Source organism: Cornus florida, unplaced genomic scaffold (genome assembly GCF_030987335.1).
Source record: "Cornus florida cultivar Cherokee Brave unplaced genomic scaffold, ASM3098733v1 CherokeeBrave_3.0.0_Hap2_Chr02, whole genome shotgun sequence".
Taxonomy (NCBI): domain Eukaryota; kingdom Viridiplantae; phylum Streptophyta; class Magnoliopsida; order Cornales; family Cornaceae; genus Cornus; species Cornus florida.
Window position 1 is genome coordinate 24918551 of NW_026775572.1, and position 144179 is coordinate 25062729.

The window sequence follows — 144179 nt, forward strand, 5'->3', positions numbered from 1 at the left end:
GAATGGCATTACACGAAACTCATAAGATCCATATCTAGTGAGAAATGCTGTCCTTAGAACATCCTACTCCCTAACCCAAAGTTGATGATATCCAGAACGCAGATCAATCTTGGAGAAGTACGTAGCTCCCTTCAACTAATCAAAAAGATCATCAATCCTGGGTAAAGGATATTTGTTACGAATAGGAACCTTGTTCAACTCCCTGTAATCTATACACAGGCAAAATGAACCATCCTTCTTCTTCACAAATAGTACTGGTGTTCCCCAGGGTGACGTACTCCGACAAATAAAACCCTGACTGAGTAATTGCTGAATCTGATCCCTCAGCTCTCTCATCTCTACTGGTGTCATCCTGTATGGTGCTCTAATAATAGGCGTAGTGCTAGGAGCTAAGTCAATAACAAAATTGATCTCTCGACTAGGTGGCAACCCTAGAAATCTCCTGAAAAACATCCAGAAATTCATGTACAATTGGTATGCAATCCAATGACACAGTAACCTCCTCTTCCATTTCCTCCTCCACATGAAACAAATAAGTGCTATTAACCCCATTAGAATGTGGCATAGTGACTACGTACAGATCCTGACCAGGTACGGTAAACACAACAGACCTATCATAACAATTAACTTAGGCATGGTAGTGAGATAACCAATCCATCCCAAGTATTACATCATAAGTGTGCATGTCCAGGACCAGTAGATTGGCTAGAAATCTAAGTCTACCAATATCTAGTGTCACAAGCCCATCACTCTCATGCAAAATGGCTATATTGCCTAAAGGTGTAGAAATACTCTAAGGTCTATCGCATACCCGCGTCATCGTCCCAGATAAAACAACAAAAAATCAAGATACAAACGAGTGTGTAGCACCCGTATCAAATAAAACATGTCCCAATGAACCATGAATAGGAAACTTACTCTCAACAGCCTGGGGTGCCTGAACATCCTGTGGCATGGGGTTGTACACCCTGCCATAATGTAACTATTGCAGTGCCTGTCCTTAAGGTTGTGGTGGTGCTGGTAAAGCTGGATACGCCTGTCCCTGAATCCGTGGAACCTGTGGAGCGGGTAAAAGCACTGGCGCCCTCTGCCCCTGCTGCACATGTTGTCCCTATCCTTATCCTGCTTTAGGACACTGCCTAGATGTATAACCATACTCTCCACAAGTGTAGCAACTACCCTGGAAAGTGCCAAATGGTCACCTATGTCAGTTAGCCTGTGGCTAACCCTGTCCTGCCTATGGTCCCTTATTCTGCTGCCTCTGAATAGGTGCCCCATTCCTGTGAGCATCTGAACCACCCTTATGCTTCTTCCAAGGCTGTTGTCCCTGGAATTTGCCTTTGTCATTCTGCCGGTGTCCATTACCATTCCCTTTCTCAGCTGATTGATTTACAGAGTCTCTGTCACCCCACTTCTCACCCTTAGCCTGTTGGAAGTCCACGGTCAATTGATACTGCTGTAAAGCGGCGTCCACCACCTGAGCATAGGTAGTGTAAGCTGGACTACTAGTAATAGCTCGCTTAATAGACCACATCAATCCCGTCACAAAACTATTCTGCTTATTTTCCTCTGTATCCACCTCCTCTGGAGCAAAAAGAGATAAGCGCGTGAACTGCTGCTCATACTCTGCCACTGTCATGTTCTGCATAAGGAAAGTACTTCTCATCAAAACGTGCACTGAACTAATCATAAGTCAATGGCATCCTCTCCTCTGTGGTGGTAACTGACTCCCACCACTGTAGTGCATCTCCAACTAGCTTGAAAGTAGCAAGCATCTGCTTCTGAACCTTCGTGCACTAAACCAAACGAAGATGTCGCTCAATATCCTTCTTTTACTGATGAGCTGCTTTCGCATCGGTGGAGCTTGTGAATTCAGGTGGATTCCCCTTTGTGAAAGAACTCCTAGCCTTCTCCCAAGTATCAGTCTGAACAACCGGTGTTGGTATCGATGCTGGTTGTACTTGAGGCTAATTCTAAAGTGCAGCCATTACCCCTACTTCAATAGCCCGAGCAATGAGGTCATTGATATAAGGAGGATACTCTGGATCTCTGACCTAATCCTGAGTCTGCTGTACTCCCTCCTACTCTACATGAAACTGACCCTCATTATTCTGAAACTCTGGCATTTACTGCTCTTCCTCCATTTGCTAACGTCGCAGGCGATCTTGCTGCCTACGTGCCGCTCTCCTTTGCCTGCTGTTCTGTCCTCCTCTCCTAGCGTTAACCATCTGTTAACACGGAAAGACAGACATCAGTACGATTTTAAACGAACCGTAAAGGAATACAACGAATCCTAATCTTAAGCTCTAATCAAATGAAAACGCTACGCGGAAGTCTTAATACGAAACATCCTAGAGACACTTGAACTTGAAGTGCTCTACTACTAACTGTGATACCCCTCGGATCTAAGACACGGGTTGGTCAGGCCCAAGCCCAAACCCGAGGGAATATCAAATAATTAAAGTATTTTAAAACGAACACAGATGACAAAAAGATTTAAGAAATAATTAATAAAGCTGAAAGAATTCTAAAATATATAATTCTCAAATAATAAAGATTAAATAATTCAATCCTTCCAAAACCTCCAAGAGTACAACTCGGGAATCCATCTAGTGAACCCCTAAATAAAGTCCCAACTGAAACTGAATAACCGGAAATAAAAACCAAGTCTAAAACATGGAATGAAATCCTACATCGTCAGTAGAGTGAATGACCGCCTTTGCTCAACTGAACAAGCCCTAAGACTGGAACCGTCCGTTACCTGAAAAATATAAGAGTGGGTCAGGCCCACGAACAAGTTCTAATCTAACTACAATCCATGCAGTGACCCGATACGCAGATACACCCTAAATATCTCAACAATATCTATCTAGTCCATACATATATATATATCCACACTAAGGGACATCCACTGGACTATATAGGGGGTTTCAACCTGAATAGAAAGCAACATACAAAACGCACCTAAGTGGGCATGAGTACCAAAGCCTAACAGGGTATACCTCAACCTATCATAGCCAACTACACATCCACTGCATATACGCGACCTAACCATCGACTCTGAAACTTAAGCTCATATCGTGGTACCATAAACATATATATAAAGTCCGTCCAAAACCAGAGTATGTCATTCAATTCTTTGTTGATCTGACATAAGACTCCTAATCCGGTTAGCCACTCAACTTACTCAGTCGATCTGACTTAACCGCGAATAACAATAAATCCAGGTAGTCAATCAATTTACTCAGTCGATCTGACTTAACCATAAACAACAATTAATCCAGATAGTCACTCAACTTACTCAGTCGATCTGACTTAAATAAAATTAAGATTTAATATTTTACAATCCTTTCCTTTAATCCAATAGGGTAGGTCTTAGCATTTTGAGTTAAACCATCCCTAGTATGCCACCGTCCTATACCGGTGCATACAATCCTCAATATCCATGTAAATTACAACACATAAATAATAGTTTAGCAATTTACAGTCCAAAACCATTATCCAAATAATTACAGAAGAGTATCTAATATTTCAGCAATTAAAACCCAAGCGTTAATCCATGCAATTGCAGAAAAGGTTTAATATTTCAACAATTAGCATCCATAGCATGCATAGATCAAAACTAATAAATAAAGGACCCTATCATGTATTTAAAATAAGTTTTATAATCATACTATATCCCATTAAATTGCTAAAATTAATCCAAGCAATTTATTTCCTTCCATCCGTTAACAGCATAAAAAGTGTATTAATATTATACTGTTTGTCCCATTAACTTAGAGGTAAACTTTAAACAATTAGAGGTCTTAATAACACCCAAAATTAACTTCTTAATCCCTCTGTGAAGACTCGAAACCATTCAAAATAGTTCAACCCTCAAACAGTTTCAACATAGTGCGTCGAAAACTATCAGAAAAGGCAAAAATTGAGAGAGCCTGCTCCATAACTTTGGGAGCAAGCTCTTTTGTGCATGGAGCCGGCTCCATGACTCTTGGAGCTGGCTCTATGAGTATGGGAGCCGGCTCCCACTTCCACGGAGCCGACTCTCTCCTCCTCTAAGAGCCTTCAGTCCAGTTTTCTCCGTTTTCGACCGTTCTGCTTCGTCTCCGGCCGTTCCAACCCCTCTGTTCCTCTTTAATGCTGAACCTAAGAGTCTTATATAATCCTACTAGCATCCCAATGGTTTGTTTACAATAATTGAAAGCCATTGCAGTAATTACAACTGTACTGATTTAGCATGCCTAAAGAACACAATTGAAACTCAGACATGCAAGAACTGAAACAGAATTTATTCAACGCATACAAATCATCACTATAACATATAATAAGCATGTAAGTTTCAATTAATGATCAATCAAACCCTAGAGACTATCTAGGTGCACAGAACACAAGCCAACGAAAGAGAGGAAGAAAAGAACTTGCCTTTGCAGTTTTGGAATCAAAACCTTGTCGCTGTCTTCCTAAGTTTTCTGACGACGTCTGATCCACTGTTAATCTCCTACTTCTCAACCTTCCCTTCTCCTACGTCCGTCCCTTAATCCTCAGTCGGAACCCCAATTGTAACCTCTCTGTTTTTCCTCACAACCTTACTCTGTTTTCTCTCAATATGCTACGTACGTGAATAGGGTTTTCTCTAACCCTAGCAGACGTGTTGCTCTATATATATATAGGCTTGAATAAAACCCTAGCCCTGTATGATTAGAGACAGAACCCTAATGTAATTTAAACCCTAGTCGACCCATACGTGTATTCTAAAAGAAAATAAACCCTAACTTTTAACTGTTACTAATTTAATCTAATTACACACGTGAGAATTTCAAATAAAAATAATACAATTAAACCAATTTCAAATTAAAAAATTAAAACATTTAATTCATTTAGCGAAAATAAAATAAAGAATACAATTAATTCCATTTAATTCAAATAAGTCAATTAGCAAATAATAAATGCAAACAAACAATTAAACAAACAAAATTAACAATAAAACAAATAAAAATGCCATAAAATAAATAATAAATTACCGAGACTATCCTTTTAAAATTAGGGGTATTACAGTCTTCCTCCGTTAAGGCTACTGTTTTAAGTCCCAATCAATCTTAAACATTATTTTCATCCCTTATGCATAATTTAAGCATGCTGAAATCAATAATCATACAATACAATTTCAAAATTAATCAACAAATACACATACAATTAAAACACTGTAATTAATCTTTTAGTATGCATACAGGTTGATTTTGATGATTTAAAGTTTCTAGAATTGTCCTAGGCCTGTATAGAACACATATTAAAGGGAAGGAGATAGAAATAGAACTTGCCTTTGAGATTTCGGATTGAAATCTCAACTTCGTCTTCCTAGATTTTCCGGCAACTCTTGGCTACTTTCAACTCCTCTGTTGCCCTTGGTCAACCCACGAACAACACCCCTTCTTCCTCTCCTTGGTTCAGTCTTAGTTCTTGGCCAATCCTTTCCTTCCTCCTCTCCGTTCTCTCACAACCTCTATGTTCTTTCTCTCTGCCTCCACTGTTACATGAATAGGGTTATAAAACCCTTGGCAGACAATATAGTTATATATATACTACATAAATTAACCATAATCCTAACCTATAGCTAAGTCAGCTAACTTAAGAGAAAAGAAAGAAAAATAAAAATATAAAATATACATAATAAATATATACATAGACTGTTACATGATATATGTATGTATATATGTACAATTACCTTTAACTATATATATAAATTGATAAAAATTATAATAAAATATAATATTCTTATATACATATATACCCATATATATATGCATAACTTTTCATGGGTAATATCCGTACCCATTAAACCTCCTATTCAAGTAGTTCATATGACTCAATTGGATGGTCCATTCCTATTATCCAAAACCATTAAAATAAAAAAGAACAAAATAAAAACACTCATTTAATTTCTAACAAATAAGTACAAGTAAACACCTAACATTCAAACAATTTAATACACCTCAGTTAGCACTCAATTTAATTTAAACAAATATTGCAGATAAACATGTAAACAATTTAAATTAACTAAACAAATAAATAATTAGCCATATAAACAAATAAATCAAATCAAATGCACTTAAAACAATTAAATAAATACCGAGACTATCCTTTTAAAATTAGGGGTATCACAACATAGGCTTCAAAATAATCTGTTTGTTGTTAAACAAGAAAGTGTATGTATTCTCTCCTTCCCACAATGATACACATCTCGATCAAAAATCCAAGGCTACCCAAGGAGAATATACGTTACTTTCATAGGAATTATATCACACCAAACAGAATCATTATAAGCTCCACAAGAGAAAGAAAAGAGACAATGTTGAGTTACCGAAATAGAAGTACTATTTATCCACGCCACTTTGAATGGTTATGGATGTGGTTGGACTGAAAGCTTGAGGCGCTCATCAGACACAACATTCATGTAACTTCCGCCAATGATAATGACCTTTAGAGTTTGACTTCCACAACGAACTAGCATTTGAAAAATAAATGTGCTTCTTCAATCTTCACCATCAACTTTAGGAGCTGTAGGGATGTGACTCACAACGGAGATTGATGGAACATCTTCATCCTCTTTTAGATCATCAAAGTTGTAGATCCCATAATCAAATATGTTCCCATTATCCTCTCCCTCTTCTTCATGCATTATCCCAATGTGTAAATTTTTCTTTGGACATTGGTATGCCATGTGACCTATTTCTCCGCATTTGAAGCACTTGTTATCCCTTTCACTACCTTTGTTAACCACAATACTTTTCCCTTTAGGATCAGCCATGTTAGAAAATGGCAGTTTTGATCCAGCATGTCCATCATTCGACTGCGTTGTTGTTGATCGTGTGCTGCATCTTCCCTTACTGGACTTCTTGGGTGCTACCTCCCAGGTTTGATATCCAGATCTTCGAGCCGTTTGATAAACTCAAGTACTCCTCCATGTCCACTACAACCTGAAAAGCATGTTCAACACCATATAATGACTGGCGAAGTAATTTCCTTCTGATATCAGACCTTAGACCAACCTTGAATCTTGCAAGTGTCTGCCGCGGCTCTTCCACAACTTGACTTCTAGTCTTTAACTCATCAAATCTTTGCATATATTCCGCGACTAACATGCTACCCTGCTTAGATTGATAAGTTGATCACACAGTTTGTCATATAATTGTCCGGCATGTATTTCTCTCAAAGTTTTGCCTTCATTTATTGCCATGTGTTGATTGGTGGTTGTCCCAGCCTCCTAATATCCCCTTCAACACCAGTCCATCATATTTTTGCTAGGCCTATAAGCTTCATTCTAGCAAACCTTACTTTACGATCATCACTCATATCATACCAATCAAAATTTTGTTCAATCGAAACAAGCCAATCCGAAAATACAGTAGGATCAACCTTAACTTCAAAATGTGGCACCTCCATTTTAATTTTCTTCATGATAACCCTAGCGTTATCATGTGGCTCATGAAAATTCACACCCAGCAGATTTCTTAGAAACTCAAACATTGGGTGTGGTGGTTCTCTCACATTCTGCCTTTGCTACACATTCAAGGGATGTTGTTGCTCTCGACCACTGCTATCATTTGTACTGGATGCAGTTACTTGTTCAATAAAAGCAAAACTATTAATAGGTTGACACATTCGAGCTTCTAACTCATTGAATCAAACATTCAACCCATTAAGCTGCTCCATAAGCTTAATTATCAGCTCATCTCACTGATTACTACCCGATCTTTCATTTCCTTATTGTGTTGACATGATGTCAACTTAGGCTCTGATACCAAAAACTGATGTAAGACAAAGAACATGCTCAAATAGAAGAAAGCAAATCAGAGTTGTAGGCTGGAAATTCAGAAAACAAAGCTATGATTCAAGGGTTGTTATTAGAGAAGAATGATTGAAATTAACAAAGAAAAGCCTATTGGAATCACTCTAATAGGGCCTAGGTATCACACCTAGACCTCACACCCTCAATATTTGTGAATCACTCACAAGAAATCTCAAAAGATATTTTGTTATTCATTCATTGACTTAGTAATCAGAATTACATAATATCCTTTTTATAATAAAGGATGGATTACCCTACAATAGAGGTAATCAAAAGTTGACTTTAGCTTAATAAAGTAACATATAGCTTCATTGATGCAATTTACCAAAGTAAAGCAATTTCACCATAATTAATGCAATTACCAAAATAATGCAATTTGACCAAACTCCCTAATTATGCAAGACTCCAAGTGGACCCTCCAACGTCTAGCATGAGCCAAAATAAGGTTTGAGCCTTAGAACCTTCCTTCTCCTTGCCACACCTTTTATATATTTTAAAAGGCCGTTGCCACTGTTCTCTGCCACCCAGTGGTTAGTGGTAGATCTTGGAGAGCTGTCAGTTCAATATTCTTTCTGAAAGCTGTATCTGATAAAGAAAGTGTGCAGTGACAGGCCAAAATGCAAGCGTCATTTTGTATTTGCCTTTTGAACTCTCAAACAAAATACTGCCCTGTGGGTAACTGATAAAGCATGCAGTAAAACTGTAAACTGTAAAACCAATGGAATTCTTAATTCTGTATTGATTTTGCATTCCTGGGCTACTGTGATAGGTGTTGTACATATTCTATAACATTTTATGCATTCTCCAAATATCACATTAATTTAAAAAAAAAAAAAAAAAAAAAAAAAAGAAATTGTTTGATGTCCAGATGAATATTATTACAAGTCTTGTCGTATCACCCATATTTTGCAAATCGATACCCATGCTGAAGTAGAGGGAATTTTAGTTTTGTATTAAGGATGCATGTTGTGCAATGACAGATGGCAGCGATGTTTAGGATTGGCAGAGGTGAACTTCCTCTTATTCCTGATTCCTTATCAAGAGATGCCCAAGATTTTATCCTCAAATGCATACAAGTTAACCCAGATGATCGGCCTACTGCTGCTCAGCTATTAGACCATCCATTTGTGAAGAGGCAGTTGACAACTTCTGTAGGCCCTGCATACTATGATGGCATACTGTCATAAAAGATTTGATCCTCTTTTGGTGACCAAAGATAATGAGGTAAAAATATTTCGCTTTTAAGTACTTTCAATTGTGTTTATCACCATTTTTTAGGGTATTCTTCCAGTTCACCCATCGTGGCAGATATTATAATGTCATGACTTTGGAAGTTAAATCTATCCTCTTTCTCTCACTTATACACATACACATACATTATATGTATATGCACATTTATTCATCTAGATTATCCATTTAGGCTCGCTTTTTCACTGTCCATGTCAAGCCACGTGGCTGTCTGGGTGCTGGAGTTATGGAGTGGTGGGAAGAGACTTTCACAACTACTCCATTTCTCTCAATCTTGCACCTTTTTTTCTTGTGTCAAAATGGAAATGCCCCTCGATGCACGACATGATTGGTACATGGCTGTGCTGGTGAAGCCAATAAGGGGGCGAAGCTGACTGCTGACCCTGCTAATCTTCCTCTTGAATTGGCATGCTTATTGTGCACAAGTCTACATGTTACAGCCACATTATTTAGGGAATGGATTAATTCTTATTTACTAGTGCTATTAATTAATTCTTAAAGACAGTTCTTTCTTCGTCACATGATTATTGATCTAATTTCTAGGATACTTATCTTGTGTGTCTGTTAAGCATCTCGACTTATATCTAATTCACATGCATCATTTACATCCACTCAGAAGCTGTTGTTAATACTTGCAGTGAATTCAAATGACACAGGAATTGATTTTAAATGAGACGCCAAGACCCTTTGGCCAATTCTTAGCATTGGAGAGGAAGTTGGTCTGCACAGGTCTCCAATATAGACGGTTGGGCGATTTTTTCAAAATTTGCATATCTCTTCACCTCCTTTTTTTTTTTTTTTTTTTCATCTCTCTTTCGCTATTGTTTTGGCAGAGATGGGGTACAGGGCATCATAATTGTATGAGTAATTGTACTTATAGTGATTTAATAGTTATACGCAAACTTCTAAGCTTGGATATTTTGTTCTTAATGGTAACAGTAAATGATTAATCTCTGTCAATAAACTACCTTTTGGACTTCCATTTAGTATTTTTCAGAAAGACATATTTTGGACTTCCATTTAGTATTTTGTTCTTAAATTGTGTGTCTGGTATGGGTGGACACATGTTTCATTGTTTCTCTTACACACACAATTTCACTATTTATTAAAAGTTTTCCAATTTCCTATAAGTGACTGGTATTATCATGCCTTCTTATTTCATTTTTGCCCTTTTTTTATATATATATATATGTATCTTGTACCTAAAACCATCAAGACACTGGGACCACCAATGTGGTGGGGCCCACCATTTCAACTGTCAGAGTTTAGCATGCACAAAGTGTTTTTTATGATTTTTTGACGTGACATAACTAATTTTTCTTTTGGGAGCCGGAGAGGACAGAAAAATCCTCACTCAAATTTCTGCAAATTCTTTTTTTCTTGGATTGTTCTTATATTTCTTTTTGGAAGTTGTCGGTGGCAACAGTTCTAAATTTTTGTTTAAACACAGAGTGTGTGGTGTGTGTGTGTGTATATATATATATTTTTTTTGTTTTTGAAAAAATTTATAATTAGAGAATCAAAATATATGTAAAGAATTCTTATGTGTTGGACCGAGACTATAACTCCCACCAAAATTTAGGATTACATTTGTATCTCTTCTAGTTAAGGCTTATGACTACGGATGATTACTCAAAAAAAATTTTAAGGCACCTATAAACAAAATTAGCCATGGACAACTGTATGATGCACATGTAGAGGAGACTGTTTTGATGGACTTCAATATTGACGTATGTGATGACTACATGTAGAGGAGACTGTTTTGATGGACTTCAATATTGACGTATGTGATGACTATGGTAGATGAATGTTATAGATCTTTGTAACTTTGAAAAGAGAATATTGAGAGTGAAAAACTAGCGTAAGAAAGAAGAGAGTGACGTGAGTCGAGAAATACGACATTGTATTTAACATTTGTGATACAATCTCAAATATTTTTAAAAGTAATGATAAGGGACCGAAAAAGAATCTCTAAATTAACACCAAATTGGACGTGGTTGGCCATACTTATCATTTGTTAAATAATTATTTTTTAAAAACTGTTTAATTAAATAAGGTGGACAAAAACACGTCAGATTCGGTACTTATTCGAGATTAATTCTTCGGTCTCCCTATCATTCTTCTATTTTTAAACGTCAAACATTAAAATGCAATATGCAACTTTATATCCATTTGAAACGTGGCATCTGTCTGATTTTAGCCAATTAATCCATCATGTGCCTTACCAAACTTTCATGCATAAAGGTGGCTAACCCAAGATAAAGCAGCTAAAAATTCCTCCAGAGTACTAAGCTTGCAATGTAACAGACAAAATAAATAAAAAAGAACCAATTAGTTAAGGGTGTACAGAGACCGGGAAAATACAACTGCAGTTCTGGAGAACTCCCAAGTCATACTCAGAATGAAAACTTGACAAGGCTTAAGTTATTGCCAGCCATATAATCATGAAGTTTTTTTTTTTTTTTTTTTTTCTTTGGTAAGAAACTCATCTTTAGAATCTCCCAATTCTTTTTTTACCAGCATGGGAGAGCTAGAGGGCAGATGACACCAAGAAAGAAAGAAAACTTCAACTATATACTGCCTCTTTTGATCAAAAGAGGCCGGCTTTAGTCACGCACCCATTTGTCTCTATGGAGACTTCAATCAAGAGTTTCAGCGATTAGCAGATTACCATTAAATCAATGTGAAAGACTTCAATCTACAAGTCTCATAAATGAATGAGACCAATTTGATACAAGTACCTGGCTAAAATGATACCAAATTCAAATACATGTATGCGAATATTTTAGATTGGTCTCCAACCATATGTCGGGTTGATGATACCATACCAACAAAATGAAAAATATCGTGATTGTACACAAGCTTTTCTCCAAATCAACATGTTATTTACCATTTCAATCAGGTGTCCTTACTTCATTATAATGCCATTCCCCAAGCCGTACCATTAGCAGATTAAACTGCCAGCAGCGAATGTATTAGCTTCTCTAAACTCAAAGGTAGACAATAACAATAAAAAGAAAAGACACACCTATTGAAATCTTAGCATCTCTACTAAGATAATTTAGCAAGCGGCAACGCAGTGGCATAAGCGAGGCAAAAGGAAGATAGCAAGATAGGGTTGTCAGAGATTTTAGTAACCCACTGGAACGGCTTCAAATCAGTGGCTTGGCTCAACAGCAATACCAAACTGTGCTCAAAAGGCGCTCTTGTGAAAATCTGATACGGCAGCAGAAGTGTCTGCGAGATCACTCTTCATCTCTGAAATTTTTGAAGCCATGTTTTGAAACTGAATCAACCAATGCAAAGAGTTCATGAGCAAAGGCCTGAACTTCCTCGTCACTTTGAACAATAGCTTCCTGCAACTTCACTTTGGAGGCCTTCATGAAAAGATAGGGTTGTCAGAGATTTTAGTAACCCACTGGAACGGCTTCAAATCAGTGGCTTGGCTCAACAGCAATACCAAACTGTGCTCAAAAGGCGCTCTTGTGAAAATCTGATACGGCAGCAGAAGTGTCTGCGAGATCACTCTTCATCTCTGAAATTTTTGAAGCCATGTTTTGAAACTGAATCAACCAATGCAAAGAGTTCATGAGCAAAGGCCTGAACTTCCTCGTCACTTTGAACAATAGCTTCCTGCAACTTCACTTTGGAGGCCTTCATGAAAAGATGGAAGTTGATTAAGCATGTGATAAAAACTTTATAGTACCAATTAATCAAAATATGAATGCATTACCAAGTAGAAACTTAATACCATCAAAACGATAGCACCCCTACTTTTCAGGGTATAGCCATCCGTGTAACATATTACCTTCTACCTTGAAAAGTATTTTTCTCCTTGGATTATCAACACACTTGTTGGCAATATAAATAGTCTTATTAGCTGCTCGAGTGAGGAGAGAAAAATAAGGACATACCTTTAGAAACTCCGATGCTTCTCTTTCAAAAACAGCCAAGCTGTGAACTTCGTTTTCAACCTCCTCTACCATCCTTCTAGCCTCCATTGAACATCTGGATGTGTGGTCTTGTATTTCCTTATGCAATAAGTTCAATTGAGCTTCCACCTAACAAAATTGATCATCGATGTAGTCAAGGATCAATCTAGAAAAACTTTTTTCCAAGGGATTATCTTCTAGTCCTTTACAATATCAACAGAGTTTAGACACTAGTGAAATGAAAAACAAATAGTACTGTACTGTGTGCAATCCAACAATTTAATCTTCAAATCTTGTAAAATTACCTTATCCATAAGAACAAAAGAATGGTTCCGCGAGGACTGTGACACCAAACTGGAATACCTTTCGAACTTTATTCAGGACCCAAGACTTGCTGGAATACCTTTAGGATTTCATTCAAGACCCAACATTTGCTGGTTTCATATCAGCCACTTTATCCTTTTTCTGGTTAAACAGTTTTTGCTAGTTCTTTTCTTTGGAACTTTTACCTTTTTATTATTTTTTTTTTCCCTGGGTGACGGTTTCCAGACCTAGTCCTCTTGCTTCCCCATATTTCCATTTTCCTTATATAGCCACTAGTTGAATTCCGGGGTCCTACTAGCTGGCAAAAGGTCTCTGTCTTGGCACACACTCACAGGCTCACATGTAATTAAAAGACAAGATTCAGTATCTTATATCCAGAACATTAACAAGCCAAAGTTCAATGGCTGACATGAGGCAAGTTTCAAGGGAAATTCTGAGGCTATCGTGAAGGACCTGCTGGAAAACCAAATGAACTGCAATGGGGAAAACTTGAAACCGGATCTGTACTTGTGCACATGTAATGTGATTTGTGTTTTAACTATGAAACTATCTTAAGCAACAAATAATAAGAAAGTAACATGATTCTCAGATGAGAAAAGCATTTGAAAGTTCCTAAATTAAATTAGTGTTTGAAAGTTGCATCATATTTTTAAATGAGTAATCCTCCAACATTCTATAATTAGAAATTTCCCATGGAAAAATCTCACAAGTACTCTTTCAAAAAAACTCTCCCATGAAACACGAAACTTAGGTATGAAAAGATTGGCCTGGTATCAAATTCCAATCAACTAAGGGAAAAATACCTCGGAAATGACATTGCCAAAATCAATGCTTCACTAACAGGTTGGATTAGAAGGCCTGTTTACTTTATAACAAATTAGTATCAAATTCAACTACATAATTTACAAGGTACTTACCGCCCGCGGGGGCGGTGGGGGGGGAAGGTAACAGATTTACTAGGGACCTATTCCTTCAACAAAACATTTATCATGTACTTACCAAAAAAGAAAATTTTGAATGGGTAGTGGAAATCCCCCCTCAACTTTTGGAAACTTCCATGAGAATTAGTATATTTTATTTTTTCCATTGGTAATGATATCTGCATGATGGATAAATCCTACTACCCATAAGTGATGGCTTTTCAGAAGATGCAAATCCATATTCCATATTCCATAAATGCCCTTAAAGTATATAAATGGACAGGTGCAAACCCATATTCCATAAATGCATTAATAATTGTAAATGGTGTAAAGAACTGCTTTCACTGCACTTAATTCATCACAGTGGGATTGAAGTGCAGCAATACGCTTACTTTTAGCCTCAGTATTGGAAGCATTTTCAACTGATTGTTGCTGAAGCAATATCAACTCTTCTAACCTTGCCATTGAGCTTTCCTTTAAGTCATCAGCAAAGGTGGCAAGTTCAGGCTTTAGTGTTGATTTATAGTCTATCCCCTGCACCTCAGTAGCTGTCGAACCTTTGGGATTTAGCTCATACTGAAAACCATTTCCAAGCTTTAACCTGGAAACATTAAAGTAAATTCAATAACGTCAGCGCTATTGAATTGAAGATTGTACTGCATCAGATTTGCATGAAGTTGCAAACATGCTTCAAGGACAAAATAAACAAACAACAAGAAATACACCCTAGGAAACTAGTGTCTAAGGTTTGCCACTGTTATGGACACTGACTTTGCTTCAAATAAAAAATTAGACAACTAATAAAACATGCCATGGAGGTAAAACAGATCCCCATTATGATTTTAGGGGAAGAGAGAGAGGTTGGAGGTAAAGAATCAACATTAGGCATTTCATTGACCTTGGATTCTTTGTCATCGCATTAAAACTGCATGAAGTAATTGGTAGGTTTTCCATGACCAACAAACAAAAGAAGCAAAAACTAAGACTTGAAAAATAGTAAAGAACTTAAATAGTTTAGAGGAACAAGATTTTAAAGATTTGTAGGAAGAATCGGAAAATAGCAGACGATACAATGGTATAAAGAAGGAACAAGATTTCAAAGATGTCTACGGTTAGACTTTAGAGTAAGACCCAAGAAAAACTATGTGTTGATTATTCATAACAAAAGAATAACAGGATGCTTCCTAGTGGTGCCTTAAAGAAAGAAATACAATTAGCCTATTTAGTGACTCAGAGGACTAATGCGTGACTAAAAAGTTTTAAATTACAGATGACCAAGACACGACTAAATAAAGAAAATATTATTATAACACAATAGAAAAGTAGACTAAAATGAAATAAAATAATGTTATCAGACCCCCCACAATCATATTAAGCAGCCTTGGATGCTCATGCATCAATCGCCTGGCTTGAAGAGAATTCAGCTCCTATAAGGAAGCATGAAGGTACTGCCAAAAAGACTTCAGGATCATGAACTGAACTCAAACACTTGGATCTTCTAATTGTGATGAAGAAAAAAAAAAAAAAAACTCAATTTCATAGTAAAGAAGGGTTCCCTACTTCCAAGATAAATTATATCTCCTTTTCTTTTCACCATATTCGTTAAATCTAAATTATTACTGAGTAAATTAAGAAGAACAATTGCAACATATGTTACGCTTTTATGTAGCACATGTTTTCAAGTGCGCCAAATGTGGCCATGTATCACTATCCAAGTTTTAAGACACATTTCAAGCCAAATCCCATATCCTAACATTCGGTATTTAGCGAGGTCTGACACTTGAACACATACCTGCACCATTACATATACCCAAGTCCATGTAACATTTGCCTACAACCACTACAATAAATAGCTGAACTGCGGGGTAATTGTAGTATCGACTTCTCAGCTCCCCAGACTCCAACACGTGACTTCATATTTATCAAAAAAAGGCTAAGCATTTGACTTAACATTAGACATATGAGTGCTTCAAAGAGACTGTCAACTTTTGATTACATAAACTCCCATTTGCATGTCTTTGGTTTACCTTCTTTTATGAGTCGAATTTACCTCAAAGCTTAAGAGTACACCAAAACTCTAAATTTGGTAAATAATGTTCCCAATGCTGAAATCCCCACACCAGAGTATAAAATTCTAGCTCAAATGCTGAATAACTCATTTTTGCAAATGAAATATTCTCACTGAAAAAATCTATTGGCTTCCCTTCTTGACCAAGAATAGGAGCAATTCCCACATAAAATGCATCACAACCCACAACAATTACCTTCTAAAAGTCTGGAAGTGCAAGAAAAGCAGCTTTTATATGCATAATTAATATGTTGGATTGCTCTCAAATCAAAGCATCTTCTTTTAAGCACTTTGTATTGAACCAAAATTCCAAATAAGTGACCAATAAAATGAGGTTAAGCCGTGAAAACTATATATAACTCCCATAGATTGAGATGTAGACCATTCTGTCATGGGCCATGGCCCTTACTTTCCCAAGATCTGGTAGTAAGCAAGCCATCCACTGAAACAAAATAGCCCCAGAATACAACTTTGTTGCACAAAAAATAGTCTATTCAATACAGAGCTTCTCCTTCGAAAGTATCTCAAAAAATTTGGTGTAGATGATGTAAATGCTCCTCCTAGAACAACTTCATAGTAAAAGTACCATCAAAGTATACAATAATAGCTCACTCCAAGAAAGGTTGTAATACCTCCATCTTGACACACAAGAAAGTCCTTGAGGTGTCAGATAGCCCAAGTGTCGTTACTAACCATTTGCACAAGACATCAAACATTTCAATCAATGAACTCCTATAATTTCCTTGAGAACTTCTGATGCTTTCGGTGCTCCTGAACATTTTTCTTTCTCCTGGGGTGGTTGTATTCTCTATGACAATGGACGTGAAAGTGCAGATAGTCGAGAAAATAAACCAATAGGATATCCTTCTTCTCACAGATTATGCCTTCTAATCTGTTGGGACTAATTGACTAAAACTACAGCTGTTTTCCTCCTAAAAGAAAACATAGTACCCATGCTTCATTGTTAGTACCACGATCCTGTTACTGCTGTAGAATAAATAAAATAAAATGAACCAATCATCTATGTAAATTAAACATAAAATGTCAGCAATAATTATAGTAAAGTGTATTATAAAACACAATCACAAGTACATATGATGAGATTAATCACATTTACATTGGAATGTCAAACAATCCAATTTTAACAATACAACGTTTTTTTTTTTTTTTTTTTGATAAGTAACAATACAACGCATTGAAGCTAAGGAATGTCAAACAAACCTCCTCATAGCTTGGTTGCACTCCATTGAAAGGGCCTGGAGCTCCTTAAACTTGCCTCCAATTGTGGCATCAAGATCCCAGCACTTCTCCTCCCAAGCATTCCTCTCCATGTCAGCATCGGTAATATCTCTCTCCACCGCCTGCAACTCTCTCTTCATCCTCTCTGCGTCTCGCGAATTAACATGCTGCGACTCTATCCTCTTCTTCAACTCTTCATTCTCCTCACATATCTTCTTGTTCTCCCCAACCTTCGCCTCCAATTCCTTCTCTTTCTCCTCCAATACCTTCTCCACAGCCACAATGTGTCCATTCAACTGCTCAATCATTGAGTGGAACTTCTTCACGTCCTCTTCCAACACACCCTTCTCCTTCTCAAGCAATTCCCTAGGCGATGGACCCAACCTCAACCCCTCCAACTCCTTAACAGTGTCTTCCAACATCTTCACAGTTTTCTGCCCCAAATCCCTCTCTTGTTGTAACTTATCCGTGAATTCACGCTCAAGTATATCCACTGCATCATCATCCCCTTGAATATAACACAAGTAACTATCCAGAGAATGCTTGAGCGTGAAATTATTTGCAAAGCTCGAATGATTTTTTGACCTTTCGGTTAAATGATTGTTGTACATTGCAATTTGAACCAACCAGTGGATCACGGCAAGGAGGCTCAGCCAAGAGTGAGGAGCACCAGGGGCTTGAAAAACCGATTTTTTTAGTTTAATTGGGCAATTGAGGTATTTGAGGACTGTGAAGAGGTCTTCTTCAAGTTTTTTCGTTGCGCAGTCGAGTTGACTGAGAACAAACCTTAGGGCTTCGGTGATGTCTTTGGCCGAGGGGAGTGGGGGTTTGAGGTAGACTGGGAGGACTGAGAGGCGAGGTACTTGTTGATGACAGAGAGTTGATAGGAGCGTTCGGTGGCCGAGGCCGCTGGGGCGGCGGCGGAGGGGCGTTTGAACCCGATGGAGGACTAGGAAGGGCGGCTGCTGCAGAAGCTGGCGTCCGAGTCGCGGCCGATTGCGCCGCCAGGGAACTGACATGGATCTGCGGTGGGAGTTGGCGATGGTTTTCGGTCTTTTGCGAAAGATTCCTTTGGACGGCGGCGACCGGCGCCTCTCATCTCCACTGATTGGTTTGTTTCTCTGAATCTGACTGAAGTTTCCCGCCTGTTTGGCTATAGGGAAATTAGGAAAGTGAAGTTTGAATATCTATATTTTTGAAAAATATATATATGTATAGGTATATTTGGATTGAATCCGGTTATAAAAACGAAAGGTTCGGGTCAACTTTCGTTGGATATCAACTCGGATCTTGTGATTTTTTTTTTTTTTCTTATTTTTTTTAACAAGAAACTCAATCACTCATTTGTCTACGTAGAAATTTAAATCTTCCTCTCTTAATTTGAAAGATTAAGCGTTGTGTTTTTTGCATTTTGTTTTAATCCGAAGCAAAACAAGTGTTTTTTTATGGAGTTTTTTTGAGTTAAAAACAAAAATATGTTTGGCGACGCAAATTTAAAATAGAATAAGCCAAAATTACTGAAACAAAAACAAGAAATATGTTTGGTAAAAAGTGTTTCTTATTTACTTTTGAAACTTTAAAATATATTAATACTTTATTATTTATATATAATAGTACATTCATTTATATAGTTTGAACATATTTTTTACACATAATTTTTTTTTTTTAGTAAAACACTTAGGAAAAAATACATTATGAGTATGTCTAAAGTATTTTGTCAAAAAGTAATAACCTTTTGAATGTGTAAAGTATTATGTAAAAAAAAAATACAATATAAATATATGTGTATAATTGAATATGTGTAAAGTTATAATAACCTATTTTTAAGTATCATCATCTTTCTGCATGCTGAATCTCTTCTAAGTTGCCAATATAAATTTTTTTTTTTGTTTTTGGTCCTACACTTGGAATAAAATGATGATGATTTATCCATAACTATAATGTGGATAATTGAAAATTTGTGATTGAAAATAATTATTTCTTTCATTTGAATGTGGTTAATAGATACTATTGGATTACATGATGAATAAAGAGTTTTAAAAATGAAATTACATAGAAGATTGAATTTTTTAATCAATCTCCAAATTTCACAAAATTATCGATTTGTATTTATTTATAATTTCATGGTTAATTAGTGAAAGGCATTCATTTACATTCATTTTGGGTTGTCATTTAATATGTTCCTCACGCTCTGAACTTTTCATGCTTCCTATTCTGTTTTTATCTCAATTAATAATGTGAAAAAATAGAGATGAGGAGAGAGAGGGGGGAGAGACTGATAAACGAAAGAGTACAAGATATGGAAGAACACTCCCTTGTTGTACGATTTGGTGATTACCCATGCCCCTCGAGTGGCCTTCCCTCACCGTCGAGTGGCTTCCCGACCGAGAAGAGCCGCCGGGAAAGGACTACTCTGTACAGAAGATGATTCTGGGGACCCACACCTCCGAGAACGAGCCCAACTATCTCATGCTTGCCCAGGTCCAGCTCCTTCTCGAGGCCGCCGAGAACAATGCGCGTCCTTTTGACGACGATTTCGGCGGCTTCGGTTGCGCCAATGGCAAGGTAATATATAACTCACTGTATGTGTCTCACGCGCCCATTTCCCCCCACGGGGACTTCAACCAAGAGTTTCAGCTATTAGCAGATTACCATGAAATCAGCTTGAAAGAGACCCATTTCATACAAGTACTTGGCTAAAATGATATCAAATTCAAATACATGTATGAAAATATTTTAGATTGGTCTCCAACCACATGTCAGGTTGATGATACCATTTTGCGGCAGCAAAATGAAAAATATCACTGTCCTACACAATCTTTTCTCCGAATCAACATGTTGTTATACCATTTCAATCAGGTGTCCTTGCTTCATTATAATGCCATTCCCCAAGAGTACCATTAGGAGATTAAACTGCCAGCAGCGAATGTATTAGCTTCTCTAAACTCAAGTAGACAATAACAATAAAAAGAAAGACACACCTATTGAAATCTTAGCATCTCTAATGAGATAATTTAGCAAGCAACAACTCAGTGGCGTAAGCGAGGCAAAAGGAAGACAGGGTTGTCAGAGAATTTAGTAACCCACTGGAAAGACTTCAAATCAGTGGCTTGGCTCAACAGCAATACCAAACTGTGCTCAAAAGGCGCTCTTGTGAAAATCTGATACGGCAGCAGAAGTTTCCGCAAGACAATTCTTCATCTCTAAAATTTTCGAAGCCATATATTCTTTGTATTTTGAAACTGAATCAACCAATGCAAAGAGTTCATGAGCAAAGGCCTGAACTTCCTCTTCACTTTGAACAATAGCTTCCTGCAACTTCACTTTGGAGGCCTTCATGAAAAGATAGGCGTAGATTAACATGTGATAAACCTAATAGTATTCCAACTAATCAAAATATGAATGCATTACCAAGTAGAAACTTAATACTATCCAAAAGATAGCACCCCTACTTTTCAGGGTACAGCCATCCTTGTAACAAGAGACCACCTACCTCGAAAAGTACCTTTCTCCTTGGATTATCAACACACTCGTTGGAAATATAAATACTCTTATTAGCTGCTCGAGCAAGAAGAGAAAAATAAGGCCATACCTTCAGAAACTCCGCAGCTTCTCTTTCAAAAACAGCCAAGCTGTGGACTTCGGTTTCAACCTCCTCTACCATCCTTCTAGCCTCTATTGAACATCTGGAAGTGTGGTCTTGTATTTCCTTATGCAATAAGTTCAATTGAGCTTCCACCTGACAAATTGATCATCAATGTAGTCAAAGATCAATCTAGAAAAACTTTGTTTCCAAGGGATTCCCTTCTAGTCCTTTACAATATCAACAGAGTCTAGAAAATCGTGAAATGAAAAACAAATGGTACTGCACTGTGTGCAATCCAACAATTTAATCTTCAAAAATTACCTTATCCATAAGAACAAAAGAATGGTTCCATGAGGACCGTGAGACCAAACTGGAATACCTTTAGGACTTTATTCAGGACCCAAGACTGAAAAAAATATATATAGGAAAGGTAAAAGTTCCAAAGAAAAGAACTAGCAAAAACTGTTTAAACTGAAAAAGGAAAAAATGGCTACATTAGGAACTAGTTGAATTCCTTTTTCAGTTTAAACAGTTTTTGCTAGTTCTTTTCTTTGGAACTTTTACCTTTCCTATATTTTTTTCTCTGGGTGAGGGTTTCCAGACCTAGTCCTCTTGCTTCTCCATATTTCCATTTTCCTTAGATAGCCACTAGTTGAATTCCAGGGTCCTACTAGCTGGCAAATAGTCTTTGTCTTGCCACACACCTCTCATAAGCTCACATGTAATCAAAAGACAAGGTTCAATATCTTATATCCAGAACCATACACCATGGCTCCTGCAAATTCTTCCCAGCAAACATCTACAAGCCAAAGTTCAATGGCTGACTTGAGACAAGGCTCAAGGGAAATTCTGAGCCTATCGTGAAGGAACTGCTGGAAAACCAAATGGACTGCAACGGGGAAAACTTGAAACCGGATCTGTACTTGTGCATATGTAATGTGATTTGTGTTTTAACTATTAAACTATCTTCAGAAACAAATAATAAGAAAGTAACATGATTCTCAGAGGGGAAAAGCAAATAGTTCCTAAATTGAATTAGTGTTTGAAAGTTGCATCGTATTTTTAAATGAGTAATCCTCCAATATTCTATAATTAGAAATTTCCAATGGAAAAATCTCACAATTACTCTTCCAAAAAACTCTCCCATGAAACAAGAAACTTACGTATGCAAACAGTTGCCTAGCATCAAATTCCAATCAACTAAGGGAAAAATACCTCAGAAATGACATTGCCAAAATCAATGCTTCACTAAGAGGTTGGATTAGAAGGCCTGTTTACTTTATAACAAATTAGTATTAAGTTCAATTACATATTTTACAAGGCACTTACTGGGGTATAAAAAATAAAAAAAAAAAGACACATTCACTAGGGACCTATTCCTTCAACAAAACATTCATGAGGTACTTACCAAAAAAGAAAATTTTGAATGGGTAGTGGAAATCCCCACCTCAACTTTTGGAGACTTCCATGAGAATTAGGATCATCTTCTTAAGACCATATTTGTATATTTTATTTTTTCATTGGTAATGATATCTGCGTGATGAACATATCCTACTAGGATACTACCCATAAGTGATGGCTTTTAAGGAGATGGGTAGTTAAAAGTCGGCACAAAGTATCATGCTCTTAAAGTATATAAGTGGACAGGTGCAAACCCATATTCAACAAATGCATTAATAATTGTAAATGGTGTAAAAGAACTGCTTCACTGCACTTACTTCGTCACAATGGGATTGAAGTGCCGTAATACGGTTTCTTTTAGTCTCAATCTTGGAAGCATTTTCAACTGATTGTTGCTGAAGCGATATCAACTCTTCCAACCTTGCCATTGAGCTTTTCTTTAAGTCATCAGCAAAGGTGGCAAGTTCAGGCTTTAGTGTTGATTTATAGTCTATCCCTTGCACCTCAGCAGCGGTTGAACCTTTGGGATTTAGCTCATACTGAAAACCATTTCCAAGCTTTAACCTGGAAACATTAAAGTAAAGTCAATAGCATCAGCGCTATTGAATCGGACATTGTACTGCATCAGATTTGCATGAAATTGCAAACATACTTCAAGGACAAAATAAACAAACAACAAGATATACACCCTAGGAAACTTGAGTCTAAGATTTGCCACCATTATGGACACTGCCTTTGCTTCAAAATTAGACAACTAATAAAACATGCCATGGAGGGAAAACAGATCCCCATTCTCGTTTAAGGGGAAGAGAGAGAGAGAGAGAGGTTAGAAGTAAAGAATCAATATTAGGCATTCCATTGACCTTGGATTCTCTTTCATCATATCAAAACTGCATGAAGTGATTGGTAGGTTTTCCATGACCCACAAACAAAAGAAGCATAAACTAAGACTTGAAAAATAACAAAAAACGCAATAGTTTAGAGGAACAAGATTTTAAAATTTTGTAGGAAGAATAGGAAAATAGCAGAGGACACAATGGTATAAAGAAGGAACAACATTTCAAAGATGTCTATGGTCACAGTAAGACCCAAGAAAAAGCTCTGTGTTGACCGATCATAAAAAAAAGAAAAACAAGATGCTTCCTAGTGTTGCCTTAATGAAAGAAGAAACACAATTACCCTATTTAATGACTCACATGACTAATGTGACTAATGTGTGACTGAAAACTTTAAAATGACAGATAACAAAGACACAACTAAATAAAGAAAAGATTATCGTAACAAAATAGAATAATAAACTAACATGAAATAAAATCATTTCATCAGACCCCCACAATCTTTTTAAGCACCCTTGGATGCTCATGCATCAATCTACCAGCTTGAAGAGAATTCAGCTCCTATGAGGAAGTGAAGGTACTGCAAAAAAAATTTAAAAAAAAAAGGTCCAGGTTCCCTACTTCCGAGATAGATTCTCTCTCCTTTTTTCTTTCCACCATAGATTCATTTTTTTTTTACAAGTATTCACTAAATTAAAATTATTATGTTAAGCTTTTAAGTAGCATATGTTTTTTAGTGTGTCAAATGTGGCCATGTATCAGTATCCGAGTTTTAGATACATTTCAAGCCAACTCCCCATATCCTAACATTCGGGGTTTAGTGAGGTCTGACACTTGGACACATACCCACACCCAATACATTTACTCAAGTCCGTGTAACATTGCCTTCAACCACTTCAATAAATAGCTGAATGTGGGGTACTTATAATATTAACTTCTCAATTCCCCAAACCCCAACACGTGCCTTCATATCTATCAATAGAACCACTTATAGCATTTGACTTAACGTATGAGACATATGAGTGCTTCAAAGAGGATGAACTTTTGATTACATAAACTCCCATTTGCGTGTCTTTTGTTACCTTATTTTATGAGTTGAATTTACCACAAAGCTTAAAAGTACACCGAATCTAAATTTGATAAATAATGTTCCCAATGCTGCAATCCCCACACCATAGATAAAATTCAAGCTCAAATGCTGAGTAACTCTTTTTTGCATATGAAATATTCTCACTGAAAAAATCTATTGGCTTCAAGCTTAAATGCTGAATACTTCTTTTTTGCATATGAAATATTCTCACTGAAAAAATCTATTGCCTTCTATTCGTCACCAAGAATAGCACCAATTCCAACATGGAATGCATCACATTCCACAACGAATACCTTCTGAAAGTCTGAAGTACAAGAAATGCAGCTTTCAGCGGCATAACTAATTCGTTGGATGGCTCTCCAAATAAAAGCTTCTTTTAAGCACTTTGTATTGAACCAAAATTTCAAATAAATGACCAATAAAATGAGATTAGGCAGTGAAAGCAAGATATAACTCCCATGGATTGAGATGTAGACCATTCTGTCATCGCCCTTACTTTCCCAAGATTTGGTAGTAAGCAAGCCATCCTTTTAAACAAAATAACCCCAGAATACAAGTTTGTTGCACAAAAAGAGTTCATTTAAGATTACTATAGAGCTTCTCCTTTGAAAGGATCTCAAAAATATTGGTGTAGATGAGGAAAATGCTCTTCATAGAGCAGTTTCATAGTAAAGGTACCATCAAAGTATATAATAATAGCTCACTCCAAGAAATGTTGTAATATCTCCATCTTGACACACAAGAAAGTCCTCCAGATGTCAGATACCCAAGTGTCATTACTAGCCATTTGCATAAGACATCAAATCCTTTCAATCAATGAACCCTTATAATTTCCTTGAGAACTCTTTGATGCTTTAGTGCTCCTGAACATTTTTCTTTCTCCTGGGGTCGCCCTTTTTTGTAACAATAAATGTACGTGAAAGAGTAGAAAGTCGAGAAAATAAGCCATAAGGACATCCTTCTTCTAACAGGATATGCCTTCTAATATGTTGGGGCTAATTGACTTAAACTTTGGCGGTCTTCCTTCTAAATGAAAATGTAATACCCCGATATTTTAAAAAGGATTTATTAATTAAGTTAATTTATATTATATTATTATTATTATTATTTTTAAATGATTTGTTTTATTTAATTAGGTGCTTGATAGTTGTGATTTGTTTTATTTAATTAAGTGCGTAGGTAAATTGTATTGTTTTAATTAAATTATATTTTGTAATTATATTTGTTAAATTTATACGGTGTTTGATTTGTGGAATGCTAGTTAGTGAATTGTTTATTTGATTTGCGTGGTTTTATGTTGGTGTAACTTTATTTAATTTCATTATGTTAGGTATTTAAGTTATTTGGATTGGGATTAAAGGAAGTTGGACCAACGGATGTGGTATTGGGCTTGAAGGAAGCCTTGTTGGGTTAATTGGTAAAGGCCCGTGGTTGTGAGGATATTTAATAATTATCTTTGCATAATTATACCTATATAATTACATGTGTATATTAATTCATTATTAAATCATGTGGAGGGGTATATATGTCAATATAATTATATATTGATATATATAGGTATATATAATTTATTTAACTAATGGTTAAATATATATATATATTTACATTAAAATATATGTATATATATATATTATTTAAAAGATAAATATTATTTATTTTATATGATAATAATCCTAATGGGAAAAGGATTTAGGTTTTTGGATGTGTATAAATAGACACATAAGACTTTAGGGTTAGGAGTTTTTCCACGTTAGAAAAATAAGAGAATTAGAGAGAGAAGAAGAAGGGCTAGCGAAGAGGAGGCCGGATCAAAGAACGTAAGAGGAGACCAAATTTGGAAAAGAAAAGGCGAGTTTTCTCTAATTTTCCTCTTAGAACTCATAAGGGTTTCACCTTGAGTATCAAAATTAGGATTAAATTTATTGGTTTAGAAATCATGGTTAGATCGGATTAATTAAAATAATGAATTATTATATTTTGTTTTCTTTTAACTTTGGATTTTAAATTGTTGATGTATGTGTGATATTTATGTTTAAATTCAACTGTTTTATTTGATCTATGATCAGGAGGGTTATTTAGGGTTTATAGATTTTCTGGGAATTTTCTATATTTTTCTGGAATTTTCTGGTAATTATATATATTTTTTTGGAATTATATTTGATTTATGGATAATATTTGTTTGGAAAATACACAAATATATATACTGTGTATATACTGGCGGCTGGGTTAAACAGGGCATCAAAAAGGGGGTTATAGTTTGGTGTGGTGCAGCACACAATAATTTTGTGTGCGTGTGAATCAGAGCCTTTGAGAATTAAAAATAATACATAGATTAATTCAGTGTGGTACGGCGCATGGAACTATGGTGTGCAACAAGTCAAAGGCCATTGAATGCAATTTGATCAATGGAATAGATCTGGTGTGTTTCGGGTAACATTAATATGGTGCGCGCAAGAATTGGAGGGCTGAGATGCGCTGATGGGGAGCGGCTGGTCCGGTGTGGTGCGCTCATGCGGTAGCGAGGAGAGTGGCCAATCAGAGTACGCCACATCAGCCAAAAGAAGGAACAGGCGCGGGGCAGCGCGTGTAACGCGCGTGGGGGCGCGTGATGGAACCTGCCAGCTAGGGTGGCACGTGGAAGCGCGTGAGAGGTGTTTAGGAGCGTGTGGTGGCGCGTGGGGGTGCGTGAAACACTGTTTAGGGTCCTGTTAAGGTCCTTTGAGGTCCAGTGAATTTCCAGAATTGGTTTTAAGGCCATTGGGGTTGAAACAACCACTAGAGGAGGTATTCTTGGTTTCCTGAAAGCCATAGAATGTTACTACAATGATTGATAGCATTTATTTTGCGTAAATATAATAACTTATTATATTGTTATGGAATGTGGTGTATATATGTATATAATATAATTACATATGTATACGTGTATACATGGACTTTATTAAAGTATGATCAGTATATATATATATATATATATATATATATATATATATCTAAGATTTAAATAATCAAGGATTATTAGGGAAAGATTATACACATATATATTATATAATATATGTGTATATATATGCATTTTAATTAAGATTGTGATATGCTTACAATTTGCATGAGATGGCTATGTATGAATTAACTATCATTGAGTCTACAGTTGGTATATGGTTGAATTGTAGGCATGGATAAGTTGCCATAGGTGTAAATATATATTGCCTAAGTATATGGATGAATAAAATATAAATAGGAAGCATGGATGAATTGCTAAGTTAAAAGTATAACTATATATACTTAAGGAGGCATGGTTGAGTTGCCAATATATAAATGGATACATTTTTAACGGCATGGTTGAATTGCCAGTGTATAAACAAATATATTTATAATGGCATGGTTGATTTGCCAGAGGGTAATTAAATTGCTATGTGCTAGATGATTAAATTTCATCTATGGTTATGGTATGTATAAATTGGATTATGATTAGATATTCTTAAATTAGATTAATCTAATAGCTACATGTTAGTGTATTATTTTATATATTTTAATAAAATAATATTGGTACAGACATGAATGATTTATCAAGCCTGGGTATTGACTGTATGGTTTAAATAATTAAATTCATTATTAGCTTTTGGATTAAATATAGTTTTTTCTTGAATGATATTTTACTATTTAAATGATTAAATAATTATTTAGAATGAAGTTAAGGCTAAAGGGGTTTCTCTTTAAAAGAGAAGGAGTTTTTAGTTGGTTTAGGTGTGATTATGTTTAATCATGATTTAATAGTTTTGAAAATTAATGGAACTATTAATGAAATGAAAGGTTATACTGTATATAACTATTTATACATATGCGTATCATTGTTTATTAAACTTAAAGCTTTATTAGGTTTAGTTTGATCAGAGATGATCTACTTATTGGTTTTCAGAGGTCTGGTAGAGAAAACTTGCTCGTAGGGTTTAACCCGCGATTTATTTTTCAGGTTGTTAGAATGTCAAGTCGCAAGGTTGAGGATCCGCAGCTGGAGGACTTATCCATTCCTTCTATTTGCTTAAAAGTAGGATATTAGTTTTGTTTCAGTTGATATTAGTATTTATTTGGTTGAAATTCTAAATAGTAACTTTTAGTTAAGGGGTCCTTGAGTTACGGGATTCCCGAGTTGTAACCATTTGGAAGTTATTAATGGATTTACTATTAATTGGATTTCTTCAGCGTTTTATTTTATTCTTTATTTCATTTTGTAATCCGTGCTTGTTTAAATACTATAATTGGTTTGATATTCCCTAATTTTGTGCGCGGACTTGATCAACCCGTGTTCCGAAATTAGGGGGTATTACAGAAAACTTAGTACCCATAATGCATTCTTTGTACTACTATCCTATTACCGCTATAGAAGAAAATAATAAAACACAATAGTCTATGTAAATTAAAGAAAAAAAAGTCAGCAATAATTATAGAAAAAGTGTATTATAACACAATAAAACGCACATATGATAGGATTAATCGCAATTAGAACAAATTTATCCTAATCCAATTTTAACAATAACAACTTATTGAAGCTAAGGTATGTCAAGAAAAACCTTCTCATAACTTGGTTGCACTCCATTGAAAGGGCCTGGAGCTCCTTAAACTTGCGCCCAACTGTGTCATTAAGATCCCAGCACTTCTCATCCCAAGCATTCCTCTCCGCGTCAGCATCGGCAATATCTCTCTCCACAGCCTGCAACTCTCTCTTCATCCTCTCTGCATCTCGTGAATTAACATGCTGCGACTCTATCCTCTTCTTCAACTCCTCATTCTCCTCGCAAATCCTCTTGTTCTCCCCAACCTTCGCCTCCAATTCCTTCTCTTTCTCCTCCAATACCTTCTCCACTGTCATAATATGTCCATTCAACTGCTCAATCATTGAGTGGAACTTCTTCACATCCTCTTCCAACACACCCTTCTCTTTCTCGAGCAATTCCTTAGGCGATGGTCCCGACTTCAACCCCTCCAACTTCCCCTCCAACTCCTTAACAGTGTTCTCCAACATCTTCACAGTTTCCTCTACCGAAGCCCTCTCACGGTCTAACTTCTCAATGAATTCACGCTCAAGGATCTCCACTGCATCATCATTTCCTTGAATATATTGCAAGTAACTGTTCAGAGAATACTCGAGCATGCTATTATCTGCAAAGCTGGACCGATTTTCCGACATTTTGGTTAAATGATCGTTGTACATTGCAATTTGAACCAACCAGTGGATCACAGCGAGGAGGCTCGGCCAAGAGTGAGGAGTACCAGGGTGTAGAATAGACGATTTGGTGAGTTTAATTGGGCAATTGAGGTGTTTGAGGACTGTGAGGAGGTCTTCTTCAAGTTTGTTCGTTCCGAAATCGAGTCGATTGAGAACAAACCTTAGGGTTTCGGTGATGTCTTTGGCGGGGGGCAGTGGGGGCTTGAGGTAGATTGAAGGGGACCGAGAGGCGAGGTACTTGTTGATGACGGAGAGTTGGTTGGAGCGTTCGGCGGCCGAGGTGGCGGGGGCGGCGGCCGCGGCGGGGCGTTTGATGCCGATGGAGGAGGAGGAAGGGCGGCTGCTGCATAAGCTGGCGTCGGAGTCGCGGCCGATTGGGCCGCCAGTGAACTGCCATGGATCGGCGGTGGGGGTTGGCGGTGGTTTTCGTTCTTGTGCGAAAGATTCCTTTGGACGGCGACGACCGGCGGCTCTCATCTCCGGTGATTGGTTTGTTTCTCTCTATATCTGAATCTGACTAAAGTTTCCCGCCTGTTGGCTATCGGGGAATTGGGAAAGTGAAGTTCGAATATCTATATTTTTGGAAAGAAAAAGAAAAGAATATATATATATATATATATATATATATATATATATATATATATATATATATTGGATTGAATCCGATTATAAAAACGAATGGTTCGGGTCAACTTTCCCTGGATATCGACTCGGTTTATGTGATTATTATTATTATTATTATTATTATTTCTTTTAACAAGAAACTCATCAATCACTCATTTGTTCAGAAATTTTATCCTCCACTCTTACGTTTGAAAGATTAAATAACTTATGATGAATAAAGCGTTGTGAAAATGAAATTACATAAGAAGATCGAAATTATTTAATCAATCTCAAAATTTCACAAAATTATTAATTATTATTTATTTATAATTTCAAGTGACAGTCATTTTGAGTTGCTATTCAATATGTTACTCATCATTCTTCTATGGCTCTGAACTTCTCAGGTTTCCTATTCTATTTCATCTCAGTTAATAATGTGAAAAAATAAAACTACATAATTTCAATAAGGAAAAATTACAATTAAGTCTTATTTTTTTCATTTAATAATCAACGAGTCATCCATGTTTTTGTTTTTACATGTTTTTTATGCTATTCTAAATCTCTCAAATTTCAACTTTACTCTTTGGAATTTTAAATTATATTTTTTATTAAATATTAAAATTCAAAATTAAATCTATCTAAAGAATTTTCTAAAATAATAATATTAAATCCGAAAACATTTGAACATTTTCCCTATTATTTTAAAGAAATATCAACCTTATAGTTAAAATTTATAAATTGACCAAAAAAATCATTTTTCCAATATAATATTAAACATTTTTTTAATAGTTTAAATAATTAGTTTCAAGAAATAAATTAAAAGTTGCACAAATATTATAACTTCAAAAAGCTTTTTGAATATAAGAAGCTTATAAATGAAAATCAGGAATTTTAATACTAACGAGGATAAATATTAAAACGTAAGACTTAAAATTTTAATGGTTTTTTTCAAACATCTTACTTGTACTTATTGGTAATTTTTTCTCTCAAAAAAGGAATAATTTTTTTCACTTTTTCTCATTTCACATTATGTTTTCATTTTGAGCAAATGGAAAAGGTTTCCAATTTGATAAAACAAGATACTCCATATTGAAATTTTAAGGAAAACAATTTTCATCTCAGTTTATTTCGACGTAAAATATTTTTTAGATAAAATATTAAGAATGTAAAATAATTTACTAAAAATTGATGGATAAGTTATTTTTATTAAATTTTAATTTTTTTTTTCGTAAATATTTTTCGACAATTAAACACTAAAAAATAAAAAAATATATTTTATAAAAAATATTTTAGGTCTAAATAAATGGAGCCTCAATGTTCTTGTAATTTTTTAATATTACTTGCTTAAAATTGATTGGGAATCAATAACATGTTTTGGAATTTCATAGAAGCAAGATGAGGCCCAGGTCCACAAGCCCATCAGACCTCACCATTCATCACTTCCCATATAAACCCTCGAAATTCTCAGCACACACACTGTAAGTTTTCTTCCCTCCAAATCCACAACCCTTCGAGCCATTTTTACTTCTCTTCAATTTTCTCTCTTCAAAAACACACCAGAAAAAGAGGTGAGAGAGAGAGGGAATCAAGATTCATCGCCATTGTCGAATTTCAAGCAAATAATGGGGAAGGACGAGGATGAGATGAGGGGAGAGATAGAGGAGAGACTGATAAACGAAGAGTACAAGATATGGAAGAAGAACACTCCCTTTTTGTACGATTTGGTGATTACCCATGCCCTCGAGTGGCCTTCCCTCACCGTCGAGTGGCTTCCCGACCGGGAAGAGCCGCCGGGAAAGGACTACTCTGTGCAGAAGATGATTCTGGGGACCCACACCTCCGAGAACGAGCCCAACTATCTCATGCTCGCCCAGGTCCAGCTCCCTCTCGAGGACGCCGAGAACGATGCGCGTCATTATGACGACGACCGCTCCGATTTCGGCGGCTTCGGTTGCGCCAATGGCAAGGTAACATATAACTAACTGTATGTGTCTCTCTGTGTGTATGTGTAGTTATTTGTCTAATAGGTGCTTGTAATTTGTGAAATTAATGAACTTTTTGATGTTGATGGGTGCAATGGATCGAGGCTTGGTTAATTTATGAAATCAAAAATAGCCTTTTTCCTACTTTTGAAGACGATTAGCAAGTTTTAGGGTTTGGGTTTATTGTAATGTTATAAATTGAGCTATTAGTTATGCATATTTGGATCGTCAATTTGAATTTAGTCTTATTCAGTTGCTTTTTGAAAGGTGAAAGTTTCTGCGAGGTGTTTGACATTTGTTAAGGTGCAAATGGGTTGGTAAGAGGTTACCCCTTACCTGGTGCCTGGCCTGATGCGGATTTGTAAAGTGATGGAATTGAGGGGCTGTTAGTTTTATCCTGAGTAGTTAAGTAAAGGAAACATGTAAAATTGCACTCAAAGGAAGGGCTGATGGGCACTTATCAGGAAAAAAGGAAGTGCTGATGGGTGCCTGATATAAACTAAGGCATTTTTTATTTTTTTACTTTTTTATTATTATTTTTTTAAGAGGTATGAAAGGGGAAAAAGAGATAAAACAGTGTAATGTTTCAGATCTGGATATATGATATACATCTAAATATGTCAGATTTTTTATTTCAAATGCCCCTTTAGAATGTAGAACAAAGATGTTAACTTTTCATATAAATTGCACTAAGAAACTGGATTTTGGACCCACTATAGAGGATTAACCATTCAGTAATTAGTAAGTCCACGTGTAGTCTATTGAAAAAAATTCACAACAAATAATTAGTTTGAGTGAAGAACATGTAAGTCTCCGTGTTCTTTGCTCCCATAATTTGTTTTCCTCCAAAAAATCAGTGAGAAACTTAGTTTCAAAGCTTAATTGGTACAAGATTATCGTTGGATTTTATGGATTTGGTTCTGGTTCAGTTGGTATTATACTGCAACCAAAGTGAATTCTAAACTAGAGAAATCTGAGCACAAAACGAGCTATTGACACCCCCAAGTGTAGCCTCAGAGGCTGGGCACAAGGTTATCAGTATTATTTCAATTTGGAGCATTCTAAAAGTTCATTGTGTCAGAGAACACTTAACTTTTGCTATCTTTTTTTTTTTAAGGAAAAAAAAAAAAAAAAAAAAAGAAAAAAAAACCTTTGAAAGATTCAAAAGTGTAAAACCTTAGTACAATAAAACTGATATAATTGTTGAGAACTTGAAGTCTGCACAAACATTTATGTCCATACAATTACTGTATATAATGTTGAACAAAGAATAAATCTGATGAATTGTAATGTGGGTGTATTAATTATTCAAGCACATGTCTTCATTCTATTAATGCACTAGGAAGCCTTTAGCATTTTGATATTGTTTTTGCTTTCTCATGCAGGTGCAAATAATCCAGCAAATAAATCATGATGGCGAGGTTAATCGGGCTCGTTATATGCCACAAAACCCATTTATTATTGCCACCAAAACAGTTAGTGCAGAAGTTTATGTTTTTGATTATAGCAAACACCCATCTAAGCCTCCTCTAGATGGTGCATGCAGCCCAGATTTGAGGTTGAGGGGCCACAGCACTGAAGGATACGGTTTATCATGGAGTCAGTTCAAGCAGGGTCATTTATTGAGTGGTTCTGATGATGCCCAAATATGCTTGTGGGACATTAATGCGACTCCTAAGAATAAGGCATTAGACGCTATGCAAATATATAAGGTATGTTTCTCTGTGCATATTGTACACTACAAATGATACTGCATAAATTTTAGTGGCCATAACACATACTTACACTACTGTTATAGTTTACGTAACAGGCCTACAAGTAAAAAACTGAAACGTCCAAGGAATTACTGCATGCTTATAAGTCAGTAAACTCGACATTGTTAGTGGCAAGCTCCTTATACACAGCAAATCTATTTTAAATTTTTAAAATACATTTGTGCACAAAAAACATTTAAGGTGAACTGATGGCAACTAGGGTGGCTGCAAATTGCTATCTGAAAATATAAATTCATAGAAAACCAGAAGTTCTGCAGTTTAATCATCTATAGCTTTATTAATATCTTATAGCTGCCATACTATTTGATCTGTAGATTATTGATATGGTTTGACATTTGCTAAAGTAGGTTCATGAAGGTGTTGTAGAGGATGTAGCCTGGCATCTGAGGCATGAATACTTATTTGGTTCTGTTGGGGATGATCAATACCTGCATATATGGGATCTTCGGACTCCATTAGCCAGCAAGCCCATTCAATCCGTAATTGCTCATCAAAGTGAGGTGGGTTTTCATGGTTCCATAATACCTTATACTCATAAACTCAAATTTACGCATATATATATATATATGTATGTATATACATACACATGCATTCAAATGGTTCTCCTTACTCTATCTGTTGTACCACATACTGTACATATATATGTAGAATATACGTGCCATATTATATATAGCACCAATTTGAGTTGTTCAACTCTGCTTTCATAAATTAATCTTGGTATTGGCTCATTTTTGCAACAGTGATCAGTCTTATTCGAAGCCAACATTCTAAGTTGGATTTGTCTGTTATAAAGCAAATTATTTTAGGCAATAGCAATTCAAAGAGGAGGCAACTTGCTAGGTGGCTTAAGTGTCTGAGTAAGAGTAAATATACTAGGCATCTTGTGCTGAATCAATCATCATAATCTTTGTTTTCTTAATTATTTCTGGCATCAATGCTTTCTAATAATTGGAAAAGATATCAATATGGTAAAATTTTCTTGTCAAGTTTGGAAAAGATTTACCGATTATGGCATGTAGACATTAAGTCTGGGAAATATTATATGAAATATTTATGCACAACTATTGGAATTATTTGTGTCTGTGTTGTGACCAAAAAAAAAATTTGGAATTGTTGTGCCATTATATGCAATGCAGAAATTTCTTTTTTCTGGCCAAGTTTGGAAAAATGATTTGTAGCATGTGTTATTGCATTATCTGGGAAACATTTTTTGTTTTCTTAGTTGGTACTTGCACACACATGCCTCCACTGAGGCTTGAACCCCTGACCTTCCTTTGGAAAGTAAGGGCCTAATACCGCTAGGCCACTGGCCCGTTGGTATCTGGGAAACGTTATTTGAAACATGTTTACACAAAAATGTTACGCAGACGTTGGGATGTAAGGAAAATTAAAAGAAAGAATATGTGTAGCTAATTCTGGCCATTGGCAAATAGCAGTATTAAATTGTCAGAGAATGTTTGATGGTGTTATTGTGGTTGATGGGTAATCAAGTACCTTGCCTTGACACACGTAGTTCCACTGCACATCATGTTTGAATTGGAGGATCTCTTGTCAGATTTTCTTACAAGCTAATATTGGTATCTAGTAATATGCACCAAAGATTATTGTGCAACACTTGTTAAATGTATTTACACTTTATAAATGGCCGTCTCTTTGTAGTTTCTTGCTGTGCCACCGTAATCTGTTTTAATGTTGTCAAGTCAATTTCAATTGAAGATAATTTATTTTGAAGAAGATAGTTCTTAGTTGTTGTTTGATAAAACTAAATTAAGCACTAATGAATTTTAGTAGAATTAGTAGCTTTGAATACGTTAAGTAGCTGAACTGTAGAACTGAAAACTCGAGCATAATTTTGTGGGTTGGATTAAAGTTTAAAATGATCATTCACTTGGTACATTCAACATCAGTGATCAGTCAAGTTTCATTGACTTTGCATTCAAACATTTTCTAAGTAAAAGTTTCTTTTGAAGAGATAGCTGACCATGCATTATCAAACATGCTTATTGGAACAAGCATTAAAAAATATTAGCGTTGTTGACTTAATTGGGTATCAAACATCAAACAACCCCTCAGTTATTTGTGTTGAATAGAATAACTATAAGAGCTCTATTTATGTTCCTACATTTGAAATTGAATGGAAAGGTATCCATGACTTACATTTCTAGGCATTCCTTACGCATTCTCATCGATGAAAAACTTGGATCTGTTGCATATATAATAATACATCTGAGGGGGAGAGAGGGTAATTGAAATGCATAGCTTTCTCTAATTGTAGTCAGTCTGTATGAATTACTATGTTGTATGGATTATTATGGTGATTGTGGGAGGAATGAAGTTACAGCTTCCTACAGTAGTGCTAGGAGGTCTCAATAGTTTGGAATTGTATTTTTGACATAACTGCATATGTGTATGCTATTGGATTCTTTTCTAATATTGGATGGTTGGGTTGATTCGTTTTTCTTCATCTGTTGTACACAAATGTTTTTATTTTTTGTTGGTATGCATGCTTAATGCTGCTTGAATGTGATAAAATACTTTCTTATCCATGGTCTTGTTTTAGGTAAATTGCTTGGCTTTCAACCCTTTTAATGAATGGGTTGTGGCAACGGGGTCTACCGATAAGACTGTTAAGTTATTTGACCTACGCAAGATCTCCACTGCTCTCCACACATTTGATTGTCACAAGTAAGGAATTTTCTCCCTTGCATGGATGCTTTATTTTTCAAGATATATTTCTGAAAATATTGTAGATTTTGATAATATCTTTTTATCTTTGTTGCTGTGAGAGTAACTAGGTAAATTACTGTGATTTCCTCTTCACGTGTATACATATATTGATACATATGTAAGCACATATATAAATACACACACACGCACGCGCATGTACATATGCATATCTATTTGTATATGTAAATATTCTGAACTCAATTCTTGTCATGATCTACAACAGGGAGGAGGTTTTTCAAGTTGGGTGGAATCCAAAGAATGAGACCATCTTAGCTTCTTGTTGTCTTGGTAGGAGACTTATGGTGTGGGATCTTAGCAGGTTTGTTCTTGATCTAACTGTCAGCAGTTTTTGTAAAGGATTTCTATTTATGTAGAAGTGTTGGCTTCAATCTAGCTTTTGCTTCATTATCAGAAATTTCAGTCTTTATCTTGATATAACTGAAGCACTTGCTGCACAGTAAGAAATTTGAAGCAATCATGGCAAATCACAGAAAGATAAACAATGCCTTAATAAATTTCAGGCATCAACTTGGATTCTTCAATGCTTACAGATATCAAAGCCGTGATTTATTTTCTTATTGTTTTATACAACTCTCCAAAATGTTATGATATGTTTGTCTTGATCATAGAGAGGCCCATCAATTTGGGTTTTTAAGTATTATTTGAATTTATAAACATTATGTAATGTGATGAAATTTATATCTTAGTTGGTATTAGTAAAATATGTTTACTAATTTTATTTTAGTTTCAATATTTTATGAGAATAAATACATATTAACATGAAAAGTTATTGATTTTAAACACGTTCAAACAATCTTATTATTTCAATGTTCTAGTGATCTAGATTTAATAAATTATTTAGTTTAATCTCTAAAAAAGGGAAAAATTTCAAACAGATTTGAAACTTATTGAAGTGGAATGCTTTAAAATGTCATCACTAAGATCTCAGATTAGGTATTCTAGATTTTTGTTTCCAAGTGTTGATCTATTTTTATTTAATGTATTTATAGCATCTCAACTGAAGCTTATAATTGTAAAAACAGGAAGTGGTTGAAATTGGTTCAAAAGAATTTATGTTCCTCATGTGCCGTTAAGCTCTAGTAATAAGACACTAACCAGCTGTTTTGCCCATGAATTTTAGCGGGATCTTTATATCAGTTCTGATAGGTTTGGGACTCCCCGATTTTGTTGTGTTATATAATTAAAAGGAGTGGTTCCTGTTTTGAGCACCATTTGTGGTTTTGCTTTACATGGAATGCATATACGGTGGTTGTGTTTTTTCCATTTGTAATGTGCGTTGATTCATCCTATAATAAAATTCTTGTAACATTGATGGTTTAAGTATAAAGACGTGAGGCCTGCAAGTTGGAACCTGTTTTTCTCTTTTATCAGCAGTCTTAACCGGTTAAAAAAGTCGACAACTGTGTAAAATAACGATAACCTTGCTACATTCCCAGGATTGATGAAGAGCAGACACCAGAGGATGCCGAAGATGGTCCACCCGAATTGCTCTTCATTCATGGTGGTCATACGAGTAAAATTTCAGATTTCTCATGGAATCCATGTGAAGATTGGGTCATTGCCAGCGTAGCGGAAGATAACATTCTTCAGATCTGGCAGATGGCCGAGAACATCTACCACGATGAAGATGATCTACCAGGAGATGAATCCACAAAAGGTACCACCTAGTCAAGTTTCTCTATATAAATAGAGCCTAGCTAGAAGCTTGATGAGATGATCCGTTAGTAGAAGACATTAGGTGTCTTTTGATCCTTTCTCTTTTGTATCCTCCATTTTCTTTTCACAATCCATTTATAAGTTATGTTCTAATTTGTTGTTTTGAACATGAACTGTAGTTTTATAATTTATGCAGCCTTATTTGCAAAACTAGCTTGTTACAAGGTTAAATAACTGGGTCGAAGAAGAAGTCAGCTAATAGGGTCCAGTGGTTGGGCCTGGCCCAAAATCAATCCAACTACAGCTTACCATTTATTTGGTACAATAGTAATAACTCATCCTTATGTCTATAATGTGATTATTGAATCACTAGTTGAATTCAGTTGATCTAAAGGAAATTTAACTCCTAAATATTCCAAAATTTAGGAAAAAAATAATGTTGCATTTGGGAATATCGTGTTCATGTTATAGAATTGGAAGAGTAAATTATGTTTCAGATTTAAAATGACTTTATTCCGATCTTAAAACTTAATTTATGTCATTAAATGCAGCATAAATATACTTTATTTGTCTGATATTTGAACCATGTGATATAATGGTGTTGTAGGTGCAAAATTTCTTTCTATAAAAGAAATTAAAAGAAATAATACTACTCACTCAAGATAAAATAATAAGTAACAAGAATTACTAAGAGAAAAACATATATTGTTCGATGATCTTTATTGAAGGTTTAAGTCTCTATTTATATACAAAAAGGTGGTGGAATTATAGTAAGACTCGTCTTGCTTGTCCCCCAATTCATTCCATATACATCATTTTTTACAAATAGAGTTCTTTCCTTTTCATAATTTTTTCTATGCTAAACTTTCCTTGCATAGAGTTCTCCTTCTATGTTGAATCCTTTAATTAGCAGGACTGGTCCCATCTTTAACGAATTTGGGCCGAACATAATTCGAACTGGTTGATCTTGTTAACGGACAGGAAGGTTAACATTGGTGGCCTTGGGCTGATGTTGCCTTCACTTGGACTTGAACAGGGTTGGGCTTTTGTAATCCATCAAGAGATTAAAAATAAAACTTCTATTGTGGCTACGTGGATGACTTTTATTGGAGGGGGATTTTTCCCTCCACACTTTGCCCCTAATTCCCTCTTTAATTGGACTACGGCTCCTAATTAAAAGTAAATTGAAGTTGCACGGTGGCCAATTTTGCAAAAGGCGGTTCAAGAAGTGTCCATTGCGATTCTGACCAAAGAGCTTCCTCAAAACTTGCATTTACCCTTTCTGCGTTCATTGCATACTCATTACGTTCTTTACTTCATCGTGACACCATGTTAGTTCCTCACTTGTTTCTTTGATTTCATACCATGAGCACCTCATCCACTCATAACCTTATTGAGATTGTAGATTCTGAGTCTACACCCTTATCTTCCCCTAATCTCATTAGGGTTCCTCCTCCTAGGGTTTCTAACCTTCCTGGATCCACAAACGATTCGATTGTGCGAATAGGTGATTCTCTACCCCAAGCTGAAGTGTCCACTTCTTGTAACGACCCACTCCACCACATGGTATGATATTGTCTGCTTTGGGCCTGAGCCCGCACGGTTTTGCTCTTGGGCTTCACCCCAAAAGGGCTCATACCAATTGGAGGCGACACACTTACATATAAGCACTTCACATTTCCTCTACCCAGGCAATGTGGGACTGTGCACCCGTAGCTCGCCAGTGTGGTAGCCTAACAGTGTTTCTCGCACCCGCCCACGGACACACCCGCCCACAAGGTCATCACAATCCACCCCCCTTGGAGGCCTGACGTCCCTGTCGGCACACTTCCGGCTGGGTCAGGCTCTGATACCATTTGTAACGACCCACTCCACCACATGGTATGATATTGTCCGCTTTGGGCCTGAGCCCTCACGATTTTACTCTTGGGTTTCACCCCAAAATGTCTCATACCAATTGGAGATTACACACTTACATATAAGCACTTCACCTTTCCTCTACCCAGGCGATGTGGGACTGTGCACTCGTAGCTCGCCAGTGTGGTAGCCTGACAGTGTCTCTCGCATCTGCCCACGGCACACATCACACTTCTGGCGGATCAAATAGTATTTTTTCAAAAAAAAAGAGAAAAATGATTATGTCCGTCCGACGTATCAAGTTCACCATCGAATCTGTGATAGAGGAATTTGAAATCCCTGCAGGGGTTGAAATTGCTGAGTACCCTAAGAAAGCCGATTTCACTTCAGGTGAAGGGGTCAAGGATAATGAGTTACTTTTGTCAGTTAGGCATCTTCATGCTCTTTGTTTTCCTCTTCACCCTTTTTATCACTTGGTTTTTAATAGGTTAGGCATTGCTCATCTTCAAGTCAACCCTAACTTTCTTCGAATAGTCTCGGCTCTCCTTGTTCGCCGAAGGCTAGAGAGTCTTGACTTGACTCTTGTTGACCTATTGATTACTTACACAATTTTCAAACATGTGACCGAGCCTGGCCCTTTTTATTTTACTTCATCTCTTCAGCAAAGGATCTATACGGACCTCCCCTCCTCCGAGAAGAGGTGGAAAGAGGAATGGTTATTGTTAAGGGGAACTGGTCTGTATCTCAATAAAGTAAATTCCCCATTCCTAGCAAATTTGGGAAGTTAGGTATAGAATAATTTTCCTCCTTTCATAAAAAATGCACTAGTTGCTTCTCATGTCAAGTTTTGTTCTTTCGTCATACTTATGAATTTCTTGGTATTTTTTCAAAAACATTCCCTTCCTCTGCAGCTAAGAAAATGCTCGATTTTCTTGAAAAACAAGTTTGGACTCATCCCCCTTCTGTTGAGGACTTGCTCTCTTCATCCAATCTCAAGGAAATTGCCTCTAGTGCTGCATCTGCTGACCTTATGGATTTAGTAATCCCATCCTTTGACAACTTTCCTCTAACTAATGAAGAGAAGAAAAGAGTTGAGGCTCTTAAAAAGAAGGCAACTGAGGACCAGCCCCTCATAGTAATCCGTTCAACTGAGCAGGAGAAGGAGACTGAAGGCCTAAGAAAAGGCAGAACCCTCCCTCAACAAGCAAGGGTAAAGGTGTTAACCCCCCCCCCCCCCCCCTACCCACCCACACACACAATAGCAAAGGGAAGAATGATGATGAAGCTGACCTTGAGGCTGAGATTAGAAATTACATCCTAGCTGAAGATGGGAACCTTGGAGGCCCATTTTCTCCAAAGCAGACAAATCAATTCTTCACTCTGGAGATTTTGTAGTCACTGATCCCTCTGTTACTTTGGCAGTAGTTAGGGGGATGTAGCTACCCAAGGATAAAGAGATTATTGGTAACATGGGGCTGGACCAACTGCTTCCCTCTGCCCCTGTTCGTGCTATGGAGGTTTGCATTTTCCCGTTTCTGATATTTACTTAACTTTTCCTTCACTCTATTTATTTTATTGATGATTCTGCACAACATGTATCACACTATGGCCCTGTGTGCCACTGCTGAAACCCAGTCAATCTTCATTCAGAAAATGGAGAAGGAATTGGAAGCTGCTGAGAAAAAACTCTCACACTCGCTTAAGGATGCAAATATGGCTTATAATGCTAGAGATACATACAAAAGTCAACTTGCATATGCTGAAGCTAGAGTGAAAGAGCTGGAGGCTAAGAACCTTTGATGGAGAGATGCGGTAAACACTTGTACAACTACTGGAAAGCAAATGCAGGAGCGCTACTCCTCCTTGGTGCGCCTATCAAGTGCGAAGGCCTTCCAGTCCGACTTTAACCAAGGCTCAGGCAACAAATTGAAGGACCCAGATGTTTTTGATGCTGACATGGGGGTGTCCTTCCCTTATGCAGAGGGTCCGAAGGCCTAAGAAGCTGAGATATTATTTGCTGAGATGGTGAAATTTCATCAAAGGGATCTCCCAGCATTGAGTTCCTCAGCTCCTCCAGCTCCAAGCCCCTTAATTCCTTCATCCTCAAACACTTCAACTTTTTCAGAAACTGCTTCCAACCCAAATGTGGTTAATGCTTTTGACTCTGCTCCTTTTGACCCAAAAAGGAAGTAGAATTGTGTAATTTTTATTCTGAAACAATGTATTTATGCTCTTGTGCTGTCATGGTTAAACTTATTTTGGGGCAATTTGCATATCTTTAAGTGCCTTTATGTTGCATACAATTACTGAGCAGTTTTTCATGCCTTTGAGAAAAATTCATTTTCTCTGGGGACTTCGAACTCCTCTTGGTCCGAAGCAAAAACAGGGAGGATTATAAGAAGGGATCTCTTATGACGGTTTGGTCACCAACCAAGGGTTGTTCTACCACTTAGTGGTGTAACCGTTAAGGGAACCCTTCTTGCCCCTGAATTATGTGGAATGGGTATATCAATACTCGATTTTTCTTGTATTATTTCGATGTGGGACATATTACTTTATTGACTTAGTAATTGCAATGATCAAATAAATTGAGTTTCATAATAGAATGCGAAGTATATCAACCTTCACTTAGGTTTTGGCTCATCTGGGTCTTGAACTATTTATGTATATTCCAACTCTTAGTCTTCGAAGCGTGAGGTTCTTTGCCGTAGAGGAATTTTTAATGTCTTCGGCCTTTTGGGTATCCGAGGCATATGATTCCTCGGCCTTTGCGTGTGCCTTAAAGAAATTTAGTAGTATCTTCGGACTCTTGAGGTCCGAATCAAGTAATATCCTCGGCTTTATGCCTTAGAGAAATTTAGTTACTATCGTCGGACTCGTGGGTCCAAGGATTTAAAGGATATCTTTGGACTCGCGGGTCCGAGGACTATAAAAAATGTCTTCGGACTTGTGGGTCCGAGGATTGAAAAGAATGCCTTCGGGCTTGTGGGTCCGAGGATTGAAAAGTAAGAGAAGGCCAAGGAAAAGAGTGACAGTGACCTAGTCAGATTCTCAAGCGTTTGGTCGGTGTCCTCTATTTCATAGTCACCCTTTCCTTGGCGTTTTGTTGTAATAAAATTTGGTTATATTAACCATCCCCATTTCTTATTTATATTCGATGTGGGATAATTTGTCTAAAGGATTTAGCCAAGGTGCTCAGCCTGGAGGGTGCAACTCCTTGGTTATACACTTTGGAAATCCTCACTCTTGGGGTCCGGAGCATGTGATTCCTCGGTAATAGTGTATGCCTCAGAGGAATTTTTTCTTGTGTTGGACTCTTGGGGTCCGAATCATAGAGTTCCTCGGCAGTAGTGTATGCCTTGGAGGAATGTTGCTGATATCTTCGGACGCTTGGGGTCCGAGGTATAGAGTTCCTTGGCAGTAGTGTGTGCCTTAAAGGAATATTGCTGATGTCTTCGGACACTTGAGGTCCGAGGTATAGAGTTCCTTGGCAGTAATGTGTGCTTTAAAGGAATATTGCTGATGTCTTCGGACACTTGAGGTCCGAAGTATAAAGTTCCTCGGCAATAGTGTGCGCTTTAGAGGAATATTGCTAATGTCTTCGGACGCTTGAGGTCCGAAGCTTCTAAAAGGGGAAAAAAGCCATGAAAAAGAGTCACTGAGACTACGTAACTTTCAATACTTGTGATTGGGAGTCTATTTGTCTCGGAGACTCGTTTTATGGCGTCTACTTACAACATCATAAGGTTATATTAATTATGCACTCTTTTTATTTTTAGTCGATGTGGGACAAAAAAATAGAGTTTGCATTTTGGGCCAGAAATTATGGTCTTAAAAAGAGAAAGAATGCCTGCTGGTACTAAGGCTTTAAACCCAATTCATGCTGGGCCGTTTTTATTACCAGTGGGCCCACTTTGCAATATGCTTGAATATTTTAACTGTTCCTTATGTAAAAGAATGTTTAAAGTTACTTTTTACTAATGTGGGTCAAAAATTAAAATTTTCTTTTTTTCGTAATATCGTAACAACAATAGTGGTTCAATAGTAAGGTATATTTGCCCCCTATGACGAAAAAGAAAATAGTAATGAATGACATCCTACATCGAATAACAAAGAATCGACAAACACTAACATATTTGTGGGGATTGAAGTGCCACATGTTGTAATGATGATTGTTGGATACACGGATCTGTTAACCGTTCGTGTATCTAATGCTTGTCTACATCATGAGTTTATCAAAAAGGATGTAATAAGATGTAAAGAATAAGAAACTTTATTATGTAGGCCATAAACAGCCTTATTTGCATAATGTAAAAAGATGAACCAAATTGCTTAATGATAGTACCTTTTAAGGTGTATGGCATTCCATGGGCGCGCAATTACTCGTCCATCTGCTTCGGTTAATCAGTAAGCTCCTTTCCCTACCACTTTTGTGATTCTGTAGGGTCCGGTCCAATTGGGTTGCAATTTTTTCACATGTGCCGTTTCTTGCTTCAGCACCCAATCGCCTATTATAAAACTTCTGAACCTGACTCGTTTGTTATAACTGTTATGCAACTGCTGTTGGTATGAAGTGAGCCTAATTGCTGCAGCATCCCTCTTCTCCTCCAAGAGGTCAAGGCTATGTTTTAGCTGTTTATCATTGTTTCCTTCGAGCAACAAATGTGTCCGAAGAGTTGGGATTGCTAATTCAGTGGGGATGACAGCTTCGGACCCATAGGCCATTGCAAAAGGGCTTTCCCCCGTCGGCCGTCGTGGGGTGGTTCTGTATGCCCAGAGTACCTTGGGCAGATTTTCGTACCATTTTGATTTGAGCTGCTCCAACTTTTTCTTCAAACAATTGAAGATGGTTCGGTTGTTTATTTCGGCTTGCCCATTCCCTTGTGGATGACTAACCGCAACCAACTTCTGCATAATTCCATGCTCGGCAAAGAATTTCCTTGTGCTTCTGTTATCCAGATTCTTGCCATTGTCCATTATGATGACCTTTGGCACTCCGAATCGGTAGATTTTATTGTTTCATAGAAAACTCTTTATTTGCTCATGAGTCACACTTGAATAAGCCTATGCCTCTACCCACTTTGTGAAGTAATCCGTGGCTGGTAATACATATTTCTTTTGCTCCACAGCTTTGGGTAAGGGTCCGACCATATCGATCCCCAATTATGCAAATGGCCATGGGTTTGCCATTGCGTGCAAATCTTAAGCGGGCCGATGCTTCATTGGGCCATGCCACTGGCACTTGTCGCATTTCCTAACATATTGTTCAGCGTTCCGAACCAGGTATGGCCAGAAGTAGCCTTGAGTTAGAACCTTATGTGCGAGGGATCTGCCGCCAGAGTGGTTGCCACAATCTCCATCATGAATTTGCTTTAATATTGTGAGGGCCTCAGTAGGGCTTAAACACTTTAGGTAAGGACCTGAGAATGATTTCCTGTACATTTGGTTATTACTAATAGAGTATTTGGCTGCGGCGAACCTTATCCTTGCCTCGACTTTTTAGTTCGAAAAAGTTCCGTACTTGAGGTAAGCTTCCAACAGGTCTATCCAGCATAGTTTTCGTGGAATGTCCGGGATCACCATTATCTCCTGCCGAGGACTCATACTAGGTTCGTCCAGGATATCGATCGGCACTATATGGACCAAATCTTCGTCTGAGGAAGATGCCACTGTGGCCAATTGATCTGCTTCGGAGTTCTCTTCTCGTGGTACTTGGTGGAATTCAATTTGATCGAATCCACGTGCAACACTCTCTACAGCCTTTTTGTATGCTTTCATTTTTTCTTCTTTAGGCTGGTACTTTCCTGTCACCTGATTCACAATAAGTTGTGAGTCACTAAAAACTTTTAGACATTTTACCTGAAGCTGGTCTGCCAACCGAAGTCCAGCTAGCAATGCCTCATTCTCGGCCTCATTGTTTGTGGCAGGAAAATTCAAGCGGATTGATTGCTGCTACTTGGTTCCTTCGGGGGTTACAATAATGACCCCAGCTCCTGCACTGGTTTGGTTCGAGGAACCATCTACCCGAAGCTCCCATTGCGGTTCGGGAAACTCGGGTTCTTCGGGCTTATCTTTATACTCTAGAAGGAAATCGGCTAGTGCATGTCACTTGTGTAACACCTTTGGTTCATAAGCTACATCGAAGGAACTAAGTTCGATTGCCCATTTGGTGATTTTTCCAGACAGATTTGGCTTAGAAAGAATAGCTTACATAGGATAATTTGTGATGACTACAATGCGATAAGACTCGAAATAGTGCCGAAGCTTTCTCTTTGCATATACTAAGACTAGTATAATCTTCTCTGCTTTGCTATACCGTGTCTCAGTATTTGTCATCGTTTTACTTGTGTAAAAGACTGGGTATTGATTCTTTCTTTCTTCTCGGATTAGTACGGCACTAGTAGCTATACTAGAGATTGCTAAGTACATGATGAGGGTTTCACCACGCTTCAAAGCAGACAAGATTGGTGATTAGCCATGTAATACTTTAACTGATTGAGTGCTTCCTGTTGTTGAGGTCCCCATAAATCCTTGTTTTTTGATCTTATGGCATCGAAAAATGGCTTACACTTATCTGCCAACTGAGATATGAAGCGGCTAAGAGCTGCGATTCGGCCAGGTAGAACCTACACATCCCTGCGAGTTTTTGGTTCCTAATTCTGTATGAGGGCCTGAGCTTGAGCCGGGCTTACTTCTATTCCTCTATTGTTGACAATATGGCCGAGGAATTACCCTGAAGAGACCGCAAAAGAACACATTGAAGGATTCAGCTTCATATTATACTTTCTCAAAGTGTCAAAAACTTCTCGGAGGTGCTTAGGATGATCCTTCTTTTTTATACTTTTAAAACCACCATGTCATCGATGTAGGCTTTGACCATTTTTTCCAGCATCTCGTCGAAGATCTTGCTAACAAGACGTTGGTAAGTTGCCCCAGCATTCTTAAGTTCGAAGGGCATGACTTTGTAACAATAAGTGCCCTTCTCTGTAATGAATGAGGTTTTCTCTTCATCCTATGGATTCATAGGGATCTGATTATATCCAGAATACGCATCAAGGAATGTGAGTCTTCATAACCAGTGGTAGCGTCAACCATCTGATCTATCTTTGGTAGTGAAAAATTATCCTTAGGGCAAGCCTTGTTGAGATTGGTAAAATCTATATAAACTCTCCATTTTCTATTCTTCTTTTGAACCACCACTACGTTCGAGAGCCATTGTGGGTAATGCACTTCTCGAATGAAATCTTCTTGAAACAACTTGCCTACTTCTTCAGCAATGATCTGGTTGCGCTCAGGAGCAAACTTTCTGTGTCTTTGCTTAACTGGCTTGAATGAAGGATCCACCTATGGCACGAGATCAAAAGGTTGATTCCCAGCATGTCCGAATGATCCCAGGTGAACGTGTCTGTATTCCTTCGGATGACATCAATTAATACTCTCTTCTCTTCGGCTGTGGGGGAAAAGCCCATATAAGTGATTTTTCGGGGATTACGACGGACAACTTCGACGATTTCGAGAGATTCCTCGGTGGGTTTTGTAGCTTTAGCTTCCTCCTCTACTTACTTCCAAGTACTTGGGCAGAGGACTCTATAATTGCTATTTGGAAATATCTTCGAGGGTCGCATCTGGCTTGGACTGCCTGATCCTATTCTTTGCCTCATTCACTGTCAGCATATAGCACTTTTTTGCAGCGACTTGATCTCCCCAGAGGTTAATGACCTCTTTTCCGTCTGGAGACAAGTATCGCATCACTTAATGGAGGGTAAATGGGACCCATTCATTCGGTGGATCCAACCTCTTCCCATAATGAGATTATAAGAAGGATAGATTTCTGTCAGAACAAAGTTTTCCTTCAATGTCCTTTTCGCCGCAGTGACAGATAAATCAATTACCCCAATGGTATCCACCTTTGTGCCATCGAACCCCATCAAAGGACTAAAGGTGGGCCGAATTGATGATGATAGGATCTCTAGTTGTTCAAAGACCGCCTTTGTGATAATATTGGCGTTGCTACCTAGGTATACCAAAACTCTTTTGATCATGCAATTTGCCACCAGAAGATTGATGACTAGTGGATCCTCGTGGGGAAGTTAAACTCTGGATAAATCTCCATCGCCGAACCCAATACTGATACTGCCCGGGGCGATAGTGTTTACCGAGGATAACTTCCTTAGCTTGTGGGCTGCCCTCAGTCTGGATTGGTACACTTCTTCCGACTCTTGGTCGTCCTCTAATCTCCCATGTATTGCATAAATGACTTTTACTTTATTGCCCTCTACTTTCCGAGGATTGACCTCCCTAGGCTTAATGTATTCTTTTGATGCGAGGTAATCTGCTAACTCACATCTGGTTATCATGTTTTCCACTTGCCGTCTAAGGGACCTACAATCGTTAGTTGTATGCCCATAATCCCTATGGTAGGCACAGTGTTTACTTTTGTCCCTTTGCTCCAAGGGTTGCCTTATTGGCTGAGGGGCTGCAAATCTTACCTTGTTTTCTTAGAATAGCCGAGCTAGGGTTGTACGAAGAGGTGTGAACCTTTCCTTTGTCTTTTGCCTCTTCTCAAGTACCTAAGCGATCGGTGCTGAGGCATGCTGGCTTCTTTGACCCTTTGAATTTGAAACTTTTTTCCGAGGCTTATTTTCCACTGTGATAAGGGTGGCATGCTGTGCTCGATGGGCTACATTCTCCTCAAGTCGAATGTAGATCTGTGCCCTAGTATTGAGAGTCTGCATGTCTAGGGGGGAATATTTGACTAGGGAGGTATGGAACTTGGTTCCCTGGATCATGTCGATTTTGAACGTTTCTATAGCAGTCTCAGGCTGACAATTTGTTGTCTCTGAAGCCTCCATGTTAAACCTGGACAGGAAATCCTGTAACGATTCCCCTCTCTTCTGTCTTATAGTGAAGAGACTAGGATGGTCTTCTTCTGTTTCTTGTTTCCGCAATATTGAGTTAGGAACATAGCGCACAAAGCTTCGTAGTTCGGAATGGACTTGTGCGGCCTATTCTTGAACCATTCCAATGCGGCTTCCATTAAACTAGTTGGGAAGACTTTACACATGAACGCATCGTTGTGATTATCTAGAGCTATCTTCTGTGAATAGTGATCGAGATGACGGGAAGGATCCCCTGTGCCATCAAATTAAGTAAAGGAAGGCATGGTAAATTTCTTAGGTCTGTCAACATAGTATATATTATCGGTGAACGAAGTCTTCATTAGAGAGTTCTTATGCTCTCTAACCATCTCGCCAGGCGTCTGAATCCTTAGGAACTTCTTCTCGTCAAAGGTTTCCTGGACGCCAGCGCCATCTGGAATGCCATTGGACCACACCGTGAGCTTACGGCTGGATTCGACCTGTTCAGCTTGCGTGCGATGGGGATGATTGCCCGAAGCGACCGCCCCGGTTCTCATCCTCTGCTCTTTCTGAACCTCGTCAGGCCGAATCTCGTTAAGCCGAACCTCATTGGCTTGAGGTTTGTTACCAGGAGGAATGTTGTGGTTAGGGGGAAGTGCTGCTGCATCATCTGGTGGTGGCTGCAGTGCTATCTGGGCCATAGCTACTCGGAAGGCATCGTTCCTTTGCTGGAGCAACGTAATCTGAACCGTGCTGGCCTCGCTTGCTTAACGAAGCGTCTCGAATTGTTGCAAGAACTCTTCTCGCATCTTTTGCATTAATTCCATCTGTTGATCAACTGCTGCTGCGGATCCTCCGATTGACATTCCAGATCGTAGTAACATAAACAATTTAAATCACTTGTGGGAGTATATTTATATACGTTTCCTACAGACGACGCCAAAGTGCAGGTGCAAAATTTATCTCTATAAAAGAAATTAAAAAAAATAATACAACTCACTCAAGATAAAATAATAAGTAACAAGAATTACTCGGAGAAAAGCATATATTGTTCGATGATCTTTATTGAAGGTCTAGGCCTCTATTTATATACAAAAAGGTGGCGGTATTATAGTAAGACTCGTCTTGCTTGTCCCCCAATTCATTCCATATACATCATTTTTTACAAATAGAGTTCTTTCCTTTTCATAATTTTTTCTATGCCAAACTTTCCTTGCATAGAGTTCTCCTTCTATGCTGAATCGTTTGATTAGCAGGACTGGTCCCATCTTTAACGAATTTGGGCCGAACATAATTCGAACCAATTGATCTTGTTAACAGGCAGGAAGGTCAACATTGGTGGCCTTGGGCTGATGTTGCCTTCACTTGGACTTGAACAGGGTTGGGCTTTTGTAACCCATCAAGAGATTAAAAATAAAACTTTTATTGTGGCTACGTGGATGACTTTTATTGGAGGGGAATTTTTCCTTCCACAGGTATTTTTTTCCCCTCATTTTAAAGTCAAAATTAGAGGGTTCGAGTCTCTCCACTAGCGTAGTGTAAAAGTTATATTCATTGTTTCAAATTAATGTTCAACTTAAATATTTGTAATATAACGATGTCGAGGAGGAGGACAGATTAGATATTGTCGGTGTCGGTGACCATCTTAAATAATAATGTTTATGGATGCTTGCGCAAGGTTGTCCTCATTTTAACTTTTTCAAAAAGAAACTAATCCGGAAAAATCTGGATTTCAATAAGCCAAAAATAGAAGCATGCTATATGCACACCTTTTTTTTTTTTTTTTTTTGGGTTAAAAAATAATATTTCAAAATAATATATTAGAAAAATGTACAGATTGTAGATGTATTTCAATTTACTAAAACTGAGCTATTTAAAAGAAGGGAGAGTATTAAAAAAAAATCAACAAATTAGTCTCTTCAATTTTCCATTTTCTTTATTTTTTCCTTTATTATTTTTATTTTGTATACCATTTAAATTCTTGAGGGAGCGTGATTAATTTTTAATTTTTGTCAATCAATTAGTACCGGAAATGAAATCAAAAAAATTATTTTAAAAATTAATCACGCTCCCTCAAGAATTTAAATGGTATTTCTTCCATATGGTAGAAAACTCATGTATATTTAAACTTCATAAAAACAATACTCCATAAATATCTTTATTGAATTTTTTTGTCGTTTCTTTCCCACATTCCTTAATTCTATTCAAAGCCTCTCAATGACAAACAGGAGAAGATATTGGGATACGAGCCTACTCACTCGTGTACAAAATTTACTACTAGAGCATTTGACCTCATTAAAATACGTTGGTCATTGTGGAAAAGTTATTTATTCTGTTAATTGGAGAAATATTTCGCGTCAAAAATGAATGTGAAAATTAAAAATCTCTTCTTTTTTTTTTTACAATTTAGATTTCAAAAAAAGAGTTTAAATTTTTAAAAATAGAAAAATTTTGTAATTTAGATTTCAGAAAAAGAGGTGAACCAGAGCTTCTAGGCACCAAAATCGTGGGAAAGAATATTTATTTTTGGCATGAAATGTTCCTTCAATCGTGGGAATGAGCAAGAGGAGAGAATAATCTTTTTCGGAAAAAGATGAGAGAGAGAGAATGACATTAAGGTAATTAAAGTATGAAAAAATTATCTTATTTTAAAACGGTGCAATTTTTGAACTTTGGTAAATTTTTCTTATCTCAAAATGATATAGTTTTCAAACTTCTTTAAATTAGGTGACATGGTTCCGCAAGTGCTAGATAGATTTTAATTATGAGAAACTAAAAAAGGCCATCTATTTTAGTAGCAATTATTTGCTTTCATTGGGATCTTGATGAAGAAGAGCATTTCAAGGAGCTGTTGTTTGAGCGGCTTCGTATGTATGGAGAGCGTAACATAGAGCAGGATTTCTGGCTTGTGATTGAACCCAAGTTTTTCTTATTTAACTCTCAACATTTTCGTACTTTAAATCTTAAAAACGAGCCTTTAAAGGTTCGAATTTTTTCTATTTTAACATAGAAACTCCTAACATTTTCATACTTTAAATCTTGAAAATGAGCACTTAAAGGTTCAAATTTTCCTAATTTAACATAGGATTTGGTAAATATACATAATTCTAAGCAATGTATTAAACTTGAACTATCTATAGTAAATTCAATTTAGGATAATTTTAAAAAAATATAACTTAGAAAATACAAGTCCGTGAATGAATACCCTGATTTTCATAGAATATATATTTATTTTAACGAGTCCCTGATTTTCATATTAGGGAAAGGCAAGATTTTCATATAATGAAAGTACAAAATTATTATTTTATAAAATTTGATAAACACATTTCATTGCTACATCTGAAGCGTCATTACCACGTACAGTTCGAGCGCGTGGAAAGGCTTCTCATTTCAAGTTGCCTCATTTCATTAGCTACACCGAGAGAAGAGCGTAGAAATGACTCCACAATCTCCCATCTCTCTCTCTTTCTAAAAACACACACAAAACCAAAATAGAAATTCCCATCTCCCGCTCTCAATTCCCTCCTTCCTCATCTGATTTCGCCCTACACAAGGCCCTAACTTTCTCTCTCTAAAACTCCACACAGAATTCAGCATCCGCCGGTACGAAATCATCCGATTTCTCTCTCTCTCTATAAACTATAGATATACATATATACATATACACACACTCTTTTGGGCAATAGTTCCCTATTACATTTATTTTTGAATGCGTTGTTATTTCTGATCTGATTAAATTTTTCGAATAATTTAATTCTGGATCTTAGATGAGATGGTTGAAACTTGAAAGCCAACTGCTTGAGATATTATTATAATATGTTGCTTTGCATGATTGTTAAAGTATTACTTTATTCGAATCTAACTGTCTTATCGCGTGATTGTCTGACTCTGCACGTTGTTTCGTTTCATTTACGCCTGAATTATATATAAATCTCTGGTATGTATATATATTTATTGATCGTTATTGATATATAGAACAACTGTATTGCGGTCTCTGCGACTAATTTTTCTTGGATCTAGATTTGCTCGAGGCACAAGGTAGGTAGTATCGTTCTTTGCTTGTTGAACTAATCTTCAATTACACAAAGTTTGAGCAGATATTTTGATTAGCAATCACTAATTTTTTGTTAGTTTTGAGTAAGTGTTGTCATGTATTAGCTCTTCAATAAGTTCTAATCTTAAGTCATTTAAATCTTTTGGTTCTAGTGTTTTCTGTGAAATATACTGTAATTTCTCTCCCTCTTGGAAGTGTATCATGCTTGAAACACTCATTTGTGGCGTATTGTTGGTTTTTTATTTTGATTCCATTGTTTTTAATTATAGGCAAAAGTGCAAAAAAACCCCTGAACTATTCACTTTGTTGCAAATCTCCCCCTAAACTACAAAAGTGTGCAAATACCCCCCGAGACTCACCGGATCAGCTTTCCGGCGTCTGTTGATTTGAAATGACTGAAATAACCTTACTTATTAAATAATATAAAGAAGAATAAAAAAGCCTAATTGTGAAATACCAATTTTACCCCACTAATTTGACTGCCAACTCATCAACTGATTCAGATACAGAGTGAAGATGGTCCCAACAGTGTTACCACCAAGAGTCAAAGTCAAGCCACAACGATAGATATAGTATGCTCAACATAGAAGTTGCAGAGAAGCTTTTCACATTAAAAAATTAAAGGAAAACGAATTTAGAAAATTCCTAACCTCACGAAGTTTCACTCTCATTTTCTTTTCTACAATCTGATTTTGCTTTTCTTTCAATTCCAGCCTCTCTAGTTTCCAAGAAAACCCAAGATTTCTATCACTTTCTGGTTCCTCTTTTTCTTTCATCAGACAATTCTCTGCCTTTGCCTTGGAGAACGCGTAATTTAATTTCCCCTTCAACATTGCTTCTTGTTCTTACCATGCCCAAATCAACCCACTTCATATTTCACAATTTATGCATGTGTTATCATCAATTTCCAGAAACCAAGTAAACTCACTCAAGGTTTAAGTTAGTTCTTTGTCTGTCAACTTTTTCATGAATTTCTTGTCTTTAATTGTTATATAACCCACTTCATATTTCACAATTTATGTTGTGTCAGTTTTGTGGGAGAGAGAGAGAGAGTGGTTTTTGTTGTTTGATTTGATTTCTATGTTTGTATTTTAGTATTTTTTTTATCTGGGTTCTTGTGTTTTGAATCTTTTAATCAATTTCATTGTTTAATTGTATTGGGTTTTATGTTTTAGATTCATATTTTTCATGATTACCACTGATCATTGTTTATCAAAGAACATGAAAGGGTTTAGGAGAAAGAAACGTTTAGACTTTGTAAATAATTTGAGTTTGCTCAATTTGGTGGCCTAATCTTCAATTTGTCAATTATAGATTTTCAAATTTGCAGATTATTTGTATGACTTGATGTTCTTACTTCCTATCATTCCAAGCCAGTAGTTGAGATTGTAGTTTTTGATACTTTTCTGCCTCCCCCAAGTGAAACCCTATGGCGCAGTAGGCGAGGCGTTGTTGGTTGTTGGCCCAGTTTGGGTCGCAATTCCGGCAGTCGTCGATGGGGTTTCCGGTGAGGCCATCTCCAATTCATCATCGTTCTTCAACGACCCCATAGTATTTGACGTGTGTGTATATATATTGGATATAAAATTTGTAATTACACAAATATGATGCTTATCGGACTAGATCGTATGATAATTCAAGTTTCCATTAACAAATAGATTCACATAGATGAATCAAAGAATCAGTGTCTATATACTACTGAATCCATATCCTATTTATATATATATATAATTATATATATAGGAAAATACACTATGTGCGGAGTGGGGCCATCAGACATATAATTGTCACAAAATAAATAAATTTATATATGTGTGTGTGTGTGTGTGTGTGTGTTTGTGTGTGTGTGTGTGTGTGTATTAAAAAGGGTAGTTTCGGCATTATCATAATTTCAACAGGCGCGTGACTTTACACATGCCGGAAAAGTTGATCCGGAGTGTCTCAGGGGGGTATTTGCACACTTTTTTAGTTCGGGGGGGAATTTGCAACAAAGTGAATAATTGAGGGGGTTTTTTTTGCACTATTGCCTTAATTATGCTATGCTTGGAAAATGAAATATTTGCTGATGGCAACAAAAACCGAATTATGTGTCAGGTATTTAGATAAACACTTAATCGGAGAGAGAGTCTGTCTTATTATTCAACGTAGTTATTATGTAATCTGTGTTGCAAATGTGAGATTTGCATGATCCGTATGCTTTTCCCGTTAATCCGAAGATATTATCACAGGACTGTGTATGTTGGTGTGGCGCACTCTACTTAAAGTGCCAATAAAGTTAAGCTTCAGATTTTTAATGTTTCATGATTTCATCTAATGAAACCCTTCATTTTGAGCTTAGGGACCAATATGTGTTATCTTGTACACAAATCTGGTGGAAATATTTTTTAGTATCTTTTTTTTTTTTTTTTTTTTTTTTTTACATGAGTTTCAAATTTGAAGGCCCTTCAAAATAATGCCGGCAACACTTATCATGCTTTAATTAAAGCAACTTTTTTCTTGTAAAAAAAAATTAAAAAATAGAACATCTTCGCATATTATTTACAAGTTAAGTGTGTTGAAGTGATTTATTACATTTTGGACTAAGCCCTTGGTGGTTTTGCTGTAAATTCCTTGTAGGTGTAAAATATTTGTTCTAGTTAATTGGTAAATGTTGCATATGGAGTTATGGACTACTGTAACGGGTGAGCGCTTACTTATTTACCCAAAAGCTCAAGCTGTTGGGTAGTGCTACATACTCACCCATTTATACCCAATCACTTTCCTACCCGGATTCGATGTGGGATTAATGACCTTGTTACATTCTCCCCCACCCAAACTTGTAACACCCTTGTTGCGGTTCGGGCCACCCTGCCTACGGGCTACAAACCCGGACGCCCTCCCGGCCAGACGCTTGGCGTGACACCGGATCAAGGATTAGGTCTGGCTCTAATACCAACTGTAACGGATCGGTCCTTGCCCATTTACCCAAAAGCCCAAGTTGTTGGGTAGTTCTGCATACCCACCCATTTATACCCAATAACCTTCCCATCCGGATTTGATATGGACAAATGGTTGTTACAACTACCTTTTTGCCTCGGTACTCTATTCCTTCATCATGGTTGAGAATTTTAATAATTGAAGTAGGGAGGAACCCAATGCAACAACAATCATACTTATCATTTCCTGCTAAATTCAGTATGAATGTTACTTGGTTTTTGTTTCATTTTCGCGTGTGTCTGCATTGGTAGGTCCATTCCTTTATGATTTGTTGGGTTGATCCTGGCAGATTTGTTTCTTAATTTTCTGAATCAATCCACCCATGTAGTTGTATAAACTTTTCAACAATGAGTTTCAGGTGTAGTTTGGAAATGGCGAAAGGTACCAGGGGACGCCGCAGGATCGCTTCACGACAGTGCAGACCGGCCCCTTACTCATTGCAATCTGAGGGCATCCACTCAAAGAAATGCTCCAATGTCTTGCATAAAAAAGATTGGGAAGATGCGACATGTGCTGTATGTATGGAGTGTCCTCATAATGCTGTTCTTCTGTTATGTTCCTCTCATGACAAAGGTTGCCGTCCCTACATGTGTAGCACCAGCTTGCGTTACTCCAACTGTCTCGATCAGTACAAGAAAGCCTACACTAAAGTTAAATCATGCCATCATGGGCAACCTTTGCATGGCTCAGTTTCTAGTTGGCCCATTGAGAAATGTGAAATAACGGAACTTGCATGCCCACTTTGCAGGGGGCAAGTGAAAGGGTGGACTGTGGTGGAACCTGCACGGGTGTATTTAAATGCTAAGAAGAGGAGCTGCACGCAGGATCATTGCTCATTCATTGGAACTTACAAGGAGCTGCGGAAACATGTGAGGGCGGAGCACCCTTCTGCAAGGCCGCGGGAAGTGGATCCTATTCTCGAACAGAATTGGAGAAGTTTCGAGCGCGAGCAAGAACAGAACGATGTGATCAGTACTATAATGTCAACTATGCCGGGAGCAATGGTTTTGGGTGATTATGTGATAGAAGGAAATCATTTTAGTTCTGATACAGACGAAGATGAAACTTTTGATGCAGATGCCCCTGAGAGTAACGGGGGGTTTGAAGCGGGAATCGATAGCAATTTGGTCAATTTCTTTCTTTTGTTGCATGCATTTGGGCCAACAAGAAATGTTGGCAGAAATAGAGGGACGAGGAGGCATGAGGGGAACTCTGGCCGCACATCGCATGAAGGTGGTGTTGGATTTCTATCCTCCGATCAAGACAGTGACAATGATGATGACAATGATGGTGGTAGCGGTGACAATGATGGTGGTATACCGTTTAGCCATTTTCCCCGCCAGCGCAGAATAGTGTCAGCGAGGAGAAGTCGAAGATAAATATCTTAATGATGGTGGAAACTGGGAAAAGTTAGTTTTGGGTAGGAAGAATATGGAATTTATTTTCAACATTCGTTTCACAGTTGCGTCTCATTTCTCTCCTGGTTGTTGAAATGGAATACCAGAAAATGAAGGTGGAAAAGAAAGTTGCTTTTGTGCAACTTTTAGTAGTGTAAATATTCATTCCTTCTTTACTTGCCAAAAAATAAATTAACACACCTGTACCATATTGTGTTTAAAAGTAAATTTTCATTATTCCTGTACCATATTTTGTTTAAATGGCAAAAGGTACTGTATATACATGCTATTGCTGGTGCAAATATGTTTGTGGAATGATACTCTGACTTGCTATTGTATGTGTGAGATTAGTAAGTTCTGTTCGAAGTTTAATTGAAGATAAATACATTTTGAGATCTTGAATTTAGGTATATAATGCTCATCGAAGTATTTTTTTTTTTGTACAGTTGGTGATTTTTGTCATGAATTTAGATTGTGTTTTGTAATGGTAACAAAAATTCAATATGCTCCAATTGTTACATTTTGGTTCAGTTTTTTAAAAAATAATTTACTCATATATTTTTGACAAGTTTATTTTACATGCACAATCCGATTCAATTTCTATCCTCCAACTCAGACAGGCGACCTCGCCTTCGCTTCTCTCTCCACCGTAAAATCCTCCTCTCTATGCACTCAGACCATAACTAATCAACACCTTAAACACTCTTGTGTACCAAATATTTTTCGAGGAAAATATTATACGAAACAAAACGGAAGTATGCTTTCAAATATAAAAACAAGCTACTTATCAAAATATATATATAAATAAGCCAATCTTAAGTCATTATCATTGGAGGTTATATTTCAAAAAGTTGACACCTTTCCAAAGTATATCGTTGTGGTATTAGTAGCAACAAGTTTGCAACACTTTTAAGACATGGTCAGATAGTTTTATACGGAGTAATTGTTATTATAAAAAATGCAATTCTGAAGCAATTTTTAAAATATATAATGCATCACTTAAGAAAATAATATAAAAACAAAAATAACAAGACCTAACTCTTATATCTAAATTAGTGATTTCATTCACGGTGATATGAATAAAACTAGTAAAATTTATTAATATAGACATTATATTATTAGTCTTTAAAGTATTTCTATTGTATTAATGAAAACATATACAATACCCCAAGGCTAACAAACCCCATAGTACCATATTCGTACTTCCTAGGATATGCTCCCATGGCTCCAAATTTGCATTCTTAAAACTTTTGAAGGTGCTACATCCAATTGTTGGTTAAAAAAACAGAAACCATATTATTACTCCATCCTATAAATTTTATATATGTGGAAAAAATATTATGTACCCTAAATTATCCTGAAATTTTCAGAAAATCATTATTAATAAACAATACATATTTTTAATTTTTTGAAAGACATTGACTACATTATATCAAAGTGAGACTTGTAATAAAACAAAAACAAAAATTAAACTACACTATATGCTTCTTGAGTTGATGAGACAAATTGGAGTTCTACTTCTCCAAGTTTTTTTGAAAGCTCAATGCAACCCTAAACAATATGGAGATAGACTCATTTGCTGCACCAAAAAAAAATTTATTTTTGGTTTGGTTGATCTTTTTTTTTTTTTTTTTTTTTTTTTTTTTTTTTTTTGACAAGTCATCACCCATGATCCCGTCCAGGTAAGTTTTTTGTTTGGTTGATAACATAGAAGAAAATCAAAACATGTAAAAAAAATGATTTACTAATTCTCTTGTTTTAATTGGTAGAAGGAAAACAGAAAATCAATAGCAAAAGAGTAGAAAATCAAAAGTGTTTGAACTATTTTAAGTCCATGTTCCAATTACTCTTTCACTTTTTCAACTCTCCATGACAACAATGATAGTAAGGTTTATTGTCTACTTTTTTAGCAAATAAAATTCGAATCACATCGCCATAAACAAAATTTTTATATGAAATTTCTTTTACCATAAACATTTCCATCTCTCGTTAGTAAATGGGATCACATTCTGAACCAAAAATTGAAGACTTGAAACAAAAACAAACAGTTCAATATTAAAATAACTGACAGGAATCAACATGACAAAGGCAACCCCATACAGTAGCATATTATCAGAGTATGAATGGCTTACAATTCTTGAAAGATGATACGTAAACAATATAAGATTTGATTATCAGAGTAATTAGTTGACAGTCAATTTCAATCTATAAACAAACAGATAAACAAAATACACTATATACTCTTGAATTGAATATACAATTAGCTCAGTGTATGATACAGAATCAACGAACTGCTAATCACAATACATTATATACTCCTGAATCGAATATACGAAAGGCCGTATGACTTCAAGCTCAATGTATGATAAATTAGCGGAGCATCTACACTATAGTGATGTGAGGAGCAAATGTTACAATTTGGATGTAATTACTAGGTTTTACAAGTAAAAAAGGGGGTGTATGATAAATCTCACTCACTGTGGTTGCACTGTGCAGTCCAGCTTTTGGTTACTAGGAATATGTGACCCTAGTGAAGATTTTCTTACAAATAAATCTTGTCAGATTCGTATCAAATTCATAAAATGCTATAAATCTTTCTTTTTCTGTATACCTGTTGGGATGCCGTAACATACAGGTGATGCCCCAGTCAAAAAAGGGAGTGTGCAAGCTTCTCGAGCTTGAAACATGAATGAACCTATTTTTGGTCTGTGGCTACAACAATCATTACATGTATTGATTATATCACAATATTCAAGTAATTTCTTTCTTGAGGTTTTCTTCTGAGCATTTCCTTTAGTTCTACTTATATGCATGGACTTAAATTCTTTTGCAAGTAAATTGCACCGAGGACAATCTAGAGAAGCGGATGCTCTTTCTCTAACGCAGCCATCAAGCATGGCCTTAGCAAATCGGTCAATATCCTTGTCTGTCACTTCCCATAAATTAGCGACAATAACAGGAGAACCTGCTAAAAGATAGTAGAGAGGTGCACCTTGTGGAGTATAACACCCATTTAATGATAGCGATCCACTACTGCACCCCATTAAGAGAGTAGCAGCACAATTTTCAACTTTTTGAATCTCATGCCCGGGAATATACTGTGCCCCTGAATAATCACATATAGACAACTCAGTCATCAATACCAGGAAAAACTTGTACTGTGTTGATATGAATATCACAGAGATGAGAGCAATGCACTGAACGATTTTGGAGAACATACCACTTCCATGCCCAAAATAAATAAAAAGGTCATGGCTTTTCAAGGCTACCGCCAATTCTTCAACAGTAGGTGCAGTTCCAGCCTTCCCCTGTCCAACAAAAATATTACGTTAGAAGAAATAATTTTAATGCAGATGCTGATATGCAACACCATCCATTGTCCCATGAGATGACCAAAAGGGGAACATGCCTAGATACATAGATCCAACGATGTACAAATATATGCTTGAAAACACATTTCAATAGTCCATGAATAGAGAACAACATTTATTCTAAGTTCCTTGTTTTATTCTCCTGTTTTCTGACTGAAAATCAATATCTGGAATTTACCTCCAAGTTTTGATCTTTAAACCACTTCTCAAATTCAACCTGAGTGCTAGAAAGATCCCCGCTGGGGTTCAACAAATAAAATGCATCCAAGGGATCTATCAGTGGAAAGACGACAGCATTTCTCCCAACTTGTTCCTTACGGTGAAGGCACCTATCAAGTGTTGCAGAGATGCAGCCAACAGAAGGCATGCGATAAACCTCCTGGCTTCTTAAAAGTGGCAAATTCTCCCATGGAAGCATCTGTACATAATCATCAGTCAGCCAGCTAGTTAAAAACAGCACAAGCTTAAAGAGAAAAATAAGAACGAGGAAATTCACTTTCTTAATTCCAATAAAAGCCTATACCATTTCGGATTGGCCAATCGGCAAAACATGTTAGATTTTTGGATGCTACATTCAGCATTAACTAATTCTAGCATTTCTACAAGGAAAAAAAAAAAGAAAGAAAGAAAAAAAAAACTGCACATTCTTTGAAGTGGTCGAATTCCAGAGATTTTATGGGTAGTAAAACATACTTATTTACAAACTTCCATAGACTTCACCAGTTGCTAATCTTTACAAGATAACACAAACCTCAGAATCAGTAATTATACATAAGAGAAAACAGAAACTCTTTGATCCCCAACCTCAAAACGCCTTAAACCTAGAGCATAAATTTCAATGCCATAACCATCTATAACACCATAAGATTAAACTAATAAGTAGACAATTTAAATCTTCAAATGCAACCAAAAAAAAAAAGAACGAACAACTCATAGGCCCACCTATTTACCCACAAAAAAATAAAATAAAATAATACTAAATTTTTTAAAAAAAATCAAAGACTCACCTGCACCTCAGAATCCAGCACCAGTATTACTGGCTCTCTATCTTCACACACTTCAACCTCATTGGCCGCTTCAAATATTCGTTTGAAGATCATGTGCGATTGACTTTCAACTCCATCATGCACACGAGATGATGTCCCACACCTTCCTCGCTCATATCCCACCCCAACATAGCATCCTTGGTTCAAAATTAGCTGTAAAACACATTCTTCGTTTTCACAGGTATACTTTGCACCTTCAAGGATGACCTTAAGAAGACTATCTTGTACATCCATTTTATATTTATATTTCAGATCATGCACCAGTTTCTTTTGTACTGAATCCAGGTGTCTGCACTCTGACCATTCCCCTAAAAGCAAGAACTTCCAGGGGCCAAACCATGTATCCTCCAAAACCCTGAAGAAAGGTGTAAGGATATGACAGGAGGGCATTCAACATAATAATTAATTTTAAACAGTGTAGAGATGATTTCATAATTTAGGATTTTATCAAGAACAAAAACAACAGGATCTGTGTGTAGCAAGAGCCACTAGTCCTAATTGCATGCTAATGAGTCTATTGATGTCCAAAAACAAAGAAAGCTATAAATAGGATTATTTTGGGAGAGGGGACCTACCTCAGAAATTTACCAAGACGTTGATCAAGCCTCTTTCTCCACATCCACCATAATGACCTATTCTTTTTCGAATCTTCCAAAAAAGAAGTTGATGACGATGAGTAATTTTCCTCCAATATAAGTCTAAACCCCGGGGCTATATCATCAACAACAGTGGAGCCCCAAGGACAGTGCCACTGCTTCTCAAAATGTTTGCCCTCAAAGAGGTTCGAAGAGTCAGAATTTCCGTCCTCATCTGAAGCTTCTGATGGCATTATACAATAAATATCAGTATCTTTTAACTTATACACATGAGCACTATTGCATTTATAAATGTTGCATATCAACAAAGCTCCATATACTAATATAAAAGCAAATTACCTTCTAAAACTGAATCCACAGGCAGAAGTATAACAACAGGTTGACTGCTTGAATTCAAGCGAGATAATAAAATCCATGCATGGACGGAGGAGGAAGGATAAAATAGCAATTCTCTCAATAAATTGGTATAAGCACCTCCAAGCAAACTAATACAAATGACTGTGCTACAAGGAAGACCCTTAAAAAAATTTAAAACAGATCCTTCAAGTTCTTCAAGCGATTCAGGTGCAAGCCTGCAGGAGGAGGGGAAAATGGGGGAAACTCAATTAGCTAAACTGTGATCTGAACCAGATTTCACTTCATTTAAGAACAAGTGCAGCCAAAACCTGAGTGAGTTATGGATATCTGAATTGATCGAAGAGCCACGAAGACAAGAACCCTGAAAATTGTAAAAAATTAACAATGAAATAAATAAGTAACAATACCATGAAGTAAGAGCACGAAAAAGAAGAGAAAAAAAAAAGGAGTATGGACAAAGAGCTATGTAATAATTTTTAAAGACATGGTATGTGCTTCTCATTTGCTGGTATAAAGTAAGATATGATGCCTCTTCAAAGAAAAGGAGATAATGAAGAAGAAAGTAGAAACAAAATTAGAGAGTCTTTTCAACATGTCAATCTAATTCTGCACAATAAGTGGCATAAGAGTTCAAAATTGTATTCATTAGCTTCTAAATTTGCAAACAGGAAGCTAACGCAGAAACAGGAAAGGGTTGGTGTATACAAAATTATTGTTACAAACATATCCAAAAGAACAGGGGACAATATCTTATCAGGTTTGTTTTCCTCCTGCTTCTACTTCTACCCAGAACAGAACAAGGAGAAGAAGGCGAGCAATTACATCTTTGATGGGGAAGGATGCCTATTAAACAGTTCGAGGTCACTAAATTTAGGATCTCTGGGATACTTGCAACACTTTTATTCAACCTCCCAGAGCATATGCCTTCCATATAATTCTTTACAGTGCATGTTTTCTTCTATATCATTCAATAAATATAACCTAGGTTTTCTAGAGGGGATAACTAAAGACAAGGGCAGATCTAATAATAAGACTGAAGGCCACAGAGTAAAAACCCATGTGAATAAAGAGATATGATCATGGGAACAAAGCTCCACAAACTTTTGCAAAGACACAATAATAAACTGACTGAAGTCTCCAGGAAAGCAGAGCCGTGTTTAACTTCTAGCCATCAAAGAAAATAATAACTTTGATTGCATGTAGCATGTGTTACACTCGTGAAAAACTGTAATAGTTTTCAGAGAGAAAAAAAAAGATAACAAGTTATTCTCAAATCTCAATTCACAGGAGGCAAGAAACACACACACCCACATGCCCCTATGGGGACTTGAACCCTCGACCTCCCACTTTGGGAGGTAGAGGAGGTACCACTAGGCTACACCACCTTTGGTAAATGCATGAACTACACACTTCATAGATACCGCCTTCACTCCTAATAAGCATCAAAGAAAAAGATACAAACAAAAACAAAAGGTGTTTAAAATAAAAGAACAGAATTCATATATTAAGCACCAAAATAAAATGGTGGGGCTAAAGAGAAGGGAACTAAAGGTGCAAGAACTTAATGCCTTGTAAGACACTATATAACTAGAATTAAGCCCAAATACATACCTCAACTCTATGCTTCCCAATAATATTTGAGCAGAGCTGGTGATTATGATGGGTACCAAGTGAAGCTTGATGAAAATATGAAGCCCAGTGACTCACGGAGAGTGCTTTGGAAGTAGATGAAGACAGAGAAAAAGGTTCACATGAGGAAGAAAGTATGTACAGAGTAGCCAGCAACCTGGATACCTGTTGCATTATTATTAAGGACCAAAAAGTCAATCACCACAATAACATAAAACTTAAAAGCAAACCATATGGCAGATGAGAAAAAGAATTGCATAAACATTAACGCAACTGAGTTACAACTAGTATTTATTGCAATGCATGAATTCTTGGGCATGAGATAATTAGGATTTGGAAAGGATTCGTATAATCTAATTAATTACATCCTGCTATGTAAGAACTGAGGCCGAATTCTGAGTTGAATGCAATCTTCTCGGACAAGCGTATAACATCTTAACACCATCCAAGATCAATGCAAAGCTTGGATAAAGGACAGATTGCAACTAAATCCAATATAAATTGATGTTTTCCAATGTTTAAAGACCTCTGAAAATGGTTTCAGCAGTATATTATGAAAATGATAAGGTTGCTCCATTGTTACCCAGAGGTCAGGGATTTGAAACAGCAAAAAGTCTCTTCACACGCGGAGGTAAGGCAGCATACATTGGACTCTCCCCATACCCCGCATTGGTGGGAGCCCCGTGCACTGAGCCCACCCTTGGCCATTATTTTAAAGATTATATAATACTTATTAAAAAGCTTTATTTTTTTACCATCACCCACAAAACCTAGACTCTACCTGCCTACCAAATATGTAAATATATACTACTACTTATTTATTTTAGAGCCAAGTTCACATCAAATCAACAATTGGGCTCAAAGTGACTAAGACTTGAAACAAAATATATACCGAGCCACAAGCACCACTAAAAATTGCCGTCAAGCCACAGCGCAACCACCATGGACAATTTTTTCAAAAATATTATGCAGATTAGTGTAACTGCCAAAACAATCCGAATAATTACATTAAACAGCAGGATCTTACAAAATGTGGTTGTCAAGACAAGTATGCAAGTCTAGATCCTAAAAATGAGAGAATCAAAAAGGACAAGCAGTAGGAGGCCAAGAATTTATAGTAGTCTGCTCATTCATTTGCTTTACCACAGGCCTACACAACCACGGATTTTAATGCGCTTCCTTTGAGCATTGTTTAAAGATAAGAGAGGAATTAACTCCTCTCCTGTAGCAATTAAGTATTGCCCATAAAGATTAAATCCCCTCCCCACCACCCTCTTCAAATGAGAGAACCAAATATAAGTCTGATAGGTGCGCATTACACCATAAACTTCTTTAAAAGGAGAGTTTGTATATTTCTAAGTCTGCTAATGAAGATGGGACAACTGTACGACAGATGGGCTTATCCCACAATATCTTGCACAGGTGATCCCTGTCCTCCTTGAGGATAAAGAAATTGATGGTAGTTGTGAATCTGATTATGGATTTATTTGACTAGCTTTCCTCTTGTTTATTAAAAAATATTTTGTTCCCTCACCATTTTTACCCTATTCAATAAATTTTAATTTCCTTTCATCATCACCAATGTTGATAACAACAACAACAATGAAAACAAAAATAAAGCACGGTTTGACCTTTTGGAAAAGTATAGGAACCTCACGGCAGAGTACGAAAGAAAGCATCAACCAGGAAACAATTCTTTGTATCTGAATGTTTGACAAGTCACAGCAATTGATCCTGTTAAACATAATGAACGAAAATTGAAAGGAACATGAAATTAGTCAAACCAAAGGCAGCTGTGAAGCACCAATAAAACTAATTAAATCTGGAAAAAAGAATACAACAACACTCCCTCAAAAATGTGTGCACGTCAATGTCTAAAGTAAATAGATTGCAGTCCTTGGATTGATCTCCAAATAATGGTTAGATAACATACTTCTGAAAAGTTTTTGGACCAAAGCAGTGTCGATTTTTCATTCAACCAATCCCTTAGCAAAAGTTGTGCATCTTTGTTAAAAAGTAACATCTTGTTCATTTAGCAACAACTTCAACAAATGTATAAAGCCAAACAGAACCAAGTTTGCAAAGGGATTGTCTTCCTTAATTTAAAGATCAATGTTCATTAGGTTGCCGTATTAGTTTTATTTAAAAAAATAAAAATAAAAAATGACCAAGGTGATTCACTGAACCAAGTTTTAAGGAGGTTAAAGTAACTTAGTTTGCCTTCCAAAAATTAAATGTCAATGTTCATTGAGATGTCTTATTAGTTTTAATACATAAAATATAAAATCAAGGCAGAAAACCTCATAAACATCACTTTCACAGGAATCAGCATCAAAAGCTAATTAGTTAACATTTGAATTTCCATTTTCCAACAAATTAGTTGACATTTGAATATTTAAAAAATATCGTGTTGCTTTAAGCATGGTACCAGATTGAACTGCATGAGATAACTCAAATATTTGAGACAGCTGTATACACATTGTACAAAACAGAGACGCAGACAGATATTTACATGCTTTCAAAGCACACCTGGTTCGTTGGCATGGATAGCTTTTCACTGTAAGCCAACTGATATTATAAAGTATCACTGCATGTTGAACTGTAAATGCATCTCCTGGGATATCCTTCCCAATTAAGTCGAGCAAGAAAGTGAATGGAACAGAAGAGTTTATAGGACAAAATGGATTCCTGCTGACCAGGGTAGATATGCCTTGCATAAGTATTTCATGTGCTTCATGAATTTCACCACGAATCCCCAAGCATTTGCCTGCCCACACAAAATCATAAGGAAAAAAGCAAGAGGGTGTGACACTATATTATGGATTTCAAAATTCAGCCCTAGCTACAATTAATGGCAGCCATATTGCAGTCTGCCACCCTTTAAGTCAATGATTAACATTGCTTGCCCTTCAGTCTAAACTGATTATGGAAGGGAAAATTTTCTCACCAATAAATCAACAAAACAAAGGAAACGCACATATGCATTGATGAAAAGTGATGACCAGATCATCCTTTAATTGAACACATATTGGTTATTTGGTTATAGCTCTAGCATAATTTCAGTGTGTTCAACTTCGGTGTAATGTTAAATTTTCACTATATGAACAACCACATAGCTGTTTTGCTTACCATCTACTGCATGCTTTAATACCTTGTGAAATAGGGCTGTCAATGACACACAACACTCTCTCTCTCTCTCTGTGTTTGAGTGAGTGAGTGAGAGAGAGAGAAGGTTTCAACTACAAAAAAATAGTTGAAAAAATTTAATAGATGCATAAGTCTACAAATACAATCAGACTTTGTTGTTCAAGGAAAAGGGGTACGAACATTTCAACAATTATAGCGAGAGCCATATCCCTACATTTAAAGTGAAACGTCATCTTATGCATGTACACAATGTCCTCTAAAAGAATACATGATATAATTTTAATTAATGACAAAAAGATTGAAATGCATTATAAAAACAAAAAAGAGTGTATAAAAAGAAAATCATATTAAGAAGTCATCTTCATGGTCTCTTATGGGGAGTGAGAATAAGAACAAGTTATGGATCAATATTCTATAAGTCAAGTTAAAAAACATAAATGTAGACAAACTAAAAGGGCAAGAAATAGTATAATTAATGCCACCATATTTTAACTATCATTATTTAATCTTTCTTTTACTTCTTCCTGATTTTTTTACTTCACTTATTTTCAGTATTTATAGAGTATGTAACATGCAATTGAGATGAATAATGTGTACAATGATATTCTAGAAATACCTATGCTGGTGAGTAGCCTCAGAGTTAGTTGCCTGCGAATAAACTCCCATTTTATATGAATAAGACTGTTTATCGACCCAGATTCAATAACTTCCCTGGGAAAACAATACCAACACTTCAATTTATTGCAAACGCATGTGAGTTCACCTCCGCAGTTGGTCGTGGAACATTTAATTTCTGAGAGTGGCCCTCTCTGCCTAAGAGCATCAGGGCAACCAAATATGTGTTCACTGTCTAAATGCTTAGTAAGGCCAGTTTGTACTTTATCGGGAATACTTTCACTATTTTCCTGAGAAGAACGATATCTGGACCGAGTCATCCTTGAATTATGCTCTGATATCAAGCATTGCTCCTGTGGAAAAGGCTTTGGTGCTCTCTTAGTCTTCCTACACTTTTTGGTTTCCATGTCTATTTCTGGCCCTTCACCTATAGTAGGAAAGGCACCAATATCTGACTGGTTTATCCTATGAGAGAAAGAATTATTAACACCATGCCTGACCTCCTTGACTAAAGCATCAAGAGTTGCAGTACTCCCAGTGTTTGTCTCCTCAGGATTACTAACAGAGTTTTTCCACTCAGAGATATTTAGCTTCTCCAATGCTGATTTGTACAAATTTTCAGAATCATACAATTTCCTTAGAAAAGGATCGCATGTATCACTATCGAACTGGCTTCTAAATAAGTCTCCAAGTTCCTGATCAATATTAACTTCCAGGACCACCCTGCACTTCAAACAAGAAATGCCAGTGCAGCTATCTGCCAATATTTGCTTGGCAGTTTGAAGTTCCTTATCTGCCAACTCCCAAAGCTTTTGCTTGCGGTATAATCTTCCTGAAAAAGTTTAGATGCAGACAATAAGTTGGCCGGTTACAAATTCTTCCCAACCAAGTAGAGCGCGAATGACACAGACCGGACAAGAGAAGAGAGAGAAGAAAAAAGAATTTGAATTATTTACCTAGAACAGAAGAAAAGGCAACTATGAGAAACGGCAACCCTTGATAACATGAGATATCCTTCCCCCACAATAAAAAAGCTTCAGCCTCAGATCCATTTCCAATCATCTCATGGATAATTCCAACCTGTTTTACATGAGTGATTAAAATACCAATTTACAGTACAATAGCAACTAAGGAGTTGGTAGAACACACTGAATTCATGCTCGAATTCTGAATTAAAATATTTGAGGCAGAGACAACTCAAACCTGTAAAGTGCTTTCAAGATAGCACTGAAGTACATTCCATGGAGTAAGAATTGAAGCTTCCAAATCGAATGAACTATTACTATTGGACCAAATCGCTGTAGCCACTGAACTATACAAGTGGAAAGTACTAAGACTGTAACGAGGCTTTTGAATGGTGTATCCATTGTTATTCTGCTGCTCCCCAGAGAACATAAATTTTTCTTTGAGAAGTTGGCTACGTAAACGATGGGCTTCTTTTGCACATGAAAGAGCCTACAGATCGAGTTGGAAGAACTCATTAGAGGAGGTTATCGATGACCAACAAAAAGACACATCTTTTTAGTACAATCATTTAAAAGAGAAAAAAATAGTAAGCCAGAATCGGTGAGAACTCTACCTGTTCAATGATTTACAACGACATATAGTAAAATCATTAGACTTACATCCCCATGTATTTTTTCAAGCCACTGTATTTATAAATCCAAGATAAAAACAATTCAGAGGGGGGGTGAGGAGGCCGCAGAGATTAATAACAGATGACAAAATTTTGGTTAAGAATTTTTATACCACTGACGAAGGAAATTAAAAATATACTCCCTTAAACGCGTACATATTTAAACAGCAAAAAGTACACTCAGAGCAAGAAGAGGAAAAAATAGTAATTCCATTGAGGAAACACTACAGCGTGAGTAACAAGTCAGCATGGATGAGATTTGTGTTGGCTGAGCACTGCCAAACTAGGGCCAACAGGAAAAATGAAGTTAAACTTGCAAGGCTGCTATAGATGTGTATCCATGCAGAGCTTAGAAACTTCATAATTGATTCGTATCGTTTCTCTTAGCCACAGTAGTGAATATGTCTGGTAAATGCAGCATTCTCAAAATATGATTAAAATTTTAGAGATACCTATTGATCATCAGAATTGCAATTAATTATTATATAAATATTATTGAAGATAAAACATACAACAGAATGCATGATGATCAAAACTCAGTCATAATATAATACCAATAAAATAAAGCAGGATGCTTAAATTCTGTATTCCAGTTTATTGAATGAAGACTACTCTTAGAATCTATTATAAAGTTTGTAATTGACGATACATATCAAAGTGAGGCGGTCTTTTAACATTAAATTTTATAAGTCATATTTTCTGTAAAATTATTTAGTTTTGATACAAGACTTGAAGAATATAGCATATATTTTAAAAAGTTGAAACAATATTGATCTTTAGATGATCCATTTGCCAGTCACTAATATCTATTGGATAAGTTACCCACTACTGCCATCTTGCTCCCTTGCTTCAAGAGGCACAAAGACAAAAGAAAAATAAAATAAATAAGATTGCAAAGGTTATCCAAAACTACTAAGCAATCCTATATAGGCTGACGCAGACACAAAACTTCAACTTTTTATGACGTTATAGGAACCATGGTTCGCCGAATCGGCTGGTTCGGAACAGAAAATCAAAGAGCTGATACCGAGACTCACTAATATATCAGCATGCCCCGAGACTCACAGACGAACTGGCCGGTTCACAAAGAACTGGCCGATTCGTTATGGTCGAGAACCGGCCAGTTCTCTCTTAGGGCCTGCCGGTTCAACATGAATGAAAAAAAATTACTGTAAGATCCATTTTTGACAAGCATAAGTTAACTTCTCATGTATGGTTTTATACTACTCCTTACCCACATCTCCTTAATTCAATTCCGATGTGGGACACATATGTGTTAAGTCTTAGTTTCCCTCTCATCTATTACTTTTATATAGCTCCTTTGCCCACTTCTCCTTGATTCATTTCCGACGTGGGAATGATGCCTACCTTATAATCACACTGTTCTTATGTATATATCGGTCAATGGTATGATGATTAGGATCCAATCTGTTGGGATGGGACTCTATTTAGTGGTTTGGCGACGTATATGGGAAAGAATGTTTAATGAGGCTTATCTTATTCTCAATTCTAAGTCTTAATTCTCTGAATCTCTAGGCATCCATGCATTGTTTTAAATACTATTCAATGTGGCATTATTTTTCAACACATAATATGTGGAATGAATTTTTCATAATTACTTGGTTTTTGTTTATTAATTTCGTAAAAAATATAACTAATAAACATTGTTGATAACGATGTTAACTTGGAATTCATGAATTAGTTTATTATTTTATTATATGATCTTTAAAAAATCAACAAAATTCACAAAAATTTCATCATTATTGAATTATGGTGTAAAGAGTTGTGCATCAAAATATGTTCTGCCCTATGTGCAAGGTCAAAAAAAAATTCACGACTGCGAAAACCGATTCCATTAATAAAATTGATACAAGGCCAATTCCGTTACACAGCGACTGCAAAGTGCAAACCTTGATTAGAACAAATGCAATAAATACATGGCAAATATAAAACTAGTTGTTAAACACAACCATATAGATTATTGAACAGCTAATATGTCAACCATTGTCTCTTTAGCTTCCTCCATTTCATACGATTTCAACTCTACACGAATCACAACTTCAAGTCCCCAAATAGACCCCTTCTTATTCTATTAGAAATAATAATTTCAGTACTTTTTACTGGAGAAGCTTTACAGAGTTTTCGATTGGAAAGTTGGTGATGACAATGACACCACCGTGGTTACTACAAACGAGTGTGACCAAGAGCTATTGCCCTGACAGGAGCAATTTCAATTCAATTGCATGAATGAGGATGTTGCAAGTGTAACTTCCAACCAACTGGAACTTACTGAAAAAATCTTGAATTAGGATCATTGCTTGGTGCAGTGATAAAAGCTCAGACTGAGAGCAGCCCTATGAACAAAAAATATTCCAAGTGTTAGATCTTCCTCATGTTTTCACCTCCCATCACCCTCATAAACAGGAGGAATACTGGGTAATGACCTTAAATTTAGTTGGTAAGGAGCAAAAGGCCAAGGGAGAAAATAAAGAAGTTTTATTTGACCGTGATTTGACAAAAATAAAGGTAAATAAGGCCTCAAGAAAAAGGTATATAAAATGCAGTTTTGTGCTATCCATGTCAGCAATGCCAGCTAAATACCCAAGCCAACCTAAACATCAACTACTAAGAGGCTGCATCAGCCATCGAAGGCTCCAAATAAGAGTTCCATTTCATTAGTTTTCAAAGTACATATTTGATATTATGGATGAAACACTTAGCCGTTTCCAATTAATGTGATATTGAGGATACACAACATGCATTAATCCAACTGTAGATCAAACAAAAACAAGACAAGATATAATTGCTTCTCATTATTTCAGTATATTCTTCATTTTGGGACATAATATTCCAAAAAACAAGGGACTCATTTATCTCATGATATTTGCGAACTGATAGGGAGTATTTCAGAAAATGGAGAGTTGAAAAACAAAATTCAAAGGAAAAGAAGGACATTAACATACCATGTAAGGATGAAACGTAATCCACTCTCTTCATGGTATAAAATATTTTGAATCCAAGCCTTAGAATTTCTCTTGAAATGAAATTTATTGGAGACCCAACTTGGTACTAAAAAAATATGGAAGCAAAATTATTGTAAGTTACCTCCATCAATCGGCCATTTGAAGTCAGTCTTCCGCACAAGTCATAGTAGAGATGTGCAGCAACAAAAACTGAACCAGTAGGCTGGGGAACCTAAAGGAAAGAAAACACTAGATTAACAGATGTAACAGAACTTTTCTGGAAGGATATAGGGCAAAAGATTTCACAGTGGTTGTAAAAAAAAAATCTTACAGTGGAAATAAGACCCAAAGCAGCCTGCTTGACTTCCTCAACCGTGGTATCTGATCGGAAAGAACTCTCGTGGTTATAAGAACCTTGGGAGAAGATAGTAAACATAAAAGAGAAGTTCTGTTGAAACCCCATTTGTAACGGCCATGATCCCTTCATGCAACTTATCCAGAAATCAATAGACTTAGAAAGTTCACCACAATGCTGTGATAAAATCAAGATGAATGCCTCGTTTACAGGTGAAGCACAAAGGGCATGGCCAAGCCTTCTGTACTCCCACAACGTGGCCAAACACTTCTCTAGTGGTACATTCTTCCATTTAAACAATCTGATTATCAGCTCGTATATGTCAGAGTGGAATTCTGTGAAGCCCTGGAATTACATAAGCAAGAGAAAATAATGAGGCAATAAAATCACAAACATGCCAAAGCCTCCATATTCAACACTCCAGCAAATTCTACAGTTACAATAAGTTCATAGCGCTTACCTTCATTGATAACAAATCAACAACATGATACAACAAAGTCAACATATTTTCAGACGCAATATTACAGTGGTCATCTGCATTGCAATGATCTGGACTCAACCATAGACTTAATGCCTCATGAAGGTCTTCAAAAATTCTCTGTTTGGAACAAAAACCAAGCAGATTATATAAAAATAACAAATTCCACTGTAACATATATATCTAATGAAGAAATAAAGCCTCTTAGTGGAAATTATGAAATTCTGGAAGTAGCATGTTATGCAATAACACCTTTGAGTTTGGTTCAGCCTCCTGGGTACACAGTGCACGGAAGCAATATGCAACAGCTAATTGATGACGTACTGGAACACTCAGGCTACAGTTTTCACCATACATGTCCTTCTGTTTCAGTAACAACTTTATGTCATTTACATAGCAAAGAATTTAAAACTGGTGATTGACAAAGCAACAAGACAAAGAATAAATTAGCAGAATAACTCACCATAGCGGATATTGCTTCTGACAAACACTGAATACAACCATTTAGACCTTCAACTCCAGTGGCCCTTAATTCCCTTGCTTTTGCAATAAGAATTCTAGATTTTTGTAAACAGCTATCATTTGTAACATACACCTCTCCCAGAAGGATGTCTATGATCTCCATTTTCATTCTCTGACAGAATACTGGGTTCAAAGAATTCATTTCTTTGTATGCCAGAAGCTCCTGAACGCAGTTTTTTTTATTTAAAAAATAAAAAATTAAAAAAGATGAGCAAAATAGCTATTAAAAGTAAGGAAATAAAGATATCAAAATCAAAGTTAGATGTGTAATAGAAACATAAAAATGAGACTACAAAAGAAGAGGGGGAAAGGCCAAACCTGCTCTAATAATATGCCGAGGGTCCTTTTTGACACTTTCAGAGAAGATGACAGCAAAGAATGTATGGTTGTTGCACCATGCTCCACATCCACATCCTTACAAAGTTTGCAGTTTATCTGAAAACCATGTAATAATCAGACAGCAGAAACATGCAAAATATACTAAAGACAACAAAAAGCTTTCATATGTACCTTCACCCACTGTTTCACCAAAGCTATGGGACTTGGCAGCCTTTCAACCAAGATTTCAGCAACAGACCAGTTTTCAAGACTATCCCCAATAATTCTATTCACTTTATGACTTCCACATTGATAAAGTACATCCAGAAGTAATGCACTTTCTGTGCATGCCTCTCTGACAAAATCTACAATAGCATCTTCTGTCTTGTCACTGTGAGGCCTATTTGATTTGTTTACAAACATATCACGAAGATGTGATACACAGATCCATGATGCTCTGCAACTTAATTTCAACACCTTTGAAGCCTGCAAAACCCATTGATATCTGAAGGAAAGCCTAAATCCATGAATGCAACAGAACTAAAAAAGTCATTGGGTAATACGTAATTATGTTCCAACATCATGTGACAGATTTTTCAGACCCTACACATTAGATACATAATAATCAAGCCCTAGAATACAATGTGCTTAATACATGTATGATATAACATGATCAAATAATAATATATATGTGCTGCCGTTTTGTCTATCTACTCTGCATAAGATTTGGGTATCAACTAAGACAAAAACACTTGACATCTCTGTTTTGCACATTGTATTTTAAGATGAGATATGGAGTATTAAAAGATGGTGACATATATGAGCAGGATACAGGACATGAACACGAATACAGGAAACATGAGCACAGGAAACATGAGCACAGATACAGGACATGGACATAGCAACCGCACAAAATTTAAGAAAGTAGAACACAGAGACGCCATTAAAATATGCATAGATTATATATGACCAACAATAACTCATGACAACTAAATCTAATATCCATTGACTAAATGAAATTTTGTAACTTATAAATAATCAAAAACTCCATTGCCATATAAAGTCATAACTGAGGCACTGACACGTGTGTGTGTGCGCGCGCGCATATGTACTTAGATATGCATGTTTATAAATAAATAATATTTAAACACAATTTGATGACTACTCTGTCATTTCCTATTCTCAGACCCACTTACATAATAAAACCATTCTATATCTTTTGCTTTTAGATATGATTAAACTTATAATGAGATTAGTGTAGCCCTTTGATTTGATTTTTGTTCTTACAACTATTCTTTTTTCCATGCCAAAAGAGCCTAACCCAATGTATAGATTCATCAATCATATGTTGGCGAGTTCCAAGTACTATTGGTAATGTGTTCAAAACTATTAAAATGTACCAAAATGAGTCATGCACGTGTCTAGAAGTATCAGTGTCAACCACTTGTTTGACAAGGAATCAATCCTTAGACATGTCCATGCTTCTTATTCAATCAGCAATTTTCTTTTAACTTTGTAGAAGTAGCATAATTATCCTTTTGCTAGATATATAAAATATGAATTATCACAGCACACTTTTCTTCCAAAACATGTATTATTGTATGCATTTACAACACAAGTTATTGCATCAATTAATTCTCACGACTCATCCAAGACATCGCTCATTACTCAAATCAATGAATTGGAATATAGACCTGGGTTTGACCGTGCTGAAGCCTCTATCTATTGAACACGTTTTTGCCCAACAGCATTAATCCTCTGTCCAGCCTGGGACCAGAAACACATAAACACCCTTACACCAGCGGTTCAGGCCAGAATAGTAATAAGACTATCTTGACCATAACAGCTAATCCAACATATAAAACCTCATGCATTACCTCCAGAAATTATTTGAAAAAATAATCTAAAGCAACCTAAAGAACTACAAAATCAAAGGCACTAGCAGAAGAAATATGATGAAAAACATTATTTACAATCACAACTAAACAACAACAGTTCAAACTCTAAACATTGTGAAGTATCATCTTACTTCTCCACACTGCCGCCCCCACCCCCAACCCAACAAAAAAAATATGAGCACTTCAAAAGTGTAATTGAGGCATTTTTTTCCATTTAAAAATCAAACATTTTGGTAACAAATATAGCTTCATATGCAACTCCATATGAAACCACATCTTCCATAGTAATGTACCTCATTCAATTGCTTATTTCTGTACAAAATAGTACCAACATTGTGAAGAGACACAAAGAGAAACTTTAACCCATGAGGTTGAATCCAATTACATGCAATAACATGCTTAATGAAAGTTGCACTCTCCTGCAATAAGAAAGGACAAGCCAGTCAGCTAAATGCAAAAACAAAAATAAATAACATCATTCCTTCATGCAACAACTTAAGGTGAATAAAAGTTGCAACATCAAATGACAGATACTAATCTGAGTAATTCTATCATAACATAAATAAAAAAAAGGCAACCTTGACATTATGCTTTGTTCTGAATGAGAGAGTGAAAGCAGCCACAGCTACACTCAGCACTGTTTTGTCATTATCATCACAAGCATCTCTCCGCTTTTCAAATGCACTGGATCCATAAAAATGAAATGCAAAGAACTTTTATTGATGTACTTGATTAACATAAGTAAACAATACGAGAAGAGATTTTAGACAATGGTTTGCTCAACACAGGTTTCAGTCTTCAATGACTTGGGAGATACTATATTCAATAAGACTGCTCCAAAAATTCCTCACAATTCACTCTTAGGGAAATTTTCTTTTAATAGATATAACTAAGTCTGGGTGAAAGAAGTAAAAAGAGAAAATAAACAAAACATTCAAGTGCTAAATCAATGGAATGAGTGTGGGGCAAGGAGTGTTGCACAAGGGTGGCAACAAGAGTCCTGCTCACCATCCCATAATTTGGCCGTCTTTCAAGAAACCTTATGAACCAAAAGATCAATGACTGGGACTTAACTTTAGATCAGATCATTGTTGTATCATCCATTTAGGTGGTTGTTTCTTTACAACTTTGGAGGTTAACCAAATATTTAATCAAGCAGCTCAAGTGCAAACACGTCTGGATAGTAAAATTGTAGAATATATCAACAGCCTACCTGTGATGGAACAGAAAAACATCACAGAACTGATGGAGTGCATCCTGAATGTCACAGAGTACTGCAGAAAACGAAGCACCTTCAGTTTCACCGACTATCTCTTTCCGTGTTGAATTTACAAACTTAGCAAGTTGCTGGCATAAATATTTCAGTGCATTATAATAAGACAGCATATAAGACTTTCCAATCTTATGTGTAAAAACTCCAGATCCCTCATAATTGGCTTCTATCTTTGAATGCACTCGATGTACATAATTCTTAACTTCAGTACTAAATGGCAAGCTGTTCTCTTTGCCACTCGTATGAAAATGGCTTTTTAATAAACCAAGCAAAGCAGTCAAGTGCTGGAGCCTATCCTCATTATCAAGCAAAAAATCAATCATGGATCGATCCTTCATATTTCTCGTGGTTGTAGAGTCACCCTGTCTTGACTGACTATTGCAATCATTTATAAACAACCCAGTAGAATAAAGCCCCAGAATCAGATCAATGGGTGACAAGCCCTGGGGAACAAATTAAAAAATACATTGTTATAGAGAAGGCTGTAACACAAAATTTTGAGAGATGCATATAGAGCCTTACATAGAAGAAAACGATAGATTGCAAAAAAGATACCTGAAAAATGTCAACTGCTATTTTGTTCAAATGTGTGGCAATAGAATGACACAAATTTGTAGTTGCAGTTTGACATTGGTCAGCACAATAATAGACAAATTCAAGAAAAACCATGGCAGTGCTTTCCTCTTCGACCTGCCAAGTATGTGTAATGTTATATTCCCATTAAAGAAAATAATCTAAACATTTTAAACATTATTTTAAATATTGAAGTAACAATGTTTAATTAAGATTCCATAGTTAACAAGTAATGTCATAATTCTGAAAGCATATTTTCAATTAAGGGTTCCACGTATTTCATAATAATGTAAAATTCATATCACAACAAAATAGAAGAATCCCAATCAGGCCGTAGAATATGCTAAAGTTTGCAAACTTGGGCCGCTTGAGAGGAGTACATTCCAAGGAATTCATACAGCTGAAAAGAGGATGCAAGGTACAAACCTGTTCTACATGATGTTCTCAGGTCGGGAAGCCCAACAGATCCCATAGCAAGATTAACTAGTGAGTCAAGTTGAACCACAAAGGGGAAGCAAATTTTGTATGCTTAACATCACGTAATGGTGATAAGACTCAGTTTAACTCTGTTGCCAATTGCGCTAGCCATGCAATGTAAAAATGTAATCTTATGCTCATAGTTATTACTACAACGCGTAGATTAGTAAGTTTTACATTTCATATTAAGCACCAAGTCATGAAATGGCATGGGCTTGAAGCCTAAATGTTAAATAATTGGAAAAATAACAATATATAGATGACTTATGTAAAGCATGAACATACTCTGAAACCAAACAAAGACTATTAAGTTTGATTATAATACCTTGCATTCACCGGCCATAGTGTCCAGCACACACATGAGGAGGTCAATGACACTTGAAGATTTGTTGTCATATTGTGAGACTATGGAAGAACATATCTCACAAGCAAACTGCATATAGAATATCAACTAAATAAACATAGGAACATGTGTTGAATTTTAAGTTGTGAGGATGGGATATAGTTCACCTTCTGCATTTGATCTTTCATAGATGATCTTCTGTACTCATCGAAGATTAACAAGCAGAACCGGCGCACCAAATCCCCGCCAAATGACATAAGGTTCCCAACCAACAATAAAGTGTATTTACCAATATATTTCACTAGAACCCTATGCAGCTTCTCATATGCATTCGCATCTAACACGCTTAAGTATCAAATTAAAATAAAAATAAATAAATAATCAGTTAACCACATCGTATCAGCTCAAACAACACAAGTATATACTACTAAATCTCTGCAGCTTGATAGTTCCAAAAAGAAACCCATTACACACCTGAACCATGGAGTGACCTCATCCACCAAAGAAAGTACTCTCCTGTAGTCTCCTTCGTCTTTAGTTTGATTCATGAAAGTGCACTTGACAAGAGTTACAACAATATCCACAACCAAATAAGTAAATTCAGAATCGACATTCTCTCCCTTAAAATCTGGAAGAAGTCGCTTCTGGGGCTTTGCCTTTTTCGAACCCGAAACTCCAACCTCCATACCCCTCAGATTATCAAGCATCAAATACCCTTCACTTTCAGCATCTTTGTACCGTCCCCATCCCTCAAAACAATGCATCAACCGAACCCTCTGGAGGTGAACAGAATAGGGTTTACCAGATAGCTGCGAAGAAATGCAATCCAAGCAATTCAAACACAGCTTGTAAGTATCGAATAATTGGAGACCCAATTGTTCGTCGAGTTTGGGGGTTTTAGAGAGGCGTTTGGGGATGAGTGATAGGGCGCGGTTGAGGACGGGGAGGTACTTCTTGGAGAGGGATCGGAGAGTGGATGAGTGGTCTTGTCCGAGGGTGTTTGAGGGTTTCTTGGTTTTCTTGGGTTTCGGGGATATGAGATCGGTGAAGGGATGGAGGTAGTCGGAGAAGAGACGGTGTATATTGATGATATCGGAGCTATCGAGTTTGGAGATGAGAGAGTCGGCGTCGGAATCCATTGGAGAGAGAGGGGGATAGAAAGAGACTGTGTGAGTGTGAGAGATGTAGAAAGAGAGTCCCTCTGTGTAAGTGTGTGAGTGTGAGAGATGTAGAAAGAGAGTCCCTCTGTGTAAGTGTGTGAGAGAGAGTCTCTATGTGTGTCAGTGTGTGTGAGAGAGAAAGTGTAAAAGGGCGCCAATATGAAACTTCAAAACAGGAGAGGACTTGGAAGAAGGAAAGGTAGCGTGACCGGTGTGTTGTGGTTAGAGACAATGACAACCGATTTGCACCGTTCCCTCTTACCGCTAGGAGCCTCGGGTTGACGCCGAATGCCGGGGAATTGTTATTAGGCCATTTGCACCGTCTCTTTGAAATTTGACTCTCTGAAAATATCACATCAACTTTTTTAAAGGTCGCGTCAACAATTTCAAGATCCACGATAACAACTTTCACTTTTCAAAAACATACACTCTATCAAACTCTCCGAATTTTCACTCCCCAAAACAAATAATAATAAAAAATTAAAATTAAATTTTTTTTTTTTACTTTTCTGCTATATTCATAACGGTTATATTTTTAACAGTGCAAAAAAGTTTTTTTTATTTATTTTTGGCGCAAATAAAATTTATTTTTGACAAACAGTGCCTCAACAATATATTTTTTATTTAATGAATTTTATTTTATTTTTTATTTTAAAAAAAAAAGCTCAAAATAACCTATTTTTAGGTTTTTTTTAAAAAAAAAAAAATTCAGCCAAACACTGCCTTACTGTTTGAGTAGCTGCAAAATAAGACAAATGAGGGGCAGCCCAAACGGCGCCGTTTTGAAGGAAAAACAAAAAAAAAAAAATGCCCCGCGAACAAAAATGGGCCCTACCAATTTTGAAAGCCAGCTGCACGTCCAAAGCCCCTCTCTCTCGCTGAAATTGGGCTATGAAGAGCCCGCTGCAGCTGCTCGTAGCCAACGTCTCGATCATAACGGTCATTATTTTTTTTCATTTGTTATTACAAGTGTTTTTTCCAATTATAATTATTTTAAAATTTTATTTATACTAATTTATTGCTTGTTAGTTTTGACTCGCTAATCTGTCTATAACATTTTATGCAAACTAATAACTTCTTACTTCCTACTCGTGTATCTGTAATTTTTTATCATATATAATTATATACCACCTAAGTTTATAGTTGTCGTTACCATCTGTTCTAAAATATTAATTTCAAATGCACAAATGCATTTTTTTTTTTTTTTTTTTTTTAAGGTCTAATACTCTCTCTTAACTCAGCCATCGGAGTAATAATATACCTCCTAAATCTATTATCTCTATATATTTATTATTAATAGTCGCCCTTCCTAAATATATTTTTTCTTTTACCTTAGCAATAATCTCATAGGCCTATTACAATTATACCCTCTCTTATAGATACTCAAACCTTCTACTTTGGGATAGGGTAATGTACCATGAGGCTATTATAGTCTTGGATTTTAGGTATGCAATACACTTTGATTAGTATCTCTTATCTTTTAGTTGTCCTTACTTACCATCCGTCCTAACATTTTAATGTTAAATAAAAAAATGCTTTGTTTTTGTTATATATATATGCACACTTGTGTGGAGTCCACGAATTCATTAAGTCATCCATGTAATCATAAGTTTTAAGGCTTACAAAGAAAGATGGCTTTGAAGGCTTATAAAAGAAGATACCAAAATGGCGTACATGGGAAGCTACACTGTGAGCCTATATAAGGCATTTAATGTCTACTATTTTCATATATTAAAATTGAAGCTTTCATTCTCTCCGTGTCTCTATTTCGTTCTCTCTCTCTCTATCTCTCTGTGTACAAGTTTTTTTATTTATATAATAACTATTATTATATATATATACACACACACATATATTTATTACACGTTATCAGCACAAGCTCCATCCATCTCAGATTTGAAAAAAAAGCTTTCTCTCCCTCTTTCTATCCCAACTATATATCTATTTTGTGATATTAGTTTTGATAGATTTGTTGCGTTGGTTTGGTTTATTAAAAAAAAATATTATTTCTGATTCTAAAGGGTAAGAAAATCATAATTATAGATTATTGTTCATAAAATAAAATTGTTCACTTAAATAATATATGTGCTTACACTATGGTCGGTTCTACCACCTTTATTATTTATTGATCCACTAATTATGGTCGGTCTTACCACCTTTGTTATTTAATGTTTTATGGCTGGTTTTATCGCATTTATTGTTTCATAATTTATTTACTATGGCTGGATTTACCATATTTGTTATTTAAATAATTTATATTATGTTATTATTTCATTCAATGCCATTTTATTTATATATTATGCTAAATTATATTTTTATATTGTTGTCACATCTAATTATTCTGAAAATGTCAAATCTGACAAAGCTGGAATTCGTGGCTCTGGATATTTGCAAAAATTATTTATCATGGATTTTGGATGCTCATATCCATTTGGATGCCATAGGCCTTGGAGACACAATTAAAGAAAACAATGATGCATCATTGCAAGATAAAGCAAAGGCCATGATTTTCCTCCGGCGCCATATTAGTGAGGAACTGAAAACTGAATACCTCACTGAAAGAGATTCAATTTGTTTGTGAAAGAATTTGAAAGAAAGATATGATCATAAAAAAATAGTCATCCTCCCAAAGGCCAGGGCTGATTAGCTGCAACTGAGGTTGCAAGATTTTAAAACTATGGCTGAATATAACTCTGCTCTATTCAAAATCAATTATACATTGAAATTATGTGGTGATACTGTTACTGATGAACTTTTGCTAGAAAAAATATTCTTCACATTTCACGCCTCGAATGTACTATTGCAACAACAATATCGAGAGCGTAGATTTAAAAAATACTCAGAGCTGATATCATGTTTGCTTATGGCGGAGCAAAATAATGAGTTTTTGTTAAGAAACCACCAGTCCTGTCCAACTGGATCGACACCGATCCCTGAAACACATGTTACCTCATCTCATGGTCGTGGACGTGGTCGTGGTGGTAGAAATGAATATAGTCGTGACAAAAATAACTACCACAATAATGAATATGATCGTGGTAGAAATCATTCTTATTATCGTGAATGATATCAATCCTCACATTTTCGCAATCAGAGATCCACACCATATTCTCAAAGGAGAGATCATCATAAAATGAAACAGGGAAAAATGAAGGATGTGGCTCAACATTCAAAGGCACACGATAATACTTGTTATCGGTGTGGCATGACAGGGCATTGGCAAAGTATTTGTCGTACACCTAAGCATCTGGCTGAACTTTACCAAGCCTCAACGAAAGAAAAGGGAAAACAAAAGGAAATGACTTTCCTTGATCATGATGAGCCAATTGACACCACAAATCTGTAAATAAATTTCATTAATCATGATGAGCCAGTTAACATCACAAATCTGGAAAGAATAAACTTCCTGATTGGTGATGGAAATGTCCATACCAATTAATCTTATTTTCTTTTCATATTCTGTCTACTATGTTTGTATTTTCCTTGTATTAAAGTTTTTATCCTCTAGTTTGAATTAAAGTTTATTTTGTTATAAAAGTTTATTTTCTGACAAAGAAATTTGCATGAATAGGAATGGATCTGACTAGTTCCAATATAAATAGAGAAAACATATGTCTTACAGATAGTGGAACAACACATATAATCCTTCAAGATCAAAAATATTTTTTCCACTTAATTCTGTCAGACGCCAGTGTCAGTACCATATCAGGTCCCACCGACTTGATTGAAGGCTTTGGACGAGCCAACATCATTTTACCACATGGAACAAGATTACAAATCAATGATGCCTTATATTCTATAAGTTCTCGGAGAAATCTGTTGAGTTTTAAAGACTTACGTCGTAATGGGTATCATATTGAGACCGCAAATGAAAGAAATGTGAAATATCTCTACATTACTTCCATTACCTCAGGCAAGAAGCTAATATTAGAATAACTCCCTGTTTTCTCTTCTGGGTTATACTATACAACCATTAAAACAATTGAGTCAAATGCTGTGATCCATAAAAAATCTTGTGACCCAAAATTTTTTATGCTTTGGCATGATCGACTTGGTCACCCAGGGAGTACAATGATGCGTCGAATTATTGAAAATTCATATGGTTACCCACTAAAGGATCAAAAAATCATCTTACCAAATAATCATCTATGCACCGCCTGCTCACAAGGTAAGTTGATTATCAGACCATCTCCTTCAAAAGTCATTGTTAAGTCTCCCCAATTTTTGCAACGAATTCATAGGGATATATGTGGGCCAATTCATCCACCACGTGGACCATTTCGCTATTTTATGGTCTTAATTGATGCCTCAACAAGATGGTCACATGTGATACCCCCTAATTTCGGAATACGGGTTGATCAAGTCCGCGCACACGATTAAGGGATATCAAAACAATTAAAGTATTTAAACAAGCACCGAGTACAAAAAGAAATAAAAAGAATAAATAATTCGCTGAATGAAAATCTATTAAATAAAAATTCCATTAATAATTCTCCCAAAAGTTACAATTCGAAAATCCTGTAAATCAAGGATCTCTGATAACATAATCCAATAATCCAATGGTCTTTAAATAATATCCATTATCTAACAATAAGAAAATCTCTTACATTGAAATGAGATGAATGAATTGATAAGTCCTCCAGCTGCGGATTCTCAACCTTGAGACTTGAACTTCTAATAACATGAAAAATAAATCGCGGGTTAAACCCTACGAGGAAGTTCTCTCTACCAGACCTCTGAAAACCAATAAATAGATCATCTCTGATCAAAAGCAAAACTAATAAAGTCTTTATCTTTAATGTACATAATTATATACAATATAACTATCATAACTATTACCAAGTTCATCAATTTCAAAACCATTATCAATGATTAATTAATAATCAAACCCAGTCCAATCCACAATTTCTTTTAAAGAAACTACTCTAACCCTAACTCCATCCTAGATAGCAATTTAATAACTTAAACCATAAAATATAATTAAAAGAACATTTTATTTAATTTCCAAAACCAATAATGATTTTAAGTATTTAAATCACACAGTCATATCTAGACTTTGACAAATCACCCATGTCACTGCCAGTATTATTTTACTAATATGTATAAAATAACACACTAAACTGTAAATACTAAACTATTCTACTTTAAGAATATCTAATCCTCATCCAACTTACACAAATAGTAACCATAGATGATATATTTTAATCATCTAACACACAACAATATAATTACACTTTGGCAAATCAACCATGCCATTATAAACATATTTATTTATATATCGGCAACTCACCCATGCCTCCTTAAGTATGTTTATTTATACATTGGCAATTCAACCATACCTCCACAAGTATATTTATTTATACTTTTAATTAGCAACTCATCCATGCTTCCCATGCATGTATTATATTCATACACATATTTAGGTAGTATATTTAACCCTTTGGCAATTCATCCATGCCTACACTTTAACCATGAATCAACATTAAACTTAGCCATTCACTGAATCATACATATCCATCTCATGCATATTATACGCATAACATTAATTTAATAATCAACCTATCACGATATACCAAATAAGAATGATACTATTAATCATCTTAAATGATATATATATATATATATATATATATATATATATATATATATATATATATATATACTTCCCTCTAAACCAATCACATATTAGTTAATTCATATATATACATATATAACAAAAAATATATATATATGTACACTTCCTTCTATAACTAATATATTAATTAATTATAATTACATTAATTAAATGTAACTAGTTATCGTAATAGCATCCTTTAACCCTCAAACACCTAAAACACATCTCCTAGTAATTAATTTCAACATTCATAAACTTGAAATCAGCTCTGGGACATTACCGGACTCTACAGTAACTTTCTGGAATCCCAAACACGTCCCTACGCGGCCCCACACTCTCCTAAACACCCTGCACGCGCCTCCACAGCCTTTTCCACGGTCGCACGCGCTCGCACGCGCTTCCACGCGCCGTTACACGAGGTGGGGGGTTTGGCACACGCGCACACGCACTTGGACGTGCTACCACGCGTACGTACGAGCTGCCACGCGCGCTGGTTGGTCCTCTTGGTGACGCAGCGCGCTCCCATTGGTCGGTTGCATTGCGTTCCTATAGGTGCGCTGCACTGAATCAATCCGCCATCTTCAATGGTCCAGATCCGTGCGCTCCATAACATGTGTACACCGCGCTGCAGCTGATCAGTTCTAATAGCATCACCATGCATCAGCGGCCCAGATCTGCAAGCACACCATAAAATCTTGTTCCGCACCGCATCAGAACCTTTGACTAAATATAAATTAATCTCAACCCTTCATGCTCCGTGTGCACTGTAATAGCATACATTGTGTCGCACCAGATCCCCATCCCATTTTGATGCGACGTAGACAGAACCACAGTGTGTGTGTATATATATAACCAGTATTCATATATATATATGTCTATAATTTTCCAAGCAAATAATTGAAAAATAAATTCTAATAAATTCCTAAAAATATAGAAAAAAATACCAGAAAAATTCAGAAAATTTACAGAACAATTCCAGAAAATAAAGAAACCCTAATTACCCCTTTTGGGTCACAGATCCACCTATAAATTGATTTTAAAATATATATACAACATCTATATATACAATTAAAATCCAATACTCCAAAATTAAAAATATAATAATTCATACTTTTAAATAATCCGTTCTAACCATTATTTAATGAATAAATTTAAGCTAAAATTTTGATATTCAAGGTAAAATATTTATGAGTTCTAAGAGGAGAGTTAGAGAAAAACTCGCCTGAAGGTTTCAAAACGAAACCGAAGCTTCAAGCCTTGATTGCCTCTTCCAAATCCGATGTCCTCTTTCTCTAATCCGGCCTCCTCTTTGTCGGCCTTCTCCTTTTCTCTCTCTCTTATTTTTTTAACGTGTAAACTTTTAACTCTAAAGTCTTATGCGTATATTTATATACATTAGAATTCAAATCCTATTCCTACTAGGACTTTTAAATAAAATAATAATTCTTAAATAATATATATCTATAAACACATATTATATTACAAATAGATATATATACCTTCCATAATTAATCTATGGGTTAATTAAATCATATAAACCTATATATATATCCATAAATATATATCTCTATATATATCTTTCCATAACAATTATTAATTAATTATATTTATATATAATTATATATATTTATAATTAATACAAAAATGATCATTTAAATAATTAAATAATCATGAGCCTTTATTAATTAACCCAATAAGGCTTCATACAAGCCCAATACCATATCTTTTGGTCCAACTTCCCTTAATCCCAAATCCAATTAATTTAAATAAATCAAATAATTAAATAGACACTTAAATAATAAAAACTAAAAACTAATTACACTAAGCACATAAACAAAACAATAAATTACAACCAAATTACACCATACCAATAAAATTAACACCCCAACAATTCAATCAATAATTAAGCACACACATAACAATCATCATATCAATAATTCACGAAATATAAATAAAATAAAACAATTAATCTAAGCACTCAATAAAATAAATTAATTAAAAATTAAAATAAACGCAATTAATTCAAATTAAACCAAATATATCATTTAAAAATAAAATAAAAGTAATTAATTCCAATTAATAAATCCTTTAAAATATCGGGGTATTACATTATGTTTGTCTGCTTTCTACTCGTAATGTTGCATTTGCTAAACTTTTTGCTCAAATCATCAAATTACAGGCACACTTTCCTGATTACCAAATTAAGACAATCCGTCTTAATAATGCCGCTGAATTTTCTTCTCAAGTTTTTGATGATTATTGCATGTCAGTTGGAATTAATGTTGAACACCCTGTTGCACACACTCATACTCAAAATGGTATGGCTGAATCTTATATTAAAAGGCTTTAGTTAATTGGTCGTCATTTGCTTATGCGAACAAAATTACCTGTTTCTGCCTGGGGTCATGCCATATTGCATGTTGCATCATTAGTTCGTATACGACCAATTGCTTATCATAAGTACTCACCATTGCAACTTGTTTTTGGTCAACAACCAAATATCTCCCACATACGAGTTTTTTGTTGTGTTGTATATGTTCCAATTGCACTACCCCAACGCACTAAAATGGGTCCTCAACGTAGACTTGGAATTTATGTTGGTTTTTATTCTCCATCTATTATTAGATATCTTGAACCCCTGACAGATGATGTCTTTAAAGCACGATTTGTTGACTGTCATTTTGATGAGACTGTTTTCCCACCATTAAGGGGAGAAAGGCACAGCAGCAACGTGATCTTACTTGGAATGCCCTAGAATTGTCTCATTTTGATCCTCGTACAAACCAATGTGAACGACAAGTTCAAAGGATCATTCATTTGCAAAATGTTGCAAATCAATTACCTGATGCATTTACTGATACAAAGAAAGTGATAAAATCACATATACCAGCTGCAAATGTGCCAGCACGAATTACTTTCCCTGAGGGACCTTCTGTCAATAATGCAGCAAATGCATCTAAAACACGCCTGAAGCGTGGTAGACCAGTTGGTGCAAAAGATACCGCTCCTTGTAAGAGGAAATTACAAAAAAAAGCTGGCACTCCTGAAGAAGCCACAAAAGGAGTAACAGATATTATTGATCAATCTGAAACAATAGCCTTTGATAAGGCAGAGGCTCTTGATGAGTCTCAGGAACCTAAACATGATGAAATAATAAATATTGATGAGGCAAAGGCAACAGATGATGATGTGGCCCTTTATAAGGCACATGCCCTTGATGAGACCCTTGATAAGGCATATGCTCTTGATGAGGCAAAGGTACCTGAAAATGATGAGATCTCATTAAATTATGAAATGAGATGAAATAGAAATGAAATTGTTGTCGATAACATATTCCCATATCTTGTTACTCTTGATATTGATAATGAAGATCTGGAACCTCAAAACGTCGAAAAATGTCAACGAATAAATGATTGGTCAAAATGGAAAAAAGCAATAAAAGCAGAGCTAAATTCATTAGCTAAATGTGAAGTATTTTGACCAGTAGTCTAAACACCTGAGGGTGCTAATCCTGCTAGGTACAAATGGGTGTTTGTACGAAAACGTAATGAGAAAAATGAAATTGTGAGATACAAAGCTCGACTAGTAGTTCAAGATTTCTCACAGAGACCTAGTATTGATTACGATGAAACATACTCTCCTGTGATTGATGCACCTACTTTTAGATTCATAATACATTTGGCGGTCACAGAAAGATTGCATATGCATCTAATAGACGTGGTTACAGCATATTTATATGGATCACTAGATAGTGATATTTATATGAAAATTCCAGATGGATGTAAAATGCCTGAAACAAAACCACATAATATCTACTTGATAAAATTATAAAGATCCTTGTATGGATTGAAGCAATCTGGACGAATGTGGTATAATCGCCTTAGCGATTACTTACTCAAAGAATGGTATGTGAACAGTTATATTTGTCCATGCATTTTTATTAACAAATCAGAATCTGGTTTTGTTATTGTTGCAGTATATGTTGATGATCTGAATCTTGTGGGAACATTAGACGAGATCGAAAAGACAGCCACTTACTTAAAGAAATAATTCGAAATGAAAGATCTCAGAAAGACAAAATTCTGCCTTGGGTTGCAGGTTGAACATTTTTCGAGCGGTATTCTCATCCATCAATCAACATATACAGAAAAGATTCTGAAACGTTTTCAAATGAATAAAGCATATCCATTGAGCTCTCCAATGGTTGTCCGATCACTTGACGTCAAGAAAGATCATTTTCGTCTTCGAGAGGATGATGAAGAACTCCTTGGTCTTGAAGTACCCTATCTTAGTGCGATTGGTGCTCTTTTGTATCTTGCAAATTGCACAAGACCTGACATATTTTTTTCAGTCAATTTATTAGCAAGGTACAGTTCTGCACCAACTCGCAGACATTAGAATGAAATCAAACACATATTGCGATATCTTCGTGGTACAACTGATATGGGATTATTTTATTCAAAAGTATTAAATTCTTAATTAATTGGATATGCAGATGCCGACTATCTCTCTGACCCACATAAAGCTTATTCACAAACAGGATATGTGTTTGCCTGTGGCGACACAGCTATATCATGGCAATCTATGAAACAGACAATGATTGCCACGTCTTCAAATCATTATGAGATACTCGCAATCCATGAGGCAAGTAGGGAATGTTTTTGGTTGAGATCAATGATCCAACATATTCGAATAACATGTGGTCTCTTATCAATAAAAGAAAGCCCAACAGTATTATATGAAGATAATGCGGCATGCATTGCACAGATGAAGGAAGGATATATTAAAAGTGACAGGACCAAGCACATCTCACCAAAATTCTTTTATGCACATGAACTCCAGAAAATGGGTGATATTAATATTCATAAGATACGTTCATGTGAAAATCTAGCAAATCTATTAACTAAAACCCTTCCAACTATAATATTCAAGAAGCTGGTGCATAACATTGGAATGCGTCAACTAAAGGATCTTCAGGGTTGATCTAATGAGGATGAGCAATTGATCGAAGAGGTATTGGCATACTATACTCTTTTTCCTTCGTCCAGGTTTTGTCCCACTGGGTTTTTCTGGCAAGGTTTTAATGAGGCAGTCTTTTATCTATGCAATACCATTTTTAAGATACATAAGAATATTGTACTATTTTTCCTTCGTTAGGGTTTTGTCCCACTGGGTTTTCCTTAGCAATGTTTTAACGAGGCATATTCTTAGTGTAGTTTTGTGGACCCCAAGGAAGAGTGTTATATATATATATATATGCACACTTGTGCGGGGTCCACGAATTCATTAAGTCATCCATGTAATCATAAGTTTTGAGGCTTGCAAAGAAATATGGCTTTGGAGGCTTATAAGAGAAGATACCAAAATGGCGTACATGGGAATCTACACTGTGAGCCTATATAAGGCATTGAATGTCTATTATCTTCAGATATCAAAATTGAAGCTTTCATTCTCTCTGTCTCTATTTCGTTCTCTCTCTCTCGATTTCTCTGTGTACAAGTTTTTTTTATTTCTATAATAACTATTATTCTATATATATATATACACACACACATATATTTATTACAATTTTTGTTTATTTCTTAAAGTCTAATACTTTAAATTAACTCAATCAATATTAGGATTGTAAAACAAGTTGTTCATAAATAGTTTGATCTTGTCTCGTTAAAAAATCACTCAAATTAATCTAAGCAAGCGAATCGAAATACAAGTTGATTTTTTAGCTCGTTTAACAAGCAGGCTGAGTACAAATAATCCATGAGTTGGCTTGTTAGGCTGGTAGCATTTTCGTAAATAGGTGTTCATGGTTCGTGTATATTGGGTTGTCAACTACAAGGTTTCTAATCTTGGAAGAGAATGCCAAATTCAAATCAATTTACATTTTTTTTTTCCTTCAACCAATTTACATATTGAATTGTTGTGTTTATCATAGTTTTTCTATTAGGGTTAGTTTGGTTAGCGTCAACTAGCTGGAAAGGAAAAGAAACGGGAAAATTTCAAATTATTTGGGCTATGTTTGGAGGAGATTCCCCATTCCAAAATTCCTTCCATTTGAAGGCATTTGAAGAATGCATTTCAATGGAATGAATTTAAAAGGAAAAAACTATTTGGGGATGCACTTTTTGAAATTCCATTAATAATTAACCGTGTTTTAACTACACAATTTTATCCTTCACAACTTTGAAAAATTAAAGAAAACGATGAGAGCACTTGTGTGCATTAATTCACTGAGACAGATCCGAGAGAGAAAAATATGTGAAAAGAAAGACTAGGATTCCAAACGTAGATCTTGAGAACTAAAAACTTAAGGTTAACTTTAAAATTAGAAAAAGAATGATGTTTGAACCTATCAAAAACTCATTAAAGAATTAATTAAATAGGTAAAAGATTATAGTATTGGATACTTTTATTTTCACAACAAAGAGAAACAACAATCTCATTAGCAACAATTGTCATTGTTGAGAATTAAAAACTCAATTCTAATTGTATGCAGACATGAGATATAACGGGATGTGATAGTATTCTACTTTCAATAGGACTAGTTAATCCCAAATTCCCAACACTCCTGTTTCAAGAAATTTCTTCAAAAGTCCAACAATAATACATTAATTTATACACAAGAGAAACTTGCCATCCAATGATAGGCAAATCGTCTATGATGGTATTTTTCTACAATTTTTCTAGCACTGAATTTTTAAAAAGAACAAGGAGAGAGAATGGTGCACATAAGGATAAGATGCTACATTGAGAAAAATTGGAGACTGAGATTTTGGACAGTAGAGGTAGAGGACGAGAGGCCTGTAATTAATACCACATTTAAGGCTAACAGGGACAACATAAAATAAGTAATATGGTCAAATTTATAAAAAAATTATTAATTACTTAAAACATGATTTTGCTCCTGAAAGACCATATGAAAAACAAGTTTTTGTAACTTCGGTCAAACTGGCTTTTAGACCACTGCACTTGTTCTGCAAGCCCGTTTAAGAAATTTGCCAAACACAAATTTTTTTGGGAATGACTTTTTGGGCTCGGAAGCCCGTTTTGGAGCCCCACGAAGCCACACCAAACACGGCCTTGGTAGTTTGGTTAGTGTGAAAGGAAAAATTTTCAGGAAAGTAATATTCCTGCAATTGGTTAATTTTCCTTAAAATGTTTCCTCTATAAAACACGCGAAAAATTAGTTTCGCGTGAAAGTTGTATCATAATGTGTTCGTTTCCAATTATACCCTCGGTAGTTATTTCTCTTCCTTCTTTTTAGACTCACAAAAGGAGTGACTTCTTTTTGATAAATTAGGACTTCTACTTATATTACAACTTTATAACTCTTTAAATTATGACTCCTAATTAAGTTATAATTTTCTGACTTTTTAAATTAGGACTATATATATATATATATATATGTACGCACATATATTTTTATTCACAAAACAATTATTTATATTTTTTATTATCCTTGTTGTATGATGTATTTCACTTAGTATTGAATTCATGAGAGTAATTTTGGTATATAAATCATTTTATTTTCACTTTCTTGTTAACCAAACTAATGAAACAACATTTTCCCACAAATTTTTTACAAAAAAATCATGCTAACCAAATGCATGATAGAAACATAATTTTCTTTTCTTGTACTTCACTTTATTTTCCTTTCACTTCCCATCATCAATTTCCGACTAACCAAACGAACCCTTATAGTAAAACTAAACTCCAAGAGGGTATAGCCTAAGGTTTTTGCCTAAGAGTTTTAATTCCGTTAGGTCATCCGCAACAACTTCTCTAAAATTTTAGTCACATCAGTTTTTTTAAAAGCCACGTTAGTTTTTTCAAGAGCCACGTAGACACGTAAACAACTTCACCTCTCCAAAATTTGGCTCTGTAGCCTCTCCAATTTTCATTCTCTACAAATAATAAATTTTTTTTATTGGCTATATCTAAAAGGGTTTTTTTATTTTTTTGGCTAATATAAGTCCTTAGGCACTACTTGGGTCACCCAAACGGTACCTAAGGACTATATTATTTACTTATTGATTTTTTTTTTTTATTTAAAAAAAGGGCAAAAAAATGTGAAAAACTAATTTTGGGGGTTTAGGGACCAGCCAAACAAGCCCTTAAAGGCTCCCTATAGTTTTGAAAAAATGGTTGTCCTTTTTTTTTAAAAAAAAAAAATTTTGAGGCTGATTTTTTTACAAAAAAATAGCAATCACGGGCCAGATCACCAAGCCGACGAGTAGGCTTGCGAGAGCCTGTGGGCCCGCTAGCGTTAAGCGAGCACGCTTAGACCTATTTAGGCTATTTGCTCGCCAAATAGGGCTTTAAAGAGCCCATTGAGGATGGCCTTAGAGACTTTAGGAGACTCCCAGAGAAATTTTTCAATAAAAATATAAAGTTTGTGTTTGTGTGTATACTAGGTATATTTTTATTTCAAGACAAAAAGTGTTAGAAGTTAAATTAGTAGATATAGATGCCTTAATTGCGCGCTCTCTCTCTCTCTCTCTCTCTCTACACACACACACACCCTCATATAATAAATATTATCTACTGTTTTTTGTTTTTTTATCAGAATATTATCTAAGGTCTAAAATGGAATTAAATGGGGCAGGATAGAATATTTATATAGTCAAGAGTCTCAAGACACAATGAATTATTATTATTAATTAATTAAATTTTTTTTGACAGAAAGACACAGTTAAACGTACCGGACAAGATTGATGTCCAAAAATGAAAAACCCAAAAATGGGCCAGTCCGAGTTGGCCCAAAACTCTCACATTAGGCCCACTCAATGGCTCCAACCTGCCGAGCGAGGGCTGTAAAACCCTAGGAAAGAGGAAACACGACAGAAGCCTTGCGCATTTTTTCCTTTGCTAGGGCTTTACATCTTCACGTAGTATCCAAGTAGAGACAGAGAGAGAGAGGCGCTACTTCGTCCTTGTTTCACAAAGATGCCGAAGTCCAAGCGTAACAAAGCAGGTGGGTCTTCTTCCAATCCTACCTCTTCTTCTATCATTGTATTCTGTTTGGTTGCTGAGAAAGTTGAAACGAAAATTATTTCGAGGTAGTATCTCTTCACGGGGTTCCAGTTATCGCAGCAACCAAAAGGGTACCTTAAAGTTTTCAAAAAGAGGCCGTCTTTGAAAATTTATTTCCTTTTTTTGTTTGTTTGTTTGATTGTTTAGTGATTTTGGTTGGCGTTTGAATTGCAGTTACATTGTCAAAGACAAAGAAGAAAGGAAGGGATCATAAAGAATCCATTGTGAATTCGATAAGAGAGGCTGTGGAAAAGTACTCTTCAGTTTATGTTTTCTCTTTCGAAAACATGAGAAATCTGAAATTTAAGCAGTTCAGAGAGCAGCTTAAATCGTCTAGCAGGTAACGGAGTAATTCATCTCATGTCTTTAATTGTTCAGAAACAAAAAAAGAACTAAAATTTTATCTTCTTTATGTTGATTGTTTTTTTGTTTGTCAAAAAAGTTAAAAATGTCCAAGCCTGAGCTGTTACATTAAGTTTATTTGAAGGGGGTTTATGTATTTTGTAATCTCTAAGCAATGAATGTCAACAAAAATTAAGCTCTCTCTACTTTTTGACCTTCTTATATCAGCAACCGAATGGACGCCTAGGCTTGATTTGTTTTATCGAAAATCATGTCAAGAATTTACTGGAAAAGAGTTTTTAGTAATGGTTCTTTTACGGAACTTTTAGTTTATATTGCGTATTCCAGGGAAGCATTTTATGTCAAAGCAAGGATAGTGTAAACTGTAAAGTGCATTAATTTTTGATAACTCAGAGAAGAGTGGTGCTATATATACCGAGCCGAAGAGCCAAATTCAAGGGCCAATCACCTCGGTGTGTGAATCATTATTCGTCAGAGAAAAGACTGGTTTGCATTCAACATAATCAAAGTATGTTGATTTATCTATATGGTTTGCTATCGTACATATGGATAATGGATCCATTGAGCGTCAAATTTAAGTTCATTACGGGACTTTTTGTTCATTTATGGGACATTTGGATGTCAATGAGTCCATCCTATTCTGCGTAGGATTTAAAATGTGCCAATCTTCATTTCAATATGTCCACTAGCGTTTCACAATTAGTTGTTTCAAAGTAGGTGATTAAGGAACTTTCTGAATCAACACATATCGATTTTACACACCGACTTGTTCTCAACTTTTGTTCTAAATTTATACTTTTAAAACTATAAGCTCGTTTAATTTCATTCAGACTTACAAAGTCTCTCCCAATAGGAAATTGCAAAGTTTCCAACATGAATTTTGAAGACACTTCCAGTTGCTGTTTTGAATCATAACTGCTATTGTATAATGATGAATGTATCAGAAGTGAATATATTTTTTTTATTGTGTGCAGATTTTTCCTTGGGTCAAACAAAGTCATGCAGGTTTCTCTAGGTCGGTCTATTGCTGATGAGATCAGACCGGGTCTTCACAAAATTTCTAAGGTAGGCCATAAGCATGCTATTGACTTTTCCTAGTAACTTTACTGTTTTTCTTATTCATTGGTCTACTTTTACTCGTCCAGCTTTTGCGTGGAGATTCTGGCATTTGTTTCACTAATTTACCTAAAGAAGAGGTCCAAAGGTAACATATCTGTGATCACTTGAATACTATTCCCTATTGTTTCTGGGACAACAAGGGAAAAGGGAATGTGGAATTGAAGTCCTACAATGCATTTGTAAATTTGGATTTGATATTGGATATAATTTTTTGAAAGCTGGTGGTATACAATATAAATACCATGTTAGCAACGTTGAACTGTTATTTCAAATCCATGGGTCTGGAAGTTTAAACTCTTTCCAAGGATCTTCCAAACTCCAAAGATGCATTATAAATGTCTTCTCAAATTTGTATTTGGATTTTGAGGACCTTATACACATTATTCATGTCCATGATTAAAATGCTTGCTTACCAATACTTTGTTTTTTATTTTTGGTTCACTTCTTATCTTTAGTTCTCTCAGCAACTAAGCAGGAGCGTTAGTTAGATAATCAAGGATAATCTAGGGACACACCTTGATATTCTTAATGTGCCTTTTTCAAAATTAGGCATCCCATGAAATAAATTTTCTAAGACACTTTCAGTGCTGCTGCATTCTGATATTCAATTGTAGCTAGTTCAAATGGTAAAAACTAAGAGGTGATGTTTTAATAGAGCTGTTGGCAAAAGTCATCAGGTGCTGTTAAAGACTTTGTTATTTATCCCTTTTAAAATGTAACTATGCCAACTTCTGTTTTGTAATGCCTCTTTGAAGAATGTTTTCTCGCTGTTGTCCTTTCCCTCTTTCAAATAAGAAAGTATATCTAAATGAGAAGTTCACCCCCCAAGGCTTTGCTCTTCATCTTTTTCTTTTAAGTTATCCTTTTCACTTTCATTTTTTTTCCATATTCGTTATTGTTGGTTTTAAATATCTTGTTGCAGGTTGTTTAGTCAATATGAAGAATATGACTTTGCAAGGACCGGGAGTGTTGCAACTGAAAAGGTTCGACATAAACTGTTTCATAATCAGTGTCTTGGACATTTGGATGTGTTCCATGTAATGGCTCGAATTTGTTATGCATAGCATTAGATGGTAGGAATCATGACTAGGTCTGGGTTTGTTAAATAATGTGGGGGCCTATTTGCCCAACCATGTTAGATAAATTTTTAAAATTGCTTCAGATGAAACTCCTACAGTTTTGGTAGTCTGGCTAATTGTTTATTGATCATTTCTGATGTATAGAATTTACGGTCAAATGCCGTCTAAATTTAAGTAGGGCCTTTTTTTTTTGGTTGGAATCTAGATTCATCCTGTTGTTCATCAGGTTGTTGTGACGGCTTTTTGTTGGTGCCTGTCCTTTTTGCTGGTGACAGTAATCAAAGCATAGCTCCTGTCTTGTAGAAGAAAAATTCAATACTTAACAAGGAATTCAATTACATGCTTATTCTGATCATCCAAGTCTTACAGGTAGAGCTCAAGGAAGGTCCTCTGGAGCAATTCACGCATGAGATGGAGCCGTTCTTGCGCAAGCAAGGGATGCCTGTTAGGTTGAACAGAGGTTTGTTGCCTTTTTCACTCTTTAACCTTTTTTTTCTTCCCCAGCATTTGTAATTGACTTTGTTCGTGGTGAACAGGTGTGGTGGAGCTTGTTTCAGACTTCGTTGTCTGTGAGGAGGGGGCACCACTGTCTCCTGAGTCATCTCGCATACTGGTTTGTTCTAAACTTCCAATCTTACGATTTGACTGGTACACTATATTACATGAACTTCAGTACATGTTCGGTGTATATGGAAATTATTATCCTTGGATTTGTATATCCCCAAACCTGGCACGGCGAGATATCTATATTATTTGTTCTGTTATTTTTTTTTTTTAGTGTACATATAAAACAGATTGTTCAATAAATTAAAATAAGCTACTTGCGTCTAACCATACCCAGATCCCGCAGTGATGGGGGCCTCTTGCGGTAGCCCATAAAATAGAGTGTTCATTATTGGGTGCTTCAACTGTTTTAAAGAAACAATGTAATAAAAGGAACATTTTCTGTACAATTATGGATTAAGCTTGAATAACCTGACAGGCTTGTTGGGTGTCCTACAAATCATGCATGTGGTTTCATATGCTTGGCATGGTATATATTCATATACAAAACTCAATGAACATAGCTAGCACGCAACTAATAGGTTCCTCTTATTGGGTCAATTCAGCCAAATTTCCTTACCATTTAATATCTCAAGAGAAATTGAATAAGGGCTGACTTTTTCAATGCAGCGTCTGCTCGGTATGAAGATGGCCACCTTTCGACTTCACTTAATATGCAGATGGAGTCCTGAAGATTTTGAAGTTTATAAGGAAGGGCTGGACTTTTCAGATATCGAGTCTTCATAGTATGCTTTTGAGGAGGTTCCATGCTGGTTACTGCTTGCTTTATAAAAAGTAATACAACAGTGGTTGCGTATGGAATTTTCCCAGCTCTTCTGGGTTGTTGAAGTCATGTGTTACCTGTTTCTATTTTTCAGCCTTTGTTTGAAAGCTGTTGTACTAAAAGAGTGCATGTTTTCCGGCTCCACTTTCTTTAAGATGGAGATTTTGCGTCAACAGATTTGTGTAATAGAATTTCTAAAAGTTTTTGAAGAGTTATTTTGCTGCTTATTATTATTATTATTTTGGCTATCCTGGACGCCATGTTGTAATTCTCTTTTGATCATTAGCAACAAGGTTGAAAAAGTAACTGTTTTAAGTTCTTTTGTTCTTGGCGGAAGTTCATGTGTGGAAAATTTAAATGATATGCATCCCATTTCAATTATGCTCGGAGATAATTATTTTTGACCTCTGTTTAGGGATGTAGATTATTTTGACTTATTCAATCTTTTCTTCCTGTAACATGAACAATTGGCTATCTAATTACTTGCAACTTTGGCTGTTCTCTCTCAAAACCGTGCCATTTTTTTACAAAAATCTACACTATTTCTAAAAAAATAGTCAGTTAAGCTTTGTGGTATGGCCATAAAGATTAGGACAAGAAATTCCTGATATTGGAACGAGGGAAATTGACATTAGATGTGTCCGTGTTTTTATTTATTTATTTATTTAATTTTTTTTTTCACATATTTATTTTTATTTTATTTTTGTCTTCGGGTCATGTGGGCCCAAGACCAGGTCAAGTGCTCGGGAATAGTTTTCGATACTTCTTTTGTTCTATTGGAGCATGTTGCATCTTCATGACATTGTGGGGCTTATTTTACACTTGAATGCGATTCTGTTTTTATTTGGGACATTTGTGACATTATCTTTTGATATATTTTTATTTGAGCTTTTGTGCGAATATCTTTTGAGATTTTTTAATTTGGGGGTTTTTGTGCGATTATCTTTTGAGATATTTTTTTAAAATTTTTTTTGTACAATTATCTTTTGAGATATTTTCATATAGGGGGCTTTTGTACAATTTGTGAAAGTTGTGCGACATGTGAGAGGACGAATTAGTGACAATCGGAGTGGAACTGAGCGTGTGTGTGTGTGTGTGAGAGAGAGAGAGAGGTAGTGCTAGGGTAGGTATTGAGATATTATATCACAATTATCATATACCATTTTTTCTCCTAATCTTCATCTTCCTCTCTTTCACCAAGACTTTCACCATTGTTGCTCTAAACCAAAACTTCATTTCCTTCACCTTCCATTGACCTTCTCGACTAGCCATAGAAGGGAGAGAGCTGGGGGACACTAAGGCCAACAAAACAAAACCGTTTTGTTTTGGATTTGGAGCTACTTCTTCATTTGGATTCTAGGATTTGCTTTCTCTAGTGAGGTAGGGGGTGTAGTATGACTTTAACCTAGTCTTTTCCTCGTGTTTTGAGGTGTAATGTGTGTTATGCATGTATAGTGTGAGTTGTGAGTATTTTTTATGTATAATTATTGATAACCTAGTTCTTAAATGATGATAGTAAGCATGTTGTTGATTTGCTCTACGTTTTAGATGCTCACGTGATGTATATACATGATACTTGAGGAAATCATTATATACTTATATATGGATTCATGCGTTGACTTATGTGAGGTTAGTGTCTAACTTATATGATTTTTGTTCTTATATTGTTGGTAGTGCAAGCTTTATTTTGAATACATGTATATACTATTAACTGGTCACTTGTTATGGTTTATATTGATGGAATCCTTCAATTATGATATTTGTGCTAAACATGATCTTAGAATATCATGTTTGATGTCATTTGTATTGAAATAAATGCCATGATAGTATTCGGGACTATAAGACGTGTCGCTTGAGTAGTGAAGGTTATGTGCGCTTGTGAAGTGTTTTGATTGATTATAATGTATATGATACGTTGTGGGATTGATTGATGATTTTTGGGAGATATTTGGGACCTTTTGATATTTTGAGAATGCAAGGGTTCGGCGCTCGCGGTGAGCTCGGGCTTCCCTATTTATAGTGGTCACTTTGTTAGTTCATTGCGAACTAGTAGCCCAAAAATAACTATTTTTCTGGTGCATACAGTATGTATGATCGGGGGTGTGGGTGTGTCCAAGTTATCCCTATTATTGATTTCGGATCTAATTTTTCAAGTTGACATCCGTGTGTAGTTGTAACTTGGTGCGTTTCAGTTTCATTATATTTTCTTGTATTGGTATATTCTTGAATGGAATTATCATATATAATTCAATTCCTAGTTCTAAGATGATCCTTTAGAATTACCCTTGAATTAGATGTCATGAGGAATGTCCTATACTTGTATAGCATATGCTGCATTTGCGAGACCAATGAAACCTAGTTTAGTTCTATAATGCATTCCCTATGGAGTAATTTAAATTACTCACACCCGTTGATTTAACATTTTTCAGGTAAAGATATTTTCTACATTGATGCAACTCCATTATAGTTTGGACGTGCTTTGTTTTCCATTTTGGACTCTTTTCAGATAGTGTTTACATGCAATGTGTTAAACATGTTTTGATGTAGTACTTTTGGACATGATGTACTTATGGATCTTATGTATTTTTTAGAGGGAAAATGGCTAGGGAACTCATCTTCTTCTTTTGGAGTTCCCAAATGATTTTCGCTTCTTATTTCGTTTTGTAGTACTTGTACGACAAATGATGTAATGAGGCCAATGAGCCATTTATCTTCAATGTATGTTTCGTCCGTAAATTGCACCCTTGTATGAGTATTTACACGTACACAATTGATATACGATGTTTAGGACGGGTTTCGAACGTGCTTAGAACCTTGTATGGGTACCAAGGAGGTTTTCCGGGATCTTATGGATCATTATTTAGGGTTTGTTGCATTTTTTTGAGTTTTGAGCTCTAGCACTAACCTCATTGCTTGAGTATTACCCTCAATGCTCCACATTTTCTTCTAGTGCTCGAGCATTTTCTTCAAGAGCTCGAGCTTTCCATTTTTCGAGAATTTCATTACCATAACTTCTTTGTGCTCGAGCACTACATTCTTGTGCTCGATTAATTTTTTTCAATGCTCGAGCATTGACCCCAGCGCTCAAGCACTAAGCACTACACTTGTGTATTTGACCCTCATTATTCGAATGGCCAAATTTTTTTCGTTTTAAACCCGAATTGGGTAATTCTTGAGCCTAAAGTGTAGGATTTTGAGCAAGCTATCCAATGGTACACATCCCATCCTCTATATTTGTCATGAAATTACCATTTTACCCTTAGATATTATGACTGATTTGACCTTAGCTTCCACAATTGTTGATTGGGTTCTCGGGTCGGGGCTTGGATCTACTTGATTGATGTACTGGATCATGGAGTTTGGGGTGTCACAAGATGTTACCCAAAGAAAATAAGTTTGTCAGTAAAAATCAATGCCCTAAACACAAAGGTTACAGTGACATGGTAGGCAGCCTTGGGAAAACCAAAAAATTGTTGATTTCTGCTGAGGATCTCATAGAATTAATTGGCTGCATGGTCAAAGCCCTGATCAATTTATTTATTTATTTTTTAATCCCAATTCCACATCTCACAATTCCAACGGGATGGAAATGCTGGGGTCGGTCCACAAATTTTCCTTCCTTTTGCCATATGAGTGCATCAAGCTGTCTGCAAGGGCCAACCTGTTTGATGATTATTGAGTTTTTAGCGAATGCCTTTCACGATATCTCTTTAGTTTAGATGTTGCCATTACAGGTTAAGTGAGGAGTGTTGAGACTAGTCTTTTAGTTGTCAACTTGTTTGAGCAGCTTAACAAAAACTTGGGAGCTTCACGGCATCTACGGTTCAATATGGTAAGACACAAATGAAAGACAGGATCCTTCAATATTTTGCTCATGCCTTGTACTTTCGCGTATTAAAACTCAATCGTCCACATATGCTACATGGACTCGTAAAATGTAGGTGAACCATCCGTGCATGACACAATTTTCGGACATGAGCATGGAGTGCGTGAGCAACCACTTTTGGTTGGTCAAGGACCCAAGAAGCAGATTCAATATTTCAATTTTATTATATTATTGCTTCAAAACAAATGAAATGTCTATATTGACATTTGTTACATAAATATTTAGTAGTGTTCCATTGTCCTTCTCTTCGAGGTTTTCAAATGCTTGGATACACACACATTCAATACATGTACTCGAGTCCATCTAACAAGGGTGTAAAATATAGTTGAGAAACTATCAAAGAGACACTGAGATGCAAATTAAGATGCAAAAATATATCCAAGGTTTTGAAATGCCCTCATAGACCCAATAAAAAAAATTAAAAATCTGAAGCTCCTATGTATGTCTTCCACCAAGAATCGAACAATTCTAAAGAGACTCTAAAATAAGAGACACTAACGCAAAACAGGAGCGTGTGAATGGGCACTCAATTGTAGTACCCTATAATTGGTGAAATGAGTGTGTAATTTTTGGAACCATGCGATCGTACAAGTACATCTGGCATAGCAGGTCTGATAAAACAAAATCTTGAAAAATAAACCTCTGTTGCCAAAATGCTATGCCTCTCCACCAAACAACCATAAAACAAAACACAGTTTCTTCAGCTAAGTTACTTTTTCCTAAAACAAACCTCAATTCATGATGCTGCCAATTCAGCCTTCTGATCTTCCAAGAGCTTCAACTCCTCACGCCAGTCTTCTAATTTAGCCACCTTGTCCAACTGTTCTGGTTTCATATCTTGCTGCACGGTTTTCTGCTGTAGAGCTTCAGTAAGCCGAATCTGTTAAGGTAAACAAGAAAAATTAGGTGCCCTAGTAGTAGCTCTGTTTGATCACCATTCTCAAAATCCTTGAACCCCAAAGCTCATGGAATATGAGCTAATAAAAAATTGGAGTCCACAACAACAAAGTGGTAGTCATGCTGAAGTTTATAAATTACATCTAAAGCAACATAATTCCTATATAACATTGTAGATGTTTCAATGGTCCACAAATTGGCACTATTCTATGGTTAAGAAGACTTTTTCTCTGCCAAAAGTAACCAAGAGCACCCCACCCGCACCCCAGAAAAGAGAAGCAGGAAAAAAAAAAAAAGGGCGAGGCAAAACTTATGGAACCTAAGACGAGCACTACCAAAGTTATCTTTCTGTTTCTGCCACCAATATAACACTGGCACAACACCAGAATTATTTAACCAACAAATTTTAGGTACAGATATAATGTTGTAACATCACCAAAATGACATTGATATTCATTTAAATATCAATGTCAGAAAAATAAATTAACACTGAATTATTTAAAGGCACGACCACTGATATTCATTTAAATAAATCAGAAAAATTAACACTGTTCATCAAATTCAGATTTCCTGGTTCGCATGATTTACATTTCCATTATGAATTTGATTCACGATCAGTACCCTTGAGTCTTGAATTGTGTGAAAGCATAAAGTCAATAATTGGGATGAAAACCAATTTCATTATTAGCAGACTTGACATTGCCAATAAAAGCAATATCTTACATTTCAATTGTGACTGAAAAAAACTAACCAAGGCTGAGCATCTGATTGGCTAAATAGAAACTTTAATTTTAACTGTCACTGAAAGGGAAAAAGTTTCTTGTCATTTCAAGTTTTTGCATATCGGCATCATACAGTTCTTTGATGTATTTTTATTTTTGTTTCTTTAACAAAAATATTTCATCAACTATAAACAAAAAATGAAAATTAAGAAAATCGACTCAGCTGATACAATAGTTCTCATGCATGAAAAGGAACCTTGGAGAAGACCTATTAAAAGTAAGGGTAAATTACTCTGATCTCCCTGAGGTTACTCTCAGATTAAACATTTTTGCAAAGTTACTCTGACGAGTGTCAGAGTAACATTCCGTTAGTGGATTTAACGGATCGCTTACATTTACTTAAATACCCTCAATTTTGATTGTTTAATTACTGAAGTACCCTCTATTTATTGCATGTTGCTGATGTAAGCATACCCTCCCTTATTAATAATTTATTCCCTCTCTCCACCGCCACCTTTGTCCACCCCCACGACCACCCCAATCCCCACCCCCTCTCTCTGCACCATCGTGATTTCCCCATCGAATGCTTCACCAATTGCTTCTTCAACAACTCAACATCTCCCTTGTTCTACTCTCTCTCTCTTCGTCCACAATCACTGATTTTGGCTTCTCATGGAGTTCTGGAGTTCTGGCCTTTTTGAGTTAATGGTGGTCCATTTTCAAACCGAAATGGAACACTGGTTAGTAACTCGTTTCTTCCATCTCAACCCTCTACGCAACCAAAACCCCAAATCTCTCACACGCTAGAAAACGTCATTTGCGTGCTCGAACCAGATTGTAATTGGGTTTGATTCGTTCAATTGAGAGAACAACTGCTTTTGTATTTCAGAATAACAAAACCTTTTGATGTGGAATTATGGTGAATTCAGAGATTTTTGGGTCTAGGAGAACCATTGAGGCACAACACATGATTTTGTGATGTATTACGTTGAATCACGTGTTTATCATGTATATGAGTGTATATATGTCAGTATGTGTAGTGGCGGGTTTTGGGTTTCAATTCTTCGTGGGTTTTTTTTTATATTGATTTTGGTTAAATTTGACATTAATTTATGGCCAATAATTGCTGTTGTTGTGGTGGTGGTGTGGTGTTGGAGAGATACAGAGCAAAGAGATGGTATATTTCTGTATTTTGGTTAGAAAGAGACTAATCCAGTTCAGAGAGAAATCCAGTTCTTTAGAAAGAGATTCAATTCCTCAGCTTGTCTTTTACAGAGAAGAGCGACAGTGATGAGAGAGAAAAAAATCTAACTCTATTTTAGTGTTTGAGGGTAGTATTGGCATTTTGAAAACAAAAATCAATTGACTTTAACGGGACAAACGGTCAACCCGGCTACTCGGAGATAAGTCAACCAAACTTCAAGGGAGGTCGGCCACAAAAATTCAAAAAGTTTAATCCGAGAGTAATTGAGCCTAACCTCAAGGGCGGTCAGAGTAATTTACCCCAAAAGTAATGATAGTTTATCTACTAAATAAAAATGTTTGTTACAAGCTGAGACTAGATAAACAAAATGAACAGTAAGCTTTAGTTCATAATGTTCATGAAAATCACTCAATTTAGACTTATCGGAAAGGGAAAAAAAAAAAAACTCAATTTAGATGCATGATGTTTCCTTCTCCTTCAATACTATCAAATGTCATGAAGAAAATCTAAACTAGAACCTTCAAAATCTCACAAGCTTAGATACTTTCCAATAGACTTTTTATGATATGTTCATAACACAACCTCCCTCAAAAATTTGAAAAGAAAAACTGAAAAATAAGATAACATAGAACACAGTACAGTGATGAATATTTCTAGGTGAAACTACAAGCATGAGATATTGTACCTTCTTTTTTAGCGCTCGAATCTTTTTATCAATATCAGGAACAGGATCCGCAGGCATTAAACACTCTGTTGAGTTTGAAGGAGTCTTAACTACAGTAGGAACTGCAGAAATTGTGAGCTCATTCATCTGGGATGCCACTGAATCAAAAGACTCCATTCCATGACTCCCATCTTCAGCAGACGACACTTCATCCTTGTCCAAATTCTTACCCTTGTCAAGAGTAGCCTGCTGCAGATAACATGCTATTTACTTACCAAAATAAAGAAAAGAAAGAAAGAAACAACTCGCAATCACACACAAAAAAACCTATAAAAAAAGAAAAGGAAAAAAAGAAGAAGAAGAGCAGCACAACTGTTCCTAGAATGAAATACATCACAAGCTTTCTATGACTTATTGTTAATTACCAAGTCTGATCAAGAGTATTGGTGTAAATAAATTTTTCTTTTTGATAAGTAAAGTATCATAAAGCGCTCAAACGGGGAGCGCATCCCAAAGAAATACAGAAGGGCCAAATAGGGCCCCTAACCTCTAAAAATATCTACAAAATTCATCAACTCCCCTGTCAATTTACAATTTCTTCCCCGCAGCCAAAAAAATAAAGAGCTACGAAAAAAGAACTTAAGCCCCCATACAGGAGTCTCCTGTCCCTTGAAGAATCTCCTATTTTGCTCCTTCCACAAGATCCACCATAAACACACAGGCGACACCCTCCAAGCATCTCAGACTTGGAACAACTCTGTGCAACCTCTTCAAGCCTCAAGCAAGCTCAACGTGGAATGAGGCATGACCCAGTGAACCCCGAATAAACCCTCCAGCATGGTCCAGCACTCCCTAGCCACTGGACAGTAAAGAAGAAGATGGTTCACTGACTCCTCATTGCTCTTGCACATGCAGCACCAGTTCACAATGATCTGTCGTTCAAATGTGGAGGGCACACAAATGACGTACCCTTATTGTAAACCATTTCGCTCCATTTACAAAATTCAATAATTTATAGCTACCAAACCAGAAATCAAGAAGGGATTTGATATTAGTATGCCCTCCATTTCATGCATTTTTATAGCCTTAGGAAAGAGATACTTGTAAACTCTCATAGCAGAGATGGATGAATGAATTGAAAAACCCTAGGTGGATAGATGCAACTGTAGTTTTATACTCTCCTTGGCACATTAGAATGTCTAAATTTTCATCTCTAAATACCAAAATGGGCAAAGACGTGAGGGTCAGAGATGCAAGGGGAAAAATATAATCCAGGGAACCTAGGGATTAGGAGGGGCTGGTGTTATACTATTCATATATTGAAAAAAAGAAGGCACCTTTTCGTGGTGGTTTTTTCCTCTGATTACCATGTCCTAGCAGTCATTGTTAAAATTTCCAATATCACCAATGTAATTCGAAAGATGCATTAGGTCAAACTAGGGACAATATGAATGTAACAACACTGTAGGAAGTTTGGGATCACAACTCAAGTGGAAAATTAGCAAACGATTCTGTAGAGTTCTTATATTATTTTTGACATATTTCCAGAGATCTTAGATTTTGAATTGTGTAATTTGTGTGTGTGTGTGTGTGTGTGTGTGTGTATATATATATATAAAAGGGTGCATTAGCATTTATGAATTAAAAGTAAATAAATTTGAATTCAGGAGTATAGCTTAGATACAATTGCCTAGATGTAGATTTCAACAAGATTCGTAGATAGTTTTGAGCAGCTAATCCTTCTTTATATTAATGATTAGAACCCAAAGGCCCTTCAGTTCATACACATATCAAAATTGCCCCATTATCCTTTATATATATATAATAGTCTATGGTTTTCCACCAGGGACATCTCATTCATCTCTGCAACATCAATCCAGACTAAATACTTCCCTTACCAAAGATGAAACTCTGGATAAGATAATCACTATCTATGTCACAGTTGCTCGTGCTCTCTCTATTTCTGAGCACGCACAAACACACATTGTTTGGCGCAACTTTTGAGACAAAATTGCCAATATTTAAGGCCTTGTGTTCTAGCACTTGAAGGTAGTTCAAATCAATTTCTCTACGGGTTGGGCATGGGGAAAGGTAAAAGCAAGCTAGGGGGGGAGCCCCAGTTTTCGCGAGATAAGGGGGGGCATTGCCGACTCTTCCACTCAATACCAGATTAGGAGAATAATAGTCACCTAAACTCTCTAGCAAATAAACAGTGCAACAATGAATGATTTGAACTCTCAGCTCTCTTATATGGCCCTAATTAACCATCCTAAGAACTCCGCACTTCAATTTATCGATGCAAAGGTAAATTCCAAAGAGACGGATTAGCAAAGGAAGCCACCTTCAGAGGAGCCTTCATACACTCAAATGCCACTCCAAGGAAAATCCACCATACCACCTCTAGAAAGTACTGATAAAGTTGACAAATGCTGAAAGTCGCACAGTTGGCACTTTTTCATCCAATTGAATCCTCTTGTCTACTTCTTTCGCAACTCTTCTCCTCTTAGTCCCCCTTACTTCTCCCTTCCTCTAACTCTTTTTTCTCACTTATACCATCTGTTCATTCTCCTAATTACGCTGGAATCCTTCTCTCTCTACATTGTCATCCCTTTCATCTCTATTTCCTTCATTCCGGAAAAAGAGATCTACTTTCTTATTTAGGAAAGCCCTATAGGAGGTTATTTTCTTGGTCCCTGGGAAGGCTTTATTAGTGTGGTATCAGAGTAGTCTTTCTGATATATTTAAGTGCTAACTGAGTGTGTTTTTCTTGCTCATTCTGATTTTTCTTTTTCATATCACGGAGCATGGTTCGCACTTTATTGATGGTATCATTGTGAGGATTCAAACATAATTTTACATATGGTGTGAGAGTGCCAATAACTATTAAGGATCAATACATGATAAAACTATCATCTGAATATTTGAACTCTTTACAACTTGATGTCAAGTTTACTCCATCAAGAAAATAAGGACTCCCTGCACCACATAACAGCTTATAATATCACCCCAAACTTATGACTCCTGTTTCCATTCCAAATTTACGCACCCTCCTCCATTCATTAAACTCATCCCCATTTATTATTGCAGAAAATAGATCTACATCATTTAACTACCATTCTTGAGTAGCATTCATGAAGAGGGGGTTGCAAGCCATTCTTGACTCAGAAAATATAGCCAGGAACTGATGCCTCCTATTTTGGCAATATTATTCAGTATCAAAAATCCATCATCCAAGGAAACCTTTCCACACCATTATATAATGCCAAAAGTTGACTCATTAAACATCACTTAAGGCAAAGCCAGCATGCTTAGAGATGGGGCTGCAAATGAACCCAGGGCTCGGCTTGATAAGAGCTCGACTCACATTCATTTGTTGCTACTGATCCGAGTTCGAACAAATTTTTTGCGTTCATTTAGCTCAAACTACCTTAGGCTAGGCTCGATAAATTCATGGACCGTTTGTGAACAGGCTCGTTTGCTTGTTAGAAAACCACATATATATGCATATGAGCACTTCGTTTCAAAACCATTATTAAATATAAATATATATATATACTCACTCAATTTCGGAACCTAAATACACTATCCCTTTCATTTCCGCCATCCAATCCCTCTTTGACGCTCAATCTTCCGCCTCCCACCTCTCTCTCCAATTTGAAACCTAATCGCTTGTTATAGTCTTCTCTATCTCATGGTGTCTTCTCTATCTCTTTCATTGGCAGCCATCGAACTCCCAAAGTTCTACCTCTTTGCCTCATCACATTTGAAAGATGCTGGCAGTTCATCACCTACAAACACCGATTGCCTTCCTCTGGTGAGTCAGATATCTTTATTTCCTCTCTCTATCTCATGGCTTCTTCTCTCTCTCTCCAATTGCCATCTTCAACTATTGCAAATTATGGCTGCTCAAGCACACCTTCGCTTTCAACTTCTACAGAAACTATTCTCACTTTCACCTTCCTCTCTCCAAAAGGACCAACATTTTTCGGCATTCATCACTTTAAGCTTATAAGCAATTTCTATACAATGATATTTTGGAAGATCTATTGTATTGATTAATATTTTATATGTTTTGCGTTGATTTGAATGTAATAGATTTAAGGCTTTTGTCCAGATTCAATACTTGCATTCTATTGAAGTGTTGAGCAATTTTTTTACAACATTTTCTAAAAACAACAAATCAAAATTTCATTTTCGTAAAATTTGGTAAACATGTGGTTTATAAAATCAATCTTGATCTCAAACTTGAGCTTGAAATCGAGCTTGATAACGAGCTCAAGCTCGAACTCAGCTTGCTAAATTAAACAAGCTAGCCAAGCCAAGCTTGAATTTATCAAACTATGAACAAGCTGAGCTCGAACACTGATGTGGGAGCTCAAGCCGAGATCGAATAAGTCACTACTCGGCTTGGATCGAATCGGTTTATTTACAGCCCTACGTGGAGAACTCCAATTCCTTTCTTCTTCTCTTTTTGTAGCTGCCACCTTGTATGAACTTCCAAGCTCAATCAATATCCAAACAACCTGCGTTTATCACTAAATTTCTCCTTCACCACCCTTCCTTATAAACTTCATTCCCATATGTTGCGTGCCTTCACTACCAAAAGCAAAATGCCTACTGCTTCAGTTTCTAGATACCTGGTCCTTTCATATGCAAAGGGGAGGACACTGTATACGTCCCGGCCCACCATGTTACCTCATTTACCTGTCCAACTTCAATTACAAATATATCAGAATATTCAAAACATGAATCCTACAGAGAGGTGCATTAATCACTATTAACATCATTTGGTCGCTACAAGGTCAGAACATTGTGGGGAGTATGGCACTTGACATCGAGGCAGGGTGGAGTGTCTTCTGGATTAGGGCTTGTAATATTGATGTGTCAATCTAGGGAGAATTTCATTAGGGCTTTCGATATTGATCTAATAGGTTTATATGCACGATTCTAGGGGGTAAAAAACCTTTAATAGGGACTGGATGAGCGATAGCTAACCCTAAATATAATTCAGAAGAAGTGTGTCCATGGTGGAATGTCTACTAGATTTTCTAGCATTCAGTTGAAATACACTGTTCAGCCTCATTGTTTAGACCTGAATCAAACACATAATGGGTAGCCATTACCCAACCACATGTATTGGGACTTGGGCTGGTATAACCATAAAAAATAAAATAACAATAGCAGAAGACACTAGATTTTGTGGAACTGTGTTTGTCCTAATAAGCACGAACTTAGTTTTTAACATGTATACAATGACGAAAGGATTGTAAACAACCATTCAGAGCGATTAAAATAAATTTGTCATGGGCTTTGCAAAAATGTATATCACTGCTAAATTTGTTATCTGGTCTACACGGGTATCTTGTATATCTCAAGATGAAATAAAAGAGTTCTTTACTTGCAAACAAGCAGAAAACATAGAAAAACAATGACAATAATAACACTTGTGGTCGTCTAGAATGCCGAAATACACCTAACTTACATAAAAAGGTTTTTGGGTTGGTAGCAAGCATTAGATTAAATCGTGGCAGGATTGTCAATGTAATTAGTGATCAAATCATTAAACTTTCCACAATCAACACAATATACAATGCTGACTTAACTAAACATTCACTTCTAAAGTTGCCACTCTGGCTGCGTACAAAATTGTGCGTGCCAGTGTGCGTAAAAAAGAGAGTTTTACCTGTAGTCGTCTCTCTTTCTTTCTTTCATTCCTCTTAGCAGCTTTAGTTTTGGGTTTGGCATCCAAAACAGGATCGTAACCCGGCGGCATCTCCTGAGATGATGCCATCTCCTTCTTCCACTGCCACAGTCAAAATTCCAAAACAATAGCAAAAACCCATGTCAGTGCATATGCATATATACATATGTGTGTATATATATAACATAACTATATGGGTAAATATGTTATAAGCAAGCATACCAGAGTTCCTTTGGATTGGTAAATGGCGACTTCATCTTGGGGGACATAACCAGCCCTAATTCGAATGGGCTTTCGGAGAGTACCGTCTGGTCTTCTTGTGGGAGCGAGAATTCTTTCCCCTTCTTTTAGGGTTTTGCTCAACTGAGCTGCTAACTCCTTCACTTCTTCCTCACCACCTCCTCCTCCTCCATTGCCACTGCTAGCCATAGACGTCTGATTTCTAGAGAGAGAAAGTAACAATCAATCAGCAACCAAAAGATCGATTTTTTTAAATATTTGATTGTCTGATTCGTGCGTTGGTGATAGAGAGTGGAGGAGAGACGATTGTGAGAATGATGAGTAACTGAGGCAAAGGCCCGAAATTTCGAGCCATTATTTTTAATTTCACGAAATTTAGACTCAATTTTGAGTATTTGACTACCAAAAAGGAAGAAACCTTTATTATGGTTCATTGCAGTTTAATGTTTTTTTAAATATATATATGTGTGAAATATCATTTAGAAAAAAAAAAATCTGAAATAACATTATTACAGTATTGTTTAAAATTGAAAGTAAAATAATTATGGGATGTGAACTTTTGTAACTTTTTATTTATTTAAACACAATTGTAATGTTATTTATATTCTATTTTCATCTTCTTGTATTCTTCATTGTTAATAGTGTGAGAATGGACAATTGAGTTGTTTCATAACTAAATAAATAAATAAAAAACATCATGTAAATATAAGAAATAGTATGATTTTTGAATACTCAATTATTTTAATAAATGCAATTTAATTTTAAAAGGATAAGTAACCAATTAAAATTTTAAAAAATAAAATTTCTCTTTTGGTGGTTTGAAATTAAAATTTCGTTTAGCAAAAAAAAGTGACCTCAATACTAAATTTTTATTTTGAAAAACTTAATATGTTAATGTCATTTATTTTAAAAAATAGAATGCATGGTTTCATGAACAGGCCATTTAGGCGGTTGCCAAAGCCCAACTAATAAAAAGACTCAAAATATTTTCATGTATTATATATATAATATTTCTAAAAATTTAGGGAAATTTAAATAATAGACCAAAAGATTTCTATATTTATCTCAATTTTATAAAGACAAAATTATTTTCATATATTAAAAGCTTCTTTAAATTTTTATAACCATTCACTGGTGAAAACTAATAGTAGACCAAATGATTTAAATACTTATGTTCCTTCTTTTTTTTTTCTTCCTCTTCCCGTCATTCCATATATATATATTTTATTACTCTCCACCATTATTATACTTAACACCAACTCTAATTATTGAATATATATTTAAGGCTCATGAGAATTGTAAAAATATGAACTTTTATCTTTCTTTTTTCTCCTTACAAAGTCTTCCTTTTCTCTCATTATAATTTATTCATCACAATCTCACTCCATCTCAAGTTTTAGTTGAGAATTCTTTTGGAGTGTTGGACGGAATTTTTATAAATCAAATTAAATTATTCTTTACCTTAAATTATTTTGTAGTCTAATTAATTTTTATTATTGTAAAATTATATATTTTGTTTGTAAATAGTGACCATTTTTATTTATACAACTAAATATGTCTATTAAAAAATGTAGAGAAGTACAGATAAAAAATTTAGGTGAAAATTAAATAAATGAACAACTAAACATCTAAATAATTAGAAAATTATACAATACTGATTTATTTATATTTTTTTTGAGACTCATTATGTCATATCATGTGACATACCATCTACCAGTTTATAAATTTCACCTGAAAAAGTCTAAATCTGATATATAAATCATTACTTATTTTAAAATTAAAATCTAATTTGCTAGGAGTGATTTATAATCTATAAGCACAACAAAAACAAATTGAAATAAGCAATGATATTGAAAATTGACATGACTCGATATCTTCAATATTAAGATATCTTCAATATTAAGATATCTTTTAATTATTTTTCTTTCTCATTTTTTTCAAAATTAGTTTTGCTTTCGAAATTTGAACTCTTTGTTTGTTTTTCCTTCTATACTTGCTCAATAAAAGCAAAAATAATTTTAAGAATTTGTTTAGATATATATATATATATATATATATATATATATATATATATTACATGATTTAATTACTAACAAAATGTTCTTATTTGCTTAATGTGAAAAATACAATATTTAATAAATATTAAACAAATATGGTTTTATTTTTTATACAATAAATAGGTTTTTTGCCCTTTACCTTTTTTATTAATTGAAATTACACAAATAAAAAAAACGATCATTATTATTGTTATATTTATTATATACAAATGGAGTCCTTCACAATTCTCCTTTTCTTTTTCTTTTTTTTTTTTCATTATTTTTAACTATAAGTCATCATCTCATATTTTAAAACGTAAAATTATTTCTTATTATTTCATTCCAAGTTATTTATCTTTCTTTCATTTCCTTTACTTTATTTTATTTTTTTGCACCAATTTTCCTTCTGAAATGATATAAATAAAATAACACATTACACCAGAGTTGAGAAGACATTACAAATGAAGATATTACACGACTAGCAATGCAAATAAATTAACGCCAACACGTCTAAGTAAATATTATCTCAGATTATATTAGTAATATCTATATTTTATTACCACATTATTGTCCCGAAAATTGCATTATATCTTATAATAAAAAATCGTAAAAAAAAAAAAAAAAAAAAAGGGGCAATTGCCCAGAGAACGAAATAGGAAGCAGAGGTCCTGGAGAAGAAGAGTGAGAGCATGAGGACCAAACCAGCGGCTGTGTTCATGGCCTTTGGCACAAAAGGAGACGTCTATCCTATTGCTGTAAAACTCTCTCTCTTTCTCTCTCTCTCTCTCTCTCTCTCTCTCTCTCTCTACATATATAAGACACACACATGTATAAGAAGAATTTGTTTCTAAAAAGATTTGCTCTGCTTGGTAAAGTTCGAAAATTGCACTGATTTTTGGTCGCGTGTTGATTGGTTTTTAATGGGAATTTAACCGGACTTTGTTAAATGTGGTGCTAACAACGACAGAGTTTTTCCCTTACAGAAAAGATGGCTCTTGTTTGTCATTGCAAAGAAGTTGCTTCATTTAACCTTGTGATAAGTATGTTATTGTTTGCAGGCCATTGCTGCAGCTTTTGCTTGTGACCAGGAGCAATACCATGTGGTTCTAATAACTCATTCAGCACACGAGGTATGCCGAAAATGCTATACAATTTGATCTTTCACTCTGTCATACTGTAAATTGCATATACATGTTATTTTTATTTTATTTTCTACACACCCATTATCGAAGGTAGAGGAGATACCACCAAGCTACAGCTCTTGGTCATGCTTTGTATGCATTAATCAATCGATCAAGAACAATCTTAATTTGGGTAGGATTGTATTGAAATTCAAAAAATATTCTGAAAGAGTGATTACTTGTTCATCTCTAGGGTGCTAGGAGAATTGGACATCAGAAATAAACCCCTCCTTGCTTTTAGGCTATTTAAAGGTAGCTCCTTCTCCTTTGTAATTTCATAATCACATCATGTGATTTTGTAACATCTTAAACCTCAATTTTGGGATTTTTTTTTTAAATTTTTTTTTATATGATCTCATAATTGGTTTTACAAAAAAAAAAAAAAAGAAAAAAAAAAGGGAAGGAGAGAAAGAAAAAGCCTCAAGTTAAAACTCTATTGTTGATTGAACAACTTTATCTCTTAACAATATTGATTTTAAAATAAATTATGTTTTAGATGAAGCAAAAGTGAAGCCCGAATGTAACAAGCTTCCACCTCATACTTCCTATAGGTTAGGTTCATCTGATATTTAGGTTTTAACTATTTATAATATAGCTGTGGTTAACTTCGTTACTATCTGGTCATTAGTTGATACATGGCCATCCACATTTTTTCCCCCTTGGTTGCCATCCACTTGTTTATTTTCAAGTATTTGAATATTTTCACCTTAATTTAAAAAATTGTTTAAATTTACTAAGTTTCAGTAACGTTTCCCTTTCTTGGATGAAATTGATATTTGATGGTGAATTTTGTATAAAGGTTACACTTGGCTTCAATTTCTAAGAGAGAAGGCTTTTGACAAAGAAGGCTGAAACAGGTCCAGCTATTTGAGAAATGTGGTCGGATTTTAAATAATGTTTAAGTGTCTTTTTGTTTTGATAAAGTGAAATTAGGCGAAATGAGGGTAAAATACGGAATCAATTGTTAAATGTTATGGGAGAATTTGCAAATTTGTTATCGTTGTTGTTGTTGTTGTTATTTCATAGCCATTATTGCCTCTAGGAGTCCTGTATACTCTTAGTTTTATCTTTTCCTTATTTGGTATGGGTAGAATTCCTCATCTTTTACCACCAAGCCTTTAGCTCAAGTGATATATCCTCGTCCTTTGTAGGTTGAGGGTTCAAGTCCCTATCTGGGCATATTGGGTTTATGATCTTACTTAAAAAAGAAGAAGAAGAATCCAAATACTTTATATCCTTATGAACTTATCTCTGTATTTAATTCTCTTTTATATCCATATATTTTCCCCAGTTATTTATCTTTTTATATTTAATGGGAAAATTACTTATCAAAAAAAATATTTAATGGGAAAATCAACTTAAAGGAGGTCATATCTATGAATAACTTCTTAGGTGATGGTCTTAGAAATAGTTTATTTAATTTCCCCTTATTAGATCATTGTTTGATGATCACAGATTGGTTTATAGGTATATGCTGTTTATATGGTGTAACTATTACCTGATTGTATTAGGCTGGGTTGTGGTGGTCCTGGATGAAGTAGGTTGGTTAAATCCCAGCATACTGTTAAGGAGTCGGCAAAATTATGATATTTGCCAGTGTGTCTCTGAACATGACTCAATCCTAAATTAGGTCAGACTGGCCTTCCTTGTGCCTTTGGCCCGACCTCCTGGCCTTAATTTCATATGCAGAAAATATCAGCGTCAGCTGTAATCCTTTCATCTTAGAGCTCTAAATATTGGTATTATCTTTTCGTATTTCTTGCATTTCCTACTTGAGATCAGTGTACCATGGGCAAAAGTATCCCTGTAATTAAGAGGATAGATTTGTTTAGTGTAGAAACTGTGAAAGAGGAACTATAGAGCAGATGAATTCTTAGTTGCTACCCCTCTCTACCCTTTTTAAATGGAACACTACACTATAATCACTATTAACAATCTCCAATTAGCATTGTACGACTAAACCCACTCATTATTGGTCTTTTTGGTAAACTTTTTGGCAAACTTTTTGGCTTCAGCAAAAAGAATATGGAAGAGATTTCCATGGGGCCCTTTCGTCCCTTTAGACCATTGCTATCCAAATTTTTTTCCCTCATGATTTTATTAGACGCTCCAATAATTTAATCTACTTGCAACAATAATAAATGGGATTTTATTTGGTTATCTGGCAGAATTTAAGAGTTCATTTGGCGGGAAAAAATGTAGCATTTCTTCAAGTTTCATCACCACCTGTTGTTTCTCCTTATGAGGATAATGGTACTGGCGTAATGCAGGTTTCTATTGCTGAATTGTGTCTTATTTTTATTAGTATGGTTTTATTTTTTTTTTTATTTGAAGAAAAAAGTTGTCCTCTTTATAGTATGAAAGAACTTAGCAGCTCCATACTTCTACAAAGTCCTAACAGCTCTTTCTATATTTTGCCAGGGTTTATGAAGGCATCTTTTGCTCTGCAGAAGACAATAGTTACAAGACAACATAGACAAGAATGCCTTTCTGTATTTGAAAGAATCTTTGGTGATGGCCCAAGCATGGAGAGTGATTTCATTGTGATAAATTTCTTTGCATTGGTATGTTTGATAAAAACTTTAAGGCAAAGTTAACCTTTTGGCCATATATAATTTACTAGAGTGGTCTCATTGTTTGAGTGCTCTTTAATGAATATTTCCTTAACTAAAAAAAGAAAATGAAAAAAAAGAACGGTCTTACTGTTATTTTCTTGGTTTTGATGGAATCAGCTTCCGATGGGTATGCTATCTTTGAAGAGTTCTAAAAGTTGTATAGGGATTGTTTGAAACTCTCTGTAAGATGTCCGTAGATGTTTACAGATGTGTCCATTTATGTATGTAAGTTGAAATATTGTAACTAATTCTAATTACCTAGAAAAGAAAACAAAGTTCTAATTTTCTTTATGAGCTTATGTGTTTATGTAAGCATCACGGGTGGGAGAAAAGGATGGAGGAGGTATCAAAAATCAGTAGAGAGAAATAGAGGGTGTGTAGTCAATGATTGATAGGTAAAGGAAAGAGTAGGCGTAACATACGCGTCCCTGCAGGGACAGGCATGTACCCACTTTTATTCATGCTGAATTTTTATGGAAAAGTGTATTGAAACAAATGAAATTATCATTATTCTTTTTCTAAAAAAATGTTATAATTTTCAAGCTATGGTGTAATGATGAATCTGAAATTTTTCCATTTTATGTGGTCCAGGAAGGTTGGAGCCTTTCAGAACTATTTCATGTCCGATGTGTTGTTGCTGCTCCTTATGTTGTTCCTTATAGGTAGTGGAAGACTTTTTATATGATTTTACATGAGAAATTTCTTACTATTTTATTACCAACAAATGTAAATTCTAATTTTTTTTCCTTACGCTTGGTGATCTCTCTTATTTGTGAAAGAGTGAATGCAATACTTACCAAAAAAGAAAAAAAGAAAAAAAGAGAGAAGAAAAGAAAGAGTGAATGCAATGGAAATGTAAGTGACATTCAACGTCCTTTTAAGGAATTGTCTCTGTATCTTTTACCAATTTATGAAGGTCCACTGAGGGTTCTGAAAGTGTCTCCTATTGTTTTGTTCCCTCCCTGCCTCCCAGTGAGCACAAATCTTGAAGCTACAGATTTACAGAAATCATATTCTGATCCTTGGTGTAATTTACAGAAATCATATTCTGATCCTTGGTGAAGAACTTTTTAAAAGCAATTTGGCGATCTTTTTTAGATTGTTTATTAAATTGCATTGCAGTGCTCCTTCATCATTTGAACAGCACTTCAGAAAAGAACTACCACTTCTACATGAATATCTTCAGCAAGCTCCTACAAACAAGGTGAGTCATGATATATTTTAGTTTAAACACCATTGATGGTTTCATAATATTATTATTATTTTTTCATTGGCAAGAAACACACTCACACACCCACTTCCCCTATGGGGACTTGAACCCTGGACCTTCCCCTTTGGAAGGTGAGGAAATACGACTAGGCTACAGAGCCTTTGATGGTTTCATAATAATTTTCTGTTGATCTTATGATACGTTCTTATAGATTGATAGAGTGCAAAAGATTGCAAACTGTTTTTCCTTACATGTTATATTATGTTAGATTATGGCTTTAAATTTTAGTTTATAGGTTTTGATCTTTTTTTTCCCTCCATAACCAATGCCCTAATTCAGATAATGTTGTTGAGGTTCATAATAGTCTTCTTAATTGAGTTTTCACCTTTTTATGCAATTAGGTTTGTTGGAAAGATGTTATGCACTGGATGTGGCCACTTTTTACTGAAGATTGGGGATCATGGAGAAGTGCTGATTTGAAGCTAAGCCCTTGGCCTTTCACGGTTTGTACTTACAGCTTTGAAGAATTCTTCATATACTCTATATATATGTATCTTGGACTTGAATTATTTACTAAATAAATTCGTGCTACCTGTGATTTTTTTGGCTGTCTGTTTAGTTTCATCAAGATGTTTTATCCATTGATCCAGGATCCAGTAACTGGCATTCCAATGTGGCATGATAGGCCTTCATCTCCTCTACTACTGTAAGATTCAAGTACCCATCAGAGAAAGGCTATGCCTTTAAGGACTGCTTCCAGAATAAACAAGATAATGATAGGGTAATTTAAAATTTGTATATCTGAATTTGGCTGATCTTCTCTTACCTTGTTTCATTAGTGTTCCATGATTGCCCATTCTCTGGTAATCCACAAAGTTCCTACTCCAACTGGAAGTTTGAATTGTTCTCTTCTGTTTCTTTTCCTTTTTCTATTGACCAATGAGCTATGTTACATGGAATTGAGTTCGTGCATCGGTATACACATCTAAGTGCTGAACATATCAAATTTATGAACCTAAGGGCATAGGGACTCAGCTGGATATTTATATTATTTAATATCCTTCTTTATTTCTAGGGTAAAAAGGGGGTTTTATGTAAGATATAGTGTTCAATACGGACACTTGTTTTGAAACTCATGTAACAAAAGGAACATAATAAGAAAGCTTCATGTAAAATTACATACTATACTTGTGAGTTATTGGATATGATTGCTGGGTGCATGCCTGACCAGATAATGTTGGATGCATATCTCTTATTCAAACCCAAGTGTCTTGTGTCCCAGTCGGGTACTTAACTCATTTAGAAGAGTGATGTAATGTAGCCCATGAGTTAAATTAAAACCCGTTCTCTTTTGTAGCCACATGAAAGAAAAGAAACTATGTGCTCCACACCAACAAAAATTGTTTAAATTAAGTTCGCTCTTCATTTTTTTTTAAAGATAAGAGTTAGAATGACATCTTATTGTTTAATCTTTATGTTCATTTTGTAATTTCTTCATTGGAAAGTAGTATTATTTATTTGATTCGTCAGTATTTGCCCATGGCAGGTATGGATTTAGCGAAGAAGTTGTTGAATGTCCTGGTATGTTGATTTCGTTTCCTTCATCAATATAATGTTTTTGTCGACTTTGTGGTCTCTAAATCTCATTTCATCAGCTTTGTGGTTTGTATCATTGGAAGTAGATTTCTTTCTATGCAAATGCTCAAAAGAATCTAGCTCAATGAATGACTTATTCTGGATCATATTAACCTTTAATTATTGTAATATCAAGAGAAATTATTGGAGGTAACTTGATTTTCAAATTTTCTGAATATGAAATGATATTATATAATATAATACTACTCTGTGGTCTGTACAAGATATTTATTAAAATTCTTTTAAGATTATAACGAGTTTGTTCTTAATTTTAGCCACATATGTGCTTGGCTTGTTAATAGGACCTTGATTTGATTACTGTTTTTATATTTTACTACTTTGATATGTTTTCTGGTAGTTGTTAACTAAAAGAATTTTCTTGTCTGTGCTCCGCAAGGGAGGGAGTTTTGTGTTATCCGTCAATTAGTATTTGTGCAAATATTCGTAAATATTGCACATATGTTTTGTCATCCAAACTGAATGTAGAAGAGGATCACCTGCTCTCTGATTGTTTAGATGCTAGCTCCACTAGGACAGGTAAGGTTGAATGTAAACAAGCCAATCGTACTTGAGATTCAGTTGCTTGACTGAGTGCCGCCCATGTGGGCTGGTCAGTTTGTTTTGATCCCATTAGGGTGTTATATATTTATGCACATACATACATATTTCTGCATCTTTTTAAAATGTCCTTTTCATAATTTCCTTTAACTGGATATAATTAGAGCATTTTTTTTTTTTCACAAAATAAATTTTTAATAAAAAATTCTGAAACTATTTCAAAGGGTAGTGAAAATGAAATATTAAAAAAAAAGTTATATAAGGAAAATAACTGCTGAAAATGCTTAGTGAAACATTTGAAACTAAGCATGATTGTTTGCACAACGGGAAAGGTCTCCGGTTTATCTCTCCATCTATCAAGTTGGACAAAGGATATTTTCATGAGCCTATGCTAAAGTTTCAATCAATTCCTGCCAATATTCAGGTCAAGAGAATAACAACAAAAATACAGTTACCCAATTGAACATCCATGCCCAGACTGAAATGTTAGACAATTTTGCAACATTTCTCAAGTTATGGTGGTGACCGGAACTGGGTTGTTTGATTTAGTTCTGATGGTTTCATACTTCAATCTTGGGTTACACAAGTGCTAGCAGACACTATTCGGGAACTGACCCCTTAATTGTTGTATTATAAGTGAATTCGATGTTATGTAACTTCTAATAAATATATTACAGTATAAAAAATTATGAAGTATATCAATTATTACACTCGACTATCACACAATTTCATTTTTATTGAATTTCATAGTAGAAGTCAATGAAGTGGCTTTAGACATCACACTGTGAACTAACTTGAGCCCTTTTGACCTCAACGTAGGCTGATTTAAATTTGGTCAAGGTCACATTTGATTCGGTTCTGAGTTGAAAAGAAATATTACTGACTTTGGTCTGTTTAGATCTTGTTGAGGCTAATTGAAACCAATCTAATCTGACTTGCACCTTACATGAGTTACCTAGGTGATTGCCTGGGTTATTCACTCAACCAAAGTTGAGCTATTTTGTGCAGATTCATGTCAGTTATTTGCACAATTAGAGTGGGTTGGTGAATTTGTTTCTGAAAGGGGGCTTTAGAAGTGTGCATCTACACACACCCACACAGTGAGAGAGGAAGTGGAGGAGGGAGAGAGTGGGGAGGAAGGCAGCTTTAATTGACTGGCCTCAATTGGAGCTAGCTATAAACTGGCCTGCAACTTGCTCTCCATCGTAATTTTCTTATTAAGCATGCCAAACAAATTCTATTCGGCTTGGCTTATTCGTTCGTACATGCATAAATCATTTTTTCAGCAAATACAACTAGCCTAAAGGATAATTCAATCTTTTTCCTCCAAAATTTTTGCAAGTGAAACATGGGATGACCTGTATAATCCATCTCTCTCTCTTTCTCTCTCCTCTACATTTTCCAGTCAACATGTTTGATCAATAGTTCTTATCTTCCTGCTCTTGAACCAGGTGGAATTTCTGAATTTCCTAACCATGAGATACAGTCCAACACCACAATTTCAGCCACATTATAGATCTGTATTGAGTTAGCAAACACCGTAGAGCCTCGAGACTAAAGGAGGAGGCTATCCAGATCAAATTATCTAGCTTCATTAAGTTCTTATGGAAATAGATTGTTAATAAACTTCAAATGGGATAATGATTATACCTATGCAGACATGATTTGTTATAGAACATGATATTTCCTATGCCAACTTGTGTCTGAAAGTGTCTATTTCTCTTTCCCCCTTTTTTTTTTAACATAATTACTCTGCTGCAGGACAAGAAATTTCTGCATTATTTATGTTTGTTTCCCTGTACATTAACCCTCATATGAATACAGGTTACTGGCCTTCAAATGTTCGGGTCTGTGGCTTTTGGTTTCTCCCTATGGAATGGCAGTTTTCGTGCAACAAGTGTGGAGAAATTTCAGCTTTGATCTCTTCAGGGCATTTGAACACAAAAGATGAAATGTGTTCAGCTCATGCTGAGTTACAATATTTTCTGATGACTTCTGTGTCGCTGCCACCTGTTTTCATAGGTCTGAGCTCTATTGGAAGGCAAGTTTGTATGTACTTGAGTATATTTTAGTGTCTGTCTTCAAATACATTGCTTAGGCAAGTTTTATTAGACAATCAATATTTGAAAGGCCTAATGTTTGTTTCTGATGTGGAATATTACATTTGTCTTATTGACAAGTGTGACATACATAATTGTATTTTGAACTTTGCACGCCCTCGTTCTTTGGAAGTGGTAGGAGATCCACTCAAGCTAAAATCTTGTGGCAAGTAATACTACACCTCATTTGGAAACTTAAAAAACAACGAATTAAACATGTTTCTGGAAACTGAACTATGTTATAGAATTGCTTACTCCATTATTTGCTTAAGAAATACATGCACAGGTGAGGTATACAAATCCTTTTTTTTTGGGTATTACATGTAAAGGATTTTATAGTTTTTCTATGTTCATGTTATTGTTTTCAAGTTTTATAATGGTCCGTCATTTTTTCCATGAAATTTTGTGGACTAATTTTAGCTTCCGAGGGAAATAAAATTTGTACTAGAGTCGAATCTAAAACCTTGGAAAAGACTCTTTGATAACATATGCTTACTGCAAAAAGTTTCGGGGATGTTTTGTTAAACTTGGTAATATTGGATGTGTAATATTAATAGCGTTCTTCTGAATTTGAAGTAATGTAAAACATGCTAGTTGATTCCAAGAGAACATATTTGTTGCATATATCTTTCCCGATCCTTCTTTCTTGGTGATGAATTCACATTGTGAGCAGGTCTTTGTTTCTGCTGTTCAAGGGTTCATTCCTTGACTATTTAATTGCATTATAGCAAATATTTGAATGTAGCCTGTTGTCACTCCTCAATTTGGATGGGCTATTAGTTATTTCTTTTGTCAATGTTTTTGTATGGATTAAGGTGGTGGGATTTCTTCATTTTCCTATTTTGTTTCTCATTTTTTTTTTTTTATTATTATTATTTTTATATATTTTGTATTTAGCTTAGTTTCTTATTTCACATGCAGCATGGGTTTTTTAAGGAACCCTCGAGCATTTCTTCGGGTTCTTCAAACTGTTTTGGACATCACAAGTCACAGATTCATTCTATTCTCAGCTGGCTTTGAACCATTAGATGCTGCAATCAGAATGATTGCTGCTGAAGCATTATCAGGTTCAGAAAGATTGCAACTCAGTGAGGATGGCATCTCCCTCTTCGGTGGCCGACTCTTCTGTTTTTCTGGGTGAGCACTTCCTTAATAACTTGATTTGAGTAGTTGGCTGCTTTTTCACTTTGAAACCTAGAGAAGATGGTAAAGTGATTATATCAGAAAGTAATTTATGTAGAAGTATAATTTTGAATAAAACTGGGGCTGGTTTTTAAAATCATCAAGATATGGGAAATATGCCTGGTGCTGGTGCTACCATTAACTTAAAAATAGGATTCTAGTTGTGCCCAAACTTGGATTCACTGTGTCTCTTGAGACAACTTTACTCGAGTTTTGCTGATGTAAAGTCAACTTTATAAAAATGTGTTCTTATTTGCTAATACTTTGATAAGGTGTTTCGATGGACATATATAAAAGAGCAATCACTTCGAGTTTTGTTATTTAGAGGCTTCTGGCATTAATTTTTGTTCTTTGGTGTGTGTGTATATATACATAAATATTTTATATAAATATGTATAATCAACAATGTAGTTGAAACTGTAGCCATCTCTGTGTATGCTAGTTTTGGAGATTGATGGGTGAGACATTTTAATGGAGACCAGGACTTTTGGAACACGTGTTACGGTGACCCTAACTCCTACAAAATCATTTGAACATGCAGTTCTCTCAATATAATTAGTTAATTACTCCCTTCTTTCCTTTTTTGTTGTCCCACTATAATTGTCATCTTGAACGGTCAAAGTAGGTAGATTGCATCTTTCCAAAAACATCCTTTCAAGTTTTGAAAACATTATATATATTCAAACATCAAAGAGTAAGTTAGGAATTTTAAAAAGGGGACAATGTATTAGATGTACGTCTCCTTAAAAGTTGAAATCCAGAAAAGTTACAATTAAACTGGGACTGAGGGAATAACTAATTAGGGAAACATGCTGACATGCATGGGAGTAAAGAGTTTGGAATTACCTGCAAGAATCAGATGTTCCTCATGCACTATTACGGGGATGTCTAACAATTGAACCCTTCTTGTTTCATCTAATCATTTTGGCATGTGTGGACAATGGCCTCTTGGTAAGAGAGAGGATGGAAAAGAAGATCAGAAATTCAAAATAAATAGATTCAATGACCTCCAGGAATTAGCGTCAACCCCTCATGACCAGGGAAATCAGTTTATCTCAGCCTTTAAGGATAATATCTATAATTTTATGCATGTGGGAATTGTAAAAGTGTTCCTACCACACCTTTCAGAAAAAAAGAAAAAAAAAGTGTTCCTACCACCACATGAGAACCACCGTTAGTCAACTGCTTCTAGAATGTGAAAGAGGAGCAAGGCATTCCAAAATGGCCAGCACCTTCGTTAAATGAATTCCAATCATTTATTTACCTGCAGCTGGAGAATTTAGATGACATGGTCATAGAGTCACTTCATATTTCCCTGGATTAACTCTTGGCAAATGCAGTGTCTCCTTGTGTAATATGGATTCCATGCATTGCAATGGTTCATGTCATCTGAATTCGCTTCACCAAGCAATAACTTTTTCATTGGTATTATAGTTTATTTTAGCGGTGATTTAAAATCTTATCTCAAGCACGTTATTCATGTAGCAGAGTTACCATCTTATGTTGTGAAATGTATTCTATACTTGTAATTGCTATTTAGATTTGTAATCATTTACACGTTCTGTAGTTTGAGATGTCTTGTTCTCATGTGATTAGAACCATACCGTACAACTGGGTGTTTCCAAGATGTGTTGCTGCAATTCATCATGGGGGCAGGTGAGAAATCTTGGTGATTTCTTTTGATATTATTTGTTCTATTGAAAGAATTATGCACCTTGCCATGTTACTAAATGTATGCATTGGTTGGGCTCGATGTTAATATGTTATACCAGTGGATCCACTGCTGCAGCACTACATGCTGGAATTCCACAGGTTTATTTTTGAACTCTTTGCTTCGTTATCTTAATTTTATCATCCTTCCAATGTTTAGTGTGATATCTAAAGTATAATGTTGATTCTATGGTTTTTGCTTGCATTTCCAAACATTGAAAGCTCAGGGCCATTATAGTTGTATTGTATGAGTAGAGAATTTAAGGAATTGGTTCTAGGCTTTGTGAGCAAAGGAAGTAAAAGAGAGGTGGTGATATGATAAGAGAAGTGAAGATAATTTATGTTGTGCTCCCATGACCGCCTAGATTTTAAAAGTGGACTTGAAAAGAAATAGAAAATTTTATGAAATAGACTTGATAGCAGTGTCTGTGCAATTGTGGAAACGTTCCAATAATCCTTGTTTTTGTTGGCTATTGCCTTGGGAAGCTTTGCTAATTTCTGTTACTAAAGTATCCGTGAGCAAATTTGACATGCATCTGCACCAGTCTATATATTTTATTCTGATAGTTTGGCTGGTTTATGTGAATCGCTAATGGATGCTTATCAAAAGTTCATTTAACTTTGTATGCTAGCTTCCTAAAGTTGAATTTCCAACACGCCCATACCCTCTCTTTCTATCAACTGATTGAAAATTAGATGGCAGGTACTATGTCCATTTATGCTGGATCAGTTTTACTGGGCGGAGAGGATGTTTTGGCTTGGAGTTGCCCCGGAACCTCTGCAACGAAGCCAATTGCTTCCGGATGAAGATGATACATGCATAAAAGAAGCTGCAAATGTGCTAGCCAGTGCCATAAATTACGCATTATCTCCTAAAGTCAAATCACGTGCATCAGAAATTGCTGAAAGAATCTCTCTTGAGGTAATTCTTGATTTTGGAAGTTATCGGTGCATTTGTTAGGGTTTTGTGATATCTAGTGGGAATTCGTTCACATATCCATTATACTATATAATATTACACATTTATAATTAATTGAGAGTTGGAGAGAGTTAGCAAAATTCCACATTGTTTATGCCTTTTTAGTTCAAAACCTTGTCTCCGACCCTGTGCACCTCGTATTTATGTTTAATTTTATTTACTGAGCAAATTTAACATGTAGGGGGATATTGGATTTCTCAGGAAATTTTACTTGGAGGATTTGTGAGTCATTACGGCCATAATCTAGCAGAATCACAATTTCAGCTTTGTTAGTTTTTTGGCATATTGTTTTCAGTTCGAAACTAATGTGACCTCTAAAACATAGCAATGTGCTGGGAAGTGATGAACCGATGATTTCTCTCGCGAACATGAATCAGAAATGCTATAAATCTGACATTCTTGAGCACTTTCTGCAATTTCTTGCAGGACGGAGTTTTGGAAGCAGTGAAGATCCTCAAGAAGGAGATGAGCTGTTCTAATTCTATGAAGCATTAACACCAGATTCATGCCATTTTTTTCTTTTCTTGGAAGTTTTTGTCCCCCACTGTTTTATGTTTTATTATTATACATTTCAACTTCAAGAATTTTGTTTTGTTTAACAAAAAAGTGTGACTATTTTGTTTCTCATATCAGTATTCTCTCTTTTCAAAGGTTAGTGTTATGCTAGATTAGTGTTGTGCTATGGATTATTTGCAACTTCGGTTTCAAAGTAAAGCAAACATTATCATATAATTGTTGAAACCGTGAGGAGGGGTGCACATTGTTCGGTTTCGGTTTAAAACTAGAGTTGTAAGAATTCTGTAAAAATTGGAATCGAATTGAACCAAAGAAATCGCCTAAACTGAAACAATTCTATGTTCAAATCATAGAAGAACAGTTTGGATTTATCAGTTTTAAGGATTAGCTTACCTAAGACAAAATCTAAACCTTGCCGTGTTATAAATAAAATTTCGACTTTCTAGTTCTAAAATCATTTAGCAAAATAGAAATAATGCAATATGCTGAAGAGAAATATAATTTTATTAATACATATTTGCAAATGAGGATCAAGGTTAGAAAATTTTGTATATATAACCTTGGTTTACAGTAATGCAAGCTAATGTTAACAAAACATCACCAAAAATAAAGTAAAACAAGTATATATATAAAATCAATTCTAGTAGTTTAAAGTAAACTAAACTCCTGATTTACACCCTAACAATTGGGGGGACGTAGCTCATATGGTAGAGCGCTCGCTTCGCATGCGAGAGGCACGGGGTTCGATTCCCCGCGTCTCCATTTTCTCTTTTGTCCTACTTTTTTTGTTTTTTCCCCTTTACAGACGAACATTGAATGTCCTTCGTTTCCCATTCCTTCTGCTTTTCCTTTACTTTTGGAAGGGAAAAGATACATAAAACAAACATCTATGGCTTTTGGTGATCAAAGTGGGTGGGCCCCACTTAATCACTGTCACAGACACAATAATTAATATATCTATATATGCTTTTTCATTCATCATACAAAATTAATTCTAGGAAGTAGTGTGACCTGTTTAGTTGCTAATTTCTTTGAGTCAAACCATGGATGAGAAGATAGAATTATCTGATTGGGAACTCTTCAATTATTAATAATAATAGGAAACATTAAATTTTTAAAATTTTTTTTCTTTCTTCAATTTGTAATTGGCAAGAAACTCAATCATTCTTTTATTCTTACATAAACTCGAATCCTCGCCATTCTCTTGAGAAGTAAAAAAGACTATATATAACTTTTGGTTTTAAGCATGTATTTTTGAATAAGCAAGAAGGAATTTTTTTTTTTTTTTTTTTAGTTTAGTTCTTACGTAGATTCAGAGACTCGAACTCTTACCATTCTCTTTAAGAAAGAGTGGACTATATAGCCTTCGATTTTAAGCATGTATTTTTGAATCAAAGGAAGTAAAAAAATATTATTAATTAGTTTTGAAGTGAAGAAAACAAAAGTTAAAAATAGTGTTTTATTATACGATGAATACTTAGAAAAACAAGCGAGAGAATCATTATAAAAAATTTAAGCAAATTTTTTTTAAAAAAAATTATTTTATAATTATTTTTCTCCAACTCCTTCATTTCAATGCAATATTACATAATAGAATTATTTCAGATGAATCATGAAAGGTAACATATGGTCCGTATTGCACTACAAATCAAAAGGTTCAATGTATCATCGATTTGTTCAAAATACTTTGCTTGAGAGTAAAAGTGAAAAGTGTTTTTTGTCAAAAAAGAAAAAAAAAAAGAAAAGAAAAAAAAAAGACATATTTTGAAATAATTGTACAGTATTCACAAAAATGTGACAATAGTACTGGTGCCATAAATTTAAAGAAATGAACCACGGACCATCCCTTGAAACCCACGGCAACATTTGAAAATCAACACCTCTATCACATCAATTCTCAGACTTGGATTCTTTAGGGATTGCGCTGCTTGGAGGATCCTTGTTGAACACATCAAATGTTCCCCGTCCGCCTGATTAACCAAACTGCGACCAAAATGCAGACCTTCATTTGGACACCGGAATTTGGTTCAGATGAGCTCGGTTAAAATTCATCTTTTGTTCTTTGGCTGGGCTTGGGCCCCAGGTTGCCTATTTGGGCCTGTTTTTGCCCCTTGGGCTTGTTTTACTTAAGGTCATATAATGGGCTACGGCCCCAACTTTGTACATTTAACTTTATATATCAGTTGCTTTATTTTCCCCAAAAAAAGAAAAAGAAAAACAAGAAGTTGAATATATATATAGCCAACTAATGAGAAAGAAATTCAAAAATAGAACAACTTAGATTTTAAGATCTCAGTTTAATTTGTCTATACAACCCTTTGACCAATGTATTTCATATTTCTATGTACAATTACTGTTAGAAAATAAGCTGTCATGTTAATTAGATCTAATGTCGATTGTGTCAAAAACTTAAATTCTACAAAGAATGAACCCAACACACACACACACACACACACATACACATATATCAAACACATGCTTGCAATTCATTTTGAAAGTATGTATGGCCAGTCCACGAGGAGGATCGGAATACTTTCAACATATATGCAGTCCTTAAGTTGTGCTCAACTCATCCAACGGTGAACAGGTTGATCCCTACATTCCCACAAATGAGAAAATAAATGAATTACTAAAAAAATATCTTGGTCTTAATTAATTAATTATACTTTATTTCAATTTATAAATATCTTACAAGTTTGAAAAGAATTAGGGTTTCAATATTTTGCATATAAAAATGGCAGCTTGGAACACTATTCCCAAGCATAATGCTTCTGGGAATCCAATGCCCAAACCCAAAATCCAAGCGGCTCAATGCCAATGACATTACACCATCCATGCGTTGCAATCATCAAAATGCTTTAAACATGAAAAGTCACAGTCTCACTATCATTACCTACCATGTTAAAAGTTCAAAAGATTAATTTTAAAAAATATAAAGCAAACAAATATATACGTTTGCAGCTTTTCCAATTCATGTAAATGGTTGACCTAAGTAATTAACCAAAACAATGACAAAATATAAGTTTATATACACACACACACACACACGCCAAGAGACATGTCTGTGTTAAATTTACTTTAATCAACCTGTATCTGGATTACACATTCTTCTGCAAAGAGATCGAAGTTGTAATTGCTAGATATATATATTTGATCTAAATTGATCTTTATATATATATATAATTGACGAAATTGATCCAACAGTCCTTTAGCTGCATCGATATATATATATATATATATATATATATATATATATATATTTGTTTTGAAAAAATTAAAGTAAATTATCGATTGATACGTGCTCGGCAACATATAAATTTACTTGGACACACTTACTTCATAAATTAATATTGTAGGCTAGACTCCTAGATGATGGACATATGCATGAACTTCCTGGTCCCAATCTGTTTACCCTAAGGCACTCATATATATATATATATATCAACTTAGACACTCATATATATATATATATATATATATATTATGTATGAATCATGCTGATCTCATCAAAGTGTTTAGAGTTCATTAGGGTTTATCAGAGAGAAACTTACAGAGCTAGTTTGACATGCTGGCCACCTCCAAACATGATGAAAATTTGTATACATATGATCATAGGGTGCCAAGAACTTTTGATGGAGGTGGACAGAATGCCAAAATGTCTCTGCAATAAGCTCCTGAAAAACCCTATAGTGAAAGAGAGAGATGCATAATTGTGTAAGGTGAGATGCATTTGGAAAAGTTATATTATTTGATGTTTGTGTGTGTGTGTGTGTGAGAGAGAGAGAGAGAGAGTGTGTTTGAAAAGTGGTCTTGATTTGTGTAGAAAGAGGGTGGCATGAGCGTGCATGGTGTTTGTACGAATTGCGGGTGAAATGGCGGGCGTTTTCATTTTACTTCTTTTTAGTTCGTATCCCCTAAAACCAGATTCATTATACGCTGGAAATCTCTGCTGTAATTGTTGTACCTTTTGGAACGAGAAGCCCTTTTGTTACATATTTTAATGACTAAATGGCCCCTAGGTGCAACCATTGCTGCTTTGTTCGTCAATGGGGTCATGTGATTCTCATGTGCCTATTCATGCCTTTTGACTTGCCGCAAAAGGAGAATGGCAAAATTGGCTGTTATTGTCTCCCACTTAGTTTGTAGTTACGTTGTCAACTCTCTTTTTAATATATGAGTCAATTCACACCTCCACCAATAGACTAAGTACAGTCTCTAGTGACTCTGAAGTCGTGAATTTTGTTAGCGTTTGAATTTAAAATTAAAATAAATTTAACTTTTTTTGATGTCCGAATGTTCAGCCACATACTTTGAGTGCATGAAATTTTGGTACTATATTTTTTAGGCCTTTTTTTTTTCATGAATGTTGTTGAATTTTATTTCTTTTTTATAATCTCAAATATAGCATTAGCATTCTTTTTTGTTGGAAAGAAAGTCCAAAATAGCAATTTCAATGAAACAGTCATAAACTACCTAAACGCCTTGAAATTGGGCTTGGTACCCTGGGCCTTTGCAATATTGCAACACAAGGGTATGCTTAAAAGGCCCATAATCTACTGCACCGGTCCTTTCCCTCAAAAAGACAAAATTTGAAATCATATGAGCCGTTAGCCATATACAACAATAATAACCAACCTTTTCCCAACAGCCATTGGGCCCATATGTTTTTGGTACTACATTGATCGAAGCCCAATCTTCCTCTATTTTTTTTTTCCCTAGTTGAATCTTTCTCTAATTGGGCCCAGTATAAACATCACCCAAGTTAAATTTTTCAAGAGAGAAAATTAATTGTTCTTTAAGTTTTCTTAATAATATATATATAAAGTTCGTACTCCTCCTAATACAAAATACTATCCATCTGTGTAGTGGTCTGATATCATAAATCTAACACATATGTCGATTTTTCCCAGAGTTTAGATCAATAATTTTTTTTTAACAAAAAAACAAACATAGATTAATTTTTTTGTTATTTGTGTTAAAGAAGAAAAATTAAAACTTGAACTAGGCTTGGTAGGGTGCGTCAGGCCCTTGCTATAGTGCAGGGCACGGGCAACGCTTAAAGGCCCTAAATAACAAGCTACTGTAGTGGGCCTTCCCCCTAAAAAAATAAATTTAATACCAGGTGAACCATTGGTCCACATATCAGATATTAAACTAATAAGAACAAATACTACACTCGATCTTAGGCAAAAGGCCGAGAAAAGTATGCTTTGAACTCTCTTGGGCTGCTTCTTTTATAACACAACTAATGGCCTTCCTTTTCATCTTTTAGTCAATATGGGTTGAAAACATAAATAAATCCCTCAAAGAAGGTCTCTCACGTATTTTCAAATTGTCATTTGCAATTGCATTAAACATATACTTTAACTTTTTTAATGTCTTCCATTGAGATGTGTACACAAATGTTGAAACTTTGGGTGGAACATCTTTGTTAGAGGGACAAGAAAGAAAAGGGCTTAGTTAGGGTGGCAATTTTCAATACGACTCAAGACACAATAAACGTATTTGGATTGTGATTGTGTTATTTTGAGTTTGGTTTAAATCGTAGTCTTCGGATTGTAATTATGTTGATTCAAATTAATATGATGATAATTAAACGTGTTTGAGTTTGACCTCTCAACTTGTTTGACTAACCATGTCGTGATCATGTTATAAATGATTCGTTTAACTAAATTTGTTAGATAAACCTGTAATAATAATCCTAATATTACGAAATTTTAATTAAACGTGTCGAGTAGTATTGTGTCAGGTTTTGAACAATTTATTAAAAGAGTTACGCATATAGTGTTTTTGCTCAACCCACAAAGCATCATACTCATGTTTTGACATGATACACATGACATGCAAATATATATTGCCACCCCCTTCATCTTTATGTTATGTACCAAATAAAAAAAGAATATTCTTGTATACGAAATTAAGACACCCATTTTACGTTTTCATGATAAGTTATTACATTTGTATGAAAAGTCGGTTATGTTCATATAACAAAATCACACTTGTAGAACTTTTCTTATTTTTATATATTTTAATATTCACAAAAAAAAAAAAATCACACTTTTCTTATTTATATATATTTTATTATTCATAAAAAATGTGAACAACCCAATTATATGACTTTTTTCGGCAGTTTACAACCGTGTAAAAGAAATAAAATTTTATATTAAAAGAAAGAAACATATTTTCTAAATAGTTTTAAAATATCACTTAATTACTTTTTTATTTGTGTGAGAGAATAAAAGTTAAAACTTGAACTGGGCTTGGAGGGGTGCGCCAAGCCCGTGCTACAGTGTGATGCTTAAAGGCTCCTATAGCAAGCTATTGTGGTGGACTCTCTCTCTCTGAAAAAATAAATTTAAGGAACGGATATTGTCATATTGTTATTGTTATTATTATTTTTTTTATATAGTAGTATAAGCCCGCCCTTGGCTTAATATGATTTTAACATGGCGCTTCTCCTCATGGGGATATTAGGAGATACCAGTTTAATTCAAAAGCTGGTGGTAAATTTTACTACTTAAATCAAACCTACTTTGATGTAAAATTCATTAAAGGTTGCCACAATATCCTCAGCAACCCTTTTCATGGGGTCAATACCCTAAGCTTTGAGAATCTTTACCGCAACTACTCATTTAATTATGTGATTTCTAGTTGTCCACGACCACTGCCACGTGCCTTTATAGGTGTATGTGAACCATTAAAATGCACTGTTTGAACAAGTTTGACTTCGTTTTAAAAAAAGTGGCAGCAACAAAAGGTGTTAGGAGATGCTCTTCTTTAGTCAGTAGACTACTAATGATGATGATGGTAAGAATAAGAGCAACAGCAATGATGTTGTCAAAGAAGAAGAAAATACCTTGCTCCAAACATTGTTATACACTTGGACAAGTTTAAACAAGAAAATCCTTACCCAGAAAAAAGTTGAAACAAGAAAATCTTGAATTTTGTTGTTGATTTTATGAGAAACTGCAAGTACGATTTGTTTTTGAAATTGTAGATTTTCAATGACATGGTTCAATTAAGGATTATTATAAGTACAGAAATCCAAAGCTGACAAGAGAGTGGAGGGGAGTAGATGTAACTCTAGTGCTTGTCCATAAGTACCCACATGAACTCAGGTCATTTAGAAATCCACAAAATTATGTGTCATCCCAAAAAAAAAAAAAAAAAAAAAAAAATTTCTTATTGTTTGTCAAAGAATCAAAAGGAATAAAAGTTACACTGTATTTTTTTCCCTTGTAATAATCCTCCTACCAAAGCAACAGAAATGTTCGAAGAGCTTGTTTGAAGAATTATGAGCAAACTATAAAATTTGAGTTGTATATGCTATTATGATAAAAATTGTAATGATGTAACAGTTAAGGGGGGAATTATTAATGGGCTAACCTAAGCTATAGCCCAGGTCTATTTTTTTTTTTTTTATAAAAATAGTACTACTATTCTTATAAGCGTAGTGCATATGTAATTAATTTGTAGTACTAGTCTTCATCTTCCTATTAGGCCAACTGTTCATGTGTTTATTTGGGCTATATGCGGTTACTATCCTTTTTCTTCGAACTGTTTGTGTTTATCTTTAATTTTTTTCCCCCTTAAGCAAGAGCATAAATTATGTTAATTAGAAAACACAATTGTTTACAACTACTAGAAAATGAGTAAACATCCAACTTTTCATTCAAATTAGGACATAAACTCATATTTCCTTGAACATGGGTAGTCTTATTTCAAAATCTAAGTACTTTTATCAATTAATAGTTGAATGGATGTTCAAAATTCAATTGGATAATCTTTTATTTTATTTTTACCCGGAAAACGAATTCCAATAGGTACTTTGATGGTGCATAACAAATATGTTTTTATATCTGATTTTAAGTTGAGATCTAAACTTAATAAATTAAGTTTCTAGGTCCTCTCGGATCGGATCTTAAGTAAAAAATGATCAATTTCATAATCTAGTTACTTGGACATGGAAGTAAGACCATATTAAACACAGTATGCCCTTATCACATCTCACTTCTACAAATTTTTTTTTTCTAATTTCACAACTTTGATTGTGTTCATCTTCAAATTTTTTTATCTTTAGCCTCCTTTACTTTGCAATACTTGGTAACATTTGTGTACCAGCCAACAAAATTGATTGTAATTCTATTGTTTCATCGTATAATTTAAATCTCATGAAGGAATTTTCTTAACTGAACATACATGATGTGACTATCTAAATAAAATTAAAATCTTTACAGAAAAAGCAAAATTTCACTTACCAAACCAGCAATTTTGAAAGCATTGAATTTAACAGCCACCCTTCTCGCATTTAGAGGTACTAAATTAGCAGTGGCTTGCAGATATTGGAGAGTGGCTTTAAACTTGATGGACAAGCTTAAAACCATTACAAGTTTATAATAACTGAGGAAAATATATTCACCACAGATAGTAAATTACAACCACCAAATTCTTACAATATAAGATTAGCCTCAGGAGTCAGGATCGACTAATAATACTTTGGTGTAACTACTCTGAACTAAAATCTATTTCAATAGGGAGTTACAGTTGTCATTAACATCATCCTTACCTTTAACCCAAATAAATGGGGCCGGCCAAACAAAAAGCTAAAGAGGGGCTTGAAGGGTATTACCAAACAGAGGATACCTCCCCTTCAGCTCTTCCTTTCTTTGATGTCCGAATGTTCAGCCGCATACTTTGAGTGCAGGAAATTTTGGTACTACACTTTTTAGGCTTTTTTCATGAATGTTGTGAATTTTATTTCTTTTTGATAATCTCAAATATAGCATTAGCATTCTTTTTTGTTGGAAAGAAAGTCCAAATAGCAATTTCAATGAAACAGTCACAAACTACCTGAACAACTTGAAATTGGGCTTGGTACGCTGGGCCTTTGCAGTATTGCAACACATGGGTATGATTTAACGGCCCATAAGCTACAGCACTGGTCCTTTCCATAAAAGAGACAAAATTTTAAATCATAGTATACACAATAATAACCAGCCTTTTTACAACAGCCATTGGCCCATTTGTTTTTGGTACTACACTACTTGATCGAAGCCTAATCTTTCTCTAACTGGGCCCAGTATAAACATCACCCGAGTTAGATTTTTCAAGAGAGAATTAATTGTTCTTTAAGGTTTCTTAAATCATAAATCTGAAACACGTCCACAATTTTATGATTTTTTCCAGACTTTTATGATTTTTTCCAGACTTTAGATCAATAATTTTTAGTCTACCAAAAAAAAACAAACATGAATTGGCTCACGTATCAGATATTAAACTGATAAGAACAGATACTACACTTTGAACTTTCTTGGGCCGCTTCTTTTATAACACAATTAATGGTCTCCCTTCTCATTTTTTTGTCAATGTGGTATGAAAACAATCAAAACATAAATAAACTCCGAAAGAAATGCTCTCTCACTTTCTCATTTTTTATTAAAGTACTTTCAAATTGTCATTGCATTAAAATATATCTTTTTTAATGTCTTCCACTGGAACAATTAGAGGGACAAGAAAGAAAGGGCCTCATACAACACAATAAACGTATTTGGGTTGTAATTGTGTGACTTCTGAGTTTGGCTCTATTCGGGTTGTAATTATATTGACTCAAATTTACAGGATGAAAATTAAATGCGTTGTGTTCGTATTTGATTTTTTAACTTGTTTGACTAAACATGTTGGAGATCTAATAGTATGAAATTCTAATTAATTGTGTACAGTAATATGGTGTCAGATTTTAAATAATTTATTAAACGGGTTAAGCATATTATGTTTGTGCGACTCATGTAACATTTTGCTCTTGTTTTGACATGATATAAATATGACCATGCAAAATATGAATTGCCACCCATTTTCATGTTTCAATCATGTTATACTGACTTTGTCGTAAATAAAAAATAGTATTCTTGTATACGAAATTAAGACACCCATTTTATATTTTTATGACAAGTTATTACAAAGAGTATTATTGTATATGAAATTAAGACACCCATTTTACATTTTTATGATAAGTTATTACATTAGTATGGAAAGTCACTGTTCATATAACACAAATCACAACTGTAGCCTTATACATGTTTTAAAAATAATAATGCTACTAAGGGAGTACTCTCATGAGAACACAGACACACCAGAAGACTCTCTACCGACTAGGCCATTGGGCAATGTCTGACTTTTATACTAACGGTTTAGTTCCCATTTATGTGGATATGAGAATTTCTTTATTTTTAACAATAAATAAAATTAAATAATAATAATAACAATTTTTCACAGTAATTTAAAGCTGTATTCTTCATCAGCGTCATGACAAATTAAAGTTGCATAAATCACAAATCTACAAAAAAACAATACCTATTCTCATGTTTTAAGGCATATCAAAGGCATAGTAATTTAAAGCTGGATTCTTCATCAGCGTCATGACAAATTAAAGTTGCATAAATCACAAATCTACAAAAAAAACAATGCCTATTCTCATGTTTTAAGGCATATCAAAGGCATATTTGAAAAATATTTTACTTTCAAGCTTTTAATTTTTGTAAAAAACAAATAAGTCCATAATGTATTTTTTATTTCTAACTTGTTTCTATTTTACTAGTTGATTGATGCCATTGACTCAAGCTTCGTTTGAATAAACATAAGAAAAAATAAAAATTAAGGATCAATCCATAATTTTGATGTGAGAATTTTGCATTGATAAAAATTGACACTTGATTGATTCAAGAATTTATTGTGTCACTGACACATACTAGTGAATTTGAGAAGAAAGAAAGATACCATCGTTGCACCAAAACATTACTTGATTTTTTTATTTATAAAATTTCTCATTTCAAACATTATTATTTTTAAGAAACACTAAAAAAAAAAACACTTTCAAAACAGTATTATAAGTAATATATAAAATTTGATACTGGGCTTTTTATGGGGTGCGCCAGGCCGTGCTTTAGTGCAATGCTTGGGCGACACTTAAAGGCCCCAGTAGCAAGCTACTGTGGTGGGCTTTTCCCCTTAAAAAATAACTTTAATATTGGATGGGCCATTAGCCCATGTATCAGATATTAAACTGATAGGAATAAATACTACACTTCATTTTATTCAAAAATCGAGAATGATATGTTTTAAACTCTCTTTGGCCACTGCTTTTATAACACAACTAATGGCCTTCCTTTTCTTCTTTTAGTTGTGGGTTGAAAATAGAAATAAACCCCCCAAAGACACTTTCACCTTTTGAAGTACTCTGTATTTTCAAATTGTCATTGCATTAAAAAATATACCGTAACTTTTTTAATGTCTTCCACTGAGATGTGTATACAAACGTTGAAACTTTGGGTGGAACATCTCTGTATAGAGGGACAAGAAAAAAAGGGGTTTAGGTAGGGTGACCATTTTCTATACCACACAAGACACAATAAACGTATTTGGATTGTAATTGTGTTACTTTGAGTTTGGTTTAAATCGTATTCGGGTTGTAATTATGTTGATTCAAATTAATATGATGATAATTAAATACGTCGTGTTCTTGTTTGACCTCTCAACTTGTTTGATTAATCGTGTCGTGATCACGTTTTAAATGATTCTTTTAACTAAATGTGTTTAATAAACCCTAATAATCCTAATTGTATGGAATTTTAATTAAATGTGTCGAGTAGTATTATGTCAGGTTTTGAACAATTTATTAAACGAGTTGCGCATATTGTGTTTCTACTCGTTTCGACCCACAAAACATCATACTCATGTTTTAACATGATATAAATATGACACGCAAATATGAATAGCCACCCCTTTTATATTTCAAGTTTCAACCATGTTATATAACTTATACTGACATTGTCATAAATAAAAAAGAATATTCTTGTATATGAAATTAACACACCCATTTTACATTTTTAATGATAAGTTATTACATTAGTATGAAAAGTCACTTTTATGTTCATATAACAAAATCACACTTGTAGCCCTCATGCATGTTTTAAAAATAGTAATGAGAACACGCACATCCGTTTGGAAAGTTGGTAATGTCTGACTTCTATACCAACTGTTTAACTCATACAAGATTCAATTTCCAAATAAAAATTTTGGAGAGGGAGAGATGGAAGAGGAATTTTCAGAAAGTTTGTAGAGTGGAATTTCCAAGCTTTTGGTTTCAACTTTTCTTATTTTTATATATTTTATTCACAAAAAATGTGAACAAAACTCACATCTTGCTACAAGAGGAGAGGGAAAAAAAAACATATGTCCCCAATTTTATGATTTTTTCTGCAGCGTAAAAGTAATAAAATTTTTTATTAGAAGAAAAAATAGACAAACATAAATGGAAATAGACAAACAGTACAGCAAAGATTTCCCATTGCCAAAGGGAGAGTATCGAACTCACATAAATGAAGTGCGATTTTTGTTTTGAATGAAATTTGATTGCCATATCAATGGTGCAGAATGGAATAACTAAATATGCATTTTTCTTTGTGGAATAACATGACAAAAACGATGATATTGTGTGACTTCATTTCTTTGAAATAAAAATGCTAAAAAAATGTAAGGCTCAGCGAAATAATTTGTTTTCATAATTTTATGAAATCATACAGTGTATTAATCTATGGTCCTTGAAGTGAAAGAAAGAGTGATGGTATTAATACAAGCATTAGAACTATCTCATCGGGCAAAGTACCATCAGGTTTCTTTTCTTGTTCTTTGAAACAATTTGAATTCATAGAATCACAGAGATGAATTCAGAAAGAACACTTAAATTTTGTAGGAAGGAAAATCAATTTCATGATGTCAGTTAATTGCAAGATTTGGTTAGAATACCAAAATATGATATTTTCCAAACTGAAGAGGTGAAAAAGGAGTCGTAATGGATGCTCATTCAAATACAATTAGAAACCAAAAAGTGCAACTCCTTCACCATGATGTTTCATACACCCCAAAATTGGAGCTGATTCCGTGGGATAATAAGCAGTCCGACAACAGAGAGACCAATATTGACATTGGCACTCAACTTATAAGGTTTTCTGACAATTTCTAGTGCTTTAAGTATATAATTAAACATGAAAAATATATTATACGTACTGTCGAACTTAAGGAACGAAGATTGTCATATTGTTATTATTATTTTATGATTTGAACCCGGCGCTTCTCCTTATGGGATATTAGGAGATACCACTTTAATTCAAAAGCTGGTGGTAAATTTTACTACTTAAATCAAACCTACTTTGATGTAAAAGGTTGCCACAATATCCACCACAACCCTTTTCATGGGGTCAATACCCCATAATTAAGACTGCCACGTGTTCAAACAATTTTGACTTTGTTTTAAAAAAAAGTGGCAACAACAAAAGGTGTTAGGAGATGCCCTTCTGTAGTAGTAGACTACAAATGATGATGACAGAAAAAAAAAAAAACTAACATATTTTAATTTTTTTTGTTATTTGTGTGAAAGATGAAAAATTAAAACTTGAACTGGGCTTGGTGGGTGCACCAGGTCCTTGCTATTGTGCAAGACATGGGCGATGCTTAGAGGCCCGTAATATTTCTGATTTTCGCCATTTTTTCAATTTCTGGAATTTTTTGATTTTTTCGAGGATATTTTCCTCTTTCTTCGTTTTGCGTTCCGGATACCGTGGGGTATGCCAGGTGTGTCCAAGAGTTGATTGGGGCATTGTTTTGAGTTCAGGACTCCTAGAAATACAATGGTTGTCATTTTTGCATTTTTCCGTTTTTCGGGTCGAACGGTCCCGTGTGGGACTCGCTACCGAAATTATTGCATACGGGATTTTAGTTGGGTCCATTTACATTCCATACATTTTATTTAATGTGCTTTATGTGAGTTTTATGTAGTTGTGTATATATAATTGTGGTAAGACTAAAGAAAAAAAAGGAAAATGTTTTAATTTTTGGTGGGGCCCACTATTTCTTTTCTTTTAAATGGTTAAGAGACCATTACTGGCCTCACTTTTCTCTCTCAATCTCACGGCTATCTCTCTTTTCTCTTTTCCTTTTTTTTTTTTTTTTTTTTTTTTTTTTTTTTTTTTTCACCATCTTAAATCCTTGATTTCTTCCTCATTACTTGGAATTTTTGAGTGCTGTTTGCGACAATTCGAAGAGTTCGATGAGATCTTCAAGTCTATGTAAGCAATTTCAGCTTTTGACCATTCTAAGAATTCCAAAAATTTGGATCCATTTGAGGGTTTTCTACAAAATTGAGGTAGGGGTGTTTAATCCATAACTTCTTGGATTTTAGTGAATTATTCTCCATGTGTTGTTGTCTAGTGTAATACCCCTAATTTTAAAAGGATAATCTCAGTATTTTTAATTAAAGATTTTATTGCATTTGCATTGAATTATTTACTTATTTGTTTAATTGGTTAATTGTGTATTTATTTAAATTCATTGTTTATTTAATTTAATTATTTGGTTAATTGTTGATTTAATTGACTTGTTTTATTTAATAGCTTATATGATTTATTTGTTTTAATTCTGTGTATGCTTAGGTGGACTTAATTGCTTTATAATTTATATGTGTCATTTATAGTTTAGGTTTAGGGTTTTTTTTCTTTTATGAAGTTATGTTAGCCGACTTATAATTAGGTTAGAATTAGAATTAAGTTTTATAGAAGCCTATATATATATAAGTTAGGTGTCTGCCAAGGGTTTTAGAACCCTATTCACGTACTATGAGGCAGAGAGAAACAGAGAGGGATTCGGGAGGAAAAAAGAGAGAAACATAGAGAGGCTCAAGGAGGAAAGAAAGGGTGTTGCTCGTGGGTTGAACTAAGAGGCAACAGAGGAGGAGAACTGTCTTGGGATTCGTCGGAACTCAGAGACGGTGGTTTAAGGTTTCAAAACTGAAACCTAAGGCAAGTTTTATTCTAACTCCTTCCCTTAAACATGTGTTCTGTGCATGCTATATAGTCTCCAAGAATTAATTCCAACTTTCAAACGGATGTTTGATGCATGGTATATCAGACTATAAACTATTTTATGTTTAATTAACCGAAATTGTTTTTCTTGCATAAACTGTTTCGATTATGTTTTAAATTTTTGTCAAGCAATTCGTATTGGAATTTGAGGAATTTCTAGGACTTTTGGGACTTAAAATTGAATCTTAAAAACTTTTAAAAAATTGGGACAGAGAATTTGAACTTCGCCGGAAGCGAAGAAGAAGAATAGAGGAAGAGTAGCACGACTCTCAGGGAGAGAGTCGGCTCTCCATGAGGGAGAGCCAGCTCTAGAGGGGTGAGAGCCGGCTCCCATGAAGGGGGAGCTGGCTCCCTTGTTGGAACACCCTATGTGTAATACCCCTAATTTTAAAAGGATACTCTCGGTATTTTATTTATTGAGTTATTTTATTTTTGGTGTGATTAATTGCGTTTTTGCTTAATTATTTAATTATTTTATTAGTTGGTTTGCTTTATCTGTTTAATCGTGTATTTAACTGTTTTATTTTATTTAACTGTTTTATTTTATTTGGTGATTAATCTGTTGAATTGATTATGTTATTTAATTAATTAATTTTGTTTTATTAAATTGGTAGCTAGGGCTGCAACTTGGGCGGGCTAACCCAGCCCAGCCCAACCCCAACCCAATTTTTTTGAAATTTGGATATATAATTTACAAATCGGGTTATGTTCAGGTTGGGTTTTGTCAAAACCCAGACATATTCGGGTTGGTCTCGAACCCAACCCGAACCCAACCCGAAACCCAAATTAAAAAAAAAAAAAAAATTCTCCTTTCTCTCTCCTCTCTCTTTCTCTCTTTGCTGCCGTCCTTGCCACCGCCACCGCCGTCCCTCAGATCCACCGCCTCTTTCTCTATCTTCTTTCTCCTCTCTCTTCTTCCTCTTTCTTTCTCGGTATCTCTTCTTTCTTTTTCTGTATTTTCAAAGAACTTCTGGTCATCATCAATCTTTCTCTTTCTCTTCCGGGTTGGGTTTTGATTTTTTGAACAATCTAAAATGATCTGAAATATATGGGTTTTGAACTTTTGATTCTTGCAGACAGATCTGAAAAATATATGGGTTTTGAACTTCTGATTCTTGTAGATTTTGTAGTTTGTAGTTGCAGAGAGAGAGAGAGAGTTGAGAATGAGAATGCGAGCTGGAGGTGGAGGCGACTGGGGAGGCCGAAATATGAAAAAGGGAATTACCATTTTCTGCTACCTCTTAGGTAATCTACAATCTTCTTCTGTACAAAATGTCTTCCACATAGAGCTTTTTTGTTTTAATTTCTCAGAAAATCTAATCCCCC

The 144179-nt window shown here is 35.3% G+C and overlaps 8 protein-coding genes and 3 non-coding genes across 19 annotated transcripts; 5 read left to right on the top strand and 6 right to left on the bottom strand.

Moving 5' to 3' along the window:
- Positions 1-17333: 17333 nt before the first annotated feature.
- LOC132286269 (kinetochore protein NDC80 homolog) lies at positions 17334-19041 on the bottom strand. The gene has a single exon (XM_059788567.1). The coding sequence runs from the start codon at positions 18594-18596 to the stop codon at positions 17550-17552; it is 1047 nt and encodes a 348-aa protein (XP_059644550.1). The 5' UTR covers positions 18597-19041; the 3' UTR covers positions 17334-17549.
- Positions 19042-19748: 707 nt separating this feature from the next.
- On the bottom strand, positions 19749-30275 carry LOC132294328 (kinetochore protein NDC80 homolog). Its single transcript, XM_059792143.1, has 4 exons — positions 29056-30275; positions 22882-23128; positions 21170-21316; positions 19749-20910 (listed from the first exon to the last, which is right to left on the bottom strand). The coding sequence occupies exons 1-4, from the start codon at positions 30186-30188 to the stop codon at positions 20716-20718; spliced, it is 1722 nt and encodes a 573-aa protein (XP_059648126.1). The 5' UTR covers positions 30189-30275; the 3' UTR covers positions 19749-20715.
- Positions 30276-31736: 1461 nt separating this feature from the next.
- On the top strand, positions 31737-38685 carry LOC132294329 (WD-40 repeat-containing protein MSI1). Its single transcript, XM_059792144.1, has 6 exons — positions 31737-32281; positions 33682-34008; positions 34419-34571; positions 36632-36756; positions 37022-37117; positions 38256-38685. The coding sequence occupies exons 1-6, from the start codon at positions 31937-31939 to the stop codon at positions 38485-38487; spliced, it is 1278 nt and encodes a 425-aa protein (XP_059648127.1). The 5' UTR covers positions 31737-31936; the 3' UTR covers positions 38488-38685.
- A 13929-nt stretch (positions 38686-52614) lies between these two features.
- On the top strand, positions 52615-57955 carry LOC132294330 (uncharacterized). Of its 4 annotated transcripts, none has more exons than XM_059792145.1 (2): positions 52615-52793; positions 56579-57955. In XM_059792145.1, exon 2 carries the CDS (start codon positions 56592-56594, stop codon positions 57597-57599), a length of 1008 nt encoding a protein of 335 aa, XP_059648128.1. In that variant the 5' UTR covers positions 52615-52793; positions 56579-56591; the 3' UTR covers positions 57600-57955. The 4 variants fall into 4 exon arrangements, with proteins under 4 accessions (XP_059648128.1, XP_059648130.1, XP_059648131.1 ...); XM_059792147.1 differs by lacking the exon at positions 52615-52793 and adding an exon at positions 52812-53228; XM_059792148.1 differs by lacking the exon at positions 52615-52793 and adding an exon at positions 53250-54183.
- A 1148-nt stretch (positions 57956-59103) lies between these two features.
- On the bottom strand, positions 59104-80627 carry LOC132294332 (separase). The gene is made up of 27 exons (XM_059792149.1): positions 79689-80627; positions 79382-79559; positions 79197-79304; positions 78377-78511; positions 77762-78264; positions 77127-77232; positions 76842-76967; positions 74843-75136; positions 74651-74767; positions 74274-74495; positions 74063-74173; positions 73793-73930; positions 73309-73677; positions 73120-73209; positions 69582-69833; positions 69335-69458; positions 68380-69210; positions 67146-67383; positions 66248-66350; positions 64599-64781; positions 63296-63348; positions 62970-63202; positions 62610-62853; positions 61996-62389; positions 61167-61406; positions 60838-60925; positions 59104-60723 (listed from the first exon to the last, which is right to left on the bottom strand). The coding sequence occupies exons 1-27, from the start codon at positions 80351-80353 to the stop codon at positions 60203-60205; spliced, it is 6666 nt and encodes a 2221-aa protein (XP_059648132.1). The 5' UTR covers positions 80354-80627; the 3' UTR covers positions 59104-60202.
- A 14176-nt stretch (positions 80628-94803) lies between these two features.
- Positions 94804-99224, top strand: LOC132294333 (uncharacterized). The gene is made up of 8 exons (XM_059792150.1): positions 94804-94959; positions 95193-95358; positions 96356-96446; positions 96527-96585; positions 97423-97483; positions 97949-98039; positions 98116-98192; positions 98753-99224. Exons 1-8 carry the CDS (start codon positions 94932-94934, stop codon positions 98867-98869), a joined length of 690 nt encoding a protein of 229 aa, XP_059648133.1. The 5' UTR covers positions 94804-94931; the 3' UTR covers positions 98870-99224.
- A 3916-nt stretch (positions 99225-103140) lies between these two features.
- LOC132294334 (partner of Y14 and mago) lies at positions 103141-112630 on the bottom strand. Of its 2 annotated transcripts, none has more exons than XM_059792152.1 (4): positions 112203-112630; positions 111963-112082; positions 106301-106528; positions 103141-103672 (listed from the first exon to the last, which is right to left on the bottom strand). In XM_059792152.1, exons 1-4 carry the CDS (start codon positions 112407-112409, stop codon positions 103529-103531), a joined length of 699 nt encoding a protein of 232 aa, XP_059648135.1. In that variant the 5' UTR covers positions 112410-112630; the 3' UTR covers positions 103141-103528. The 2 variants fall into 2 exon arrangements, with proteins under 2 accessions (XP_059648135.1, XP_059648136.1); XM_059792153.1 differs by having other exon boundaries at positions 106301-106525; positions 112203-112629.
- Positions 112631-114754: 2124 nt separating this feature from the next.
- On the top strand, positions 114755-128107 carry LOC132294335 (sterol 3-beta-glucosyltransferase UGT80B1). 5 transcript variants are annotated; one of them, XM_059792157.1, is made up of 16 exons: positions 114993-115011; positions 115315-115386; positions 115631-115689; positions 117606-117690; positions 117859-118001; positions 118644-118714; positions 119175-119256; positions 119664-119765; positions 119913-119968; positions 120809-120843; positions 123280-123496; positions 124476-124691; positions 126333-126392; positions 126509-126548; positions 127150-127368; positions 127852-128107. In XM_059792157.1, exons 5-16 carry the CDS (start codon positions 117864-117866, stop codon positions 127918-127920), a joined length of 1305 nt encoding a protein of 434 aa, XP_059648140.1. In that variant the 5' UTR covers positions 114993-115011; positions 115315-115386; positions 115631-115689; positions 117606-117690; positions 117859-117863; the 3' UTR covers positions 127921-128107. The 5 variants fall into 5 exon arrangements, with proteins under 5 accessions (XP_059648137.1, XP_059648140.1, XP_059648138.1 ...); XM_059792155.1 differs by having other exon boundaries at positions 114994-115011; positions 117606-117707; XM_059792154.1 differs by lacking the exon at positions 115631-115689 and having other exon boundaries at positions 114755-115011.
- Positions 128108-128630: 523 nt separating this feature from the next.
- Positions 128631-128703, top strand: TRNAA-CGC (transfer RNA alanine (anticodon CGC)). Its single transcript has one exon. It is a non-coding gene; the product is annotated as a tRNA-Ala (tRNA).
- A 4248-nt stretch (positions 128704-132951) lies between these two features.
- Positions 132952-133148, bottom strand: LOC132297626 (U2 spliceosomal RNA). The gene has a single exon (XR_009479327.1). It is a non-coding gene; the product is annotated as a U2 spliceosomal RNA (small nuclear RNA).
- A 5710-nt stretch (positions 133149-138858) lies between these two features.
- LOC132297632 (U2 spliceosomal RNA) lies at positions 138859-139052 on the bottom strand. Its single transcript, XR_009479333.1, has one exon. It is a non-coding gene; the product is annotated as a U2 spliceosomal RNA (small nuclear RNA).
- Positions 139053-144179: the final 5127 nt, after the last annotated feature.

Coding starts and splice junctions, on each gene's coding strand:
- LOC132294334 (XM_059792152.1), bottom strand. CDS start 112,409: ATGGCTAGCAGTGGCAATGGAGGAGGAGGAGGTGGTGAGGAAGAAGTG. Junction 112,083..112,202: donor ACCAATCCAAAGGAACTCTG/GTATGCTTGCTT, acceptor TGACTGTGGCAG/TGGAAGAAGGAGATGGCATC. Junction 106,529..111,962: donor AGAAAGAGAGACGACTACAG/GTAAAACTCTCT, acceptor TGTTATCTGCAG/CAGGCTACTCTTGACAAGGG.
- LOC132294332 (XM_059792149.1), bottom strand. CDS start 80,353: ATGGATTCCGACGCCGACTCTCTCATCTCCAAACTCGATAGCTCCGAT. Junction 75,137..76,841: donor GAAATAAGCAATTGAATGAG/GTACATTACTAT, acceptor TGGGTTTTGCAG/GCTTCAAAGGTGTTGAAATT. Junction 66,351..67,145: donor TATCCATGCCAACGAACCAG/GTGTGCTTTGAA, acceptor TATGTTTAACAG/GATCAATTGCTGTGACTTGT.
- LOC132294329 (XM_059792144.1), top strand. CDS start 31,937: ATGGGGAAGGACGAGGATGAGATGAGGGGAGAGATAGAGGAGAGACTG. Junction 34,009..34,418: donor ACGCTATGCAAATATATAAG/GTATGTTTCTCT, acceptor TTGCTAAAGTAG/GTTCATGAAGGTGTTGTAGA. Junction 34,572..36,631: donor TAATTGCTCATCAAAGTGAG/GTGGGTTTTCAT, acceptor GTCTTGTTTTAG/GTAAATTGCTTGGCTTTCAA.
- LOC132294335 (XM_059792154.1), top strand. CDS start 114,946: ATGAGGACCAAACCAGCGGCTGTGTTCATGGCCTTTGGCACAAAAGGA. Junction 115,387..117,605: donor TAACTCATTCAGCACACGAG/GTATGCCGAAAA, acceptor GTTATCTGGCAG/AATTTAAGAGTTCATTTGGC. Junction 119,969..120,808: donor CCTTCATCTCCTCTACTACT/GTAAGATTCAAG, acceptor TGCCCATGGCAG/GTATGGATTTAGCGAAGAAG.
- LOC132294333 (XM_059792150.1), top strand. CDS start 94,932: ATGCCGAAGTCCAAGCGTAACAAAGCAG. Junction 94,960..95,192: donor GTCCAAGCGTAACAAAGCAG/GTGGGTCTTCTT, acceptor TTTGAATTGCAG/TTACATTGTCAAAGACAAAG. Junction 96,586..97,422: donor CCTAAAGAAGAGGTCCAAAG/GTAACATATCTG, acceptor ATCTTGTTGCAG/GTTGTTTAGTCAATATGAAG.
- LOC132294328 (XM_059792143.1), bottom strand. CDS start 30,188: ATGAGAGCCGCCGGTCGTCGCCGTCCAAAGGAATCTTTCGCACAAGAA. Junction 23,129..29,055: donor TGCAACCAAGTTATGAGAAG/GTTTTTCTTGAC, acceptor TAATGTTTCCAG/GTTAAAGCTTGGAAATGGTT. Junction 21,317..22,881: donor TTCAATCCCATTGTGACGAA/GTAAGTGCAGTG, acceptor TCAATTTGTCAG/GTGGAAGCTCAATTGAACTT.
- LOC132286269 (XM_059788567.1), bottom strand. CDS start 18,596: ATGTCAGTTCCCTGGCGGCGCAATCGGCCGCGACTCGGACGCCAGCTT.
- LOC132294330 (XM_059792145.1), top strand. CDS start 56,592: ATGGCGAAAGGTACCAGGGGACGCCGCAGGATCGCTTCACGACAGTGC.